The sequence below is a fragment of the Haliotis asinina genome, chromosome 15, assembly GCF_037392515.1.
Source record: "Haliotis asinina isolate JCU_RB_2024 chromosome 15, JCU_Hal_asi_v2, whole genome shotgun sequence".
NCBI classification, from domain to species: Eukaryota; Metazoa; Mollusca; class Gastropoda; order Lepetellida; family Haliotidae; genus Haliotis; species Haliotis asinina.
Window position 1 is genome coordinate 18,801,936 of NC_090294.1, and position 121,896 is coordinate 18,923,831.

The window sequence follows — 121,896 nt, forward strand, 5'->3', positions numbered from 1 at the left end:
GAGCCATAAACGTAAATAATAATATCAGCCTAAAGTGTATATATAGGACGAATCTGACACAGATGAACACATGATCATGCATAATATATATAAAGGAGAATGACATTAAAGTTACAAAACCTGATCAGATATGTCTTCCAATTTGACACACACACAAAACACACACACACATATAAATAACAAAGGGTCACATGAACAGATATATACAGGCAAGAAGATGAGCGTTTTGGACGGATTATCTCATGTGAAGCTAACCAATGGATGATATGATATCCTGCCTCTGCATCTATAACAGCCTTCTGTACATCAGCGTATCTGACATGACAAAAATATGAACACTAGGGTATACTACTGAAAGGAACTTTAGGACCAACGAAATATTTCATGTCAGTATAGCCAACAGGCTTTTACCTTCTACAATCAAGGCATCCACGTCACCCCAATAATTTAATTTCAAATGTCCTTAAAGGAAATAGTGCATTGTGTGAAGACATGAAGTGGTGTAAAGTACAGTCTGTTTGAGAATGATGAATGATTAAATAGCTTGAGATAAGTGCACAAAACATAAATAAGACATTTGGTCTTGAAATCTCTGTACCCAGCAGGATCTGAAATGCAACCTTTCATGATCGATCATTGATCATAGTTGTTTAGGAAACTATCACGCTCTATTTTTCCTCTTCGCACCAAGGGGTAACAAATGGCTGGTGGAACAACACCAGCACACACTTAAGGTGCATCTTAGCACAGCCCCCTACTAGTCAGTATATGGACAACGCTGTTCCACCAGTCATTTGTCAGTATATGATAGGTATTTCAATACCAGTTGGGTACAAAAGTTTCAGGACCATGTGTCTTCTTTGTTTTGAGTACTTCTCCCTAGTTTGAGTTACTTTGTTATTCATCATTCTCATTTGATCTGTACTGTAATGTAAGATCTAATGATCAGTTAGAGATGTAACATGGCTAGATGGCCTACAGTCCCCAAGTAACATGGAGAACTAGGTGGTCCTCTAACTTCTTTTGAGTTATATACTGATAAAAATACAATAATAAATGCAATGCTGCCATTTGTATTTGATAGCAGCAACTGAATTATCTTTGTACACAGATCTTCATTTAGTATTTCACATGATAGAACTGTCTATGCAAATCGATAAACACACACATTAAGATAAATCACAAAATGTCTGCCTCTGTTGGTATATCAACTTTCATCTTAGCCACATAAAAGTCTATTCACCAGACAGCCACAATATTACCTCGAAAGCATTTATAAAACATTTTTACCTGCATTACACTGTTTTACAACTCATGCTGGCCTTTGAGCTGCAAGTACAGGGCACAATATGTCATCTATACCATATGTAAATACTTCAACAAAATAATAAACATGGCGTCATGTTAGTGATAAAAATTGGTACACTTACTACATCAGGAATATTAAACATGTTTACCCTCATTAAAAGAATGAATACTAACTTCGCACATGCCAAAGGTGAAATAAACTAAATGGTTTGAACTACTGCTACATCAGTGTTAAGGACACCAATGAATTGTTGTATTATGATAACTATGGTGAGGGTAAGGGTGAACTACAGGTGCCAAGTTAATTTACATCCTACATTAACATATTCTAACCTCTATTTTTAAGAATGATATACTTTGCCTCAATGAGAAAATATGAACATAAAATCAACAATCCTGATCCATGTAAGGGATATGACTCTTTTTTTGGATACAAACCAAATTTTGGCAAAAATAAATCAGAGTTTATGAATTCTGATCCTAAAACGTCACTTGGCCACAATTCATGATAACAGAAGCAAGGCAGATTTTACTGTAACAACTGAAATTATGAAAACTGAATGTGCTGTTGTGGTAGGGTGTCAAAACGGTTGTTTCATCACACAGAGCCTATGTTATCAGCACATCTTCATCCCCTTGCCTGTCACACTCCCCAATCCTTCGGTACATTAGGGAGATGTGGTTATCTCCCCTTGTATTCTTTCTGTACTGCATGAGAGCCAGTAGAATAGCAGCACCAACTCCGACAAAGAATGTGAGGGAGATCACAGTTCCTGCGATGATCCACTGCCTGTTTGAGCTGCTATTGGATGTATGCTGTTTGCTGCGCTGTTTGCCAACCCATGGAGGGACGTAACATGTGTTCCGGCTGCAACAACACAATTCTTCTGTCTTGTTGCTAGTACCCATGGTTACCTGTGACGACAAAAGTGAGTGAGAGTGTGGGTTTGTAATGTTTTTATTATGGCAGATGGCACAGAAACATCACAGAAAAATCATTCAAATATATATTGAAGAGCATGTGATTCTGTCACTCAGTGAGAGAGTGAGTGAGTGAGTTTAGTTTTACGCCGCACTCAGCAATATTCCAGCTATATGGCAGCGGTCTGTAAATATTTGAGTCTGGACCAGACAATCCAGTGACCAACAACATGAACATCGATCTGCGCAAATGGGAACCGATGACATGTGTCAACCAAGTCAGCGAGCCTGATCACCCGATCCCGTTAGTCGCCTCTTACGAAAAGCTGAGTCGCCTTTTATGGCAAGCATGGGTTGCTGAAGGCCTATTCTACCCCGGGACCTTCACGGGTTTCTGTTACTCAGAATGTTACTACTACACACATATATAATCCAAATGCATCTGTTTCCTGGAATTAGTTGATATATTAAACGTTAAACATAATCTACAGTGAAGCCTGTCCATACTAAAATAAAATGCTGATTTAAACTGCATGCCAGATTAGACAGTGACACTCATTTTCCAACATGGCCACCATTTACACTTGTAAATCTCCTTATCTCTATAATATCTTTGATATTTTGTAATTGTGCACCAATTTAAAGAATGACGACAGAAAATTATTCCTTATGCAGCACACTGTTAAACATGTTAAATAACAAGTACAAATCAACAACGTGGCAAGGAAAACATGCCTGCTTAGCTGGTTTAGCCGTCAAGACACACAAAGTGAGTGATGAGGCAATAAACTCAATGCCAGTGCTGAACTATGGAATAGACAGATGCCAGATTAGACAAAGTTCTAATGATCATGACATAGTTTCATCATAAAATGGCGGGACCAGAATGTTATGCCGGCTTTGACAGTGTGCCGGTGTCATGCGGACAGGTTTCACTGTACTTGGAAACAGTTTGTGAATACTATTCCTGGCTAACCCACTACCAGTTGAAGCAATCAACACTGACTCACCTGCTTGCAGTTGCTGTAATTGCCGACAGCAATCCCATGTTTTTTACAAGAAAAGAAGTTATCACAGAAATACTGAGTCACTTTCTTCCCTTTCTCCACCCAAGAGGCTTGACCACACACAGGAACTTTACAGATTTCAAGGTTGGCTGTGGAAAACAGGACATTACACAATGTGCAAAATAAAATATTGTAACTTTTAAGTAGCCAGTGGTATTGATAAACAAAGAAAGAAATTTGCCAGCATTACGCTGGGTGAGAAGGATTTAAACCACGTAAGCAAGAATCATGATAACTGAAGACTATCATGGGAGAGATAAGAGAAATCTGCTCCACACAATGTAGGTTTTCAGGAATTCAAGCCTCAAAATTCTTTCTTATATAAGCACAAAATACATTGAGCTATATTATTTATAATGCACATCCAAGAATAAACTGCTTCAGAAACATGTTCTGACACTATGCCTGGTAACAGTGGCATATAAACTCTTACTATCCGTGCTATCATCTACAAAATGTCTGCTTTAAGAAGTGAGTGAGCATGTGAGTTTAATTTACACTGCTTTTAGCAATGTCACGGCAGGGCACACCAGAAATGGGCTTCCCACTTTATACAGAATTATGTGGGTAAGGCAGTCTCCCAACACTTTTGCACACAGGTTACATCCTGTACTGATTATTGACTCTGTGCTGCCAACATTGTTTTGTTAACTTAATGTTGAGTGGTAGGTGGTGTAACAAGTACTTTCTCCTTTCTGTTTTGGGTGTGACTTAGTACCTGATCAAACTATTAACCTTCAACCTTTGGAGCAGATGCTGTATCGACTAGACCATGCAGGTGAAGTTCTAACCCTTCATTACAAACACATCATCACAGGCAAATGGGAATATAGCCCTATTCCAAGTTCTTTTACATTTTGACACAGCGTATTTGAGTTGCAGGTAGGCAGATAAAATTACATTGTTCTGACTCTCATTCTGAACCCACAAGTCCTTCTTGTACCTATTAATGCTGAGTGCCAGGCAGGAATCAACAAGTACTATATGTTAACATCATTTGTTATGACATGACTGGGGATCAAACACACGACCTTCAACTTTCCAGGTGGACACTGTAACTAGTGACCAATACACCATGGAGGCAGTCAAGTGATGTCAAAGACTATGGTCAAGTTCTGTGATAATTATCAGATGAAGATGTATGCAGTTACGATTACATTATGTGTTATGACTCAGAAAGTTGTGCTGTGATCACCTGTGGGTCTGAGAGTGATGTTGTTCCCGGTGTAGCAGATTTGTTGCTGAGGAGGAATTCCCTGAACATGAATGTTGCACTGGTTTGTGTTGCAACAGTAAACATCTCCATGGAGTCCTTTGTAAGTCACCTGTAAGACAATCACCTCTAATCATGTACTTATCATAATGATCATATATATTTTCCAAGTTATTAAATCAGTTCTTCAAAATTTCAAAATTGAATTTTTGCTTACAACTTTTCAAGATTTTTGAAATGAATATTTCAACACAGTAAAATTATTTAATTAAAGATTTTTACTGCATATCACGGCTGGATACCATTCTTCCCTGATTAAATACCAGAGCTTGAATTGCAAATTTGAATTCAAAGTACTTAAGCAGAGAATTCAAAGTATCTTTGCACAGGATAAACATTCCTGGCAAATAAGGATAAATTGAGCACTGACCTGACAATTGACTTGTATTAGCATGCATGAGTGCCTCCCATTGGCGTTTTCCATTGTGATCAAGGGGGCCCTAGGTTGTCTGTGATCAAGCATGATCATGTGAAGGCCTTATGAGCATGAGTAAGGCATGTGCAGCTACACACTGAATCAATTTCATCAACATGTACTGCACATGCACTAGCCTATATCTGCTCTCCCTTTCACAAACCAAATGGGTTTCTTCATTGCTGTGCACTGTCTACTTTTCGTAAACACATTCTCTGTACTGGTCCAACTTATCCATGTTTGCCAGGAAGTACGGGTGACCCATTTTGACTTGACTTATTAGCATAAATACTTACGTTATACAGCCATCCCTTTCTCACACCTTTACACAAACCAGGATGGTCACAAGAGTAGTTGGCATACGTGCTGATTTCATAAGTCTTCTCTCTTATCCCGAACTCCATGTGCTTCATATACCTGAAGACCATGCAGTGTGTGACTTTACTGATGGACACAGCTGACCCTGCTGTTGAGTGAGTCATGTTCTGCGGAGGTGATAGTGTTGTTGCAGCCATTTCTCGGGACACAATGTTAGCCAAGCTCACCTTGCCAGATGCACATGTTTCATTCATCAATGATGCATGAGATTCAATATCACCATACCAACAGTAGGACACAGATGCACTGAAAAACAAAGCAGCAGTTCTAATTCAACTACATACATTAGATAACCATAATTATATACACATTTCTTTCATTAGCTGGTTTTCATTACATGTAAACTACCTGAACGACTTAATATACTTTCAGACTGAATATGTACACCATTTACTCCAATTCCAAACAAAAAATTATGCAAGAGATCTGCCTCAACTGTTTGTATTCCCAGTTGTACCATAATTCTCACAGTAACAAAAGAACATGCTGAAATGTTAGCCTCAGATACTCCAAATAACAGAAATGGATTATGTGTTTGGATACCATACATTTTCAGAATTTAGTGTTTACCATGTTTACTGTGTATATAACCATGTGTGTTATGATACACAGACAATGTGATTGTGACGATGTGATAATGGCTTGTCTCTATGACAGAGTAGTGTTTTGGGAAGGATTTCCACCAGTAATGCTCATTTTTCTATTATTCTGTGCCAAAGATCTATCTTTAGCTAAAATAGATGGTTTTAACTGAAACAACATTGCAAGTGTATGCTAATCAGAAATGTTAAATTCTACAAAGCATTCGGTGGGTTTAAGAAGGCGAAGGGAGCAAAAACCAAAGTTACGCGTTCACGGCATTCGTAAATTTTAAAAAATGTCTCAAAGCCAGTTAACGTTTTCTAGACTGACTGGATTCCTGACTTTCGCTGGTGTATCGCCTCTAGGCATTTATCATTGAAGAATAAATGCATCCCGAATTTCAGTGTAGGATTTTCTGGAATAGTGTTAATGCCATCATGACAATAAAAACACGATGTAAAAATTATACACGCTTTATTCTTATTGTGTGAAACAGTATGTATGTGAACTTGCCTGGCGTAGGCGAATGCATTGATCCAAATTCCAAACGTCAAAAACGTAAACAGGTTCCAAGGACCTGCCATTTTGACCGCTTACTACACAAACAAATGTGATAGTGGAGTTACCTACCTTTGGTTTATTGACCCATTCACGCCCATGATCAAGTAATGAAGGATGTCAGTGTTCTGAAAGCCTAGGGATTCTTTCGCATACGTTAATGCATAACTTTTCGCCATGGTACTCCTCTCATTAAACACAATTTATCAGAATTTGGAGGTTTTTTCAGCATCATATGTGGCAGTTAATATCCGGATCAGTTTAACCGATAACGTCCAAACAAACATTGTTTTATCCCTGGCAGTCTGAATCTCGTTTAATATTTATGTTGCATTAATAAACCAGACTCGTGAATTGGGAATGTTCAAGGTATATAATCTAACTAATGTGATTTACACGATCGGAATGTGCAATGCGGTTCACTTTTCAAAACGAAGTAAGTTAAATCTACATCATGTATAGTATGAGGTATATTATTCTGCTGGGACATATCAAGGTGCAACGGAACACGCAGCCACGTAGCCACGCAGAAGACTCGGGTTCGATTCCCAACATAGGTACAATGTGTTAAGGCCGTTTCTCCTTTACCCATCAGTGATAATGATTGAACAACACCAGAACAGCAACTAATCTCACTCACTTATTCTACGTAAAATCGATAGTCTGCACGTCTGTAGACATCATAAAAACTGTCACACAAACAAGGACAATCTACCACAACAACGTATGTGGACTACTATTACACTTTGTTTACAAATTACGATCGAATCTTCTGAACATGTCTACATTCATGTGATCACTAGTTTCTTAGTCAAGACCACCCGCTGTATAATGGGGATTTCTCACACTCTGATTTCCGAACGTATGGTTCAGTGAGTTTAGTTTTACGCCACACTCAGCTTTATTCCATTTATATGGCGGTGGTCTGTAAACAACCGAACAGCAAAGAATAATCTATCCACAGTAGCTTCGGTATCACAAGGATAAACTCGTGAATTGATCTTCAGCAACCCAGCCACGTCCTTAGCAGGCGTCCAAGCTGATCTGGTAGTCGGTTTCGCTGACTTAAATTGTGACTGACACAATCAGATTCCAGTTTCATAGATCAATGCTGTTGATCAACGGTCTGGTTCAGGTGGTTTTCATACCTCCTCAATATAGCTGGAATATTGCTGAGTTAAACAACAAATAAGCAGACAAACAAATCACAACTACAAACCACTGTGGCAAATGTATCGTTTCATTAAAAAAATTGATACCCTGAAGCCCTCATAAAATGTCAGCATAGAACGCATTGTCAGGTACAGCACTGGAATACACAAAGTCAAACATGAATTATTAATGTGACGAGTATAACAATGGCAACTTCTCATTAACTGCATAACACTACGTTTCTGGGCTATTTTCTTCAGGTGATTTAAGACAGTTGAAGAGAACATTATATATACCAGGTGTAACAAAACTCGCATGATTATTCATGATAGAGGCCGGACATTTTACAACCACTTCAACGTGTGGCAAAACTTATCATTCAGACGATACCACGCATAGTCATTTGACAGCATGAGTGGGACTTTCCCGGGATCCGCATATTTTTGTATATACAGTTAGAAACTGGTGACAACATACAGGGCTGGCGTGCATTGAGTGATGTGAAAATGGAGTCTGGGTTATATGGAGGCTGGGATTAGGATTACATCAAGAACCGATCGAAGGCCTGGACTGGCAAGCTATTTAAACATAAATTCACAGTTGACAATAAATATCTGCAGCGCGGTTAGCTTATTCAGTTTATTTTCAAGAGCACATGGCTCAGTAGCGATTGCATGGAAGGGCTTGCAGTGAATTCGTAGACCAGGGGCCAGTTTCACAAAACTCTCGCAAGCCTAAGATCTCGTAACTTTTCTCGTAGCTCTTGTACCTGGCATACTGTAACATAGGAGGTGCAAATGCTACGAGAAAAGTATGGTTCGTAGACGGATTGAGCGGTGGATTCGTAGACGTTAGTAAATGATGTTAGTAAATGTTAGTTTGGTATTATCATTAAATATGACATTAGTGTAAACGAAAAGTGTTTGAGTTTGGTGAGATAAAACAATATATTAGCATGGTGAGTATGGTGCAAATAATAATCTCTGAGTTTTCTGAAATAAACTTGGGTCTTCCGAATATTTACGTATGTGTATATCTAGGACTGTTATTTATTGGTCAAATACATGTTATTGTATTTCAATTTTATATATTCGCGCACATTTATTAATACCAGTGACCTCTTTTAACGAAGCTGTGCCGTATACATTCGTTTGAAGGAAATGTATGCCGTCGAACATTGAACCACAACTATTTCGACAGGGGTAAACGAGAGAGCTTTGTCCTTTTATACGTAACTATGCATGATTGTGATTTTCTTATTGTCATATTTGCAACACAACAAAAGTTGCTCTTAGAGATTTAGAGGAAAGAACAGCAAACGAAATCTTGGAAAATGCATAATGGTCCATAAATATTCTGAAGAGGAAACATTTAAATGACCAGATTGAATGTTTAATTTCATTACATTCATCATCTAATGTAAGATATACAGTATGGTGTTCTAAATAAACGTCAGAATCACAAGCATTTTCAAAGCAAAAGGCCTATTGTCTTAAAATTGAATTTCGTTTAATCTGTAAGTTAACTTTTTTAATGTAATGTGGGTGTTGTGTCCGTATTTTACCAGTTGGCAAAATGGAAGGTAAAGTGGAGAGAAAACTTTGTTCCAAGAGTGATCAGCCGTTAAGGGAACAAAATGAGGAAGAAAAGGCGAAAACCAGTGATTCTTTAACAATAACAAAGAAGGAAATTGATGTAGGTTCATATATTTGCTTGAAGTGTCGTATGCCGCTAACATTTTATGTCGTCCATTTTTCGATCACAACAACTTGAAAACTTGTGCAACTCCATCCGGTTGCCGCCCATCGGCAGTGTTGAAAGTGGCATATACTGGCGTCTCCTATTCTCGCGGTACTCTCGTATATCGTCTGGAAAAATAATACAAACAGTTCTTTTCGTATCTATGCTTGTTGTTTTGAAATGAAGAGATTATCCCTCTAACATCTGCATCTATCAACTGCCTGATCCTTCAGGTGTATCATCGCACTTTAGCTCGATGAAAAACATGGTCGTCCACCGCTGACTTTTTGAGGCGTCTACCATTTTCGCGGCAATACGAGAAAGTAACGTTATTAGGTGTAAGGAAGGGGAATCTTATCGGGAAGGGCAGGGAAGAGTTACGATTTTTCAAAGCTGGTTAATGCTCCCGAATATTCATTACACTGCAACATTTTGATAATTCACAGATTTGGGGCAGTTCCTAGTTACCAGTCAATGATGTAAACAACAGGGAAAGATATCTGCCCTTAACCCCTGTATTTTTAAATTCATTCTATGTCTAGTAATAGATGGTTCAAGAGAAAGCCTACCCCAAACCTCACCTTAATCCTAACACTAAACCTAACATAATGTTAAATCTAAACCATGATCCATGGGTTGAGGATGGAGCTTTAACCTACCCAAGTCTGTCTCACAGTCCCAGAAACACATTGTTTTCCCGACTGCCAAGTCCTCTCTGCAATGCTATAGCCCTGAATGAAGCAACACTAGATTTCCTCAAGCTCTGAATCTCTGGTCTCTCTGGGGCTCATTTTCAATTTATATGGGTTAGTTTGTTATGATCAAAATTACATATATTCAGAGACTAAGCATTAGTCTCACCCTAACCAAACACCATACCACAACCAACCCTGGATTGAATAGGTACACAAGGTGTATGAAGCTAGAGTGGGTGATGACAGCTGATGAGCTACAGTAATCTGCACCCTCTACACTGCACTCTTGCTGATATTTCTTATTAGACTCCCCAGTTATGACTGTATGTGCAACGTCAACAACACTCCCCTTTTAATAACAGAGAAAAAACAAGCACAGCTTAATGTAGCTTCATGTGCTTAGAAGTTAATAAAAGACAAACCCTTAGTATCTTAGCATACTATCAGCCACCCTATTGTATTCTAATCAGACTCACAAATACACTGTAACAACACCATACCAGCTTTTGCATATTTTCACTCTCTTTTATCTGCTGTTTTTACATACATGCTTAAAGGGGCAGCAATTTCTGTGGACTGGTGTAAATTTTTGTTATTGTTTTTCTCCCATGAGTACCTGGATGATATCCCAGAAATCATGACTGGTTCGTGACCTCTGCTGTGCAGTCCGTATGCACAACACATAGTTTAATTATAGACAGATCAACTAAGGTGAAGTCATTTTTACTTCATTACAAATGTATTATGAAAACAAATGAAACACTTTAAAGGTTAATCATCTGCCAATGGTAGAAATGGTAGAAAGCTATTAGGACGGAAAAATAACTAAGCCAATGTACGTCTCTATATTTTGTCTCATAATCCTAAATTAGTTTATTGTCATATTTGTATGATTTTGAAAATTAAGAACACATGGTCTGCTTATTCTTACAGTAAATTTCTAACATGACAGCAACATTTATACATTGTATAGATTGCCAATGTGGATCCTATTTCACACACATACGCGATCTGGTGTGTGTTTTCTGTCATATAGATTCTGCTGAATGCTACAACAAATAAATTAAAACAAAATTCAAGTAATGAATGTAAAACAGACTAATTTTATAGCAACAATGTCAGGCTTCTACCTTGTTCAGGAATGTATCCATCAATATCCACATAAGAGAAATCGTATTCCATTCATCTGCAGCTGGGAAATAATCCTGCTCTGTGTCGTGTTTCTTACAACAGTCTAATTTGCGAAAAAGTGACACATCGTTTCACGTCTTTCACGTTGGTGAAAACCTGATAAACCTCTCATTGGTCACCCAAGATAGCACACCTGGCAACTAATTGTATGATGTCCGCCATTCTAAGTAATTTAGTTAAGCAATAATGAGCAATCAATCAATCAATGCAAGGGTGGTTAATTCTTTGAAGGGAGGATGTTGTTTTTACACTCGCACTTTACGACAGGGTGTAGTCAGTATAAATTAGTACATCTACACACACTGCCTTTTGACAAATCCGCTAGAAGATAAAAGTAATTAATCTATCAGTGTGTTATCGGTTAATCGTTTTATCGATGTTTGTTTTTGTAACTCAGCTGATAAACCCTCTTGCATCACTTACATGCACATATTACATAACATACAATACATTTGCCATTACAGACCTTAATTTATAATGTTGAGTATTTACTCCAGACAAGAGAAATGCCAAATGGGAACCTTTGTTGAGTAACCGAAGTGGTGTTACTACTAATTATACCTTTTATAAATTCATTAACTGACCATCAAGAGAATGATGACAAATAACATGTGTAGGTTTACACCATCAAACGCGAGTTACAGCAAGGAAGATGTAATCTCTGTGTCGCATGTGGCCTGAAAACACTTATGGGTCGAAACTGTTTTGAGGATACCAACAGAACTTCGTTACATGAGGAATGCATACAGGCATTTGCTGTGTACTTGGGTAAATAGGTGTAATAAGGGTTTTTTTTTACGTAAGAAAATTTTCAGACTTCTCTACCAAAGGGAAAGTCATCATTTTTTGTTTACGAATTCAAATAAATCACCAGTGTGTTTTTATTATCATAAATAATAAACCAGGGCAGTTACCATAGTTACCAAAATTTACGTATGATATTTCCTATCACAGCTGAACCAACACTCAAAACTACCTAAATATAAAGCTTTACAATCTTTCGGACTGAAACAAATGGCTTGCTACGTGCCTGTAGACATCATATTTTCATGTAACTTGATTAAATATCGAGGTGAAAAACACAGAAATAGGATCAAATTGGATCAGTCACTATACCATCCAAACATCCGAAAAAAACTACACTGCTGGGATATTTTGTTACGATCAGACAAGGAATGCCATGGATATTTTTAAATAATGGCATATGATGGGCATCCGGCCTCCTGACTGTTTAGGTGAAGAAATTCTGCTAATATGGACAGGAGCCCAGTCCCTTTGTCCGTCACGGCCGAGGGAGCGGGCGCTGACCAATTTGCAGTTTGGTTTTGTAATTAGACTGTTGGCGAGAAACATTCGCTCCGCATCAGTACCCCTTTAAAATCATGACAGTGGCTTCTTGTACATTGCTAGTATATATAGTATATATATATATTTCCTGTTTAACTGTTAATCAGCATCCACCTGATGAAGGGTGTTTTGTGTAAATAATAAAGATGAGGTGACATACATAACACTTTGTCTTATATTAGAATACCAACTTCTAAATGCCTCTCAAGAATCTGCTCAGAAGTTACTCTAAAACTCCACCTGGGTACAAAATCACGAGCCACCAAATTGTGTCATTCAACTTCATTCATCAAACAGTCTCTATTAAGTAAAACATCATTTGATAATATTCATATGTGCTGCATACTGTCAGGTAAATGTTTTCAGCCATATTAAAGTGAATGAGTCATTCAGGGGAAGCAACAGTATTTTTGCGGAATTCAGAATTTATGATACCGATACACTTATGCACATTAAATAAAAAAACGTATTCCCTTAATTTTTGCAAATAACATGTTAGAACCAACTCAATTTACAGAATATCTGACATAATTAATAAACATCATTGATGGTATGCAACTGTTTTCTATCAAAGTGATGATTCTAAACATTTAAATATTTCTTTATAAATACTTGCAGTCACTAAATTGATTATAAAGTGATTATAATCTTTATAAAAGTGAGTATCCCATGAAACATCGTGTAGTTTGCAATATTACATTACATTTTAGATTAGAATTGCTCTTGAATTATTTATTACATGTATACCCATCATATCTAAGGTTTGCTGTATTGAATTGTCTTTTTTCGTACAGAGGGCCAAAACTGATCATTCTAAGCCCAGGAAGGACGTGGCAAGTGCAGGGGAGTTTTCTGATCCAGTGTACAAGAAGTTGGCTAGGCTGAATGGAGAGGTCAACAAGATGACTAAAGACCAACTGAAAGCAAAACTGACAGAACTGAAACTAGACACCAAGTATGCCATTTTCATTTGTGTTTTCTTTGATACAATGTATGAACAGGGGCCTAGTATGCTGAGTATCTGGGTAAAATAAATTTCAAATTACACATTGAAAAATAATTGTAGTGTACCAGTTGTTCATTTAAATGTTGGGATATGCAAAACGTTTAAAAATGCGTATGGAATATATGTATAAAAATTGTTTTCGTAATGAAAAGGACATCGGTTGCTCTCAAGTTGTGCTGTCAGTATGTGATGAGTGTTTTTATATGAAATCATTATATTTAAGTTGGTTTTGAGTAGATATGACATACGGCACATAATACCTACTTACTCAGTCACATTTTCTTAGCTGAGTAAAATGACTGAAATTTGAAAGCAGTGGATAATGAAAATGAAATACCAACTCAACATTCATAATACCCGCTCAACATTCGTAATACCCACTCAACATTCATAATACCCACTCAACATTCGTAATACCCACTCAACATTCGTAATACCCACTCAACATTCATAATACCCGCTCAACATTCGTAATACCCACTCAACATTCATAATACCCGCTCAACATTCGTAATACCCACTCAACATTCATAATACCCACTCAACATTCGTAATACCCACTCAACATTCGTAATACCCACTCAACATTCGTAATACCCACTCAACATTCATAATACCCACTCAACATTCGTAATACCCACTCAACATTCATAATACCCACTCAACATTCGTAATACCCACTCAACATTCGTAATACCCACTCAACATTCATAATACCCGCTCAACATTCGTAATACCCACTCAACATTCATAATACCCACTCAACATTCGTAATACCCACTCAACATTCATAATACCCACTCAACATTCATAATACCCACTCAACATTCGTAATACCCACTCAACATTCGTAATACCCACTCAACATTCATAATACCCGCTCAACATTCGTAATACCCACTCAACATTCATAATACCCGCTCAACATTCGTAATACCCACTCAACATTCATAATACCCACTCAACATTCGTAATACCCACTCAACATTCATAATACCCACTCCACATTCATAATACCCACTCAACATTCATAATACCCGCTACACATTCATAATACCCACTCAACATTCATAATACCAACTCAACATTCGTAATACCCACTCAACATTCATAATACCCACTCAACATTCATAATACCAACTCAACATTCGTAATACCAACTCAACATTCGTAATACCCGCTCAACATTCGTAATACCCACTCAACATTCATAATACCCGCTACACATTCGTAATACCCACTCAACATTCATAATACCAACTCAACATTCGTAATACCCACTCAACATTCATAATACCCACTCAACATTCATAATACCAACTCAACATTCGTAATACCAACTCAACATTCGTAATACCCGCTCAACATTCGTAATACCCACTCAACATTCATAATACCCGCTACACATTCGTAATACCCGCTCCACATTCATAATACCTGCTCAACATTCATAATACCCGCTCAACATTCGTAATACCCACTCAACATTCATAATACCCACTCAACATTCGTAATACCCACTCAACATTCATAGCACCCACTCAACATTCATAATACCCACTCAACATTCGTAATACCCGCTACACATTCATAATACCCGCTCAACATTCGTAATACCCACTCAACATTCATAGTACCCACTCAACATTCGTAATACCCACTCAACATTCATAGTACCCGCTCAACATTCGTAATACCCACTCAACATTAGTAATACCCACTCAACATTCATAGCACCCACTCCACATTCATAATACCCACTCAACATTCGTAATACCCGCTCAACATTCATAATACCCGCTCAACATTCGTAATACCCACTCAACATTCATAGTACCCGCTCAACATTCGTAATACCCACTCAACATTCATAGTACCCGCTCAACATTCGTAATACCCACTCAACATTCATAGTACCCAGTCAACATTCGTAATACCCACTCAACATTCATAGTACCCACTCAACATTCGTAATACCCACTCAACATTCATAATACCCACTCAACATTCATAGTACCCGCTCAACATTCATAGTACCCGCTCAACATTCATAATGCCCACTCAACATTCATAATACCCACTCGACATTCATAGTACCCACTCAACATTCATAATACCCACTCAAAATTCGTAATACCCACTCAACATTCATAGTACCCACTCAACATTCGTAATACCCACTCAACATTCATAATACCCACTCAACATTCGTAATACCCACTCAACATTCATAATACCCACTCAACATTCGTAATACCCACTCGACATTCATAATACCCACTCAACATTCGTAATACCCACTCAACATTCATAATACCCACTCAACATTCGTAATACCCACTCGACATTCATAGTACCCACTCAACATTCATAGTACCCACTCAACATTCATAATACCCACTCAACATTCGTAATACCCACTCAACATTCATAGTACCCACTCAACATTCATAATACCCACTCAACATTCATAATACCCACTCAACATTCGTAATACCCACTCAACATTCATAGCACCCACTGAACATTCATAATACCCACTCAACATTCGTAATACCCGCTCAACATTCATAGTACCCGCTCGACATTCATAGTACCCACTCAACATTCATAATGCCCACTCAACATTCGTAATACCCGCTCAACATTCATAGTACCCGCTCGACATTCATAGTACCCACTCAACATTCATAATGCCCACTCAACATTCGTAATACCCGCTCAACATTCATAATACCCACTCAACATTCGTAATACCCACTCGACATTCATAGTACCCACTCAACATTCATAATACCCACTCAACATTCATAATGCCCACTCAACATTCGTAATACCCGCTCAACATTCATAGTACCCGCTCGACATTCATAGTACCCGCTCAACATTCATAATGCCCACTCAACATTCATAATACCCACTCAACATTCGTAATACCCGCTCAACATTCATAGTACCCACTCAACATTCATAATACCCACTCAACATTCATAATACCCACTCAACATTCGTAATACCCGCTCAACATTCATAGTACCCGCTCGACATTCATAGTACCCACTCAACATTCATAATGCCCACTCAACATTCGTAATACCCGCTCAACATTCATAATACCCACTCAACATTCGTAATACCCACTCGACATTCATAGTACCCACTCAACATTCATAGTACCCGCTCAACATTCATAGTACCCGCTCAACATTCATAATACCCACTCAACATTCATAATACCCACTCAACATTCATAGTACCCGCTCAACATTCATAATACCCGCTCCAAGAAATTACAGTGGGTATGGTAGCCACATACGCTAAATCATACCTGGAGCTCTGCTGTCTGTATTAAGAGACAATATGGCCATTGGAGTTGTCTGGTAGTTCAATGTTTATTGAAGGCCTTGGTTTCCAACAGTTGCTCGTGTGTAAAAGTGATGAGATGGAAACAGTGTTTCAGCTATATCACTCAGCATTATCTCAATGTTGATGGAAAGCTCAGTGTTCTCACTATGGTTACTTTATTCAAGCATAACCATGGTCAGTCATAAAACGTAATGGGTGATGACTTTGAAATGTTGCCTTGGTAGGTAGGCCCTGTGTAGCCCATATGTATCATAAAAGCTGAAGGGAGAGACGTAATGGGTGATGACTCTGAAATGTAGATTTGGTAGGTAGGCCCCTTGTAGCCCATATGTATCATAAAAGCTGAATGGAGAGACATAACGGGTGATGACTTTGAATTGAAATGTAGATTTGGTAAGTAGGCCCTGTGTAGCCCATATGTATCCTAAAAGCTGAAGGGAGAGACATAATGGGTGATGACTCTGAAATGTTGCTTTGGCTGGCAGTCTCCTTGTAACCTTGGTTAGTCATAACAGGTAAGAGCAGTAAGGTAGCTTCATGCTTAGAGTGTCAACTCACACCAAATACCCTGGTTCGATGTCGAACATGGGTGAAGTCCATTTCCATTGTCCAGCTATTGCTGGCATATTGCCTTAACAGCATAAAACCATACTCACTCATATCAGTGTTCACGAATAGCGTCTGACCCTCTGACAAATCTGGCAGATTCACCAGTGGTCAGACAGAAATCACCAACCCGCCAGTCCCAGTGTCTGACTGAATATTTCACAATGTCTTTTAGTGAAGTTGATATTTGCGGCATGTGACACTTGTGTGCTGTTTAGAAATCTTATGTTTGTTATCATATATGTTAATAATTTCAATGCCCATCATACGAAATGTTAAATCTGAAATGTTTGGGTAACTTTATTCTGTGGGTCCTGTGAATTTTCAGTGGGTCAGAAATAGATCTGAAACTTACAGGACCCAGAGTCCTGATACTTTGAAACACCATCGTGAACACTGACTCATATGAGGTAATGAAATTGATTGGATGGTCAGGCTTTCATCACAATATCAATCATTAGATTGTCAGAACCATCCTTAATTATTTATAGGCCACCATCTTCATGGATGGTTAGTATAGTGGTAATGTGTTTGCTCGTCATGCTGAAGACCAAGGCTTGATTCCCACATGAGTACTAAGGTTGAAGCCCATTTCTGTTTTTTGTTTTTTTCTTCTGTGATATTGCTGGAATGTTTCTAAAAGCGGCATTAAACCATATTAACATACTACAGGTCACCATCACTTAGCTTGAATTGTGATGCAGCATTAAACAGCTGTAAGCTCAATGTATGCTGTATTGCAGCGGAGTGAAGGAAGTCCTGAAACGGCGACTAAAGAATTTCTACAAGAAGCAAAAGTTAATGAAGGCGCGCATCAAGCCCCCTGGCAGAACCAAATATGACTTCCTTGTTGTCATTGACTATGAAGCCACATGTGAGAGAGAGGTGGATGATTATCAACATGAGATCATCGAGTTCCCGGCCATACTCATAGATGTTGCCGACATGAGCATTGTGAGTTGGGATGATCAATAACTAAACGTCATTACTAGTCAAGATTCTGTATGTGGAGTTTTAAGTCAGGTCCTATTGCAAGGAATAAACATGTTCCTTGTTCACTATCTCAAGATATGAAAATCTTCAATTCAGATTTGAATACTGTATTCTTGTGCAGTTAATTTGATTATTCTTTTACGTTTCATTAGTGAACTGAATTCTGTAAGAAATGGTTGTCTTGCATGAGCTAGATTTGATCCTTGGAATTTGACAAAGTAAAACACATTTCAACCTTGAACATGTTTCAGTGTCATCTACAGTAGTCCTGATGAATTTCCAATAATCATGTGAAAGGCTGCGACAAAAGACAGAAAATATTTCCCATTTTGAGTTAAAAAATCATCTATTTGCAAGCATAAGAATATTATGAAAATCCATTTGCGGACAGCATTGCAATATCTTTTCAAAATTGCACAAAGGTTCATATTATGGATTCCTAGATAAATCAATGAGTTGAGAGGTCCTTGATATCTAACTAACTTGCTTCCTGTATATGTATGGATGGTGTTTGTTGTCAGGCAGATGAGTTCCACTCCTACTGCAGGCCTGTGTTGAACCCCAGGCTGACAGACTTCTGTGTACAGCTGACAGGCATCACACAGGTAACTTGTCACACTTGCACACAGGTATCTTGTCATACTTGCTGTATATAAAGACAGATAACTTGTCATATTTTCTGTATATACACACAGGTAACTTGTCATATTTTCTGTATATACACACAGGTAACTTGTCATACTTGCTGTATATACACACAGATAACTTGTCATATTTGCTGTATATACACACAGGTAACTTGTCATATTTTCTGTATATACACACAGGTAACTTGTCATGTTTGCTGTATATACACACAGATAACTTGTCATATTTGCTGTATATACGCACAGGTAACTTGTCATACTTGCTGTATAGACACAGGTAACTTTTCATATTTGCTGTATACACACAGGTAACTTTTCATATTTGCTGTATACACACAGGTAACTTGTCATATTTGCTGTATACATACAGGTAACTTCTTATACTTACAGATAATATGTTCCTACATACATAGAGAAAATTTATCCTTCTCACTACCTTAAAACAGGCAGCTTATCCTACTTTTGACCTCCACATAGGTAACTTATCCTTCTTCCTACATACACACAGGTAACTTGTCATTCTTACTACCTTAACACAGGTAACCTATCCTTTTTACTACCTTAACGCAGGTAACCTATCCTTTTTACTACCTTAATGCAGGTAACGTATCCTACTTCCTACATGCAGACAGGTAACTTATCCTTCTTACTACCATGACACAGGTAACTTATCCTACTTAAAACTGTCACAAAGGTAAGCTGTCACACCTGATATTTTTGGTGATATCTGACATATTCCCAGACCACTCTGATTACTTTGAGTTGTGTTATTCAGACACAAGTGGCAGCTGCACCAAAGTTCCCGCAGGTTCTGACATCTTTCTCAGAATGGATGCAAGCTCACCATCTAGGAGATGGACACTCATTCGCCATTGTCACAGATGGGTGAGCATGATGTCTTGCTCTTTGAGTTACTTATCTTATTCTTGTAATATGTGTCTGAGTGTATGGCGTGTTGACTGTTACTTTTCAAAGGCCCAGTAGTAGTGTTTTTTCATTTGGTTCCCAGGCCAAGGCAGCTACAATATAAGTTGTTGGAACATAGCTTACAGTTTCAGTAAACAATAGCCTAGTGGTTAAAGTGTTTGCTCATCAGACCAAAGGCTTGGGTTCAATTCCATATGTGGGTGCAATATGTGAAGCCCATTTCAGGTGTCCCCTTCTGTTATATTTCTGGAATATTGCTAAAACTGAACGTGAAAATGAACTCACTCATTAAAGGCTACTCACTCAATTACTCTCACTCACTCACTCACTCACTCACTCACAGGCCATGGGACATGAGTCGCTTCCTACATATGCAGTGTCAGTTCAGTGGCCTTGACTTCCCGCGGTGGGCTCGCAAGTGGGTCAACATCAGGAAAGTCTACAGGTAATACCGATGATCATGTGAATTAATCTCCTACCTGACTGCTATGTAATACAGCTGTTGATAACATATTGTTGTTCAGTACCACAATCAACAATTTGCAGCTATATGAAGATAATCTGTCTATAAGCATGACTGGACCAGACAATCCAGTGATCATCCTCCAGATCTCCAGAGTATACGTTCCAATAAATCTCCACTATACCCTGGATGCATCTACGGTTCACAGTAGCCAATCAGCTAAGACACCGTGGCAACAGAGCTTGCCATTGTCAACAAAGATAGCAGTTACAACTGTTTGTTTGTTTACAATGCGACTGGGTAAATCATACAGACAAAACGTTTACAAAAAATGCAAGAACTCCTTCTACCTCTTTCAGAGAACCTCTTCATCATATGTGTTGCCAAGTTTAATCGGTTAGATAATTTAAATAGCGAAAGTGAATTGTGGTTGGTACGCTCAACTTCCTAGCGTTGACACCTGATGGATAAAAAGCCAGCCAAGAAGGGTAATAAATTCAAGGACGGTGCCATAGATACATCCAGGGTATTGTGGAGATTTATTGGAACGTATACCCTGGAGATATCGGGGATGTACTGTGATTGACATTATGAGTATTGATCTATGCAAAAGGGATAAAATGATGAGGTTTCATCCAAATCAGGAGTCTGACCACTCTATCCTTGAAATTGCCTCATATACCAACATGGGCTACTGATGAAGACATCTTCACAGGTCCCTCATTCTGAAGCAAATGTCATCACAGATTAAATAATGCCCAATTTCTTTAGTAAACCTGATATCTGTAAGTACCCTGACTTTCTAGGTAGTAGTTGCCATACACATATATGTATGTTTTGAGTTTATTTATAACAATGACCAGGAATATCTGAAAAATGTAAATTTATTAATGTAATGTGAAGCATGTGCTTTTCAGACATAGCCTGCAAAACAGTTCCTAAGTACACCTTCTCTTCTATTAGGTGAATTCATTTAAACACTACCTTGTCTTCTTCAAGTTTAACACAAAAGGTCCACCTACGTTAGTGTGACATTCTGTATTTATTACATACACATTTTATGACACAGGGCCCTTATTCTCGAAATGTTCATAACCATAAGAATTCTAAACTTTATTCATAGCCAATATGTTAAGAATGGGCTTAAGAAGTTTGTTGGGGTACAAACATGAAATGAGCCGGTTTCGAGAATAGCTAATCAGGTTCTTTTAACCCAACTGTTTGAGGATACCATGACATACGTATCACACCTGTATATATGAGATTTTATTTCCCCTTCTTGCATTATCAGTCAAGTGGCATGTCCTGATTATGAATGAGACAGAACAGAATGGTATTTGACACAAAACAACTACCACTTAATAATGATATTGTCTCAATGGTTTTGTTTGGATCTGAATACTCCAGAACATCAGCAAAGGTAGATCCCTAGCCATGCAATACAGAAATCAGTGCAACACACAATTAGGCTCAGCTTGCTCTATTGCACTGCTGGATTGCTATCGTAAATGGGCATGTAATATATTTTTACTCTAATGTAGTTTTATGAGATATGTGAAGTAATGGCAATTGTTTTATTTTTCCAGCAACTTTTACCAGTGTCGTCGATGTGGTATTGAGGCCATGCTCATCAGCCTGGGAATGACCTTTGAAGGTCAGCTTCACTGTGGGCGTGATGATGCTAGGAACATTGCTCGCATCGCATTACGACTTCTCAATGATGGTGCTACTCTCAAAATTAATGAGTATCTAACACAAAGCACTAACCATCGACAAGACAGGACAGGCGAAGTGGAAAATGTTTCCCCTTCAAATCCAATACCTTCAGATATTTGCTCAGAGGATGAGTTGGAAACAGGAGATGGTGCAAAGGTCACTGATGAGGTTAGAGCAAAGGTCAAGGTCAACAAGGTTGTTTCAGAATTGTCAAGTGGTGTCAAGCAGCTCTCCCTTCAGGATGAACAGGATGATGGTATTGAAGATTTGCTGGCTTACTACAAACTGCAGTCTTCCTAACAGACACCAGTGTAAGGCTGTAATGCTATGGAAAGTGCATTGTGCTTCACCAGTTCCACTGTTTGGATGACGTTGTCATTGCATCTAATGATCTGATTGGATCATGATGAACCCTCTCAGTAGAAGCGTTGTGGACAGTATGAAATTAACTTATCAGAAATAAGTTGAGGATGCTGTGGCTTGAGGATGCCATGGGTGATGTTATCAGTGTTTCTTCTGAGCTGATTGGATGATGTTATCGGTATTACTTCTGAGCTGATTAGATGATGTCATCAGTGTTTCCTCTGAGCTGATTCTTCTGAGCTGATTAGATGATGTCATCAGTGTTTCCTCTGAGCTGACTGGATGATGTTATCAGTGTTTCTTCAGAGCCAATTGGATGATGTCATCAGTGTTTCTTCTGTGCTGATCAAATGATGTTATCAGTGTTTCTTCAGAGCCAATTGGATGATGTCATCAGTGTTCAGAATGTCATCAATATTCTTTCTTCTTCAGAGAGGTGCGGTAGGGTAGCCTAGTTGTTAAAGTGTTTGCTCATATCTGGTGTCCTCCTTCCTCTACCCCCTGATTTTGCTGGAATATTGCTGAATGCTGTGTCACACCATACTCACTGTACTTCTGAACTAATACAATATCTTGAATGCATCTACTGCCAATTGGATGATGTCAGTTAAATGAGGACTTTTTCCATTTGACAATGACCTGGCAAATTTAAGTCAATTTATATGATTATTATCAATGAAAAATATGAATGAAATTCAATAGTACAATGATATAGAAGATATTAAAGAATGTGTTGAATTCCTATGATCTTGTAAATGAGCCTGATGTTAAGTTTGATAACTGTATTTATTGTTGATATGTTTTTCACTTCACTTTGTTGACAAGCACAAATACATTTCTCGAAACTGAAAAAGGAAGTTGTTTAGTGTTATTTTGTTGTGTTGGAGTGTGTGTGTGTATAAGACTGTAAAGATATCTGATCTTTAGCCCCCATGAGGATTCAAAGTTAGGATAAATAGTGCTTAAAGTGTTCACTCATCTTGCCAAAGGCAAGAGTTCGATCCCCTACATGGGTACAATGTGTTAAACCCATTTCTAGAATATTTCTAAAAGCTGCATAAATACAGAACTCACTCATATATTAGTATATAGACTTTCTTGTCCCATATACCAGTGTATGCTCTCTTGTCCCATATTTGAGTATATGGTCTCTCTTGTCCCATACATCAGCATACAGTCTCTCTTGTCCCATATGGCTGCTTAATGTCTCTCGTCCCATATGGCTGCATAGGGTCTCTCTTGGCCCATATATCAGCATAGGGGCTCTCTTGTCCCATATAGCTGCATAAGATCTCCCATTTCCCATATTTCAGCAGCCTCCCATGTCACCTATTTCAGCATATGGTCTGGCATCCCATATTTCAGCTTGCAGTCTCTCTTGACCCATATTTCAGCATAGTCTCTCTTGTTCCATATATCAGCACATGGTCTCATCACCAATGTCAGTATATGGTCTCTTTTGTCCCATATGTATCTGTAATGGTCTCTCTTGACCCATATATCAATGTATGGTCTCTTAAATACTGACAGGTACCTACCTGCCTTAATGCGGCTTTATGGCAGTTAACATTCAGTGTTATCTTGACCTTACTTGTGATGCATGTCGTCATATTATATATTCTGTATACAAAAACAGTTCTATGAAATAAATCCAAACTACAGAAGTATGACCTGGGATATACACACATCTGGGATGAAGTAAAGACTCAAGAATTCAGTATGTGAAGATTTGTTTATTTCACTGTAACTGTTGTGAAAACGTGACAACAATTATAAAGCTTGTAAACTTAACCTGAAAACCTGATTACAATCATAGCAAAAGAATGCATACTTTGACCCAGTGTAGGAGAAATGGGCCAGTAAAGGATGATTTGTCAGATCAGATGGACGGACTTTTGAAATTAACCCTACAATTATTTGTGTCTTGTTTCCTTTCACACGATACTGTACATCCCCAACCTGCTTCCCCTTACATCTGGTCTTGCTGCACCTTCATCTTTGCTGCAACATGCTATCTACAGCCTTTCACACATCAAGTCTAATGTGAACTTTTGTCAATCCACAGCAACCTTTCTTGCCACTAATATTACCCTATTTTCCCATCCACAATATGTTGTATCTTTACTGAACCTTGCAGGAGACTGTTTGAAACAACAAAATTTTTCATTCTACTACCCTGTGACCCAGCTCCAACAATAGTGTACAATAAATGTTTGGAATATTCCCTCCCTCATCTCACCCTACCCATGATAGCTTTATGTCACCCTATTCCATCTCACCCTACCCACAGTTGTCTTAGTTTCGACCTCACCCTACCCATAGTGATTTTATCTCACCCTGACATATTTGTCACTTCACCCTACCCACAGTGACATATTTGTCACCTGACTAACTACAGGAGCCTTATTCTGAACCTCATACTACCAGTAGTGACATATTTGTCACCTAACTCAACCCACAGGCCCCTTATTCTCACAGTATCTCTACCAATCAACAGCAGCATAATGGTGACCCTGAACGTTTCACCAAAACATCACCACCAAAGCTCTAACTCATTCACCCATACAATAGCATTACTTGCCTGTCCCACCAAACATCACAAGTGCTACTAACATCCACCAACAATGCCCATGCCTTCACACTTTGGTGTTGATAATTTCATTGATTGGTAGCCGTCAAATGAAATAATGAGAAGAGCTAAAACAGTGCTTTGACAAAGTCAAAAAATGTCTACCAGTATTTGGTCCCATACAATGATAAAACTTTCAAAAACATCATTAACAAAACTATACTTTGATTGGATAGCATCCACTGCCTCTTAACATCCCGATCAACTAATAAAATGTAGAAATTTTCATAAAGAGCAGAAGCTAATTTGTAAAAATGTTTTCCCGAAAATAACCTCTGCTAGTGTTGAGCTTTCAAACAGTACTATACACAATACAGATGTATAGCAGGAGAAATCAGTTTTGAGTCAGATTACAGAAAAGTAGCTTGTATGTTGTACACACATAGATGACTTCAACTGAATATATGTGGAAACAATACCTCTCCTTGCTGCCTCCCACTTAGCACAGTGTTATCTTGCTATCAAAATGAGTATTGAGTCACATGACAGGCACCACACCTTGTAATCCTCAAAAACATTTGTCTCAACCCTGTGGCAAGCTAAGATGAATCCATTATTTCGAAAAAGGTATGTGTGCTCCTGGTAGCCTTCTAGTGAAAGACACGTCCGAGGGCACAGTTAACATGTAAGATGAATGTATGAAGATGTCTGACCAGGCAACCCACTCTGGTTTAATGCCACATACTATCACAACACATACTTTAAATATACTACAGTAAAGTACAGGGCCCCATTCCATGTGATCAGCACTAAGGTGATCGTAACTCCCATACTTAAACATTAGCTTACGATGATCGTAGTGGTCAGATCTCTTTAATTTCCATATTTAAACATTGGTTTACGATAACTGTAGTGGCAAGATGACATACATGTACTTAAATATCGGTTTACGATAATAGTGGTAATATCGCTCTAATTCCCATAGACATTGATTTTCAATAATCATAGTGGTAAGATCACTTTAACTGACATACTAAACATTGGTTTGCAATAACCATAGTGCTCAGTAAAAACTGACTTGAGGAACTGGGGCCATGTCCCTAATCATTTTGCTTTATTATATGCAAGATTAGCACTTAAATATTAGAACTTTGGAGTGTGGAAAGTTTGTTCCAGTTTTCATCTATGTTACAAGAACATCAGTAACTTAACAACTGCATTTAATCTAGGGAAACTGTCATTCAGAAAAGTACCTTGTTTTGACGCAAGGTACTTTTAACAAACATGTTTGAGCCTGTGTATGCCTGGGTCAATTTTTTCAGGAACCTTCAACACATTCCATATTCACATGCTATTGCAATGTTGAATTTTTAACATAGTGTAATGAAAACTGGCAAATGATGAATATTAAAATACTTAAAATGTTTTGATTTCTGTACCCTATGTGTCGGATATATGTGACGTGTCATCACTAAATCTCAGTGTCATACCTATGAAATGACAAGTTCCCCAGTATCAGTTTAAAGAAACATTGAAACATTTCTAATGACAAATAATCAGAACACAACATCACAGAACACACAAAAACATGGACCCAGACACACACATATAATTATATACATACATATAAATATTTAATATCCTATTCAATAACCCACCAAAGATATGAGTCAGCATTTTCTTATCACAGTAAGTATGGGCAATTTACACAGCAGAGTTATCTGCCCAGAAATTGGACGGCTTCACTTGAAAGTTATCTCCCCTACCCGACCGAAAGTTTATCCTTATAAGAAACATTACAACAAGCTATCCAAACTGTAACACTGACACACAGCTGCAATAATATACATGATTTTGAAACCACACTGGTATAAATTGCAAAAATGCACCAAGCGCCCAAATACATGTTGAACATGCTGCTAAAAATGTCATTAAGTACCACTTAGTTTTTTCATACTACAATACATTTCAGTATAGTTAATATATCACGGCATAACAAATTAACTACAGCTATATGAAAGAATCAAATGATTTCGTAGTATAGTTAACATTTAGCTTTCATGTTTAAGGAAGTAACTGTATTGATACAAATTTCTTATATTACACTGTTGACAATATATTGTACATTTCATGCCTTTCAGTATATCTTTAATAACAATGCTGGCAGAATGTTTGATTCAACTGTCAGTCCAAAGCTCAGCACTAACTTTCTTATGCTCTCAGACGTGTTCATACGGCTGAATCTCTCCACAAAATAATACATAATAGTTTTGAACTCCATGTCAAGGGCTTGTGAGAAGCTATTCAGTGTTGAAGTGTACACCTAGTATACATCCAGTATTTTGCTGATATTATCAGGGACTTAAATATTCTCTGGATTGAGTAAAGAACTGGGATTTATTGAAAGAAATATATTCTCCCACAAAATGCTTGAACAAAATCTGATTCGTCTGTTGAAAATACTGAAAAATGTCTGCCACAAAATATATCAATTCATCTAGATGAAACATCATATTTAGACTCATAGTTTCAATTAAGAAAACATCTTGTATTGCTGTGACTGAAAAAATTCCGTATGAAATTTCAGCTCTCTGATCAAATGTTCTAATGGCCCTCTCTCACACATCACAGGGATTGATTTGCTGCTTTGTTACTTGCGCTTGTGCAACCAAGTATTACAAAGTGAAACTCATATTAATCAAACTTGCACCAGGTGCAAGTCAATTTTTGAGAAATAAATTAACAATAAACCTCACATTATAAGCATTTGTATGTCAGCTAATTTTTCTTCTAAACTCTGAATAGCTGTGGCACTGAAAGATTGCTAATTATAGACATGTTTTGGCTATGACAGCTGGTGCAAACAGCTGCATCTCTGTGTTGCTATGGTTTCATGGATACTTCATCACAGAAATATGTTTATATAAACTGAAATCTCTGTGTTTTAACACATTTCATTGCAACTGGAATTTGGCTGGTGCAGCTAGGTTTTTCTCTAAGGTTGCACCTAGTGCAAGTTGTTTTTATCTTAGGTTGCACCTGGTGGAAGTTGGTCAACATTTCTTAAATCAAGCCCTGCATCACACAGTGTCTGCAAGACAATTTTGAACATAAATATTAAAACCTGGGACTGCATACTGATCCTGAATGTGAATGCTTATGGACGGATGGGACTATGTTGTTAAAAATATCTTGAACTACTAATTATATGTATATATGTACAGAGACCATACAGTCTGGTGTATGTTACCTGTGTTCATTGTGATCAACATCACCTGAAAGTGCACTGATTGGACGGATGGCATCGAACAGACCTACAGGCCTTGTCATCTAGCTAAAAATATATACATTGTACATAAACACTGGTAACAATGTTAAACATAAACGCCATAGATATGAGCAAGTTACAGCCAATATACATCAATACTGTTAGTGACGGGTCTAATAGAGCCTTACTTACATCAAAACAATCAGCAGAAGTGACTAGCAAAGTGGGTACAGCATTCGACATATTTAGTGCCCCTGAGTACCATCATGCCACTCTTTCATACCTGGTGTGCTTGAAACACCCATAAAACTTGATTGTAGTGGCAGTCTGTGATTGGTAGCTCATCTGAAAGCCCTTTGCTAATGACAAATGGTATGTATGTAACATAAATAAACAGGGGGGCGCTAAAAAACAAATATTTTTCGTACTTGAATATGTAACTGGGGCACTTTTTAGGACAGGGCACTAAATATGTGAACTACTGTACTAGGAATTTAACAGTGTCAAACAGTATGAGATTCTGTACCATTAAAATCAAACAATACAACAAACAAAAGTATCCTGCACTGTTTATCCATGTCCCTAACATGCAACAGACACACAGTAAATGTGCTTGTCTTCCTTACTTTGACTCGAAGTACCGGCTTGAAAATAACTTTCTCAGCTAACTTCTGCAATTTGTGAACATTCTTAGGAAACAGCTCTACAGCTGATTCATACAACATTTGTGTGTTTGTTGTTTAACTATCAGCAATGTTCAAGTTACCTGACAGTGGTAAATATAACTAAATAATCCAGTCACGATCAAGCATGAGCTTGTATCTGTCAGTGCTTAAAAAGCACAACAAACATATAATAGTTTTGACTGGCCTGAATTTCAATGGAACTATCATTTGTACTTTGAGCAAGTGCTCAATGTCGGAGCTATCGTTACACAGCAACTGCATACACAAGTTGACGAGTGACGGCCCTACATGAAATTAGCCACATGATAATCTTTGGCAGTGCAAACCATAACAGTTATGTGCCTCCTCAAGATGCTCCACACTTTTCCCTGAATTTCTGATTCCATAGACTTCAATTCTAGGATATTGCCATTGCAACTTAAATATGTTTTACACCCCAAACAAGAAATAAAATTTAGAAATTGTCTCAAGATTGAATCCAGGCATCACAGATCTGGGAGACTCAGCTATGTTTCCAAAGTCTCATATTGGCTCTAACATATACCTTTTCAAGAGACTCTCATTGTATGGAAATATTATTTTACAACATATCTTATTTCCGTGCATCCATACGTGCATTAGCTAATGCTACAAAGCCAAGTGGCACCAGTCCTGTTATAATAGTTCAACTGTCATGAAACATTATCAAGATATTGTTTCCTGCACCAATCACACAAAAACAGCTTACAAAGTTGCAAAATGAAAACGTCACTTCACGTGACAATCATTACACAATTACAAAAATATTCAGTCTGCTCCTGATCATCATGTAATTATGACAACATGCATAGTCTGATTCTGATAGACATATTCAGCACATAAAATGATTTCAAATAAAGCTGATAAAATTACGTTAAACATGTATATGTTCTTGTTATTGCACTTTCTTTGATACTTTGATCGTTCAGAATCATCATAACCCACCATCACTTGCTTATTACATCCTCATGACAAACATGGTAAAGTTAATAACGAGTTAATCAAATATGACATGATTATTCACTGGTCACAATTAAAAGAAGGTCTGCATATAAGGATATTGTGGAAAATTATTTTAAATAATATAGCATTTGTAAGTAGAAGTAACTTTTCATTAGAGCGAGATTAGTTTTACGCCGCACTCAGCAATATTCCATCTATATAGCGGCCTTCAGTAAATAATCATGTCTGGACCAGACAATCCAGTGATCAACTGCTTGAGCATCAATCTCTGCAATTGGTTAAAGAATGATTTCTGTCCATCAATTCAGTGAGTCTGACCACCTGATCCCATTTGTCGCCCCTTACAACAAGCATGGTTTACTGAAGGCCAATATTCTAATCCAGACCTTCACAGGTTTATTGTCATTTGATACATCTTTGTGTTGAAGTATGATTTCTGTGGGAATCTTATCTTCTATAAGTAAATCTTGTCATTGCAGAAAACAACAGTACCTTTATAAAAAAAACTCGACAGATGTCTGTGACTGTACACAGACAATATGATACCATACTTAGACTGAATGAGACCCAAAATGCAACCCCAATCCCAAGAAAATGTAATCCAACCCATATAATCGTGACCTTTCACAGACAGAATGTGACCCAACTCCATCACAATGTAAACCAAGCAGACAAAATGTTACGTCACGGACAAAATGTGACTGACACAGACAATGTGACCCCAAACAGACAGAATGTCACTTCACAGACTAAATATGACTGCAACAGACAAAATGCAACCCCAAGCAGAACATGACCATACCTACATAGAATTTGACATCACACAGACCCTAAAAAGAATGTTACCAACAAGCATGGAATAGGAATGAACCAATATCAAAGTCTTTAACCTTACCCTCGTTCCCTTTCTTAGAGTGGGGTGACAAGACACATCTCTATTGTTCAGCAATTAATATACACAGTAATCAGAGCCACATAATTTCAATTCCAGATGATGACTTATGGCACAAGATTTAGATATATACACAGGGCAACACTGTCCAGGTGTTTCCTATCACTTATGCATCCATTAGAAACAGTACCAGAACAGTCATGAGAGTTTTGTTTATTACGAGTAAGTACTTAGTGTAAGCATGTTGATACTTGATATACTCACTCACTATAACATCTCTAAATGTGTAAATGGAGTACACACCAGTCTGGCCTGTCCTCAGTATAGCAGCATCTATTACTATCCATTAAGATGGTTATATGTAATCGCAGACACTTCAAAGAGTTGTTTACATTGTAGCATAATCTCACAGGTGCTGTGTACTTCATAATGTATTCTTCCAACTCCAAATTGGACTGTCCCAAGAGTTGTATAGACAATAATGGACTCTTCTGACAAGGTAATAATGCGATCTCACTGGTGTTGTATATTGCAATGGACTCACCGAAAAGATGCATTCATTACTGTGGACTCATGAAAACATCAAAGATCAGTGTTGTGCTGCCCTTCAGGAGCATTACGTATGTTGATATTGAAACTATCTTTAGTATTATCACAGACATTGAGACCCAGACCAAAAGAAAAATCAAAGTCTCTCGCAGGAGTTAATTCACCAGGAAGTCTGCCTGTCATTGTTTGAGTGAGGTTTTCATCCGTGACTTTACCGCAACATGCAGTCCTTTGGATGGTTCCCCACAGGTACAATGTAGTGACTACTCAGCTGTCATCATCCAGGAAACAACTGTCACATCATTCGAGTCCAAATCCTTCAGCATTCTGAATTGCAGCAATCAGTTTCTGTTTGAGAACCTTCCGGGACTTGTAAGGAGGCAGCACCAACTGGTTGAAACAGGTGTGAGCCATCGGCAGTCTGGCAACAAATACAAGGACATGAGTGGGAGGACTGGACATAGATACAAGGACATGAATGGGAGGACTGGGAACAAGGTCGTGGATGGGAGGACTGGGTACGGGGTCATAGATGGGAGGACTAGGAAGAAGGTCATGGATTGGAGGACTGGGTAAAAAGTCATAGATGGGAGGACTGGGAACAAGGTCATAGATGGGAGGACTGGATATAGATACAAGGACATGAATGGGAGGACTGGGAACAAGGTCTTGGATGGGAGTAGATACAAAGACGTGAATGGGAGGACTGGGTACAGATACCAGGATGTGTATTTGATGACTGGGAACAAGGTCATGGATGGGAGAAGTAGATATAAGGACGTGTATTTGATGACTGGAACAGGGTCATGGATGGGAAGACAGTGGACAAGGACATGAACTGGATGACTGGCAACATTAATGGGACGTCTATATGTACAACACTATAACACAGCTCTTACAGGTCAGTTCCAGAGATCCTAGAAATCTTGAACTGCATCTCCTGGGTTCCACCAATAGGAATCCGGTCACTTCCTGTTGCAAACAGCAGCAGTTTCTTCTGCAGTTCCATGGGCATACTTGTCACCATGTCCCAGAAATACCTGCCAACACACGTCAGCTGTAGTCACAAGACAACAAATATCTGTTAAGAACTGTCCAAGTACTCTCTCCATGGAGCTGAATGTAGTCTGACTGTCCTAAATGGACTCTACAGTTCTGTAGTGGGTACACAAAATTTATAGTTGGCTCCTGAGGACCTACAATTGTACAAAGGACATACTGAGGTTATGAAGACTTGACTGTCAGCTTTGGTACATGTGACAATCCCAAGAATTTATTCAGACCATTCAGGAAACACCAAGTCCAGAGTGGGTATACAGACCTCATGATTCACTTCGCAAGTCCAAAGATCAGAGCTACAGATCAGGGCCTACTTGCACAAAGCAATCTTAGCGCTACAACTATCTTAAGTCTATGTTGAAGAATGGGAGGTACAATCATTGTAGCGCTAAGATCGCTTTGTGCAAGTGGACCCAGATCCTCAGATTATAGACAGTCCTGGCTGATTGCCCTGAGGAATCCTAAGTCCATAGAGGGTATATGGGACAAATTCTACAAAGCATTTATAAGTCTTTGGATAAGTAAAAGAGTTCTCCTGACCCTGTTTATCTGTTCCCAATAATTATATCTATCAGTTTCATTTGTTATAGTACTGACCTAATTGTCTGATCCTGAGGACTGTAACCTTCATAGACTGTCACCTTCTTGAGGTCACTGATGTTGATAGTCGGACTGCCACAAACCAACATTTCCACCTCTTCTGGTCGCAACATCTACAACAGCAGTGTAAGAGGTTGGGTTGCAAAAGCAATTCTTTTGCTGTGTTAGGACACAATTTCACGTAATATCAGGGGTACTTACAATCAGCGCATTTGATGCACACACGCTGTGAAACCCATGGTAGAATGCCTGGAACTGTGGGTACACTGACTTGTTTAGAATGAACTCCACATAGAGCTGAACATACTCTGAAGAATAAAAGAATGATATTCAGATATTTCCAGTTTATATTCTGAATCTTCTACACATTGAACAAATACTGAATAAGTCTTTGAAGGGCATTTAGAAGCGAAATACACAAGAATGAAGATTTTTATGGATATCAACTTCTTATTATGAGAACACAACATTTCGGAGTTAATGTTTACTCCTTCATCGGGTCATCAAGAATGGAGATTTTTATGGATATCAACTTCTTTATATGAGAACACATTTCAGAACTCCGAAACATTGTGTTCTCATATAAAGAAGTTGATATCCATAAAAATCTTCAAATACTGAATACGTTCAGACATATTCAGACCCTAAATAAGATACACTTTTACAGTCATTTTGGTAGTATGTCTATAAATGAAAATTATTTTTGAAATATTAAGTAGTAACAAGGGACCTACAGATGATCATTGACTAAGCTGTACCAGGTCTATAATTATGTTCCAGATATCATTATAATGTTATGATTTACTTAAATTCATGAGATAAAGACTGCTGACCACGATATTTTATGGATTAATCTTCTTTAATCTTTTCCACATATCATTTCAGGGTCATTCCAGATCTTTCATCACATGAACTGATAGCTCATGCTATGACATCGGCCATCGGCCATCAGATGTCACTACTGCAATGTGAATGTGACATCACAATCATAGGGAAGAGAGCAGTTCCTTACACATATACTGTAACCTCCCTGTGATTGTAATGTGGAATCTGTGATGACCCCGAAATTTTGTGTGGAAAAGATTAAAGAGATTAAAACTAAAGAAGACTTATCCATAAAATATCTTGTTCATCTAAAACAAGTTCTAAAGGCCGCTAAAAGACATCATAAAAACTGTTCATCATGCAATGTCAAAGACTAATCAGGAATTTACCTAGGAATGCAAACTATGCACCCTTTGTTGGAAAATTGGCAGAAAATCATACACTTGTTCAGCTTAGAATCTCATTCAACATTTCATTCAGTGGAATATGTAGAGAGTAAGCAAGAGAGGCACTTCTCTCTATTATCCATGTCATCAGCCAAATACAACCCATCTCTACAAACCTCATATATTAGTTATAACTACTGTAGAATTGCAGGAATTCTAAGCCCCAATTTGGTAATTTTTACAGTTCCTTCAGACATGGAAGACGAATACTGTCAGATACAGTCAAATCCTCATCAGTCGCATTTCTGGGAACACAGTAATAAATTCGACTTATCAATATATTCAAGTCATAGGTATGTCTATGAGGGTAGAAAAAATGGTTGAGACTTTGAGGTATGCATAATATCTGAGACACCGGCATTCAATGACTGTACTATAATAAATAATGGGAAGATGGGGATGAGAAAATTTTCTCCTTAAAAAAGAAGTTAGATAAAATCCTGAAGGAAGAAAAGACAACTGATGCCAAATGAAATACCTACCTTTCCTATTCTCCTTCGTGACAGGGATGTTGTCTCCATTAGGCTTTAACAGGACTGTTTTCATTGACCCATACTCACTGTTGGACACCTGGCAAGCACATGCAACCCATCAGATCGAGTCAAAATTTTAGATATCTCACATACATGACATACTTATTTTACAAAAACACAGAATTGTGGAACGTGTATAAACGTTGAGCAACAATTATTAGATAGGGTTATTTTTGCTTGTTTGTACATGGTTCAATAAGCACCTCCTTTTGTTGACTTTCTCAGCACATTACAAAACATATTACAAATCATACATCATTGTTATTTTTTCATTCTTCTTAGCACCACAGTGCATATTATGATTAATGCTATAATCATAAATTATGAGCATTATGAGCTTATAAATACATGAATGTTACAGGCTAGCAAACAGTTATTGCCATGTACCAGTTATTGCCAATACATCAGTATCACACCCCTGCAGTTATGGTCCATTAGAATTCAAGTATTGTTTCACCACAGTATTTGACAACAATACAAGGACAGCAAAAGAAAATTCCTCATGGTAAGTAACATAAAGGAAAAGATAAAGTCAGGAACGCCATGAAAAAATATAACCATGCAACAGCAAGTTCAAGTTCACAAGTCATTAATTTTTTTCATTCCCTATCAATCTATTGTGACAGAAACAGTCAAAGTCACACAATCAATTGCTTGAGGTTACTCTATGACACAACAGTGTTTCCACCAACTTAATTATTTATTGGATAGTGTGTCTGGCAACCTGAAATTTTACCGGTCATAAATTAAATTTGCTGGTCATATCCTAATACAGTCATCCCTCACAATAACACTTTGTTTGAAACCATAGATTTGTTTAAGCCATAAACATAAGCCATAATCTAGAAAAAATGTCACACCGCTTCTCATCATTAAAAACAGCACACAAATCCGCTGTTGAGCTCTTGTTAATCACATTGTAAACTAGTGAAATTCAGTGCAGATTGCAAGAAACAGTGTTTAATGTACATATCCATTGGTTTTTCATGTCTTAAAACATGCAAGTCTTTCGCAATAATAATCAGATGAACAGCGTAATTTCTTATTTAAGACAACTTCATCATAAAGACATACGATCAGCCAAGTACTTACACTGTTTGCTGTGATGCAACATATTTTATTTGATTAAATTCAATCCCGTTTTCATTCATTCAAACAGTTTACAGTGACAATGGAGAAACCTTGAGTAAAATGGCATTACCTATTTACATATGTGTACAAATTCCATTTACCATATTCATGCAGGTCTGTTTTTGGTGCCTATCGCAATAGCACCAATTTCACTTTATTCCCAGGAATCACAAACAGATTTGAACCATGTAATCCATGGACCCCAAGACCTGCATTCATGGCTTATTGAAGTCATATTTGACAATTAATTGCCAAAATTTTGTTTTCACGATCAAAGTGGCATGTATACTGTGGTATGACAGCAGTGACTCAAATTGTCTCCTACATAAAATGTATCCAGCCATTAGCCCCAAAAGCTTAGCCTAGTATATCAATTATTGTGTTAAATATGTGCATAGAAAATATGCATTATACTAATACAATAGCAATTTTGTAGTGTAGTGATTTTAGTTTTATGCCTCACTCAGCAATATTCCAGCTATATGGCCTCAATTTTGTTATGTCCAATTACAATTTTACTTGGCCTTTGTTCGGCAATATGTAATAGTTAGTATAAAACAGGTGTCTTATAATGTGGTTGGTCATCCAAGGACCCCAAAACCCGCACTATGGCAAGGGATGACTATCTAAATTTTGAAAGCATTATCTTCCTTCAAGCCATTTTGACATGTCACTACTCAGTTGGAAAAACTTTGGCTTTCTCTGGTTCATCACATGCTAAGCCATAATTTGAGGCAATAATACCTGATTACATTGACCAATCACAAGGGGTCAGATCACCTGTCATTTAAAGGGGACACAGTGTCTGGCTGGCTTCAGTTTACTGGCGATTTTCAGGTATAACCAGAGAATAGAAATACTGTATAAATATATATATTGTTCACAAATAGCATGAGAAATTCAGAATGGCGATAATTGTTCCGGTTAGATGTGAGAAAACATCTATTTATACTGTCATGATTTCCCTCAGCAATTATTCAGGAGTGAATCATGACCAATGTTCACAATTCCTATTCCTCTGTATTGATGTGAAATTGTTAATATCAGTGAATGGAGTCAACATCAGATACACACGAAAAACACATTCCTGTTGGTACCATATTCTCTCATACCATTGTTATATGGATGTCTACGCAGTTAAACCAAAATGGCCACCAGTGACGTTTGCTCACCTCAAATGTAAGACAGAAATCCTCCTCCACATCCTCTTCATATTCCAATAAATCCTTCAGCCCTTTTGCCACCGCCTGCACAAAACACAATCTGGGATTACAATCTCCTGACATAAATTCATCTTTTATTTTTTCCAATTCATACAAGTCAATTTCACATTTTGTGAAGAGAGTTATGTTGCCTCCCAAAAAGTTGTTCTCAAAGTCGAGTGTTGTGTATGTTCTGAACATGCCTGCACCTTAGGGAATACACATGCCTAGTCATGTCAGGTGTTGCAATATGCTGTGCAGATAATTCCTGGGAAACTATGATTTTGATGTCAAGATTTGTCTCCACTTCATTAGCATTTTACCCAGATTTCATCAAAGGAGTAGTGAATGAAGATCTGAACACATTTGTTGTTTTTCTACTCACATAAAAGTGACGTGCCATAAGTTTCTTGTAATTATGGAAATGGTATTTCTGGGTTTTATATTTTATATATTGTTCTACTTCATATTTAATCTGTAATCCAAAGAATCACATGTAATATTTTGAGTAAAATACATAACACGTGCCTGCCATTGAGTGAGTTCCATTTTACACCACTCTTCAAAGACACCAGAAATGGGCTTCACACATTGTACCCATGTGGAGAATCAAACCCAGATTTTTGTCATGACAAGCGAAGTCTTCAACAACTACTCACAGACTACCCCACTGCCCCCTGTCTGCCACTGAGCTAAGAGGAAAGAACTGTTGAGGTATCTACAGAATTGGTAACTGGTACTTACTGGTTTCACATGCATGAGGTCATCTAAGGTAACAGTGGCAACACCAACTGTGGCTCGTGGATTAGAGAAGGGGACGACAGCAGGACTGAGCAGCTTCTTGTAGCAGCAGGGTGGGAAACGGATATCCAGATTGATGGAGTTGTACACAGCCAAGCCCATCAGCTTCTCCAGTCAGGAAAACAGCCACACTCTCACACTGATAAGCTTTAACTTCTAGGTATACATGTATGTAGGTACACCATTTAACTATGCTATCATCTAACATTCAAGGTCTGGCTTATATTTACATGATTTTCATCTTTCACATGTGTCAAAAAAAAAATTCTGTGTATTAGGATCTCAATGACTATTGCATGTGTGAAGGAACAATATCAATATGGCTGGATATTTATGCCAACTGTCTTTTTCACAACTGTCCATTAGGATCAGTACCCCTGTGTAAGAATCTCTATGACAACTGTAAGGATCTCTCTCACTTGTTTACAAGAATCCCTTATTGTTCATAAGGATCCTTATGACAGCTGTATAAGGATCTCCAGGACAAATGTGTGTAAGGATCCCTATGACAACTACATAAGAACCTCCATGACAACTGCGAGCAAAGATCTGTATGACAACTGTGTTTATGTTAAATGTGTATGGCATCTGTGTGTATGAATCATGCAAATAGAAGGATACAACTCCTACAAGGTTGAACTCCTGATAGTTCTCACAGGGCATGGCACTGAACCAGTAGACACCCGCCGTCTTGTCGTAGTTGAACATCCCTGGAAAAAGATACACTGCCTCACACCCATACTGGTTGACAAGCTGCTGAAACTAGGACATCTTAAGTCTAATACATTAATATACATTCATAATAAGTCCACTCTCATGGAATTTGCTTGCATTTAGAGCAAACACAAGCCCACTGCATGCCATTATACTTGTATGGTAGTCATGGCTCCAATGGCTTTGAAGTTATTGACATGCTGAAACCCCTCCTTCTCCCTGATCCCACCAATCTGAACCAATATCAACCCAAATGCCATTCTGCTTCCATCAGCACCTCCCACTACATACATCAACCTACAAATGTTTTCCACCCTCACCCAAAACAAAACTGATTTGTCTACCCTGACTGCATCCTCCATGCTCAGACACCATCCTCTTTAACCTGACTCCACCCTCTTTACCTGACTCCACCCTTTTTACCCAGTCTCCACCCTCTTTACCCAGACTCAACCCTCTTTACCCTGATAACTGGTAACTCTTTTTACCTTGACATCACCCTCTTTAACATAACTCCACCCTCTTTACCCTGATGCCACCCTTTTACCTGACTCCACCCTGTGTACGCAGACTCCACCCTCTTTACTCTGACTCCATCCTTTATAACCTGATGCCACCCTCTTTACCCTCACATCACCCTCTTTACTCTGACTCCATCCTCATCACCCTGACACCCTCTGTACCCTGATGCCAACTTCTTTATCCTAGCACCACCTTCTTTACTCTGACTCCATCCTCATCACCCTGACACCCTCTGTACCCTGATGTCATCCTCTTTATCCTAGCACCACCTTCTTTACTCTGACTCCATCCTCATCACCCTGACACTCTCTGTACCCTGATGTCACCCTCTTTATCCTAGCACCACATTCTTTACTCTGACTCCATCCTCATCACCCTGACACCCTCTGTACCCTGATGCCACACTCTTTATCCTAGCACCACCTTCTTTACTCTGACTCCATCCTCATCACCCTGACACCTTCTGTACCCTGATGCCACCTTGTCTGTCCCCATACCTACCATACTCAGGTTGGAATATCTGTCTGATGAGCAGCAAGAACCATTCCTTGGTCAAACCTCCCATGTCCAGGCCTGGCTCACCAGCAAAGGTCACCTTCAGCTTCTTCTTGAGGTCATGATGTTTCCTGGCAATCTGAAACATGTCACACAGTATTACTGGTATTTTAGTCACAGAATAGGAACATAATACAAATTCTAGCCATTTTGACTTCATCAGATCACACTAACAGAAGCAGATCCAGGATTTTGGAAACAAGGATTAAAGTCCAAAATATAACAGGATAGACCCAGCTTGACTAGTTTGAAAAAGGTGAGGCATTCGACTCCGAATGACAGCATCTGCTACACACCTGTCCATATGCTCTGTCTTACCTCGTTAAGAGAGTCAGACACCAGGTGAGACCTCCGCACTGTCAAGTTCAGAAATAGCATCCCAATGTCAGGTAACTGTCGACGCTGCACTTTTGCTACCAAACTTTTCTGCAAGGAAATTACAGATTACTTTAAATATGTCATGTGGCAGTGCCATTTTCATCACTCTCAACATTTAATCTCTACCATCTACCCTACAGTCTATGCCATATCTATCACATAGCCTTCCCTTCTGTCACATCACCACAAGAACTCTGCTTCTCAAGTCTACCTGTATGAAAATGCAAAATATCTACCTTTTTCCCACATGACGCATGGCAACGTCATTTTGATCAATCTCAACATTTAATCCCTTCCATCTACCTCTCCAGTCTATGCCACATCTACCACAAACTACCCCATCTATCACCTACCCTGGCCATGATGATCATCTGCTGTTCTGAGTCCTTCTGCAGGATTGTTCGTTTTGCTGCAATGCTCAGGATGAAAGGGTACTGGCAGAATGAAAACCTGCAAAATTACAAAAAATATTACTGACACAGACCTGCCTGCCCCACTTGCCTTAACTGTGTATGCATGGTAGCTAAAAGTGTATTTTGAGGTATTAAAGTATACAATCTGTGTCATAAGCAATACAATCTGGCTCCTCCCAGCATGTCTGCTGAATTCGCAATATTAATGTCTGCACAGCAATATGTACAATACGCATATCTGGCTCCTTTAGTTGACCTGCTTGTGCCAGGGATTCATGTGCACTTCTCAATAAACTTCTGATCATATGGGTTCTGGGTTTGTCAATGGCTTGGTCAGCCATGCTGTTGCCATTAGTATGCAATTGGAACATATCAGTCAGACTTAGGTACGCGTGTTTATGGCATTGATAAACAATATTGGAAGAACAGACAAGGATGGTTTCAATGATGGTAAATACTAAAAGTTGAACTACAATGTGGAATGAAACTATGTTTTGATGAATGTAACTCAATTGGTGTACTATCTGCTATGTGGGCATATAATCACATTTAATGAAAAGAAATTGTACAAAATATGCCAGGTAGACAGGTCTGTGTACATACAGAAGATTACTGCACCATCAATATTGCCCATGTTGGAGTGAGATTTACATCGCGGTGGCAATACTGTACCCATGTAACTGACCATGCTGGGAGTACTACGAGTTACTGAACAGCTATAAGAAGGCGTTATTGGCCAATCGGGATGACTTCAAGAAAGTGTATACCCAAATTACACACTTACCTTATTATACGAATCATTACTGATGTTGTTTTGTTGGACAATTTGTCTATCTAAGTGACATCTTAAATGATGGTAAGGGACCAGTCATTAATTAAAATGGGAGCGTGAAAAAGGTATTTAAGGCTCTCTTACATATATAATGCATATATAATCATCGTTCCCTTTGCTTGTCACATTTTTTATGACATTCACATGTTCTATGTTGTTGTTTTCACAACCCTAAAAAATGCAAAAGAACTTCCTAGTTTGTTATAAACTGTCAATATTTTTTTTGACACTCCTCTAGGGAATGTAAATATTTTGGGGTTACCTCCCCTTATTTACTTTGACCCCTATAAATAATGGCCTTTCTGATACTGATATCTTGAGGATAGTTTCTAAATCAAAATGCATCTTAGTCAAATATGTACTTGAAACATTATGCATTCAATAAAAAAAATAACTTGGAAAATAACTTCCACATCAAACATTTATTGACTTACTGAAAACTAAAATATCGATCATTTTACTTTGTGAAAACATTTTCATCAATTGCTGGGAGATCAAATGTGAAAGTAAATAAAATTATTTACATGTGTGTCATTCTATATATATATATATATATATGGTTTAGGAATAACAGATTTTTATTTACTTGTTAAATCAGATGATTATTGTCTTCTCAGTTGTAAAGGATGCATTTGTCAGCTCAGATAACAAAATAACACCATCAGTTTCAGTGATAAGGGTGCTAAAGAAGATTACACATCAACCATAAAGCCAGGCATTAGTGGTTAGGAACCCATGAACCGATGGAGAAAGAATGTGATAGCTAGTGGGGGAGTTATTGATGGAAGTGGTGGTGGGGAGCCCTTTTTCAGAGTAAGTGTGTTCAATTTTATGTTCTTTTTATCAATATTTGAGTAATATCAGAAATGGGCTTGACGCATGTGAGGAATCGAATCTGGGCTTTCATTGTGAAAAGCGAACATGTTAACCACTTGACTACCACACCGCCATGGACTTATTGTGTGACAGAGGTGGAACAGACATGTGAGTATAGAAGATAGAGGTGGAGTGTGTTCAAGGATTTATTAAGGCGAGTATGGGTGGAGAAAGATGTGAACTGATGGTGGGTTGGAACTTATGGAGGAGAGAGGGTATTTTGGGGTAGATGTATGAACGAAGATGGAGGGGTTAACACGGCTGTATAGAGGAAGGGGTTAACACAGCTGTATAGACAGAGGGGTTAACATGGCTGTATAGAGAGGGGGGTTAACATGGCTGTATAGAGAGGGGGGTTAACACGGCTGTATAGAGGAAGGGGTTAACACAGCTGTATAGACGGAGGGGTTAACATGGCTGTATAGAGAGGGGGTTAACATGGCTGTATAGAGGAAGGGGTTAACACAGCTGTATAGACATAGGGGTTAACATGGCTGTATAGAGAGGGGGGTTAACACGGCTGTATAGAGGTCGGTGCATCCGATGAAGGGGCAAGGCAGGGCATGTAGAAAGTGATGTTTATATATTGTATGGAGTGGGCGCTGGTATGCATAGGGGGACGCCAGACTGATGGTGCCAGTGAGGCAGATGGAGGAGGGCATGATGGAAGGATGAATGAAGGAAAAGAATAGAGCCGCTGCAGCAGGCAGAACGAAGTCTAGATAAGATGTACAGACTCTGAACAAAGACAAATAACCTGTTTAAGATACATAATAAACAAAATAAAACATGAAACAAAATGAACATGACTGGCCAGCAAATAGTAACACAGGTGTGTCAGGGAGACAGCTGATGGGAGACTACCGACCTGAGGTGGCGCAGTTCGCTGGGGACCCCCTCGTCCTCGCCCCCAGGAATTAGCTTGGTGTTCATGTACTGAGCCATACTCATAATGTACAAACACCTGGCGGGGGGAGCGCAAGGGGAAACAAAAACAGTGTTCTCAAATTACTTAAAGTCAAACAAGGTACAATCATATCAAAAAGCATGAGGCATATTAAAATTACTAAAACAGGGCAAACCATCAGCTAAAACGGACTACACAAATCGTACAAAACCTTCTTAAAGAACTTTACCAAGATTACTGCTGCGCTGTGTACTACTGAATAGAAACAATCCAATTTCTTTTTCATCAAAGTTTTTTACCTTGTCAGTGTTAGTATATAATGACTTGGGCTATATCAGAGACCATATGGTCTCTGGCTATATACATTATTCCTATAAAATTCAATCAAGTCTTTGAAATATTCCTTTTCTTATTCACCACCATTAGATACATATCTGTATTTGGTATCAGCTATCATAGTACTCTAAATATGAAACAAAATTCAAATTTCAGTGATCTACTTTTTGTGGAGTTTTTCAACTTATTAAGTAAAGAAATTAAATTAAAATACCAAAGGATTCCTATTTAGTCTGATTTCAGTCATATCAGTGTCCAGAACTTAACTGAAAATGTGCATCAGTTCACTATGAAGTCTAGATAATAACAGTAACATTTGCATTTTATGATCTGTTGGATTCCACTGTTTGACCATTTTTGTTCCCATATTGACTGTATTAATAAAATATGCATTGGCAAATCTACTGAAGTAAATAACCAACAAAACCACACACTGAAGTAATATAATCAAAAGAATAATGAACCAGGCAAAAAAGCATCAGCTGGTACAGAGCAGCTAAGGGAGACATGTAACATCCTACAATGTGACAATCTCGTTCCCATATTGACTGTATTATTAAAATATGCATTGGCAAATCTACTGAAGTAAATAACCAACAAAACCACACACTTAAGTAGTATGATCAAAAGAAAAATGAACCAGGCAAAAAAGACACCAGAAAACAATGCGGTAGTCAGTCACAGACAAATCAGTAAAGGTATCTTGCATAAAAATCCTTTCTCTATCAACGTACTATTAGAAGCACACTCAGGGCTTCACCTTCCTTTCATCATAGTGAGTTTAATTGTACACTGCTTTTAGCAATATTCCAACAATATCAAGGCGAGGGACACCAGAAATGGGCTTCAAACTTTGTACCAATGAAGGGAATCAAATGCTTCAAACACTGGGCTACTCCTTCTCCATACAGCACAGTGCAAAGAACAATTTGGAAATTTGTTTCAGTTTTTTTAAATTGTTGCTGCAAAAAGTTACTCGAGCTATTTTTTCTGTTAGACAAGATTTAAACAAATTAACTGACAGATCCAATTTCTTGGAGAACAGGATTGTACATGTATCTTCATAAATATTTTGCAACAAAGAATGCCCAAGGAGACAGGACAGAGGAATGTAACAGTGCTATACTTCAAACTGTACGTAGTTGCCATGATGACCATTTCAAAATAGTGCACTAAAACCTACTTTTCTGTTGTCAAAAAACCAAATAACATGTTGCACAAGCACTTTTTCTAACCAATAGGGTAAGCAGGGACTTACAATTTCCTGCGTCCTATACACTTAAAAATGGACAATGGAGGCAACAAAACAGATGAGTGTCCCCAGGGAAGCAGAAAAAGTTCAAATATTCTTTTTCTAAAATGCTAATCAAGTAACATTAAGTTATCACTGAGTCTGCTATTAGCCAGGATATGATATCATTCGCAGCTTAATTACTGTGATGATCATGATACACTATACAATAACAATCAATCCTTACGTAAGAAGTATGCTGAAAGTAACACAAATATGGGAAATTTTCACCCATAATGCAATGCAAAGCAAGCAATGAAACTTGGAAAAGAATAACGGCACTCTTGTACTTTAATGTGTCCGTTATTTGTTTCCATCCATAAAACTGAGTTTATAAAAATCGCATCAGGGTATAGTTTACATCACTGTATGGCATACAAATGTTATTGTGATGTAAGATCAGAGGATACTTCGATAGGGACGTGTGATAGTCTCTCTCACCAGCTTCAACAAAACTTGAAAAAGGATTTTTGATCTTGCTCTCTGCATGGAAGATTTTCTAAAGCTCATTTCATAAAATTGATATGAGAGTGAGTTTAGTTTTACGCTGCTTTTAGCCATATTCCAGCAATATCATGGTGGGGGACATGAAAAATCAGCTTCACACATTGTATCAATTTGGGGAATAAAACACGAGCAAACATTTCAACCACTATGCCACCCTACTGCTTCAAAATTGTATGACAGAAACATTTGCACAAATATCTCCATGCACTGTTAACATTTCCAGCATGGGTACAAAGAAGTTCATAGTGCAACACGGACAAACAAACAAATGGACCAGTGTTATTAAAATGAAAGACAATCAGAACATACCCTCCAGAGGTCTTTAATCACAGGTCTTTAGATGTTGGCCACATGGGTCCATTGTGTGAAGCCCATTTTCTGGTGTCCCCTGACGTGATATTGCTGGAATTTTGCTAAAAGCGGCGTAAAACTAAACTCACTGACTCACGAACTCACTCACTCACAAACTCACAATGTTGGTGCTATGTTTAAGCATGCAGAGCAGGGGGAAAGTACCTAGGGTGTTTACGTAATGTGCACAAGTTCTCACAAATGGAAGTTCATAGGGGCCACATGGGTGCAGGGTACAGGGTACAGGGTACAGGGTACAAATTCACTGCAAATTCACTGCATCCATAAAGATGCAAAATGTTATTGATTGTACCCTCAACACACCTTTGACTTTACTAAGTGTTTTGGTGCTTCTTTCAGAGCAGTTACGTGCATAATTTCATCACCCAGTCCACATGGTCAATCATTCCATGCTGTGATGAAATTATCCCAAAAAAAAAAAAGTTCTCGAAACCATTACTTCACAGGACCCTTAAAACAAGTGTAGGGGTCCAGGAACTCCCATGTTTGTGAGTTGAAGTAAAACCCTGAACATACCCTGCATGAGAGCTGGGGTTCTGCCATGCGTAGTACTCTGCCATCAGGTCCAAGTGGTCCAATGAGCTGTTGTAGAAGTCCGTGTACGGGACAATGGAGGGCAGCGACAGATTGTTGGCAGCGTCTGGAAAATACAACCACAATGTAATGTCTTTGAAAGGCATTCAGAAATGACACTTCATATATTGAGGAAGAATGTTTTTATGCATGTCAACTCCGGAATATATCCTTAATCCTTCGTTACAGTGAATGCAACATGTCATACTTGGGATTACACACTCAGTAAAATATACTGTTCTACTTTATTTGAACTGAGTCATATGTGGGATTCGAACCCACATGTCAGAGTCTGGCATACAGGATTGCTGACTTTGTGTGCTGGTGATTAGGTGCAACGCTGTCACCATCCTTGTCCAATGAAGTTAAAATTTAGAAAACTTTCAACAACAAAATGGACTTGCTAACACGTGGGGGTCTATGGGGATGACATGTCATGTGACTGTAATCATGTGACTATAACTGACCGCAAATACTGAGTCAACCATCCTATGACCAGTATAGACCTGCTGTATGATGAATATTGACTCTAATCTTCAAGAGAACAATCAAATCACGATTCACGGATAATCATAATGAAACAAAGGACAGTTTAAAGGCTTAATAAAACCTTAAACTGGCGGGATTTACAAAATACACCGGTCACTGACAATGATCCCTCAACAAACAAAAATCTGCATATAACACTGATATTTGGCCTGCAGTATATATGCCTTTTGGTTTCTGTTGACATGGTTACCATTAGGTATATATTTCCACAAGCTAATATCCTTGAATATTGCCAAAAATGCTATTTTCAGTGACTGTTTATTCACTGTTGTGGCATGCCCCATGTGCATCACCCAGAAGTGATGGTAGGGAAAATAGCATTCGGGATCAGTTGGGAACAAGCCTTTACGTGGGTAAAAGTTTAAAAGGTATGTGCGAATGTCCACTTTTTTGGTAAGCTGTGTTCTGATTGGTCAGTCTCAAAGGTGGTACAATGTATCATATGATTACAATGATTATAATGTCAAAATCATTAGAAAACAGTGGTAACCCTCTGACCACCTTGGAGCCAGGTCTGTAGGTTTCTGTTTCCTATTTTGATTTACGTAAATTATCAATAATATGTCTAATGCAAATGTCACCCACTGAATAACGCCATGACTTTTGTTGCACTTGGTATCCACCACGTGCATTTGGACAGGGGAGGTAAGTCTTGTGGCTTTGGTGGAAACAGTCGACAGGAAATGAAGTTATGAAGACGACCAACTATCGACTTGAACTGATCAGATGGAATTCTGGAAAAAACAAACGTGTTCAAGAGCAGAAGGACAAACAAAGGCTTCTGACAGCCTAACCTACTCTACAGCACAAAAATAAACCAAATTTAGCTAAATTATTGTGAACTAATTTAACACATTGTCACTTTTGTTAACTTTTGTCACTTCAGTCAACCATTGTTAAGAAATGTCTCCTAATGTCAAAGCCTGTCAACAATTATTAAGTTTTATCAACTATTTGCTAACGAAAGGCAAGTATTGCCAACTACTGGTTTCATGGATAACTTTTTCAGTCTTATTATGACAGTTCAGAGCCAATCCCTGCCCCTTCTTCACATCAACAACTGGGCACTACTAGTATCTATTGGTATCTATCTCCCTGATTTCTCTTGACGTTTTACTGTGAGCATACTTGCGGAGCCAGTGCACCAGGAAGTGGTGGTCGTGGTCGGACAATGCCGCAATCTGACGCAGCAGGTGTGCAAATATCACATAGGTTGTCATATTGCTGAACTGGGGATTCTGTAACACACGAAAAGAATCTTTTAATTGAAAACTTTCTTACCATAAGCATTTGCTGCAATTCAAACAAAGTACACAGTGAGTCATCTAACTACATCACCTTTACTAATGTAACAGTACAAAAGTTTCAGTGTGATTACAAGACACCAGAAATGGACTTCACACATTTTATCCATGTGGGGAATTGAACCTGTCCCTTGAAATTGGCGTGATGAGCAAACGCTTTAACTACTTAGCTACCCCACCATGTGACTACAAGAACTTATACCAATGATGGGAGTTAAAGTCACAAAGTTTGAACATTTTTATTCTTATGTATGTCAGCTCCCATGACATGAATGTAGTCACTTTGTAGGTTGATGGCCCCCTGATAATAGGGATTCTTCCAAATAGGAAAAACCAAAATGATAGACTAATGGGATCAGGTTGCTGGCTTGGTTGACAGATGTCACCATAGCCCAGTTGTGTAGATTGATTATCATGATGCTGATTACTGGATTGTCTTGTTCTGACGTGATTTTTTACAGACCACTGTCATATAGCTAGAATATTGCTGTATGCGGCGTTAAACAACAAACCAACCAACCAACACAACACTTACATGAATCAGGATAAGATAGGCCCGCAGATCGTCCTTTGTGTTTGGCCTGAAATAATAAAAACAAAATATTTATGCTATGTGCAAATTTGTCAATCACAAAAATATTTGAAATATCTTCAAATGATAAATATTTGTTTTGCTTAGGAAGATAAAAAAATGTATAAAGACTGATTTAACTAGAAAAGAGTTTTCAATGATGCACTGTAAGAAGCTGGATCATATTAGGTGTGACCAAATGCACAGAGGGGAGAAGCCTTCATGTGTGAGAAATCAATAATATGGTGAGTGAATATATATTTCATGCTGCTTTCTCCAATAGTCAAGTGTTATCACAACAAAAGCCACCAGTAATGTGATTCACAAATTGTGCAATTATTGGGAATTAAACCTGGGTTTTCCCTCTTCTATCCCACCTCCCTATATTGGTAATGAATCAATCCAAAATATATTAGAAAATTACTAATACATATGAGAGTCAACTTGCTGTACAGACCCAAGGATAAGACTGAATTCCATAATAATTAGTGACCGACATCAGTTAGCATGAATGAAGACACCCCAGTTTAATAAGGTAAACACAGTGAATGAGCTGCAGTATGCAGAGTCAGAAAGTATATTAAACAATAAAACATTTTGAAGTGTAACAGTGAGTGAATGAGTCTAGTTTCATGCCGTTGTATGTAATGATCTGATCAACACAACAGAAGGCACAGGGATGACAAGCCCTGACAACAAGAGTCATCAGAAGATGACAAATCCCCCACTCATTTGAAAGAACAAATCATCTGACATCGTGTAATCAAATCATCTGACAGGGACTTAACGTCCAACTTGATATTTTTAGACTAAGTTCAAATTGTTTCCATGGAAATCATTTCCAGTTTTCATGGAACGATTTTAGATTTGTGCTCCCTCCCATACTTCAGTCCAACACATATCAATGGACACCGACAAAAATATTAATGACAAAAATCTGCAAATAGCAAAAGGCACCACTTTGGGATCTGCCTCATATATCTGACAATTTCTGTTGATAGATATTGAGTGACTTTCAAGTTGTGCTCCAACAACAAAGCCCACTAACTGATACTAACTCCAAAACATTTCCATGGAAACCGAGAAAAATAAAAATGACAAAAATCTGTGAATAGCAAAAGGCACCACCTTTGGTTCTGTGTGTACATCTACAAAGTTTTGTTGAAATATTTTGAACATTTTTCAAGTTGTGCTCTGGAAACGAAACCTACCCTCCCTTTTAGAGTCTAAGTCCGAATCATTTCCATGAAAACCAAGAAAAATATAAATGACAAAAATCTGTAAATAGCAAAAGGCATCCTTTTGGGTTCTGTTTGATACATCCAACAGTTTTTGTGGAAAGACGGTTTTTGAGTTATGCTCTAGAAACCAAGCTCCTTCCTCTCTTTTGAGACTAAATCTATAACGTTCCCATGGAAACTGAGAAAAATGAAAATGCTAAATGTCTGTAAATAGTAAAAGGCAACACTTTAGCTTATGTTTTATACATCTACCAAGTTATGTTGAAAGAAAATGAACGTTTTTCAAGTGCTCCAGAAGCGAAACCAATCCCTCTTTCATGACTACTCATGACTACTTTTTCATGACTTTCAAACTGAGATAAATAAAAATGCCAAAAATCTGTAAATAGTAAAAGGGACCTCTTTAACTTATGTTTGATATATCTACCAAGTCTTGCAAAAAGATATTGAACAGTTTTTGAGTTGAGTTGGGCTCCTTCCCTGTTGAAACTAAGTTCAAATCATTTCCATGGAAATAAAAAAAATACAATGACAAAAATCTGTAAATAGCAAAAGGCACCATTTTAGGTTTGGTTTCATATATCTACTCATTTTTGTTGAAAAGTATTAAACGTTTTTTTTAGATATGCTCTGGAAACAAAATGATTTTGGATGGGCAGACGGACAAGGCGTTGACTGTCAGTATATCCCCAGGGCATTGCATGCGTAACAACATGAACAACAAAGTCTCCTTACCAAACCCTGTGATCTCTACTCCTGGCAGCCACAAAGTATACAAACACATATTAGACACATTAGACACAGTTTCTCACAAAACGACACAGCAGGCATTTCATTTCCCACCACGTTCAAATTCATTACACAACAGAAGTATAACACCTTTACTCTTCACGTTCACCTCACCTCAGATACATCAATCACTTCATATACAACATTCTGTTATCCCCTATATTACATGTTTTAGGTCCTTCACATATCACATCGTATTTGCAATTATCCAGTACTTTACATCTATCAAGCACTTCACATATTTCATCTCATTCATAATTATCCAGTACTTCACTTCTATCAAGTACTTTACATATCACATTGTATTCACAACTATACAGTACTTTACCTCTATCAAGCACTTCACATATCACATCGCATTCACAATTATCCAGTACTCTACATCTATCAAGCACTTCACATCTATCAAGCACTTTACATCTATCAAGCACTTCCCATATCACATCACAATCACAGCTATCTCACATTTTAAACATCTCAGACACCATCGTTATTGACTTCAATATACTGGACAGAATAAGTTAGGAATATTGGTATTTTTTTTATTGATACCTTATCAGTGTGTCAATGAAAAAATATATCACCATTAAAGAGTTCAAATTTACATATACCCCTAACTATTATGCCCAGTATGTAAAGAGGCAAGGTATCTGGTAAATGGCAACAGGAAAGCCAATAATCAATGTGAGTTGCATCTACCTCTTGTCCTTGAGAAGACTGTTGATGATGGCCTTGAGGACGTCCTTCTGGAGATCTTGGGGCTGCAACACAACATTTACAAGATTAAACCTCTTGAGTACATTGCTGTTTTGTTTGTTGCCAACATCCCACCATGCAATATTTCAGATACATGATGGCAGTCTGTAAATAACATATTGGATAACATGTCCTCATATTGGATAACTAAGAATTTTCTTCACTAGTTATGTGTCCTCATATTGGATAACTAAGAATTTTCTTAACTAGTTACATATCCTCATGTAGGATAACTAAGAATTTTCTTAACTAGTTATGTGCCCTCATATTGGATAACTAAGAATTTTCTTAACTAGTTCCATGTCCTCATATTGGATAACTAAGAATTTTCTTAACTAGTGATGTGTCCAAATGAGGTTTCTTAAAGTTAAAAAGTAAACTAAGAACAAGATGACTTGTCTAAGTGTTTTCTTAAAAGGTAACATTGTTATGGAAACTAAAATGTCTTTCTGTATTTAAGAATTCTTAACTCAAGAAAATTATTTGAGAAGCTTTAAGAATACCGCCCTTGTAGTACACTTTATTTCACCAAATGATCATGTGATTGACATTTTGTTCATTGATCTTAGTAGGCTGGACTCACTGATATGAAATCAACCAACTTACAAAGTCTGATCATGTGATCCTTCAAGTCACCTCTTTGGACAAACATAGGCTGCAGTGTCAGATGTGTGCAGTGTCAGACATTGCATGTGAATTGACAGTGTTGTCAGTTATGTGTTTGATGATAAATAACATATGTAAAGCATGTACATGATGTCATAACGTGTCATGCTACAACAAGCTTCATCACATCTCTCACCAGAGTAAGGAGGGTGCTGAACACACTTGTGAGAAGATCAAACTTGAGACCGGGGTCATCAGTTGTCTTGTAGTCCTTCGACGGATCTCTCTGGAAGTCAAACACAGTACATGTGTGAGCAGGATAGTGATTGAGGGAGTGAGGTTGGCAAACAATGACTGAATTAAGATTTCATATTTCAGAATTGCCAAGACTCCAAATCAGAATAAAATAAATAGTGAAAAACAAACGACCAAAAGAACAAAAACAAATACCAATGCAGACCAACGGAGGAATATAAAATCCATGGTTGGATGGTGGTAAGTCTATGGTACAAATTTTAACTTTAGACAACCAAGCCAACCAACCATGCTCCCTTGATATCTAAAACATGATGGCCTTTCACTGCCTAAATTAGTGCACCATGGTATTAGTGCATAGTGGTACTGGTACTCATTCTAGCTCTGTGAAGATCCAGGTTAGAATTGGTCTTCTGAGTAATCTATGCTTGTCCTAAGAGGTGACTAACGGGATCGAGCTGGGAGTCTCGCCGACTTGGCTGACACATGTCACTGTATCCCAGTTGTGCATACTGATGCTCATGCTGTTCATCACTGGATTGTCTGATCTAAACTCGATTACTTATGGATCACTGACATATAGCTGGAATATTCCTGAGTGCGGCGTTAAACTAAAAACCAACCAACCATCTCAACTCATTCTGTACACAGGAAACACTGTCTGTCTGTCTGTCTGTCTGTCTGTCTGTCTGTCTGTCTGTCATATCAATTGGTCAGACTTGCATAAGAATTCATTCCATCCCTTACACTTGTGGAAGATATGCAAACGCATACTGATGCACTTCCAGTCAAAGATCAAACTAGTTCTGATACCATATTCCCCTTGTTCAATGCCCTCCTATCACTTTTTAAGCACTGTGCTCTTGTGTGAACTTCGAGACCAGTTTGTAAATATTCCTTATAAGCAGTTATCATTTAGATTAAAACTATATATTACCATCCATATGGTCCTGTTAATATTTCAGATTTTTATGTCGAAAACAGAGGCACATGGAAGTACTTGGGCTTTCCGTTTGATAGGCACAAAACCAGAGGTAGAAAGGTGCTATGATAGATGCACAAGATAAAACCTCAATGCCTGAAAGCTGCCGGTCTAAGTCTATATCAAAATGATGAGACTATGATGGATAGACCACTATAAACCAGTGATGAGTTAGTGAGTTTAGTAATACTCCAGCCAAGCAATATCACAAAAGGGAACACCAGAAATAGGTTTTACATATTGTACCCATATGGGGAATCGAACCTGGGTCTTCCATGTGATAAGCCAATGCTTTAACCGCTAAGCTACCCCACAATAAGGAACACCATGTCCTTACCTATCATTATAAACACAAGGACCACTGAATAGAAAGGTGTCTGTTGCTTGACACCTCACAAAAGTACCTCAGCCAGGTGACGGAACCATGTTAACAAAGCAGGGACCTTGTTCCCAGAGCGTTCGTAAGCCTATGATTAACCACAGATTTACGACGTAGCATAACGTAATGAACGATCTGTGCAATGATTGGGACCTAAGGCCCTGTTTCACAAAGTGATTGCAATGCTATGACTTTCATAAGTCATGAAACTGGCTCATGATAGTCCTCCTGCTGCAATTGTTTTGTGAAACAGCGCCGAGATATTCAAGTCATGGTATCCTGTGATATAACACTCTCATTGATTTTGTTGAGCTAAAACAAATGGTTCATTTTTAATAACATCTGCTGTGCACATGTGCAAAAACTCTGCTCTGTGTAAATAAAGTGAAAGATCATTTATTAAATATTATACTGTGACAGTGGCTGATTTATTAATGTTTTGACATATACACCTAACATACCAGGATGTCATGATGACCTATGTTTGCCTTTGTCGCCTGTGAGATAATTTATCACTTTATGCATATAAAGAATACATGCAACCACAACGTATGGCGGAATTGTATTTCACTTTTAAAGGTAATAGGTGCAGCATTACAAAACATAGAAATACAAGTAATGAATTATGTATCATTAACAAGTAAGACAAGCCAAACATGAATACAGCTTTCAGGAGTCGTCAGGGGAATGTGATTTGTACACCGACAAACCTCCATCATGTCATCATCACTCAGGAAATCTTTGGACAATGGTCCTCCCATGTCTCCTGTCATGTCATCACTTGGGAGATTGCCGGACATTGATCCAAACATGACCCCTGTGATGACATTACTAGGATGAAGATTGGACAACAGTCAACCCCTGCCCCTATTATGTCATCACTTGGAAGACTTTTGGACAATGGTGTCTTCCTGTCATATCATCACTTGGGAGATCCTGGGACAGAAAGTCCACCCATGCCCTTGTTATGTCATTATTCAGAAAATCCATGGACAAACAGTCCACCCATGCATCTTGTCATGTCATCACTTGGGAGATCTTTGGACAGCGGTCTTCCCATCATGTATTCACTTGGGAGATCTTGGGACAAATAGTCCACCTGTGCTCCTGTCATGTCATCGATCAAGAGATTTCGAACGAACAGCCCAACTCGGGTGATGCCCCTAGCCATGTCATCACTCAGGGATCTTTGGACAATGATCCAAGCATGGCCCCTGTCATGTCATCACTCAGGAGATCTTTGGACAAGTGGTTCACCCATGCCCCCTTGCATCTTATCATTCAGGAGATCTTTGAACAAACAGTCCATCCATGCCCCTTGTCATGTCAGCAATCGGTAGATCACTGGACCAACCGTCCACCTCAACCTCAGTCATGTCATCATGACCACTCATCACCCTACACTACAAGCTGATAGATATTTTAAACTTAAAATGTCATGACATTTAAATTAAAATCATTTTTATATTTTAATTGTGTAACAACACAGCTTACAAGTTGTGAATCGCACCATATTTGTACCTTGGAAACATGTACACAAACATTCATAGACAGTTATATTGATTTTGTGTGTTGTCTTTCCTCCACTTCGACTTCACAACACTGTGATGAGACTGACTCTGTAAAGTGAAATGGAGTTGAACATCACATTCAAGATTACACTATGCAATAACTTGCAAAATTATACGGCTGTAGTTTAACATGAATACCCAAATCAGACAGTTCATGACTCCTAAGATCCAGGTTAGAAATGGTCTTCAGCAACCCATGCCTGTTGTGAAGAGGTGGCTAACAGAATTGGGTAGTCAGACTCGCTAACTCGTTTGACACATGTTATCGTATCCCGATTGCGTAGATCGATGATCATACGTTTAATCACTACATTGTCTCATCCAGACTCACTACTCCGAGAATAAAAGGCTGAGCATGCCTTTAGCAATGAAACAACAAGACAGATACTGACTCCGAGCCGACCTGTCCTTGTTTTATCCCGATAATGCAGCACACCATGCAGGATAACAACAAATATCACCTCTTAACGTCTTTCAGTATGACCTATGACACGACTGTTGATCAAATCACTGACACTATGACACCAATAAACATAAGCAAATAATGTCACCCTACCCGATAGCCACAGTGATACATTAAAAGGATAAACAGACACGTAGCTAGGTCAACAATTATATAAGTAACCTTGACCTTTCCAAAGTAGAAAAATCAATCATAATCACAGTGTCTGTATCATCAATTCCATTAAAAAAACGTAGGGGATATTCCATATTGTAAACATACCACTTGCCAATGCCAATGCACATTAGAAACAATAATGTAATATCAACACAGATGAAACATTTCCAAGGGAAAGGAATATACTGTTACATTCTCCCTTATTTTTTCTTTATCATCTGTTTCCTCCCTGGCTTCATTATCTGCGTTTCATCTATCTTGTAAATCCAATATTCTGGTTTTTCAATGGTATATAGATAGACTGTAAGTAATTCCATGGTGTGAATAATCAGCTAATGTTTTGGCATGGTTTCCAAAAACTGAAATGAAATTCAGTCACATCTATGACAGAATGTGAGTGGCTGAAACATAATAAGCAGATTTATGTTGTAATAATAATGCTGAAAGAATACTGAGAGGCTGAAACATAATGAGCAAGACTTATGTTACAATACTGTGCTGAAAGATTACTGAGTTCCTTAAACATAATGAATAAGACTTATGTTGCAATACTGTGCCGAAAGAATACTGAGCGGTAACTGGACTGTCTTGGGGCCAAAAATAAGACCACTGGAACAGATTCTCAGTGCACACAATTGGACTGGGTTATATATCTAAGTCTAGTCCAAGAATAAGACCACCAGTACAGATATTCAGTACACACAATTGGGCTGTGTTATATATAGCCTTGGGCCAAGAATAAGACCACTAGATAAGATTTTCAGTAAACACAACTGGACTGGGTTACATATAGCCTTGGGCCTCGAACAAGACCACTAGAACAGAATTTCAGTAAACACAACTGGACTGGGTTACATATAGGGTGGGGCCTCGAACAAGACCACTAGAACAGAATTTCAGTAAACACAACTGGACTGGGTTACATATAGGGTGGGGCCTCGAACAAGACCATTAGAACAGATCTTCAGTAAACACAACTGGACTGGGTTACATATAGGGTGGGGCCTCGAACAAGACCACTAGAACAGAATTTCAGTAAACACAACTGGACTGGGTTACATATAGGGTGGGGCCTCGAACAAGACCATTAGAACAGATCTTCAGTAAACACAACTGGACTGGGTTACATATAGGGTGGGGCCTCGAACAAGACCACTAGAACAGAATTTCAGTAAACACAACTGGACTGGGTTACATATAGGGTGGGGCCTCGAACAAGACCACTAGAACAGAATTTCAGTAAACACAACTGGACTGGGTTACATATAGGGTGGGGCCTCGAACAAGACCACTAGAACAGAATTTCAGTAAACACAACTGGACTGGGTTACATATAGGGTGGGGCCTCGAACAAGACCACTAGAACAGAATTTCAGTAAACACAACTGGACTGGGTTACATATAGGGTGGGGCCTCGAACAAGACCACTAGAACAATTTCAGTAAACACAACTGGACTGGGTTACATATAGGGTGGGGCCTCGAACAAGACCACTAGAACAGAATTTCAGTAAACACAACTGGACTGGGTTACATATAGGGTGGGGCCTCGAAAAAGACCACTAGAACAGAATTTCAGTAAACACAACTGGACTGGGTTACATATAGCCTTGGGTCTCGAACAAGACCACTAGAACAGATTTTCAGTGCACTCAACTGGACTGGGTTACATATAGCCTTGGGTCTCGAACAAGACCACTAGAACAGAATTTCAGTAAACACAACTGGACTGGGTTACATATAGCCTTGGGTCTCGAACAAGACCACTAGAACAGAATTTCAGTGTACACAATTGGACTGGGTTACATATAGCCTTGGGCCAAAAATATGAGCAACGGAACAAATTCACAGTACACACAATTGGACTGGGTTACATGTAACCTTGGGTCAAGAATAAGACCACTAGAACAGATTCTCAGTACATACAATTGGACTGGATTAAATATAGCCCTGGGCCTTACATATAAGGTTAAGTATACTGGGGCATTCCCATTGCAAGAAGTACCGAGAGCTCCATCAATGTTAATCTTGGACGAAAACCATATATAACACAATTCAATGTCTACTGGGAGTGTTCCTGTTATTCTTGGCTCAGAGCTATGTATAATTCATGATAAAACACGAGATGCAAGCAGGACGAAGCTGAACATTTTATGATTCCACTAGGGATATCACTGATTGAACCGGTTTACAGATCATCATCCGAGTACAGATCTGAACCAAGGTGTCCACTAAGGGATATCATTTATTGAACCAGTTTACGAGTCATCATCTCAATGTAGGTCTGAACCAAGGTGTCCACTAGGTTATATCATTGACTGAACCAGTTTACAGGTCATCATCCCAGTACAGGTCTGAACCAAGGTGTCCACTAGGGATATCATTTATTGAGCCGGTTTACAGGTCGTCATCTCAATGTAGGTCTGAACCAAGGTGTCCATGAGGATATATCACTGATCATAGTACAGTTTCAGATCATGATCCTGTTGCAGATCAGAGCCTAGCTGTTAAGTTGGAGACACCATTGATTTTATGACAACTTACAAGTTGCATCCTCAAACAATACAAAGTCTAGCATGTGATACCATTGATTATTCAACCACTCACAAAACTACCTGGTCAAGCCTGACAGGGCTTAGTTGTGCATGAGGGGATATAATTAACAATACACCAGGTCAGTGACCATTTGCATCACAGTTCTGCTATTCAAGTACAACATCACGTTCATCGTTTTACATCTTGTATGATCATAACAAAAGAACATATATACAAATGTATAAAAGATTTAGCGAGAGTCAGGGAATGTAGTGAATAATACTTTCTTTTTCAGGCAAGATTCTTAACAAAATGACACTGAAGTTGCTATCCATAAGAATATTCATTGTTGGTGCAGGAGTGGAGACTAACCCATGATGAATTGGTCATCAGCAACAAATTCATGTTGACTAATGGGATCGGGTGGTCAGTTGTGCTGACTTGGTTGACATGTTAGTGTATCCCAGTTGCATACAAATTGATTGGTGCACATTGGTGCTGGATTTGATTATATACAGTTTGAATACTGCTGAGCGCAGTTTTCAGAACAAACAAACCAACCAGACAGATACTGTGCTGAGCAGTCCATGGCTTATGCTTTCTTAGATTATCTTTTTAACCTTTGATAATAATCTATCTACACATTCAGCTTCTTCTTCCTCACTTTTAATTAATGAATGAGTGAGTGAGTTTGTAGTCCGTTTGGTTCCAAATAGGACAGATGAATTGCAATGTATAAATATATGTGCAACTCGAAAATGAATAAACATGACATACTCAATGAAATGCTGATCATCACCAAAACATCATACCAACTCTCTGATGTTTTTGCAGAATTTTTGTCCTAATAATTAAAAAGTTGTTTAACAAACTATCATTAAAATATAGGCTTTCCCATTGTACCTATACAGGGAATGGAACCCTGTAACAGGCCAAAATTTCCCCCTGGCCAAACCTTCCTCAGGGAAACTTTGGCCTATGAGAAACTTTCCCCCTAGGGTAGGCTTAATCTTTCAATTGGAACCTTTGGCCTATGAGAAACTTTCCCCCTAGGGTAGGCTTAATATTTCAATTGGAAACTTTGGCCTATGAGAAACTTTCCCCCTAGGGTAGGCTTAATCTTTCAATTGGGAACTTTGGCCTATGAGAAACTTTCCCCCTAGGGTAGGCTTAATCTTTCAATTGGAAACTTTGGTCTTGGCCAAACTTTCCCCATCCTTGAATCACCTTTAAAGTCTACTTCTTTCCCACCTTTGTTCCTATATCAAAAGGGGGAGATTCTGGACTAGCTAGGCTATTTCTTCCTGAATCTTGTTTTCATGTTTATGTTGGTCTTGAAAATACGAAAGATACGAAAACAAGACCTAGCTACTCATGTGAATACATTGACAAGATATTTATGTTGATGTCTTTTCATTGACAATGTACAGGTCATCTTCATCTTCATATGTAACAACCAGAAAAATAGAAAAAAAATATTATTGTACATGGCCAGTACTGTATTAATGGAAACACTAAATCCAGAAATATATGTAAGGATTATGAGTGAGGAAAATGCATGATTTCTTTCAATTAGAAATTAAACAGTCAATGGTAAACCTGACTGTTACATATAACCTAACTGGGCCAGAATCTCCCCCTACCTTTCATAGAAAACAGAACAAAATAAAAGGATGGTTGGGGGGGTAGAACTTTGGCCTAGTTGAGGAAAATTTAGCCTAGCCCAAAATTTCCCCAGGGGAAGAATATCCTTCGACAAAATTAATCTTCCCAAGGGAGAGTTCTACCTAGACCAGATTCTCCCCAGGGATAGTTTAGGCTGGGAAAGAAACGACCTGCTACACCAGATCTTTGGCATGACAAGCGAATGCTTTAGCCACTAGACTATCCCTCCGCCCTACATTACTGTCTGTCCAGTGAAGAGGTCACTCCTGAGGTCACATTTCACAATGCACTGTTTTGCTTCAAGTTCCACACAGTTTGTAGGATATTATCTAAATAATAATAACAGCTAATCTGTTTAGTGAGTGAGTGAGTTTAGTTTTACACCGCACTCAGCAATATTCCAGCTATATGGCGGTGGTCTGTAAATAATCGAGTCTGGATTAGACAATCCAGTGAACAACAACATGAGCATCGATCTGTGCAATTGGGAACCGATGACATGTGTCAACCAAGTCAGCGAGTTTGACCACCCGATCCCATTAGTCGCCTCTTTCAACAAGCACAGTAGCCTTCTATGGCAAGCATGGGATGCTGAAGGCCAGTATTCTACCCCGGGACCTTCATGGGTCACTAATTTGTTAAGACATCTTTTGGAGTGCAAAGTAACACATGGCAAGAATGACCCCATAACCAAACAGAATTTCACCAAATTACATTTGTAAACAAATTGCATCAGAAAGGAAAATTAGATGTTGACACAGTTGATTGGCTTAAGCGTTGACTTATCAAAATAAAGAATGGGGTTCGATTTCCAAAATGAGTACAATGTGTAGGATATTTCTGGTTCACCCTGGTATGATATTGCTATAATTATATAATTATAACAGTAGCATGACAAATATATTATACAAGAGGCATAAAATTTTAATATTTCTTGTTATCAATTCTTGATAACAAGAAATATGTTTCTCTGGTGTTTTCAGTAACATTACAATAATCAATCTTTTACAGCACTCTTACTTCGATGTAAAACACTGGAAAGATGTTATTATTCAATGATCTTTCAACAAAACAGTAACTGGATTCAAGATCACACTGAATCATCTCCCCTTTGAGCAAACTCTGTGGATCATTAACTCTTTGTCACAGGATGTTTTCTTCTCTAATTTTGACAGTCTACACAGAAAAAGATGAGTTTAATAATTAAAAATTCATTTTCTCTGCAACTGTTTGCATGATTAAGATCAATATAATCAATAGAGATTATTTTCCAATCTTTTCTGCTTGTCATTACAAAGGTATGGCACATCTAACAGGCGGACATTGGAACAGTTGACACAGGAACACAACAGTCTCTGAGTTGCCCTGTTTTCCTGGATACCATCAAACAGTCATGGATCAATACTGTAGAGTCATATTAGCAGACAATAAGTTGACAGGAATCCACAGCTAGGTGATTAAGAAGCGGCCATCATAGGTAGCGCTGATGGAAATTTTTCACTGATATTGCCTGTTGGTTTACATGGTACATAAGAACTTTAGATGAGAAAATCCATAATAACCAGTGGACAATGAGTTGAAAGAACTTAAGACCATCATAACATTGACCTCCACAAAAAGGAACGGTTGTTTACGGAAGATTTATTTAACCTATTTTGGTAGCTAAAACAATATGAATATTCAGTACTAATATCCTCACTCTGCAGTAAGAAAACAGCATCAACAAAGTACCATCATGAGCATGACATTGACAGAATACCATCATGAGAGTAACATTGACAGAATACCATCATGAGAGTAACATTGACAGAATACCATCATGAGAGTAACATTGACAGAATACCATCATGAGTGTAACATCATGAAAGTAACATTGACAGAGTACCATCATGAGAGTAACATCAACAGAGTAACATTGACAGAATACCATCATGAGAGTAACAATGACAGTGTAACATTGACAGAATACCATCATGAAAGTAACACTGACAGAGTACCATCATGAGAGTAACATCAACAGAGTACCATCATGAAAGCAACATCTTGAGAGTAACATCACAATAGTAACATTGACAGAATACCATCATGAGAGTGACATCGACAGAGTACTAGGGAGTCTGAACTTTTTATAAGCATTATACTTATTTAGAAGTTTAGAAGACTTAATCTATACTTAGATGCATCATAAATTGTAGCTTATTTTCATGTTCATCTTAATATGACTGTTGCTCATGTTTTTTCCAGTTTTTGTACTCAAACATTCTTCACAGAAAAACATTCAAATATCATGGTGTTTTTTCCATGTGATCAATACAGAGACAGAACTTTAACCAAAGTGACAAGAACACTAAGAACACCATGAGGCTATTAGTTGAAAACAGATATACAATTCCTTAATATAAACAACGTATGGACTTGATTCCATAACATGCTCACAAAGTTTCTGTGTCCTTGTGGATGAATCCTCATTATTTTCATCAGTTTTAAATATTCCTGAGTCCAATGTGCAGGATTTGAATCTCTTTTTATGATTATTGTTAAGTGATAGTGATGCTGTCACACAGAATAACACAGGCTTGTTTTAGTTTTAGTGCTTACAATGATTAATCAGAAGAGTCCTGGCCATTGGGTGGAGAACATTTCATGTATTAATGTACTTAGTGTGACTCGAAAAATGAGCTCAAACTGTGGACTTTGAAGAATAAACCATGAATCTGTTGTTTTATGTGGTACAAAAATATCCTGACTTCAAGATTACAAGTATTGACCAAGGGTCTACACAACTGCTCAAGTGAAGTGGTGAGTGAGTGAGTGAGTTTAGTTTTACGCCTTTTTTAGCAATATTCCAGTAATATCACGGCGGGGGACACCAGAAAATGGGCTTCACACATTGTACCCATGTGGGGAATCGAACCCGGGTCTTTGGCATAACGAGCAAACGCTTTAACCACTAGGCTACTCCACCGCGCCAGTGAAGTGGTCAAGTGGTGAAGTGGTGAAGTAATGAAATGGTGCCACTTAGCTAGCAATAACTCAGCCTTATTATTCTCAAATTCTGTAAGCCAAAATGCTGATAGCATGCAGAGTGAGTGAATGAGCTAGGTTTAACACCCCCTTGCAAACTGTTCCAGGTCTTTACATCATGAGAGGTAAATATGTCAGAGTGAGTGGGTATAGTTTTAAGCAGCTTTTAGCAATATTCCAGCTATATCAAGATGGTGGACGCCAGGACTGGGTTTCACACATTGTACTCTTGTCGGGAGTCAAACCTCACCCGGGCCTTTGGCGTGACAAGTGAACACTGTAACCAATAGGCTAACCCACCTCCCTTAAATATAATAGAAAAACCTAAAATAATTCAGGTCGCTGGCATTTAACCCTTGAGTACAAGTTTGGGGCTGATTAACCCACTAATATAATCAGGGTGAGCTCACATTCATTTTGTTGTTATACCCAAGGGACATAACTCTACATGCTGAATTTAGGGGTCTTGAATTTTTTGGCTTAGTTGTTATGTAACACCACTATATGGCAGGTATCTGTATATAATGGAGTTTGGACCAGACTAACCATTGATCAACAGCATGAGCATTGATCTATGTCATTAGGATATCCTGACATATGTCAACCATTAAAGTGTCAATTAGCGAGCCTGACCAACTGATCCCGTTAGTCGTCTCTTACGACAAGCATGGGTTTGTATTAACATTTCGACTGGCATGCACCTAAGGAGCAGTTTGTTGCATCCGTCATTTCATTACATGCATGTTCTTTATAAACACAGTTGTATACATATTTCTACTAAACTGTACATCACAAGGCATGCACCAAAGAAGTAGCTTGTTACATCCGTCATTTCATTACATGCATGTTCTTTATAAACACAGTTGTATACATATTTCTACTAAACTGTACATCACAAGGCATGCACCAAAGAAGTAGCTTGTTACATCCGTCATTTCATTACATGCATGTTCTTTATAAACACAGTTGTATACATATTTCTACTAAACTGTACATCACAAGGCATGCACCAAAGAAGTAGCTTGTTACATCCGTCATTTCATTACATGCATGTTCTTTATAAACACAGTTGTATACATATTTCTACTAAACTGTACATCACAAGGCATGCACCAAAGAAGTAGCTTGTTACATCCGTCATTTCATTATATGCATGTTCTTTATAAACACAGTTGTATACATATTTCTACTAAACTGTACATCACAAGGCATGCACCAAAGAAGTAGCTTGTTACATCCGTCATTTCATTACATGCATGTTCTTTATAAACACAGTTGTATACATATTTCTACTAAACTGTACATCACAAGGCATGCACCAAAGAAGTAGCTTGTTACATCCGTCATTTCATTACATGCATGTTCTTTATAAACACAGTTGTATACATATTTCTACTAAACTGTACATCACAAGGCATGCACCAAAGGAGCAGTTCATTACATCCAACATTTCATTATATGTGAGTTCGATATAAATGTGATATACTGTTAAAAGTTGGATTGTACTAATCTTTGCAGATACTACCATCCCACGATCAGATTGACTATCAATAATGCAAGAAAAGATACATTTGTTTTGGAATGGCCAAGTCGATTGATACAATAGAAGACTCAAGGAGGATAATTAGTGCGACTGAAGAGTATTGACCATGACGATACCAATAGGATGGAACTAAAAATAGCCCTGAGCCTTCTCACAATAATAAATCATTTAACACAACACGCTCCGTGTCTCACCTCACTGTATATCACGTGATAGGTAGCATGAGCTGCAAGGAGTTTACACAATACTTACAGCCAGTAGTTCATTAACCGATGGAGTGCTTTTGAGAATAGCCAGTTTTATTGTCATAACATCTATAGCAACTTCCACCACATACTGACAACATTCTGTATTCAATCATTTATAACAGAAATTTGTCCACATCAACACATCACTGAACTGTGTCTAATGAATTTAGGGGTCTTAGGAATCTTAATGGCTAGGGACGTTAGATGACAGGGTCACCTGTGATCTCAGTGATTTAAGGTAAGGCTGTGTGAATGCCAGCTGCTTAAAAACTGAAATTATGTGATGATGTAGTTTCCTGAATTACTTGAAAAACTTCCTAACAATCATAACTGACCCTTTACATTTGGTATGAATTTATGATATTTTACAAATACTTATCACTACTGAAAGGTGAATTTCTGGTGCCTTAAATAAATGGCGCCACCTGTGACACTACTTATTTGAAGAAAGACTGTGTTAATGCAGAGGTTAACAGTTACAAAATGAAGACAACCATAGTTAAAAATCTGTCTAAAGAATTCTATTGAAAATGTGAAGATATTGAAAGGCTTGACTTTTTATTTACTTTTATTTTTCACAGATTTTCCTCCCAAAATTCGCAGGTTGACAAAAAAAATCACAATTTCAATTTTTATTTTCAAACATATTTCTGTAGCAATTAAACATTATGCTAAGATAACCAATCGCAATACATGTACTTTCAGTTTACCTAAACTCGGAGCATTGCCTGTTAGTGCTAAATAGTTCATTGTGATGTCTATCATTGTTATCGTAAGGACACATGATTTGAAGGAAATTTGTCAGTAAATTATTCTGAAACCTGATTTGTTTTTTGGGCAATGACAGTTGAAAACTGGACAGGCAAGTTTGTATCCTAGTAAGTTTTAAAAGTTGCAAGTCAGACTGTCTGGCTTAGTATTTTGTGAGTGACAATACGGTTACAATGACGTGTCAACCAAGTCAGCGACATTCACCTGATCCCATTAGTCGTCCTTACTGAAGAACAATTCTAACCAGGATCTTCATGAGCATGAAGGCTATTCAGGATGCAGGCACAGGTTGATTTGCTACAACTGTCAATGTTGTCTTAAATGTCATAAGGACATTGAAGAAATGCACAGCTCCCCTCTGTTTAATATACTAAACTTTTATACCCTCAGTGGTTTGCAGGTGATTGACAACCGATTGTTCAGAGGCAATTTGACTACATCGACCTAGCACTTGGATCTTAACATGGATTCATTAATTATTAATTTGGGAACAATACACCGGTGCTTCGAATGACTGCAATTCTTTGGTTTCAAATGCTTGTATTGACCACTGTCACAGTAAGTAATTAATATTGATTCTTATGTTAAATATTTGCATTAGTAGGTGTTACACAAACACTAATTAGGGTCACTAACTAGTGACAACAATTAATTTTCGTTCTATGGTGACACAGCGCACTATAAATCATTAAGTTTGGGTCATCCTGTCTCATACAATATCATGATAAGTCTCAGATTGTCAGCAATGCATTGTATGGGCTAATACTTAGTTTCTGAATATTAACATTTTTCATTGAAACAAATAACTCCTTTCAAATTGAAAAGGAGTCCCAGATAGGAGATTCAGAACCTGACGAAATCTAGCCTTCATTTAGTACGTATCTATTTTTTGGTCTGGTGATATTGCTGGAATGTTGCTAAAAGCAGCATAAAACCCACCACACTCACTCATTGCAGAAAGGACTGAATGTGAAAATAATGTGGTTCAGGGACAGAGAGACAGTCTAGCTACTATGATATGCACACAGCTGTCATATTGTTGACAATGTCAGTGAGTTCAGTTTCATGCCGTTTTTAGCAATAATCCAGCAGTATCAGACACCAGAAATGGGCTTCACACATTGTACCCAATGTTGGCAATCAAACCTGGGTCTCTGGCATGATGAGCAAAAATTTAATTCGCTGTATTTATATTTCATAAATATTAAATAATTTACCAAATGATGGATTTCTCACTTTTACCAGAACACCTGCAGACATCTAAACATCTAAACCGTAATTATCTGACACTAACTTTATAGTGAAACTATTAGTATTGACCCTGTTAGTCCAGGAACCCTGTTATTAAGAATACCCTATTAACCTCAACACTGTTGTCTGGACCCTGTCACACTGAATCTTGTTAGTTCTGGAACCCTGTTTGTAAATACACCTGTTAGTTTTGGAACCCTGTTAGTAAATACACCTGTTAATCTGATCCCTGTTGTCTTGCCCACGTTAGACTGAACACTGGTGGTTTGAATCCGGTTAGTAAATACACCTGTTAACCTGTTTGACTGGACCATGTAAGGTTGAACCCTGTTAGTCTGAATCCTGTTAGTCCAGGAATTCTGTTAGTAAAGGAACCCTGTCAATATTCAGGTTAACTCAGTCCGAACCTTGAGTGGTTAGGACATCTTTAGTCAGTCTGTAGAAAATGCCAATGACAGAGAATTGAAACTTGCAACAGCTCGAAGCGTTTATTGCTCTTGCAAAAATGGTGGAGTGATTACCATTTGCTCGTCTGGCGCTAATAAAGAATGTATTAGGAGAGTCTCGATGACGAGTGATGAATTTATGTTTCTTGACGACTACACAAACTGGATGACTGGAACAAACTTTGGATGCTGGGATGTATGCTATTTTTAGCCAAATTGGCAGCTGAACAATTTTGTCCAGCCTTTTCAATTCAAACATTCCTAAGCCACCATTTTGGTTTGAGAATGAAGCGACCTCATCCCAAGAAGGAAACTACTTGTTTGGACACAGCTCGTCTGCCTGGACTCCGTTTTACAGTCCCCATCAATAAACCACAAAGGGTTCTACATGACCTTAATTTCTGCATATTTGATGAAATAATATCCTTGATTACATTCACTATAATTCATGGCATTTTGAAAACACTGATTCCAGAGACCATATAATAGTCTCTGCTGATTCCTATTCTTGCAGTTTCTCAAAATAAAACAAATCTTCAAACTTTGAAACTTAAATGAGACTGAAGCAACTTCCATCAAACAGAAACCGGAGTAAGGGAGTGAGCTGGGTTTAACACCACTTTCAGCAATATTCCAGCAATATCACCGCACGGAATAACAGAAATGGGCTTTACTCAATGGGCCCATGTGGAGATTCCAACCCAGGGCCCTTTTTCACAAAACTTTCGTAAGCCTAGGATCTCGTAACTTTCCTCGTAGCACTTGCACCTCCTATGTTACAGTATGCCAGGTACAAGAGCTACGAGAAAAGTTACGAGATCTTAAGCTTACGAGAGTTTCGTGAAACTTTAGCCTGACAAGCCAATGCTTTAACCATTAGGTTATCCCTGGGACCAACCCTACAGAAACTTTTATCCTAAACTTTTATATAGGACAAAAAACAATCATGGAGGGTCTTCATACAAAGAACCAGGTCATGATTTATCTTTAATATAAAGGAAATCATGACTCCCAAATTAAGAAATTAACCCCACACTTAATATGTGACGAGTCATCATGACACAGATATTTAGAAGACTGTGAATGAGAAATCAATGGGAAATCAACAATGACAATTTGTTAGCTCTGATCTGTTAATGGTGAAACAATGTAGGTGAAACAGGAAGTACCTTGAAAGCTGCATTGAGCTCAATGAAGGACTCAAACAATGTTGCATAGAAGTCCTGGACTGTGTGCCAGTCGCCGGAACTCCGACACAGTGACACATCTTCCCTGAAAATATAACAATGCATTATTTGAAATTATAATGATTAATGAAGGAAGACATATGTCCATTGATAGATATAAAAAAATATGCCCACTGGGTAAATTATCTACTGAAAATGAAGATCAATTTTCTTCTGTCTGTCCATCTTACACAGACATATGTAAACAAACTATTCCACTGCCTTGATTTTCAAAGCTCTCTTAGAGCTAGATAGTCGTAAGATACATGTAATGGTAACATATGGCACTTACAACTACCTGAGTGTTAAGAAAGCTTAGAAAATCTTAGAAAGGCCATGAAAGTAATCTCTCGAGTCAGCTTATGTAGCATGTCAAGAATTCCTACCTATTTATGATACCTATATCAACTTAAACTATCACAATACATTCACAATGCAATATCTAAGTGGGATATTCTGCTAAACTCATCTTTGTATTCAAGCTGTGACTGTATAATGTATGTAACTCCAGTGTATATGGACCAGAGGCCTGAAATACAGTAAACATCTTAGACTTTTGACTTGAGTGAGTGAGTGAGTGAGCAAGCGAGTAAGTGAGAGAGAGAGACAGTGAGTTGGGTTCTACACCACTTTTAGCAATATTCACACAATATCACAGTGGAATACACCAGACATGGGCTTAACACATTGTTTCCCTGTGCGGAATCGAACATGAGCCTTCAAAATGACACGCAAATGCTCTAATCACTCGGTTACTCCACTGTCTCAGAGGGTGAGTAAGTGAGTTTAGTTCTACACCACTTTTAGCAAAATCAAGACTCTAGCCTATTAGTTTCTTCAAGGTTCAGATGATAGCTTTGGAAAACAACCTGGAGCTGTTGCTTCATTACAGGATGAGCACAGCTAGCAATCAATTCTAGTTTGTTTTGTTTGTTGTTTAGCACCTAACAAATAGTAAATTTTCTAGATCAGACAATCCACTGTGATCAACATCATGAGAATCAATCTACAGGATATGACGATATGTGTCAACCAAGACAGGGTTGGCCCCCCGCATCTAAAGACCTCCCCTCCACCTAAGGACCTGTGCATGTTTCTGGGGACCACTTTTAACTCGGAATACAAAGTTCAAGACCAGAGACTGGAATACATCAGGGCTGTCAACCCTGGATGTAATGAAAGTCAAGTCATGTCTCCCTGAAAGCCTGGCCCAAGCCTAGAAAGTGCAATTGGGGTGTAAGCATGAGAAATATAATTTCTTTCGTTTGAGGTACGAATTAGAATGAAATTTCTTTCTCCTAGCGTCGGAAGATACAACAAAGGGAAGTAATGCTATAGGTATGAGGGCGCTCTGGTAGGTATAAAAGGGAGGGAAATCTGAATTAGGTTATTCTCAGCTGCGGTGCACCAGCAGTCAGTTTTGATTTGTCCTGTATGTTATGTGATGTTTATGTGAGTGGATATATACACTGTCTGTATATAAGCATGTGGTCTATACTGAATGTTTAATTCTCGTGTCATGTTACAGACCGATGACTGGCACTGTTGAGTGGGACGGACATGTCCAGGCTGGCGAGCCATTAGAATACGTGAGTCATCGGGGAGCATTTGCCATGAGCTGTCCAACATGTAAACTTGAGATGTTGTGTACAGATTTGAAGCTGATTCAGTGATGTGAGGAGACGACGCGTTATCTAAGTCTAAATGAATGTACTCTGGCATATTTGTAGCAAATTACATAATTATTCGGTTACGAATAAACTGTGGTCTCAGTTGGTGCACCGTAGAGCATGCCATGTTATGTAAGTGTTTGTTGTATGTGAATAAGGGGTTGGAGAAGCAGCTTGTCCCCCTTGATATGGTAGGTGTGTCCCCATGAGATTTAGAATGGAAACATGCTCATATCTCCATTTTCTGGGCATTCCCACATAAGACATACGTCATATTAAAACATTTAAATAGACATTAACGAAAATTACTTCAAACATTCTAAATGTATAAACATCTTTGCACTTTCTCAAAAATTAATGATTTTTAAGGGCAAATCGGAGAGAGGATTTTGTATTTGAAAATCAGAGTTAAACTCCGCCAAAATCAGAGGGACTGGCATGTCTGATACATGTGCTCTAATATCTCACCATTGTTTCAGGAGAGGCAACATTGAATATGCTGTCATCCCAGGGATCTTGTTCCAATCATCTTACAACTAATCTTACAACTAATCTTACCATCAATCTTATCCATAATCAGGGCTAATAACTGTCAATTTATTGGTACTAAAATCTAAAGAAAACAGTATCAAGAGATATTACAGGCAGGCCTGGCTAAAGAGATTGATAAGCAGAAATATTGATAGGAAAAAGGTTCATGCCTGTCCATATGAAACTTGTGTTATTGACAACATCATATATAAACTTTTGTGACAGAATAAAGATTTAATTTACTAATACAATACATAGGACTTTATTGGGCTGCTTCAAAAGTATGTTCAGGATACTACTTTGTTAGTAACCTATATAATAACATGTCACCACTTGCCAGTGATGTGAAATATATCCAATTGTTTGGGGCATATTGGCTAATAGTAACTTCTTCAACATTTATCGCTATTTAGTCAATGAATATCGATCTCTATGATCTTTATCAACGGCACCCTCTAGTAATTGGTCTGTTAGAATTTAAATATTTACAGTGAAGTGAGCAGTCAAAGAAGAAAGGTGTCATGTACTCTAGTGAGAGAGATGGCTTTTTGCTGCTTTTGTCTTCCAACAATATCTAAATATTGGCTTCACACACTGTACTCATTGGGGAATCAAACCCAGGCCTTTGACATGACAAGTGAAACCATTAGCCTAACTATCTCACTATCCCATAATATACAACAAATGAGCCCCATGTTCACTTTCTTTCATCTGGCCGTCTTCAAATTTACTCACAGTTTAGTTACCATGTACTCCATTAAAAAAAAACAGTGTCTATTCTAGAACTGAAAATCTAGGGAGGATTTGTTCTCTCTCGTCTCCAATAAGGAGAGGGCATTTGGAAAAAGTAGAAGGGAATACCAATATTTCTGTCTTTCAAACTAATGTACCTGTAACCTCATGAATAAGTGAATAAAGGCTGACAAACAGTATAAAATTTGCATTTTTATCAAGGTGAGTTCTATCTTTTTCTGTAATGATTTAAATGATTATAAACCACTTCGTAAAAAATTGAACTAAATCCTTTGAAATTCATATCTTGCAAGCTCTTCCTAATGCTTACACAGAATTTGAAATAGGTCCATATCCTGTCCAATCAATGTGAAGTTCAGAACTTCTGATTCAGATTGTTACTTCTCAAAAGGAAATCTTTGAAAATCATCCTTTGCCTTTTGGTTTTGAATTCATCAAAAGCCTTTTATTTTGCTTATAATAGTCACATAACATTGCCACAAGCTCATATTAAGAGAGCTATGGCCATTCTTTTAACTATATTTTCTGAAAAACACTTGGTTTGACCTCAGAGTTTCACTCACCTTTTGAGTCACATCTCTTTAACAGACATATAAGCCTGACTGTTACTTTCTGAATGGTATTTCGTGCAAAAAAGTTGGATATTTTCATTCCTTTACGAGACATTATTCATGCCAAATTACCATCAGCTGTTGTAAATAAGAATTTAATCTTCATTCATACTTCATACGTACTTCAAGTAATGCAAGTGATAATATTGTTTGATTTTTTCAAAAATGAAATTAAAACGAAATCATTTTCTTAAAAAGATCGACGGAACAGTGTCTTGAAAGAGCTATACAATACTAAATATGCTCATTCTAAGACTTTGAATTAATATATCAATAGAGTCAAAATTTTATCGAAAAGTTTCATCACTTTCGTACTGAAGTGAAATGCCGCAAGTGGATTTAAACAAAGGGAGGTTACTCTATCATATTTTCCTGTTGTCGTTCGATCAAGACTCTGACCGACAACATTTAATAAATCAATCGTTGTTTTTGAAAAGTAGATAGGGACAAAATTACTATGCATGACAGTTTACGCTATATGCTTTCATGAGGGGTGATTTGATAATTTTCTGAGTGAATCCTGCAACTTCGTGTCCTGTGCGACATTGAAAAAGTAGGGAATATTGCATTTTGCAAGCGTACTACTAGTCAGTGCCAACACACATGAGAAAAAGTACCGGTAATAGATATCATGAAACATTTCCAAAGAAATGGGATAAACTGTCACGTTTTCCTTTAATTTCATTTCATCATCTGTTTCCTTCTTGGCCTCATCATTTGCATTTTATCACTCTTGTAAATCCAGTACCCCCTATGTTTCTTAATGGTGTATCTCCATGCAGGTAAAGCCAAAGATTATTTCAGTATTTGAGGTTTTGTTTAGATGTTTGTTGGGCTTGTCTTGTTTTGATTTTTTTGGAGGTTAGTGTTTTATTTTGAGGTGGGGATGGGTTGGGGCGGGGTGAGGTGTCCAAGGAGACGAAATAAATCATTTCCATGTCAAATTTAAACAAGAAATAAATAACGTCCCCAAAATATTTGTGTGAATTGTTAGAAATGTCAACCCGCTCTATTCCAACAATGCTGACACCCATTCTAACCCTCTACAGCCCAAATGGCAGTTATTACTATCAGCACCAGCCCATCAAAGCTATCCCGCAGCATGGGCCTATCCTAGACACCATCCTTCACCACATCCCCCAAACCTAACCTACCCTCGACCACATTCGCCCTCCATAATCCACCCAGGACCACCCTTACCCACCCTAGCTCATCCCAGACCATCCAATGCCACATCAGCAAGATCAAGCCCACCCTCCATCATGCCCACTACCAACCACACTCACCCTCTATAATCAACCCTCGACCGCCCTACCCTGATTACCAACCTGCCATGACAATCTCAAGTTTTCTATTTACTGCAATTATCATTCCCACCAAACTAAACACACTACTTACATGCATGACAGCACCATGCCCACACATCAACCTTGTTTGCAGTTCCGAAATAGCCATAGAAAATCAATTGTGACATTTGTTCTAACAGAGACAGAATTTCTGAATGCTTCCTATTGTCTTCAGATGCAAGTGATAATAGTTCCTTGAAAACATGGCTTCCACCATGCTCATCATAGTCGACCTTGGTAATTGCAAACTTTGAAGCGAGGATTTCCTCATCAGCTTGAATTTTTGTACTGTAGTACATCCTGATATAAGTTACGTAACAAATCAACATATGTCAGGTTTACGTCCCAATACATTCCATGTCGTCATCTCACTATGACAACAAATATTGTTCTCCATAGTTTTACATGTCAGCAATATTGATCGTGCGATCACTGTTATTGTCAAATTGCATAATGATATCCAAATTATCTTTTTGATCTGACTTCTACTTAACAGCGAAACAAATCTCCACAGCAAACAAAGACATATAAAAACACTAAACCCAACACCAGATATTATGTAACATGTGATCAGTCTCTCCACATCATGATAGAGTGTGTGCATGAGAGAGAGAAAAAAAAAGAGAGAGAGAGAGAAAGAGAGAGAGAGAGAGGAAGGTGAGTGTCAGAAAGAGGAGAAAGAGAGTGACTGACAGAGTCAGAGGCTGAGAGGGTAAAAGTGAGAGAGGAGAGAGTTAGAGTGAGCAAGTTGGGTTTTACACTGCTTTTGGCAATATTCCAGCAACAACACAGCAAGAGACATAAGAAATCTGTTTCACACTTTGTACCCATGTTCAAATCACATCTGGCTATTTTACTAAGCATGATGAGCAACTGCTTTAACCACTGGGCTACCAGCACTCATCACAATAAAACACAAACATTGTCACTAAGGTAACATAATCCCCCCTGCAACATGCTGAAATTATCAAAGTGTCACAGTGACCTTCAACATTAAGTGAAGGTCACCAAAATCTACTGGGCCCTGCACCTTCCCTAGATGAAGATTGATGTCAAATGTGAAGACCATCCAGAGAACGGCTAGTATCTCACTGACTAGCTTAACATGCGCAGCCGGGGATAATAATGTGCATCTACTACTTTAGTTAAGCTGCTGCTTGATCAGTCTTTCAATAGTTTTACGCACAAACTTTGAAGCCAGATAATCATGAAACAAGTAACTAATTTCAACTCTGTCTTGTTTCCAACTATGTCAAATTTTCAACTCTGTGCCATTTATGTCATCTCACGCCATTAATTTATCAAATCTACATCAATGTTTTGCATCTGTCAACATACCAAAGCTTAATTTAACAATATATCTTCTACTCTCTCAAGACTACTTATACCTAGACCCTTTTAGATACTCTCAAACATATCCTAGAGTTACTGCACTCTATTTAAATAACAAACTTGCTCAAATTCTTTGTACTAATTTTTATCCTAGATTATAGATTTATGCCAGTCAGTGTGTAGACTTACTTCAGTTGTTCAGCTGTCTTTGTACGGACGGGATAGTTCACCTTGGAGGGATTTGGTGAAGGACTCTTTGGGGATCTGTCAGGGTTGGGACTGGATCTCGGTGAGCGTGATGTCCGTGATCCACCTGTTGAAAGATACGTGGGTCGATTCTGGTTCTGAGGCCCTGTCAACTGCCCACCTCCTCCTTCAATACGAGGGAGCTCTGTCGGTTTGGACGTTCCATGCTCCGATGAGGTGGATCCACGATCTCGACGTTTCTCATCAGGAGACGAGCGAAACAAACTTGTGATAACATTGAGGGGACCGGACTTGCCTTTGTCATTCTGCAACAAAATCAAATCAATACATTCAAGAAAATCAAACATAATACGAGGGACAAAATGAGATATAAATAAGCTAATATCGCTTAACGTAACACGCTGCCAAATATTATACAAGAAACTGACAGTTGTAATTGTCAAATATGACATGACCTGGCAATGGTTGGTGTCAGATATGCTTAGGATCTTGGTTCAAGAACCAAGACATTTAGACAGAAGAAAAGCAAAAGGAAACTGATTTCATTTTCTCCAGTTCGATATCACGTGTAGATCATATGAGTTATAGCATGAGTTATAGCAGTTGAAGTTATGCAACGTTCAGCTCGGACAGTTCTTGGATGGGTGACCTTGTTTGGCAGCATGTCTCCTGAGAGTCATACTAAACTGTATCTGATAATACTACCAGTCTAAGTAAAGTCATACTAAACTGTATCTGATAATACTACCAGTCTAAGTAAACTATGTCTCAGTAATTTTTGTTACACTCCACTACTGAGTCTAACAAAACCTAGTAGCAGGTCACCAAACCTGACTGGGACCTTTCTGGGATGATCCTCGCGACCAAATGTGAAAAGAATCTAGGCAACTATTCTTAAGATATTCCAATTCGTACATAAGGACAGCGTGAACATAATAAAATATACCTCGCTTCGTGCAGAACATGCAGTTGGGGGTAATAATTTTAACCACAAATTAATTAATGTATCACTCTATCACTTTTCAACAACAAGGTTTTGAATGGTCAAACATTTTCCACTGCAAAATTAGAATGTTGGCAATAGTCACCTTCAACAACTAATACTTTTAACGAGTCACATAAGTCATTGATGATACAGTGGAAGCTGTCAAAATCAGCATCTGCTACAAGACCTTGGTTGTGGTTGTTGTTAAACATGCTTGGTTGGTTTGTTGTTTAATGACACTCGGCAACATTCCAGCTGTACGGTTGTAATCTGTAAATAACTGAATCCGGACCAGACAATCCAGTCACCAATTGATGAGTACTGATGTACATGATTGCACCTCACTGTCCAATTATGTAATCAACTTTTATGACAAGTATGGGTTTTACAAAGTATTGGCAGCAGTTTTGAGCAATGAAACCATATATCAGACCCGTCAAGATCAAGACTCAACATCATGCTTCAGCAACCAATGCTGGTTATAACAGGCAACTAACACAACTGGCAAACTCGGTACGTGGCTGACACGTGTCATCATATCCCAATACCACAGATAGATGCTCATGATGTCAATCACCTTATTGTCTGGTCCAGACTTGGTTCTATTTGCAGATTCCTGTCCTATAGCTGTCCTTTTCTGGCATAAAATTAAAAAACCAATTACACCTGAAGGTAAATTTCTTGCTAGAAACAGCAAATGAGTAAGTGAGTGAGTTTAGTTTTACACTGCTTTTAGCGTTATTCCGGCAATATTGGGCTACACAAGAAATGGGCTTAATACATTGTACCCATGTGAGGAATTGAACATAAGTCTTCAGTGTGAAGAGCAAATGGCTCAGGAATATAATCATCTAGCTGACCTTTGTCTTCAGTGTTGCAAAATTTAGGGACCATTTCTTCAGAATCGTCGGAAAGAACACTTTAACAACTAGGCTACCCCAGTTTGCCAGAAACCCCATTTTGCCAGGAGAACAAACAGACTAAGATCAACAATTCAACAGGGGTTCAAAATCTTTTTTAAAAGTGACTTGCCACAGGGCAAGTGACTTCAAGAAAATAACTTGTCCTGACTAATTTTCCACTCTCCCTGATTTTATGACAAAATGTTTGATGTTATTGTTTACTGGGCTATTTATCAAAGAGTGATAAATTTTAAGAAACGATAGCTCTAAATTACTATTATTGCGAAATGTAGTAGCTGCATTATGAGCAGATATGAATTGAAATCCAAGTTTATTTGCAGTTTGAAATCATAAGTGGAAATTATCTAGTAGTCCACGGACAAGTGAGATACCATTATTTGATTGCTCAAAATGAAAACTGACTTGTCCCAGGTGTCCAGCAATGGGATTTTTTAACCCGTTTGGACTGTGACAGCTGTTTATTGGAGCAGGAAGCTTGATGATGAATATACCTAAGGTAATCTGTTTTCTTGACATCATCAAGCACAAACACCAGTTTTCATCCCTCTGACTTTGAATTGTATATTTCTGCTGTGTTTCACAGCATGGATCAACAATTCAGTCAACCACAAAATGTCATTAAACTTTAATAAGAAGCTGTAACACATTTACACACAGACAGGTCAAAACAATACACCCTGGATTTGACTGGGCACATTTTGACAAAGTGGAGTTCAGAGCAAGCAGAAATGCATGTTATTTAAGACTGTAGCTTTATCAAGACCTGACACACAAATTTCTTCACTTCTTACAATTATTCTGGGACTGGAAGTTGATCATTAAAAGTTACTAGGTGTTAAGGCAACTATATTTCACTTTGTCCGTCACAAAGGTTTGCATAATGTGAATTATCTCAGAAAGCACACACTAAATCTCCAAATCATAATCAAAGTTTTGCTACATAGCAAAGCTGCCACGCACTTCAATATAAGCAAGAATTCTTAAATTCATTCTGAACTTACAGCAAATGATATTCAAGTGATCATATCACATTTAGCCACAAACAACCAACTCATATAAAAATGTTCTTTGGCAGTAGAATACTTATAATTAAAACATCAACAACTTTTTAAATGTTTCATGTGTTCCAACTTATCTCAAATACTATATTACTTGTCCGCTGCCTTATTGGATATTGTAAACCAAAAGTCACTGTGTTCTGTAATCTGATTGGTTGAAAAACATGATCAAATGGTATTAGATTCCCGGAAACTGAAAGACTATTCACCGCGTATTTACACGTAAATCATATTGCGACGTAAAGTTAGAATGACGTCACAAATGAGCAACTCCAGATGCTACCATGGGAACCAGCTGAAACGGCCAGCTGATGACACTTTACTGCTGTACTCATACTCGATGTAAACGAGTGCAGACAGTAAAACCCCTTTGGTTTACTTTTTTGTTTACAATGTCGATAAACGGCAGTAGAATACTTATAATTAAAACATCAACAACTTTTTAAATGTTTCATGTGTTCCAACTTATCTCAAATACTATATTACTTGTCCGCTGCCTTATTGGATATTGTAAACCAAAAGTCACTGTGTTCCGTAATCTGATTGGTTGAAAAACATGATCAAATGGTATTAGATTCCCGGAAACTGAAAGACTATTCACCGAGTATTTACACGTAAATCATATTGTGACGTAAAGTTAGAATGACGTCACAAATGAGCAACTCCAGATGCTACCATGGGAACCAGCTGAAACGGCCAGCTGATGACACTTTACTGCTGTACTCATACTCGATGTAAACGAGTGCAGACAGTAAAACCCCTTTGGTTTACTTTTTTGTTTACAATGTCGATAAACGTCATGTGTTGGCCAATTGAAGCACAGGAATATTTCATTTGAAACCTCCGGCTGACGCCGTCAGTTCCAAATGCATTCCCGTGCTTCAAATACTCAATAACACCCGGAAATTGGCCAACACATGATGTTTATCTCCTAACTATTACCCAAGAGACACTGGCATAAATATTTGAGACATTCCTCACAACAGACCACAATGTTTGCTTCATGTCAATTGGTTATTTATTTCATGTCTTCATTGTAACAGGATTAAGAAACCTGTGGCTGAGTGAGTTTAGATTCATGCAGCACTCAACAATATTCCAGCTATATATAGTGGCAGTCTTTAAATAAACAGTCTGGACCTGACAGTCCAGTGACCAACAGCACGTGCATCAATATCCGCAATTGGGAACCAATGACATGAGTCCACAAAGTCAGCGAGCCGGACAACCCCAATCCCCCTGGTCACCTCTTACAAGCAAAGTCGCCTTTTGTGGCAAGCAAGGGTTGTTGAAGACTTTTTCCATCCCAGACCTTCACTGATCTAAGAACCCAATGGCACTGTGTTATCAGTACACTGTTGCAAATAACTGAAGACAATGCATCCATTGTTTGTAACATCACAAACAATTTTTTGCAACATTGTTCCGACAATGAGGATACTGTAATGATGTCTCAAGATGAGACTGATATTCCTGAGCTCTTCCACATGAATAAAGTCTATATAAGGTCTATACTCATAATGAATGAAAATGTTGTTCATCTATGAAGCTTGCCTGTATCTGATTCACCAACTTCTAAAGATTATTATAACTCTAAAAGTTATAAACTGGCCATTTAGAAACTTACAGACTGCCTGTCCTATGTGAAATATTATTGTAGTTATGAAATAAGCTTTTGTCTGGATAGATAATTCCATTTGGCGTCAATATTATTCTCCAGAGAGAGAAAAGGTTTTATAACAGCAGCATTACTCAGCAATTATAAGAGACAATGTGCCTCGTTCCATGAAACATAATGATTGTAAGCCTTTTGTTAAAGCATCGGAGGTGTGTCACTAAGTGCTACTCTAACCCTGTAGGGACCATGCTATCAGCAGACGTTCTTGATATCCTTACAATATCCTTACCCAGATTAACCTCTGCTCTAAAACTGCAGAGAAATATCTACAGGCAAATCAATAAAAAGACTTCGAGAGTCAGAGTTTTAAGGATCTTCACAGCTTGGTGTTTCTACAGGTGGGGGGTGGGGGGGGGGGGGGGTGTGGGGGTGTGGGGGTGTGTGGAAATTACTGCTGTCACATGCCTTGCATACCTAACAAATATCATAAATGTCAATGCTTAAACAACAACCAAGGAAGATCTAGATTAGGACTGGTCTTTACAAGAGGTGACTAATGGCATAGAGTGGTCAGCTGATTTGGTTGACAGAAATCATGGTGTTGTAATTGTGAACATGGATGCTCAATCGCTGGATTCTCTGACCCAGACTTGATCATAAAGACCGTTGTGCAGTTAAAAAACAACAAAGATCAAACACCAGTGTGCAAAGGTACAGGAGTTCACAAGTGGTAAAGAGGTGGTGGAGTAGCAAAGCGGTTTAAGCATTTGCTCGTCAAGCGAAAAACCCAGGTTTGATTCCCCACATTGAAACAATGAGAAGCCTATTTCTGGTGTCCCCAGTTGTGATATTGTTGGAATATTGCTAAAAGCATCGAAAAACTAAATTCACTCTTTCATTGGTATCCCTTGCATTGATATTGCTGGAATATTCTTAAAAAAAGCACAAAATGAACTCACTCACTCACTCAAAATCAGTGATAACAACAAATAAGGATGAAGGATATGATAAACTAGTACAGTCAAACCCCGTTGTGTCGAACTCGTCGGGTCCAAGGGGAAAGTTCGACTTATCCGAGTGTTTGACACATCCGTCAGCATTGAAAAGACCAAGAACCAACACAACCATGGTGCTTAACACATCGTTATTTTGCAGTAGGATACACATACGAACAATATATCTTTGCAATAAACATTTACGGCAGTATTGATCTTTAAATTACAACATATACAAATATAAATCAATTCAATCACTTTATTCGTCATGGCAAATAAATATGCATACAAAAAGATAAGAACAAGAATAATTTAAAAAACAAGCGACCCCATTTAGTTGACAGCACTAATTCATTTTCAGTCATTATAAAAAGTTGTATAGTTCATACAAACGGAATCGGAATCCTTAACCATTTTGAACCATTTCAAAAGTGCTTCCTCAACGTCATCAAATTTAGCAGTACGCATTCTCTTACGAGAAGGTGAAAAGCTTGACTGAACAAATGCCTCTTTGATTTTATCAGCATTATTAATCCATGTAGAAAGTGTATTTCTGAGAGATGGGTCCTTCGCTGAATCGCTCTGCCATGTTACTAACCGTACTGGTTAAAAAAATTGATCCTACACCTTAAATACTAAACTAAAAACAAAACATCAATTTAGATAATCCAACTCCATTTTCCTCACTTCTCATTTTGTATTTTCAAGGAAATCACATGACCGCTAACATAGACAGTCACATGACAACAACATGCGCCATTATTTGTTTAGAGATATCCTGTCGGTCCGTGATCAACGTGTCACTGGTAACAACTTAATTATGGTTAATTGTTTGAGTAAAGTTCAGTTGGTAAGTGTGCTGACAATGTGTGTATAGATGCGTAGTTAAACATGTCACTTGATTGCTTTCGTTACTTTTGATCTTTAGGTAGCACGTATATGAGGATGTCTTCCGATTGCGCGACTGCAGTTTTCAGTTGCAACAACCAGCTTTGACAGTTTGAGACAAAGGGGTAAATTTGTACTTGTTAGAGCCTTTGGGGACTCTAAAATGAGTTTGACACAACCGGGAATTCGACACATCTAGTTTGACACATCAGGGTAAAAATAATGATAAATATAAGGAAATCAGCAGGGACCCAAATGTCAGTTCGACACATCCGAGAATTCGTCTCAACCGAGTTCGAGACAATGGGGTTCGACTGTACCAGCTTTCAGTACTAATCCAGATGGGTGGCCTAGTAGTTAAATGTTCGTTCATCATGCCGAAGACCCGAGTTTGATTCCCCACATTGGTTTAAAGTGTGAAGGCTATATCTAATGTCCCAAGTCATGTTGGAGCAAGAATACTACTAAGCCTCACTCACTCACTCACTGCCTCACTCACTCACTGATTGCCCTACACTTTCATCTGGATCCAAGGAAAGAACCAGGTCTTTTTCAAGCAATGACAGAATTATAGGGGTGAAACAGTACATTCTTACCAAGGTACAACATGTATAGTGGTATAACGTCTTTGGTTTAGTCAATTTCGATTTGGTATATGAGAATGTGCTTCTAGGAAAATAGCTTCCGTTTAGCAAAGAAATGCACATATTTTAACAAATTGATTTGATTTCTGGACATTTTAGAAAAGGTTTAACAAAATCAATAAAATCACGGTACAAAAACCAAAAACCTATCAATTTTTTTATTATATTATGATATGCCAAACTGATGGCAGAATACTGCAGTCCGTCCTGCTAATACAGCAGTATACTGCTTCACCCCTCAGAACTGAAGGGACATTACAATGCACCCATACAGAGATGTATTGACTTCTCAGATGACATAACACACACTAACCTGTAACCTACAGCATTGATTCATCCACAGTTCATTGATTCATGTTTTGTATCTAGTTGCCTTTCACACACTGACCTATCCATACATACTTTATTAATGTCAGTTTGGTACACATCTAATAAACTCTATGAGGTATTTCACAAACATGAACTTTGCTGTATTTGACAATGCTTATGCTGGCACTTCACTCAGTGGTTTTGATTAAAACGAAGGTTTTGATTAAAATGAGGCATTTCTATTTTTAAGTCTTTTTTAAAAATGTATAAGCATATAAAATATACTCATACTGTATCATAAGGAAATAGTATTTGCAACTTTCATGTAATTCCTACAAAAAATATTGCATATGCCTTACCACTTATCTGCCCCTTCCTGCTCCCTTAGCAAATAATAAAACTAACACTGTCTGCTTCAATATATACCATTTAAAAAAGTAGGGGATATTGGATTTACAACCATGATAAAATGCAAATGACGAAGTCAAGGAAGAAACAGAAGACAAAGAGAAATTAGGGGAAAATGTAACAATTTATTCCATTCCTTTGGAAATGTTTTATCTGTATGGATACATATTATTTTTTTCTCATATGCATTGGCACTGGCTAGTGTAGTCTGTCTCACAGTCCCTGAACCACATCACTTCACCTAATGCCTAGCCCTCCCTGCAATGCTAAAGCCTTAAATGAATTAAGTCTAGATTTCCTTAGGTTCAGAATCCCTGCGCTCCATTGTTCAAAACAACATTATCTCTTAAGGCCAACCTTATCACTCAGATTTCAACTTTAGACCTTCACTAAGGTTAGCCTCCTGTTGCACGAAACAACCTTAACTAAGGCTAACCTTAAGTTAAGTTTGATAACTAAGGTTGGACCGACCCAACGTTAGCGTCTCTAAGGTTGGGAAGGGAATATGGTGGCTGCTTATATTATTCTACAACAAGAGTGAGAGAAGTTTGAAGAAGCAGAGAGTGTAAAGTGTGAAAGAACGAGTCAACTGGACATGCTGAATTCACATGCTGACGCTACCATTACTCCAGCGCTAAAGAGGTCAGCCTTAATTAAGAAGGTTACGGCTAAGGCTGGAGTCCAACTTAAGGTTGCCGTGACGTTGTTTTGTGGAACGGGCGTATCTTATTCTTTAGGTGATCGTAAGTCTAACCTTAGTGTTTAAGGTTGATCTTAAGCTAAGTTTGTTTTGAACAACGGAACACTGGTCTCTGTGGGGCTCCTTTTCAATTTATATGGGTTAGTTTCTTATTATCAAAATGATATGTATTAAGAGACTAAACATTAATCTAAGACTAGCTGTCAAAATGGAATATTCCCTACTTTTTTCAAATGCTACATTTATTACATACTCATTGAACATGACATTGTGTGGGCATAGCTAACGTCATAATTAGTTCTGTACCAACAATATCAGTGTTAGCCTAAATGTGTTCAAGTTTCAGTGTCATCTCATAACAGTACGTAACAACTGAATATGAAATTGAATGTAATTGATTGTAATAAAGAAAGGAAGCATTTACTGAAACCAAATGAGGGAAAAACTTGAAAAATCAATCTTGTTCTGTAACAGAGAGGCCAGAGCAACATTAACATGCAATTTTGATATCCACATTAAGCAATCTGAAGGTTAAGACAGACAATCAAATACGGTTCTTTTTACATGATGGTTGTGTTTCGATTAATCAGTTTTCAACACAATTACATTAAAAAAAAACTTTCTTCAAACCTATCTACAAATAAACTGTTAAGAATCTGGCTAGCTATTCTCGAAACGTTCGCAGCCCTACGAACTTCCTAAGCCCATTCTTAACACATTGGCTACGATCAAAGTTAAGAATTCTTAGGGATACGAACGTTTCGACAATAAGGGCTCTGTTATATTACAAATCGTACCAGTGTGTTTTCAACAACATACATACCTGGGGGATTTACCCATTATTTGAGGGCTCCTGGGACTAACACTTAACTTTCAGGGGTCCTGAACTACAAAATGGGGGTCCCAGACAATTAAATATTATTATTAACACTATAACATTCTAGTGTTGTTGCAATTCAGTCACCGTTATTGTATTGTGTATCATGATCATCTCAGTAATAAAACTGCAAAAGATACCATAACCCGGCTAGTAGCAGGCTCAGTGACAACTTATTGCTTCATTTTGCAATAAATATTCAAACTTTTTCGGCATTCCTGTGCACATGCTAATCAATTTTGTTGCATCCACTGTCAGTTTTTATCCCAATAGGACACAGGCTTTATTCACATCCATGGTGCAATATAAAGAATTACAAGAAACCCAGAAAAGAGTACAGAACACTTGCACTTGCGTGTGTTCCTGTATTCGTTTCCATGAGTATATTTTTCACATGGCTATTTTTCCTGATATCTTTTAAGATGTGACTTCAGAAACAACATGTTTCTCAGCAAACAACTTCCTGCTGTAACTCTGAATTCAGATAGAAACTGAAAGGCTTTTTATCAGATTTGAGAAAAATATCTGAAAGAGATAGAGATCACTAACATATGATAAACAGAACTAAACAATGGTATTTTAATAAGATCTTAAAAGTGCAGTTGACAGTCTAAGTGATAGATGCCGACTTGCTGTTGATATCTGCTGTCAGAGACTAACATGCCCTGTGTGATTCTTAGTGAAGGTAAGCAGCAAGCCAATGAGGTGTTCGAAAACATGTCAGTCCAAAGAGTACTTGAAACATCAGAGTGAGTGAGAGAGTATGGTTTTAGGTGCTTTTTGCAATATTCCAGCAATATCACTGTGGGGGACACTAGAGATGGACTTCACACATTGTACGCACGTCTGGAATCGAAAACAGCTCTCCTGCGTGAAGAGAAAACACTTTAACAGATGCAGTACCTCACCAAACTTCAGAAGCGACTGATACAGATTTTCACTTCAAACATCTGCATAAAATGTCACCTGGTGTCAAATTGGTGTCTGATATTTGTTTATAATTTATTAGCTCTGTGTCTTATCAAAGAAACACTTGAATAAATTTGACTAAATTTGTTGTTTGCCTTACTTTAATCATACCAAATAATCATTGTTGTAATGTTCATAAAGCGTGTTCCTAAAGAAATCATTTGCAACAGGTTTGTCCAGTGAATGAGAGAGTGAGTTTATTTTTACACTTCTTTTCAAGCAATACCAGGGTGGGGACACAAGAAATGTGCTTCAAACATTGTACCCATGTAGGGAAATGAACCCAGATCTTCAGCATGACAAGCAAACTCTTTAACTACTAGGCTACATCAAAACCTCAGTACAAGAATCATTATCTTACTACTCACACATAAACATCGTTTTCTGACTGGCTGACTTCTATTATTTTCAATGTACCACATTTACAAGCAAGTAACTTTTCACTGTACCCTGCTTGGAATGCCAAACTTATTCAATACTTCGTGGTAGTAATTCTTTATATCAATTAATACTGAATCACTTATGATGTAAAGAACTTACAGATGTTTTTTGAATGCAAATTGATGGAAAGGAGACAACTCTAAATCTGTATTTGTTGTCTGCAAAATCTAGCGATGGCTACAAAAAGATTTATAACTGTGCTTCAAACAATACAAAATAAACATTTAGGTGTTAAGTGAGATCTCTACATGTTAGAGAAAACACTTCTCCTCGGTTTTGGTAGACAATGTAAAACCATTGGGGTCGGGAAATCCCTGACCCTCCGCTTTAACATTATCTACCAAAACCTCGGAGGCGTGTTTTCTCCTATACATAAACACGTCTCAAGGAATCGCTTTTATTAGTGTCAGTGCCTCTGAAATGCTTAACCAATTGCATTCAGAGTAGAAGTGAATAGCACTGAAGTATCCCCTGATATCCTAATTGTCATATCATGAAATGAATATAATTCTTTTCCTGTTAAGAATGTCAAACGTTTTTTCAGTCAGAAAGTAAAGCTTTCCTCATGCTTTTCATGTTTTCTGCTTGTTACACCCCACATGGGGACCAAGATGACAAGCACATCTCTTTTGCTTAAGGAAGCATACAGAGGGACCTGGTTACTATTCAGAAGAACAAACAATGTCTGTCTTGTATTTCTCTAACTGGCAGTGGCCATGTCTTCTCAGGTGAAAATGATGCTTTGTAGAGTTGTATCCCTTGGGAACACCAGAATCCTAAGATTGTAACGATGGTTTGCTCCGGTTTAATGTTTCTAGGTTTGTCTGCACAATACCTGTGCTTGTTGGTTTTAACAATGAGTTAATTGCCTGAACCTTCTTTGCTTTGGGCTTTCTTTCGATATCTGGGAAGAACACAGTAATTTAACTGGAAATAACTGCAAGCTGCATTTTACATATATCTCCCACTCCCTACTTTCTCCAACTTCTGAAAAACAACCAAAAATCCTTAAATCCTCACAACATGAGTCTGTACATTAATATACATGTGACACAATTTGTCACAGAGCCTTCCAACCTGACAGGGAGCCTTGGTGGAACATGCCTACCTGGCTACATGGAGCTTTGGTGAAACATGCCTACCTGACTACTGTTAGCCTTGGTGAAACATGCCTACCTGGCTACATGGAGCTTTGGTGGAACATGCCTACCTGGTTACATGGAGCCTTGGTGAAACATGGCTACCTGGCTACATGGAGCTTTGGTGAAACATGCCTACCTGACTACTGCTAGCCTTGGTGAAACATGCCTACCTGGCTACATGGAGCTTTGGTGGAACATGTCTACCTGGCTACATGGAGCTTTGGTGAAACATGGCTACCTGGCTATATGGAGCCTTGGTGAAACACGTCTGCCTGGCTACATGCACCTTTGGTGAAACATTCCTACCTGGCTATATGGAGCCTTGGTAAAACATGGCTACCTGGCTACATGCAGCTTTGGTGAAACATGTCTACCTGGCTACATGGAGCCTGAGTGAAACATGCCTACCTGGCTAAATGAAGCCTTGGTGAAACATGCCTACGTGGCTACATGGAGCCTTGGTGAAACACGCCTTACCTGGCTACATGGAACTTTGGTGGAACAGGCCTTCCTGACTACATGAAGCTTTGGTGAAACATGCCTACCTGGCTACATGGAGCCTTGGTGAAACATGCCTACCTGGCTACATGGAGCTTTGGTGAAATATGCCTTACCTGGTTACATGAAGCCTGGGTGAAACATGCCTACCTGGCTACATGAAGCCGTGGTGAAACATGTCTACCTGGCTACATGGAGCCTTGAGTGAAACATGCCTGCCTGGCTACATGAAGCCTTGGTGAAACATGCCTACCTGGCTACATGGAGCCTTGGTGAAACATGCCTACCTGACTACTGTTAGCCTTGGTGAAACATGTCTACCTGGCTACATGGAGCCTTGGCGAAACATGCCTACCTGACTACTGTTAGCCTTGGTGAAATATGCCTGCCTGGCTACATGAAGCTAATTGATGGAACATGCCTACCTGGCTACATGGAGCTTTGGTGAAACATGGCTACCTGGCTATATGGAGCCTTGGTGAAACATGCCTTACCTGGCTACATGGAGATGGAGTGAAATATGCCTGCCTGCAGCTGAGGTAAAAGAATGCTTACAATGATGAGAATTCAGGTGCGACCAGTAGACCAAATGGTTCTGAAATCTTAATGGGATCTGGTGTGCTGCTATCGCAAATTCCCCATTGGTGGTCATCTAAACATCATCAATAACGTCCTCAAACTGTCATCTCGATAATCAGTAACCTGGGCTACCACACTTGGCATTTGCTTAGCAGATATGAAGTGTTGAGACGGATACTTCCTTCAGTCATTAGTTCCACAGCAGATAATCATCACTTTTTGTAAGGTAATTGGTGCAGGTATCGAATTGCGGCATAAACAACATTTTGTTCAGATTCTGTCAATTTAGATATGTTAACGTTGCATTTTATTTAATAATGATAAACTAAGGAGTGAGTGAGTTTAGTTTTACGCCGCACTCAGCAATAGATAAACTATGCATTCAACATGATAAATGTAGGTTTCTGTAACACCTGTCAATGCTTGTCATAAGGGGCAACAATGTTTGTCATGAAGGACAACAATGTTTGTCATGAGGGACAACAATGCTTGTCATGACAGACAACAGTGCTTGTCATGAAGGACAATGCTTGTCATGAGGGACAACAATGCTTGTCATGAGGGACAACAATGCTTGTCATGAGGGACAACAATGCTTGTCATGAGGGACAACAATGCTTGTCATGAGGGACAACAATGCTTGTCATGAGGGACAACAATGCTTGTCATGAGGGACAACAATGCTAGTCAAGAGAGACATCAATGCTGGACAACAATGCTTGTCATGAGGGACAACAATACTTGTCATGAGGGACAACAATACTTGTATGGAGGGACACAATACTTGTCATGAGGGACAACAATGCTGGTCAAGAGAGACATCAATGCTGGACACAATACTTGTCATGAGCACAACAATGCTTCTCATGAGGGGCAAATAACAAAAAGTCAAGTTTGCTGATGTCGCTGATGCATGAAATCATATTTCAGTTGTGATGATGCTCATGATGTCAATCACTGTATCATCCTCTACATGGAGATTCACTTGTTTATCATATTTATAGCCACCATCATCACTGTACCGTAGGTCATCACATGTTACCGTACCTTTACAATCACTGACTGGACACAAATGTGACCTCAACTGTAGTGTTACAGCAAACACAAGAATGACTTTTACCATACAATGGTCAGATGACGTTTGATGGCACCTTTTGATGACTGCTCAGACAGATATGACATTACCTATATATAGCGACTGATCACACACAGGTATATACTTACCTGTACAATAGTTCATACAGGAATTACAATTTACTTCATTCATCTGTGTTACTCTTATTTTTGGACACTTCTGTTAGACTTCACACATTTCTCTTATTGCATTGAGAGAGTGAATTTACTTTTATGCTGCACTCAGCAATATTCCAGCTATATGGCAGCAGTCTGTAAATAATGAAGCCTGGATCAGACAATCCAGTGATCAACTGTATGAGCATCGATCTACACAACTGGGAACCAATGACATGTGTCAACCAAGTCAGCAAGACTGACCACCCGATCCCGTCAGTCGCCTCTTACGACAAGCATGGCAAGCATGGGCTGCTGAAGGTCTGTTCTGCCCCCAACCTTCACGGGTCTCCTATTGCATTGAGCATTTACAGTAGTTCATGATTTACACATAGCTAGGACATCACAGATACGGAGACTACTCAGACACTGATAACAATACATGTGTGGGACATAGAAGGGTTTGACTTAGTGCGTTATTACTTGCACTGGTGCATCCAAATACTATAAAGTGCAACCCAGTTCTTAGCCTAACCTGTACCAGCTGCACGTCAAGTGTTGAGAAATACACCAACAATAAATCTATCATAAGCATAATCATGTCGGCGCATTGTTCTTCTCAACTAGAATTTGGCTGGTGTAACTTGGTTTATCTTGGGTTGAACACCGCTTACCAAATCACGAAAGTGGACATTCGCACATACGCTTTGAACTTTTTACCTAGAAAAGGTTTGTACCCGGAATGATTCTGAATGCCATTCGTTCCGAGGGATGCTACAACCATGACTACGGTGAGTAAACAGTCACTGAAAATAGTGTTTTTGGCAACATTCAAGGATTTTTTTCAAGTCATTTTGCAGAAATATTAGCTAATGGTAACCATGTCAACAGAAACCCCAAAGCGTATATACTGTAAGTCAATTAACTGTGTTCTATGGAGATTTTCTGTTTGTGGAGAGATCTGCGTCAGTGACCTGAATATTTTGCAAGCCCTGTTGCTAAAGGATACCCACAGGAGGCATAGTTTATTAGTGAGTTACATGGCACAGAAGACTTTGTTCGTTAAAGAATACATTATCATATTCCCAGATACAGAAATAATTACACAGTTTATCAAAGATATGGAGGGGCCAGGACAACATCGGTACCAGCTGAAGGACAGCCATATATTGGTGATCAGAAAGAGCAGTCAAAGGTTAATAAATACAATGTATATTTATATCAATTATAGTTCAATCAGTTATTGCGATCACATTTTATGACTTACAGTCAGTTGGGTAGACACCCCATCAGTATCTCTGTAAACGTAAAAATTGTATCAAACTAGACTGAAATGTTATGTTGTAATGGCATATTGAATACCATTTTTACACTGTTATGTACAATTTATAGTTTTCAAATGCTGGTCTTAATTTTCCACTGTTATCAAGCGTCATGCATATCACATCATTTGCTTTTTTATAACCTTATTTGTTGCAATTACCTCATTAATTTAAACCCTGGTTAACTAAATTTAGAACTTCAAAAGACTTGTTGGAAACAGGGCATGACATTGTTACGACTTTGAAAGATGTATAACTTTATACATCATCTGTTTGTGATGAACTCCACATTATATTTTACTGTCCAGCAGTAAATGACATCAATTTCTTTCCAAATATTTCCGTAAACATCCTAATATTACAATATGTATCAATATGCTGTATGTCCTGTGTCAGAATAAAATGTATGTTCTGTTCACGAGGTCACTTACACAATCACACCATTACTACCTAAAGTTATTCCATTCTGTCCGATAGGGGAGTATGGTGTGTTTTCTTTGTTAACTACCTACCTCACTGTCTCACAACTGGGAGTCTCACAAGTGGGAGTTCTCACAAATGGGAGTGAACCTACACAGCTATGGGCTTAACTGTTTATTGATGTATCAGACATGCATGATAATACAATGCTTTCCTACTTACACATAGGACAATATCCATACAGCAAAAGGTCAAACACAGGTAAAGAATCCATTAGCAGTGTAATCAGGCTCAAAGACAGGTATTTATAGAAGTGCTCTCTTAAGCAAAGCCATTGGCCTATACATACCTTACCTGTAAAGAGACTGCACTGGTCTGTCTTGATTTCAAAGTTATTTACCATGTTTTACCACTTACAGGTAAGACAATTAGGTCACACACAGGTAAGGGATCCATTAGCATAGGAATCTGACAGACTCAAAGACAAGTATTTATGGGAATACTGTGTTTAACAAGGCCATGGGTATATACGTACATTACCTGTAAAGTGTTGTGCCAAGATTTGAAAGATATTTTCCACATTTTACCTTTTACAGATGAAACAGTTGAGTCAGACACAGGTAAGGGACCCATTTGCATAATGATGCAGCTCAAGACAGGTATAGGAGTACTATTTTTAACAAGGCCATGGATGTATACACACCTTTCTTGTAAAATGAAGGCACTGATCTACCCTTAGCTTAAAGTTCTCTACTACGCTCATTTGCTTACCAACCACTTTGTATATGTCGTAGGTAAGAAATGTCTCACTGTTGCAAAGTTGCATCAAATCCATGATATAGGAAATGAGCAACATTACACACTGAAGGGTATTTCACAATGCACAGCATCACCTGTCATCAGGCAAACAGGAAATGACAACATGAAAGGGTTTCAGTTTTGGGTTGAGGACTATAGACTCATTTTATGTGGAGGGTGCCTGGTACGGCAGTGTATTCTGACTTTGTTTAGGGTACATTTCTGCATACAGAAAAGTATGTGGGGTAAACGTAACTATACATAAACGTAAATGTGCTGGTGTATCTGTGCTGAGGTACCTATCCGTCATGTGCATGTCACTAACAACCCTTTCATTCCTATTATCAATACAGGTATGAATTTTTATAAAACTTGACTGACAGAGGAAGTATTATTATTATTTTGCTCATTCTAATAATCTAATTAATATGCAGGTATGCATCACAAATCATTTTGTTATATTAACTGTCAAACGTATAAATTATAATACATATCACTGTGTTTATTCTCAAGTATCGTGTGTCATCAAAATCTCATCTGTCATGACGTATGATGTACTGAATAACGTTTGTCAAACATACCAGTTTTAGAGTAACAGGTGTGTCTAATTACGTACCTGGTCCCCTTTGCCCCTCCCCCTCTTTTCTCTGGATCGGTGATACGATGGGGGTCTCTCTGCCGACGCCCGCTCGTAAAAATTCCCACAGCGCGGACAGATGGTCCGCTTGGACCCGGGTGGTTGTAATACGGTCTCGCTACAGGTGGGACAGGTAACCGACACCACCCCTCCACTCCCAGGTGAAGCAGCCATGGACAGACTGCACATGGGGGTTAATGTCGTTTAATCCTCATATTTACATCCACGAACCTAGGGCACTTTGATATATGTACACAATATCACCGTTTGACAGCTCGGTCAGCCATCTTGTTTGCAGGTGCTCGTGACGTCATCACATCAATAGATTATGAAGGAATCGATGGGTGTACATAATTGCCATGGCAACGTTGAGCCCTTTGCTTTACTGGAACGAGTGAGTCGTCTTATAAGAACCCAAACTGATTGAAAGTCTTGGGTGGGCTTGAAAGTTGAAAGGCAATATATTTGAATATGTAGATATGTATACATCTACACCAGACGCACTATCAATAACTTGGAGGTGAGACTGGCCGTCTGACAGTATGACACTACATATTGCCACACCAACCTGTTTTATACATAATTGATCAGCTACACCGCGTCTTATAGACATTTAGCACAAACAATCGACATTGTTTTAAGTGATTATACTAATCAAAATAGCCTACTGTTCGTGTCCATCAAACTTCTTCCCCGCAGATCATAAATACTTTCAAATCGGATTATCTTTGCCTCTGTCCTATCGATGTCAGTATCGATCATGGACTGAAACTAGAGCTGATTGTATCGATATCCACAAGACCATGACGTCCAAACAGATCAGGTGCTGTATAAGATTACGCACACCGTTAACGCGAAACCAGTCCCATTGAAAACATATGTCTGGTTTATTAATTCACATACACCCTTTGTGTGTGGCCATGTATGCCAGAAAAAACATTAGTGAAGTGATGCCGATGTACCATTACTGGATCTCTGTTTCAAATGGACGTGTTACCGATAATACATTTGTACAGAGTTCTACACTATAAACGATGCTTGTTTACATAATGTAAAGAATGATTAACTAGGAAATATTAAAAATCTGCTCTCTCTCTCTGGAATTTAAAGAAAGTACGTCTGTCTTATCATACAAAAGATTTCATCTTTGAAATGTCAAGTATCGCTTTTTTCAGGCGAACGAAATGAATAATGAAATATGTATGCTATCATATTTCGTACATCCTAAAATATGGATTTTCACCCACAGATTTAACGGTAATTTAATACAAATGTGGAGGGTTAAGCGGGACACTTTAGTCTTTAAGAAACATGCATTAAGTTGGAGTTGGAAAAAGTCCATATTGAGGAAACTAAAAGTGAGCTATGCATGTGCTCAGTGAATGCCAGGTGAGTGAGTGAGTGAGTGAGTGAGTTCAGTATTACGCTGCCTTCAGAAATATTCCAGCAACATCACGGCGTGAGACATCAGAAAATGGGCTTCACACATTGTACCCATGTGGGGAATCGAACCCTGGTCTACGGCGTGACGAGCGAACGCTTTAACCACTAGACTACCCCGTGGAACCGTGAACGAAAGGAGAGAGACAGGTTTCAGAACCCTATGAACATTATCTCGCTGAACGTATGGGGCCGGGTGATCCCGTTATAATTGGCATTCAGCAACTCATTCTCGTCATATGGGACTACTAACGGGATCGAGTGGTCAGGGTGACCTGGTGGACACATGTCATCGATGCTCATGCTGTTGATCACTGAACTGTCTTGTCCAGACTATTATTGCAAGTTAATGACGTTGTTTCCATTGACTTACATGTTATTTCAGTGTAGCATAAATAATTTTCATGATGTGAGTTTAGGGTGGGGTTTACAGACAAATGTGAAATCATCTCTGCTCTGGGCACATAATTCCAGTTCAATTCTCCGACCACTGTTTAACTAATGACATCACATTTTATCAACACACGTATTGTTCCACAATGTACAATCCCACTGTCTGTTGTGTTAAAGATGTTCACGGCACTGTACATTTGTTGATTAAATTGTTGCCATTCAGTAAATAAGTAACGGAAAATTAAACAGAAATTGTGTAATCGTAGGTAAGATGATCTCAACAGATGATGTACAAACTTTGACTTGAATCTTGCGAAAATTGAATTCATGAAAACTGTTAATGTTGTCTGTCTCAAAGTCCCTGAACCACATTATTTTCTCTGCTACCTTGCCCTCCCTGCAATGTGATCTGTCTCAAAGTCCCCGAACCACATTATTTTCTCTGCTACCTTGCCCTCCCTGCAATGTGATCTGTCTCACAGTCCCCGAACCACATTATTTTCTCTGCTACCTTGCCCTCCCTGCAATGTGATCTGTCTCACAGTCCTTGAACCACATTATTTTCTCTGCTACCTTGCCCTCCCTGCAATGTGATCTGTCTCACAGTCCCCGAACCACATTATTTTCTCTGCTACCTTGCCCTCCCTGCAATGTGATCTGTCTCAAAGTCCGTGAACCACATTATTTTCTCTGCTACCTTGCCCTCCCTGCAATGTGATCTGTCTCAAAGTCCTTGAACCACATTATTTTCTCTGCTACCTTGCCCTCCCTGCAATGTGATCTGTCTCAAAGTCCGTGAACCACATTATTTTCTCTGCTACCTTGCCCTCCCTGCAATGTGATCTGTCTCACAGTCCTTGAACCACATTATTTTCTCTGCTACCTTGCCCTCCCTGCAATGTGATCTGTCTCAAAGTCCGTGAACCACATTATTTTCTCTGCTACCTTGCCCTCCCTGCAATGTGATCTGTCTCAAAGTCCGTGAACCACATTATTTTCTCTGCTACCTTGCCCTCCCTGCAATGTGATCTGTCTCACAGTCCTTGAACCACATTATTTTCTCTGCTACCTTGCCCTCCCTGCAATGTGATCTGTCTCAAAGTCCGTGAACCACATTATTTTCTCTGCTACCTAGCCCTCCCTGCAATGTGATCTGTCTCACAGACCCTGAACCACATTATTTTCTCTGCTACCTTGCCCTCCCTGCAATGTGATCTGTCTCACAGTCCCCGAACCACAATATTTTCTCTGCTACCTTGCCCTCCTTGCAATGTGATCTGTCTCACAGTCCCTGAACCACATTATTTATTCTACTGCCTAACCCCCAGGCAATGCAATCTGTCCTGAGTCCCCGAACCAAATTATTCTTCCTACTGCCTAACCCCCAAGTGTGTCTCACTGTCCCTGAACCACATTATTTTGCCTATTGCCAAGCTTTTTTCTGCAGTGCTAAAGCCTTACATTAAGCAAGTCTAGATTTCTATGAATCTCTGGTTTCCCTGGGGCTCCTTTTGATTTACAATGGGTGTATTTGTTACTATCAAAATTATATATATTCAGGGACTTAGCCTTATTCTACCTAAACCGCATGCAATGCAGTGTGTATCACAGTCCCTGAATCACATTATTTTTTTTCCTACAGTCTCGCCCTCCCAGCAGTGTAGCCTGTCTCACAGTCCCTGAACTACATTATTTTCTATACTGCCTAAACCCCATGCAATGTAGTCTGTCTCACAGTCCCTGAACTACATTATGTTTCCTACTTCCTAAATCCTATGCAATGTAGTCTGTCTCACAGTCCCTGAACTACATTATGTTTCCTACTTCCTAAATCCTATGCAATGCAGTCTGTCTCACAGTCCCTGAACTACATTGGTGTCCCTACTGCCTGTAACCCGCATGCAATACAGTCTGTCTCACAGTCCCTGAACTACATTGGTGTCCCTACTGCCAATAACCCGCATGCAATGCAGTCTGTCTCACAGTCCCTGAACTACATTGGTGTCCCTACTGCCTGTAACCCGCATGCAATACAGTCTGTCTCACAGTCCCTGAACTACATTGGTGTCCCTACTGCCAATAACCCGCATGCAATGCAGTCTGTCTCACAGTCCCTGAACTACATTGGTGTCCCTACTGCCAATAACCCGCATGCAATACAGTCTGTCTCACAGTCCCTGAACTACATTGGTGTCCCTACTGCCAATAACCCGCATGCAATGCAGTCTGTCTCACAGTCCCTGAACTACATTGGTGTCCCTACTGCCAATAACCCGCATGCAATACAGTCTGTCTCACAGTCCCTGAACTACATTGGTGTCCCTACTGCCAATAACCCGCATGCAATGTAGTATGTCTCACAGTCCCTGAACTACATTGGTGTCCCTACTGCCAATAACCCGCATGCAATGTAGTATGTCTCACAGTCCCTGAACTACATTGGTGTCCCTACTGCCTGTAACCCGCATGCAATACAGTCTGTCTCACAGTCCCTGAACTACATTGGTGTCCCTACTGCCAATAACCCGCATGCAATACAGTCTGTCTCACAGTCCCTGAACTACATTGGTGTCCCTACTGCCTGTAACCCGCATGCAATACAGTCTGTCTCACAGTCCCTGAACTACATTGGTGTCCCTACTGCCTGTAACCCGCATGCAATACAGTCTGTCTCACAGTCCCTGAACTACATTGGTGTCCCTACTGCCAATAACCCGCATGCAATACAGTCTGTCTCACAGTCCCTGAACTACATTGGTGTCCCTACTGCCTGTAACCCGCATGCAATACAGTCTGTCTCACAGTCCCTGAACTACATTGGTGTCCCTACTGCCAATAACCCGCATGCAATACAGTCTGTCTCACAGTCCCTGAACTACATTGGTGTCCCTACTGCCAATAACCCGCATGCAATGTAGTATGTCTCACAGTCCCTGAACTACATTGGTGTCCCTACTGCCTGTAACCCGCATGCAATACAGTCTGTCTCACAGTCCCTGAACTACATTGGTGTCCCTACTGCCAATAACCCGCATGCAATGCAGTCTGTCTCACAGTCCCTGAACTACATTGGTGTCCCTACTGCCAATAACCCGCATGCAATGCAGTCTGTCTCACAGTCCCTGAACTACATTGGTGTCCCTACTGCCAATAACCCGCATGCAATACAGTCTGTCTCACAGTCCCTGAACTACATTGGTGTCCCTACTGCCAATAACCCGCATGCAATGCAGTCTGTCTCACAGTCCCTGAACTACATTGGTGTCCCTACTGCCAATAACCCGCATGCAATACAGTCTGTCTCACAGTCCCTGAACTACATTGGTGTCCCTACTGCCAATAACCCGCATGCAATGTAGTATGTCTCGCAGTCCCTGAACTACATTGGTGTCCCTACTGCCTGTAACCCGCATGCAATACAGTCTGTCTCACAGTCCCTGAACTACATTGGTGTCCCTACTGCCAATAACCCGCATGCAATACAGTCTGTCTCACAGTCCCTGAACTACATTGGTGTCCCTACTGCCAATAACCCGCATGCAATACAGTCTGTCTCACAGTCCCTGAACTACATTGGTGTCCCTACTGCCTGTAACCCGCATGCAATACAGTCTGTCTCACAGTCCCTGAACTACATTGGTGTCCCTACTGCCTGTAACCCGCATGCAATGCAGTCTGTCTCACAGTCCCTGAACTACATTGGTGTCCCTACTGCCAATAACCCGCATGCAATGCAGTCTGTCTCACAGTCCCTGAACTACATTGGTGTCCCTACTGCCAATAACCCGCATGCAATGCAGTCTGTCTCACAGTCCCTGAACTACATTGGTGTCCCTACTGCCAATAACCCGCATGCAATACAGTCTGTCTCACAGTCCCTGAACTACATTGGTGTCCCTACTGCCAATAACCCGCATGCAATGCAGTCTGTCTCACAGTCCCTGAACTACATTGGTGTCCCTACTGCCAATAACCCGCATGCAATACAGTCTGTCTCACAGTCCCTGAACTACATTGGTGTCCCTACTGCCTGTAACCCGCATGCAATGTAGTCTGTCTCACAGTCCCTGAACTACATTGGTGTCCCTACTGCCAATAACCCGCATGCAATGCAGTCTGTCTCACAGTCCCTGAACTACATTGGTGTCCCTACTGCCAATAACCCGCATGCAATGCAGTCTGTCTCACAGTCCCTGAACTACATTGGTGTCCCTACTGCCAATAACCCGCATGCAATGCAGTCTGTCTCACAGTCCCTGAACTACATTGGTGTCCCTACTGCCAATAACCCGCATGCAATACAGTCTGTCTCACAGTCCCTGAACTACATTGGTGTCCCTACTGCCAATAACCCGCATGCAATACAGTCTGTCTCACAGTCCCTGAACTACATTGGTGTCCCTACTGCCAATAACCCGCATGCAATGTAGTATGTCTCGCAGTCCCTGAACTACATTGGTGTCCCTACTGCCTGTAACCCGCATGCAATACAGTCTGTCTCACAGTCCCTGAACTACATTGGTGTCCCTACTGCCAATAACCCGCATGCAATACAGTCTGTCTCACAGTCCCTGAACTACATTGGTGTCCCTACTGCCAATAACCCGCATGCAATACAGTCTGTCTCACAGTCCCTGAACTACATTGGTGTCCCTACTGCCTGTAACCCGCATGCAATACAGTCTGTCTCACAGTCCCTGAACTACATTGGTGTCCCTACTGCCTGTAACCCGCATGCAATGCAGTCTGTCTCACAGTCCCTGAACTACATTGGTGTCCCTACTGCCTGTAACCCGCATGCAATGTAGTCTGTCTCACAGTCCCTGAACTACATTGGTGTCCCTACTGCCAATAACCCGCATGCAATGCAGTCTGTCTCACAGTCCCTGAACTACATTGGTGTCCCTACTGCCAATAACCCGCATGCAATGCAGTCTGTCTCACAGTCCCTGAACTACATTGGTGTCCCTACTGCCAATAACCCGCATGCAATGCAGTCTGTCTCACAGTCCCTGAACTACATTGGTGTCCCTACTGCCAATAACCCGCATGCAATACAGTCTGTCTCACAGTCCCTGAACCACATCATTGTTCCTACTGCCTAACCCTCATGCAATGACTAAAGCCCTAAATGAAGCAAGTCTACATTGCCTAATGTTCATCATTCTGGGGCTCCTTTTCAGTTTAAATAGGATTATCAGGTAATCTCAAAATTTCATATATTCGGAGACTAAGCGCCAGTCTAGTGTTTTGTCAGCAATAAGTAAATCACTCATGAAAGCTATCCTTGGACGGAAATAACACGGTAGAAATACCGAAAATAATAGACATCTACCAGCTACACTGCATATGCTTTTTCATTACTTTTTGATAGATTCTTCTGTTTTCACAGGAGGAACAGTGTGGTATTGTCAAGAAAGGTTATCTATGTATGTACTTGTTTCAACCATCGCGACACTGTCTTTGCATTGTTGGTCCTCACAAAAGCCGAGACGTTGTCGCCATAGAAACTCGTCAACAGCTTGAGCGCATAAGATTTCTGTGTGAAAAACACCTTTTAATCAATTGGAGAACTTAGAAGAGAATATAGACTATACCGGGAGAGGTTTACATGTGTTCACAGCGAGCTAAACTATTGACCAGCGGACGTAGCAATCGACTTACATCTTAAACAATTTCGGTTGTTTCACGCATTAACTTCGCGGACTATATGTCAACCGAACACACGACCTACAGATGTATCTGACAAACGAACACACGGTCTACAGATGCATCTGACAGCCGAACACACGGCCTACAGATCTGTCTGACAACCGAACACGCCGCGCCTACTGATTTGTCTGACTACCGAACATGCTGCCTAATTATATTATATAATATCTGACAAACACACAGTCTACTGAGCTACCTCACAACCGAACACACTGTGTCCTGAACTATCTGACAACCGAACACACTGTGTACTCAACTACCTAACACGTGAACACATTGTCTACTGATTTGTCTGACAACCGAGCACACTGTCTACTGATTTGTCTGACAGCATAACACATTGTCTACTGATGTGTCTGACAACCAAAAACTTTGTCTTCCTACTTAACTATATCACAGGTGAACACACCACCTACTTAACTATATCACAGGTGAACACACCACCTACTTAACTATATCTCAGGTGAACACACCACCTACTTAACTATATCTCAGGTGAACACACCACCTACTTAACTATATCACAGGTGAACACACCACCTACTTGACTATATCACAGGTGAACACACCACCTACTTAACTATATCACAGGTGAACACACCACCTACTTAACTATATCACAGGTGAACACACCACCTACTTGACTATATCTCAGGTGAACACACCACCTACTTGACTATATCTCAGGTGAACACACCACCTACTTAACTATATCACAGGTGAACACACCACCTACTTGACTATATCACAGGTGAACACACCACCTACTTAACTATATCTCAGGTGAACACACCACCTACTTAACTATATCACAGGTGAACACACCACCTACTTAACTATATCTCAGGTGAACACACCACCTACTTAACTATATCACAAGTGAACACACCACCTACTTAACTATATCTCAGGTGAACACACCACCTACTTAACTATATCACAGGTGAACACACCACCTACTTGACTATATCTCAGGTGAACACACCACCTACTTAACTATATCTCAGGTGAACACACCACCTACTTGACTATATCTCATTTGAACACACCACATACTGAACTAGCTTACCGTCAACTGAACACATCACCTAATGTACTGTATCTCGATTGCACACACCACTACCATCTACACGTCATTCATAAGACGAGATAATTTGCAGGGCAGAGATGCACCATAAAGCTAATATCTAAAAAAGTTTGTTTTGGTGGTGTTGCTATGTACTGCACATGCACATTGCCTCATGCTGAGCGCGGTGGTATTGGCGTGTGACAAAGACTGTAAAGCTACTTATAACAGTGCCGATATTCTCCGGGGAACGTTCAAGCGGCTTTCTTTCAACGGTTTCCCTATCATCCATATTGATTATTAGCATGACAAAGCATCACTCGTGATGTAACACTGTGCTTACTTTCCCTAGGGGTAACGTTTGGGGATTGAGGGGGTGGTGTACCTGAGAGAGATGGCAGATTGGATTCCATATGGAGAAAGCGAGGAGGCTGAAAATACTAACGAAAACAATGTACATCTTGAGACCGTGTATACTGAGGGGAATAAATAAGGTAACACCACTTATTTCACTATTCCATTTCTTATTCTTAAATTTTTCCCACAATGCAATAGAAATTAGTGACGTAACAAACTCAAGCCCGAGTTCGATTCCCATGGTCACATGTGTGAAGCCTATTTTTTTTATTCCCCACCGTGATATCGTAAAACCCTACTCACTCACTCACTATGGTTACCATGGCTGTGAAGGTTCTTCTGGCAGACGTCCGTCACACCAATCTCTGCACACCACTGCGTTGGTACTTTGAAAGGTGTGCATCTTCCATGGCTTTCATCCAATCGTTCAAACTGCGCAACGTCTGAAAGGTGAAGTTTAATATTTTCCTGTTATAAATATTATCAGGCAATACTATTTCCGGAAACAAAACAAAACACGCATAACATCTTGTCTAATCCTCGCCCGCTGCAGGAACTGGGTACAGGACCTACATCGTGGCATGTTTTTTTTAGGTACGAAGGAACTACCCCTTCACATGTGAGGTTGGTGAGTGAGTGAGTGAGTGAGTGAGTGAGTGAGTGAGTGAGTGAGTGAGTGAGTGAGTGAGTGAGTGAGTGACTGAGTGGTTCAACGCCACTCTTGGTTGACTGGTTGGTTGGTTGGTTGAACGCCGCACTCAGCAGAATAAATGTCGCCTTAACTAATCTCTTTGTTGTTTGAACCCGTGAAGATCTGCCACAAAAGGCGACAATGTTTGTCGTAAGAGGCGACTTACGGGATCGGTTGGTCAGACTCGCTGTTGTTGGTTTCTAACTGCGCAGATCGATGCTCATGATGTTGATCACTGGATTGTCTGGTTCAGACGCGATTATTTACAGACCGTCGCCATATAGCTGGAATATTGATGAGTGCGCCGTAAACCTAAACTCATCCAATCACTCTTTGTTGTTTGTGTTAAGTTCAAATGCAACGGTTGGCCGTGGCAAATGTCAGAAATCAATATCTTTTCATTTTGCTTTGCTATTTTTTTTTTATTTGTCGATGGTGGTCTTGATTGCACGTATAGGTTTAAAAAAACACTGACGTGCCATACAATGTATTGTCAGAACGCATGAATGTTTTATCAGTAAAGTACGCATGGTAACGACTAAATGCTTACAACTCCCATGTAGTGTAACTTGAGTTCAGCAGAAACTACTTGGATTTAAAAAAGAAACTAAACGAAAACACGTGTGTTTTTTTTCTTTCTTTTTTTTTGTTTTATTGATTTCTATACATTGTCAAGGAATGAGAACGTGCTACGTATGGTAATCTGAAAGTAATATAACGCTTGTTTTCGAAGCGTGAACTTTCAATCGATGATATTTCTCCAAGCATTAATTACATCCATGTCAAAATAATGGAAATACTCACTCACTCAAACAGTGACAGATAGATCCGAATAAATGGCTAGCCAGAGATATAACAGGAAAGACAGATGAATGGAAGAAGGGTGGATTTATGAATCAATTTTTATGATGAATAAGTTGTAGGATGGGTGTTGGGGCGTTGTAGGATGGGTGTTGGGGCGTTGTAGGATGGATATTTCGGAGTTGTAGGATGGGTGTTTGGGTGTTGTGGGATGGGTGTTGGGGCGTTGTAGGATTGATATTTCGGAGTTGTGGGATGGGCGTTTGGGTGTTGTGGAATGGGTGTTTTGGTGTTTTTCCTCTTTATTTTGGCGTTGTAGAATGGGTGTTTTGGCGTCATAGGATGGGTGTTTGGGTGTTGTGGGATGGGTGTTGGGGCGTTGTAGGATGGGTGTTTGGGTGTTGTAGGATGGATATTTCGGAGTTGTAGGATGGGTGTTTGGGTGTCATAAGATGGGTGTTTGGGTGTTTTAGGATGGGTGTTTCGGTGTTTTATGCTGGGTATTTCGGCGTTGTAGGATGGGTGTTTGGGTGTTGTGGGATGGGTGTTTTCCCCTTTATTTTGGTGTTGTAGGATGGGTATTTTGGTATGTGTGTTGCAGATCGACAGATGGATTGGCGTTTTGGTGCTTCTAGTTTGGACGGTCGGAGAGATGGATCGATTGATGAATAGGTGGGTGGATAGGTGGGTTGTGGATGGATGGGTTGATGGATAGATGGGGTGGAGTGGATGGAAGGATTGTTGGGTGGATGGTGTGAGTGAGTGAATATGGTTTTACGGCGCTTTTCTTCCAGCAACACCATGGCGGGGGACACAACAAACGGGTTTCATACGTTGTACCCACGTGTGGAGTCGAACCCGGGTATGACAAGCAAACGCTCTCACTACTTTGCTACCCCACCGTCTCGATGAGTGAATGGATTAGCGGAAATGGATGGATGGGGTTTCGACTGACAGACAGACAGACAGACGGACAGACAGATGGATAGATAGATAGAACTGACCCCACGCCAACGTCTCAATTTTCATTCCAGACTAATGGTTCACATATAAACATTCATACATATAATTAGTTACACGAACACACTCTCACAACGCGACACAACACAAAACAGATAAAGTCACAGCGAACAATTACCAAACAGGGAAGTAGACAAGTCATGCTTGCCCGGGTATTGATATCTCCACAAGGTCACTATGGCTGACTTATTCTTTGCAACTTCGGCAACTGCGAAACATGTTTTCATTGATTTCCGATATAATATGGTCAAACACCAAAGTAGTGTTGATGTGTTGTCAAGGTAGATAACCCATCTCGCTAAGAGCAAGTTTTTTTGGTCAGTTGTTTTCCATTTACAAACATTAAAGTGAGTGACTGAGTTTAGTTTTACGCCACACTCAGCAATATTCCAGCTATTTGGAAGCGGTCTGTAAATAATCGAGTCTGGACCAGACAATCCAGTGATCAACAACATGAGCATCGATCTGCGCAATTGGGAAATGATGACATGTGTCAACCAAGTCAGCGAACCTGACCACCCGATCCCGTTAGTCGCCTCTTACGACAATCATGGTCGCCTTTTATGGCAAGCATGCAAACACAGAAGACCGTGCAGTGACACAATTAGCGATCTGGATGACGCACACCAGTTACATTGGCGTGTAGTTATATATGTGATGGATAAATTAAATTCGTGTTCTGCACGAATGTGTTCCATCTGATAACATGTGGTTGTTGTTTTTTATTATTTTTTGTTGAGTGAGTGAGTGAGTTTAGTTTTACACCGCACTCAGCAATATTCCAGCTATATGGCGGTGGTCTGTAAATAATCGAGTCTGGACCAGACAATCTGTGATCAACAACATGAGCATGGATCTGCGCAATTGGGAACCGATGACAAATGCCAGCCAAGTCAGTGAGCCTGGCCACCCGATCTCGTTAGTCGCCTCTTATGACAATCACAGTCAGTTCAATATAATTGGTTCCACGGGCCCCTTTATAGTCAATTCTTCCTCTCATAACATTTTTTATAATGCATTGTCTCTGTGCTGTGTGGTTTATCAGGGATGACACAATAAGTAGATGTCAGTCTGTATGTTTGGCTTTATCTCTTGTAGCGTCATACTGTTATGCTACTCTCTATTGTTATCCATTATCTGTTAATGATATTATTATTCTACTGCTTGTCATAACATACATACCGATGTACCAATATACGTCTCATCATAATAAGATAAAGCCATTTCCGTTTTATAAGGATTGTATGATGAGTCTATTTACCCCAGCTTTTGCAATTTGTCAGAAAGATCACGGCGGGGGACATCAGAAACGTGTTGAATCGAACCTGTATCTTCGGCGTGACGAGCGGACGCTTCACCCACAGGTGCTCACCGCAGGTCCGAAAAAACGATAAACTTACTCCCGGTTTGCTATCCAACCCCCTTACTATATAACCTATATTCTTCGGACCTGCGTTGGGCGCCTGTGGCTTTAACCACTAGACTAATCCACTGTCCCTTATAACGGTGGAAGAATTTACACGGATCGTTTTAAATACAGTAAACAATAAGCTGCAATCATAAGATTCCTTACCGTCTATTTCTTTTATATACTTTGCGTCTCTGCTACCGTCATGGGATTAATATTTTCAGATAAATGTGGAACTAACTAAATCTATCAATACATAATCACATGAAGCACAATACCTCGTGTTTTCTTTCGATATGATATCAGCACTTGCATGGTTGATACCATGGAATCTGGACTGGATATTATGTTTCAGCTATAATAATATAGAACACGACTTCATTGAATACAACCGGTAGTCGTAAAAGTGCCCCTAATTCATTTTTACAACTGAAGTTAAAAACGTCCCCTTACTTTCATTTCAAGAATTCACGCCTGAGTTACACACGGATATTGCTTGCTTCTAAACTGTAATATCATTATTTATGCATTTTATTTGTTTAAGCAGTCTGAGTGTTTAATGAAAGGACAGGGCGAGGTTGGTGTGGTGACAATTAATTTGTGTGAATGACATCGAACGTAAAGGAATATAATAAATTGTGCACATGAGAGGTGTTATGCACTAAGGTCTTATGTACAGATCCGTAACTGCGTGTGCCTGAGGTCTGTTCGTGCAACTGTATGATTGTCGTTACTGTATGTGTGTTGACATTTTACTATTATCATTGTCTTTTTCCTTCGTTTATTGTGTCTCATAGGCCTACAAATTCCGGACACTGTGCCAGGGTGTGACACTCTCTAATAAACAAATTATACTCTTTTAATCCTCTTTTCTTCTTCTTAAAAAACCTGCCTCAAAAATTCAGTAGGCTTGAGACTGAAGGAAAATTATGCAGATCTGTCCGGTACTGTACCGATAATTTGGCAACTGACGAATCATGTTTAGAATTTCTTTTTGTTTGGTGGCTTGTGTTGGTGGGGCTTTTTTGGGGTTCATTTTCTCCAACTTCATACACGTTTCAATTTTCATTAATTCATGATGTGTGTATATTTTCTTCTGTCTTCATTTCTGTTTCTACTTTTGTAAAGTATTTGTCGGGAAAATCTCATCTGTATAGTAAATGCCCTTGGGTCCATGCCACAAAGTGTTCTTAGCACTGCAGTGATATCGTATCTCAGCGGTGGTAAACAAACAAACAAACAAACAAACAGGCAAAGCAAATGTCTTCCATCATTTTAAGTGCACTATCGACTGGTGACCTTCCCTTTTAAGAAAGAAGGCAAAAATAACATGCTTCAATTAGCAATAGCAAATGCGCCTGTTATTTTCTGTTCATTTCACATCTTTTTCTATAGTCTTTTGAAATTTCTTCAAATTTTCTAAGCAAAGAACGAATAATGAACCTATCATTATTCACTATTATGTCACATAATTTTGCATTATTTTTCTTTAATTTATTTCTGTGTGCATGCGTGCTCGCGCGTGCGTGTTGTCATTCAGTTGTATATATGCTTCTTCATCACATATGGTTATCGGGCAGGGAATAATGCTACTTGTTGCCACCTTAACCAGTTCTGTGTAGTAATGGTACTCGTTGCCACCTTAACCAGTTCTGTGTAGTAATGGTACATGTTGCCACCTTAACCAGTTCTGTGTAGTAATGGTACTTGTTGCCACCTTAACCAGTTCTGTGTAGTAATGGTACTTGTTGCCACCTTAACCAGTTCTGTGTAGTAATGGTACTTGTTGCCACCTTAACCAGTTACATGTACGTGTGGTAATGCTACCTGTTGCCACCTTAACCAGTTCTGTGTAGTAATCATTTATGGTACTTGTTGCCACCTTAACCAGTTCTGTGTGGCAATGCTGCTTGTTGCCACCTTAACCAGTTACGTGTGGGCCACCTTAAACAGTTATGTGTAGCAACCTAACTGCCCTAGCTATTTCCCTGGATATGGCTTAAAATTTTATGCAGCTATCACGTTAAGTCAGATGCATGTTCAAGCTTGACTGGAACAGCTTGATTTTGGGATGATGTTGTATAAATTAGTTCATATTTCACATGCATTTAAATATTCTTGACATAACAACATCTATTACTTTTTTATAATCCACATTCAGTAACGTTTCTTTTCATTTTGACATATCAAGACAAATCACGGACATTTTATAGTTTTACACTTTCGAACATACAAGTCGCACGGAAAACACTTTCAAAGGGACATCACTCTAAATAACTTAGTGCGTGTCATGGCTGATGCTCTTAGAACGTGTCATCTGTAGCGATATCATTTGAAATTCATTCATTTCACAACTTGTTCGTAGTCTAACCACCGACAAGCAACATGTGGTTCATGTTTCTATTGAGCTGGGTAGCTCTCGTTATTCAAATATTCGTGGTAACTTTGTCCATAGGTAAGTTGTAAGTCATACAAAAGTATGCCTTTGGTCACCTTCACCCCCTGACTCAGTGGAAAAAAATGAGCTGCTAAATTACTAGTTCTCGATGAAATGTTATTTTGTGTGGATATTTAGACGGCGTGTGTTTAAGAGATTGAGAAAGAACGCATATGCAATACCAAGGACATTTAAATTGCTTAACAAGGCATCTTGTCAGTAACAATCACCGGGTCATACGGGGATGGAAATTCTTGTGGTTCTTTGTAGGACCGTCTATGAAGTCAAGAAGAGGAAATCTTTACTACTGATTTTTCTTATTTTTGGCTTTACGACATCCATATTTGGTCAAAGTGTCTCAAATATTTACCAACACTCAGTTGATGATCTTCAACATTTATATCTATATCCAGTCACAGTAATTTGTAAGCCTTCATGCTACAGATGTTTCTTCCAAACCTATTAAGACTGACCAATTAAATTACCTTAATTACATCAAGCTGAATATATATTTTCCATGAACATTTAGCATTGCAAATGGTTATTACATTCTACAAGCTTTCAGGAACTTCAAAATGAAACTCCCTAGCTGAGGCCTGTGTTCATTTCTGCTATTTGGAGGTATTGGATATGGAGTTTGGAGATGTACAATAACATCTTAAAACTGAATATCAGTGCTTTCTGGAATCTTTAATTAATGATAATGGATTAATCTTGTTAAATGTTTCAAACTCTTGAGGGGGGGTGTTATTGTGCCCTTTCAATCATTCATTATTAGTTCTAAAGAGACTGGTTTTCACATTTGCTGCAAGCTATTTCAACCATTGAGAAACTGGTCTGAGTGCTGTTGTACAAAACAACCATAATGCTGAGACTACCTAAAGTCTATATTAAGGTTGGGTCACTGGAGTGTAAATATCGCTTCGTACAGTGGCATGCATGAGTATATATACTGATACTGTCGCAATATTTAATAAAGCTAATGTCATGTTTTGATATTTATTATATCTCTCACTATGTCTGTGCTTACAGCTGCAGGTCTGTACTACTTGGCAGAGCTTGTTGAAGAATACACAGTCACTACTGCCAAGATCATCCGGATTCTCATTGTTGTGAGTGAACATCTTAATAGAGATACCTTTGTGAATCCTGGGCGGTGTGGTAGCCTTGTGGTTAAAGCGAAGACCCGGGTTCAGTTCCCCAAATGGGCACAGTGTGTGAAGCCCATTTTCTGGTGTCCCTTGGTATTGCTGGAATGTTGCTAATAGCGGCATAAAACTAAACTTGCTTGCTCGTTTCTGAATCCTGATGGGATTCTGGCACAGTGTTGGTTTCTGATAACCCATCGTAATTGTGGGGATTAAGGGACAAAATAGATATGAATATGAAGATCATGTCATGAGTATAGCATGCAGTGAGTACATCACACATTCCTCTGACTATCTGAAAGGGAGTACTCGTACTCATTAATCAGGGATGAGAAATTTCCACGGATCCGCGGAAATCCGTGTTTTTTTACATCCCCAGGGTCATTTTTCTGAAACGTCTAAATATATATACAGTGTTAATATTGATTTTAGAAGCCATATTTAGTGTGTAAAATGCCAAAATCCCAGGAGCTTCCGGGGGGCTTTGCCCCCCTGGGCCCCCGACCAGGCTCCGCCCTGGACCTAGCGGGGGGCCGGTGGCCCCCAGACCCCCGACTAGTTTTCAGCTGTAAATGAAAATTTCCATTCTCATCCCTGATTAATATGTGTCAAGTTATGTATGGCCACTGTGCATGACCAGTCAGTATAAATCAATTGTTTTGTTGTCAAAAACTGAACTGTCAGACCACTACTTTGTAGCTGTAATTTTGCTATGCATTCTGAGAACATTCACTAGCAACTTTTTCATGCAGGTACGGGAAATTGAAGATAATTTTAGATCATGTCCTTGTGCCACATGCACATTGAATTATGAAATAGTGTGTTGAAAATAACATTATCGTGTATATTATATTAATTGTAAATGGTGCAATAAAAGTTCAGCCCCAAGCACTTCTGGTACATGATGATTTTAAGTAGTCAAAATTGATTTTATGGTGTTAGTAACCTGAACATGTTTTGTCTGTTTATCATTTAACGCTGCTTTCAGCAGTATTCCATCAATATGATGGCTGTCTGTAAATAATCAAGTCTAGATGAGTAAGTCCAGTGATCATCAATCTACACAACTGGGATACAATGACATGTGTCAACCTAGTGAGAGAGCCTGACCACCCAGTCCCATTAGTTGCCTCTTATGACAAGACTGGGTTGCTAAGACCAATTCTAACCTGGATATTCATGGGTATAAAGGTTCTTTTATTAATGTAATCATAGAGGATAGTTTACGCCATTTTATTGTTTTACATTAACCTCACATTGTCAGGAGGAACATAAATTATTAGGCACTCCTGGAACTAAGTTTCTATGGTCACAGTAAAACTGTGATACTCAATTAAATTCTGGTGCGTTTACACTATTGATGCTTGGAAATAACATTACGCCACTTCTGTTTCAGCTAACGACAATAGTGTATATCTGCATCTTCCTATTTGAAGAGTTCCCACTGTCCGTCATAGTGTGTGGACTTGGAGCCAATGTCTCCTACTTTTTTTTACTAAAGAGCTTTCCATACTTCGAGATGACTTCAATACCTTTAATCAGTGGCATAGGTAAGTTACCTTTTAATCAGTAGGGTAGGTAAGGTACCTTTAATCAGTGGCATAGGTAAGTTACCTTTAATCAGTGGCATAGGTAAGTTGAATGAAAAAGATGTGAAATGTAAACTGACAAACTAGAATGTCTCGTTAAATCTGTGAGAGTTGAAATGCTCAGTTGAGCTGCTGCTGTATGTTTTGAGATATAATCTATTGACTGACAGCTATGACACGTTGACTGATGTTGATGGATAGTTGTATGTATCCAGTTATGAAATGTTGACTGACATGTGTATGTCTAGTTTTAATATGTTGACTAATATGTGTACATTTTTGGTTCTTTTGATTGGTAACTGTATATTTTCCAGTTTAACTGTATCAGTTGATGTCTGTATCAAGTTAAGATATGTTCACTGACAGCAGTATATGTCTGATTCGTTTGTGTTGATGATTGAAGGTCTCTTTTATCCGTTTCAGGACTGATGTTATTAAATCACTATCTGTCATTTTCACACTTTTCTGAAGTTTGGTACCCTTTCTCAGAGGTGAGTTCTGTGAAATCCAAGACCGAAAGTCAAATCTCTCTGACAGCCCTGGACAAATTACGTTCTTAAGGCCCCTGTTGCTTTGTTCTTTATTCATTATCTAACACCACACTCGCCAATTTTCCAGCTGTATGATGGTGGTCTATAAGTAATCAAATCTGAGTCAGACAATCAAGTGATAATCATTATGAGCATAGATCCTCTTAATTGGGATACACTGATTGAGTTAGCTTTATGCTACACTCAACAATATTCCAGCTATATGGTTTTCGGTCTGTAAAAATGCTGGATGCTGGACCAGACAATCCATTGATCAACCCTACCCTCTGGGTACAATGTGTGCAGAATTGCATTATCTATGCATACTAGACATCTTGCTTGACTTCTGGTTTGTGCTGGTTTTGTATATGTCATTAGTTTTGTCAGCTTCTTACCCACTGTCTTGGGTTTCACTGAAGTGTTAAATGTCTAACATATTCAGACACTCCTGCCACAGTAACTGTCATGTTGCAATGTAATTAGAAGTCTGATATAAACAAGCATTTGTCCCCCAATTAAATCAGCCCAAGTGCAGGGATTAGGAAAGGTAGGGACCATGGGTCATTTTGCACTTTAGAATGAAAAAGGGCCCCTTAAAATTTTGAAGTTTACTATTGATACAAGGGCAGTGGCCCTTTCTAAATTCAGAAAATGGCTAATAATCCTGAAAATAGCCCATTGTCAAAGTTCTCTCTCCCAATCCCTGCAAGTGTCTTGTTAAATCAGTCCAAGTGTCTCGATGTGTCAGTAACCTCCACACAATGTCACTTCCAGGTTCTCGCATTCTTCACAATATGTCTGTGGCTGGTGCCATTCGCATTCTTTGTATCGCTGTCAGCCAATGAAAATGTGTTGCCAACAGTGTCTGAAACACAGCCAAGAAACACAGGTTAGTAGACAGAAGACAGTAAAACATGGGTATTACATGTAGTGTTGATATTACTCATTCCCCTGGTTGTGTCACTGCAGACGATGAGAGTAGATGGAATTTGTTTTTACCTTGCCTTGTGCTCACCTGTAAAGAGAGAAGACAAGCCCTTTAGTTAGTACAACATGCTTTAGTGTCTTGTCTTTGTCCCCTGCGGCATGGTGTCATGATGTACTAGCATTATAACATGGCCAGAAGTTCAAACAAGTACAAAATGTAACACAAATGCTTGAAGGACACAGTATGGATGCAGTACGCTTAAGTGCAAAGTTACACCTCACCTCACCTCACCTCACCTCACCTCACCTCACCTGTGGATAAAGAGTTCGCTCATCAAGTTGAAGCCCAATTCTCCTGTCACCGAAACCCCACCCACCCACCCCCCACATGATGTTGCTGAAATATTGCTAAAAGTGACATTAACTGTGTATGACCTGCATCATGTTTGGTAGAATGACATATCACATAACTACAAGAAGTGAAATCAAATTCACTCACTACCTGGCATACAGTGGAACCATTCTTCTTTCCAGATGAAAGTGATGTAGTGAGTAACTATTTCCGGAAGAAGGGGAAGAAGTATGGCCTCTTGTCCTTCTTCAAAATGGCACAGGAGAATGTGCTGCCCCAGAGAGTCAAGAAACAGTTTTAAACACCTCTGCTTGATCTGTAAAAGACTAGATTTCAAGAGGAAAGTGCCATTTCTGACAGAGGATGATGTGTGTAATATTTGCATGACTTGTACACACATTGTTCTCGGTTGATAGATCCATTTGTTAACCATTTGGTTCCCATGGGAACAGGAAGCTTGGAACCCTCAACAGGTGTGTACATTGTGCAACCAGCATTACACTGGTATTGTCTGGTGCATTTTGTTCATTTTTGATACTGTTTTCATTGTAATTAGCTCATGGAATGTTTTCACTGTGGACTAAAGGTTCCATTTTAGTTTAGCTACTTATATACTTATATACCTTTGTCCTGATGCATGAAGTGTCTGTAGCATTATGATCTATCATTACATCCACCCGAAGGAGCAAGGACTACAGTCAGTTTGGGTTCAAATGAGTGAAACGATGAATGGTTGAATACCTCGAAGTAAAAAAAAACAAAAGTAACATACATGGTGTGAAATACCCAACAACATCTGAAATCTGATGCTTTTATCGATCATGTCAAAAGATGTTTAAGAAACCATCAGATTTCAAATCCTATCGGGTACAGAGGTTTCGAGATCATGTGTCTTATCTGTGTTTAGTGCACTTCACCCATTCTAATCATTTGTCGTTCTCATTTGAACCCAAATGGACTATAGCCCATAAACATCATGGTAAAGAAACCAGAAGGTTGTTATCATAAGATTTGTCTTGTGTTGTTTATGTTTTGTGTTGTTGTGTGCATTGTAGGTGCTATATTTGTTGCATATTGCTTGATTCCCGTTTCATTTGCCTGATTTTTTGCGTATTTAGTATTATGTCAAAAGGTTCTGTCACTTGGCACTCATTTGCTATTTCTGCTGGTCTGAAGCAGTGGAGGACTTAAACAAAACTATTCAATACTCACAGAATGCTGAACAGAACAAATGAATGCTGACATTTTCTGATTAGGCCAAATAAAAAAAGTGTTCTGGTTCTGATTACAAGTCACTAAAATTTATGGTAGTTAGATAAGATTTTTATTTTATTTTTTACATTTTTTTAGAGGTAAATTGTTTATTCAGTCAAACTTGAAGCCGCCATGTTGACTTTCTTTACCAGAGTGAGCAATGTCCATCTGTTGTGGAGGGTAGGGGAACAATGGTATCTGAACACATATTTTATTCAGACTGCTTAAAAAAAAATAATCTGTATCCAAATTCAAGGGTCTGTCAGTTAATTGGAACCACAACATTTCTTAAATGCTGTACCAGCAGGATGACTCCGAAGGTCAAGGTCACAGAGCAGCTTACCCTGGTTATGGATGTGCAAGATATTTGAAATCCCACCAAATTTTCTGGTTGTCTTTGGCAGCGTTTCACCTTTCAAGAAAGCTAACCTGTTTAGATATTCCATTTATTACTTTATCTTCTATTCATTTCAGAAAAATTGAGAAGGGCAAGAATGAATAATGATGTTTGTAATTTTCATACATTTGCTCAAAAACATGGGTGATTGGTTCAGTATATCACAAATGTGGAGCAAAAGTAAGATTTTGTGTCTGTTAATGAACTTCGATACCTCAAGGTTCATGTTCCAGAAGGTCAGTAGGGCAAGGGGGCTCACTCACATCATGTATAAATAATTGGACAGTGAGGGTGTGCAGACTGTGAATATTTACATACAGAAAACAGAAATAGACACACAAAGTAGATGCAATACACAGTCACTATGCAGTATAAATAATTATAACACCACCATTTTCAATGACGACCAAACAAATTGAGTGCATGTGCACTTACTCTTGTTCCGGGCTTCTTGATTTACAGTATTTGGTTTCAGTGGCAGGTGGCAATCGATATGTCACTTTATGGGGATTGTGTCTTTGTAATTGGGTTAGTGGGGGTAGCCTTGTGGTTAAAGCGTTTGCTTGTTACTCTGAAGACTGGGTTTGATGCCACACATGTACAGTGTGTGAAGCCTATTTCTCTTGTTCTGAGTCATGATATTGCTGGGATATTGCTAAAAGTGACATTAAACTAAACTCACTTGTTTGTCTGTGTGGCAGTGTCTTAGGCCTGAACATCTTCCAACATCTGCCCTCTGTTTTTCTGAGGAAGGCCTGTCTTTCATCACACCAATGACTTCATTTAGTTTTCTCCAAGGCTTTTTTGTGACTTCTTTGACAGAAAGATCTATGCATCAAAGGAAAGAAATGTAGTCCCAGTTTGTTTAATGTTTAACATACGCTAGCAGTTTTGTTCAGTGGTGATTTCTATTGTACATATTCATATTTGTGTTTGTCACGTGTTCTGTAGTTTAGTGTTGATCGTGTAGATATGATGTGACATATCATCTTATTTACATGTTGATTCTGATTATTTGAATGTAAATACACATTTTGTTAATGAGACGGCGCTGTTGCATTATGCATATTTGTATACTGACAATATATTTCAATGCATTTAACATGGCCGATGCATGAAGATATGGGTCAGAATTGACCTTCAGCAATTGTAAACCCATGAAGGTCTGGGATAGAGCAGGTCTTCAGCAACCCATGCTTGCCATAAAAGGTGACTATGCTTGTTGTGAGAGGTGACTAATGGTATTGGTGGTCAGGCTAGCTGACTTGGTTGACACATGTCATCATAGTCGAGTTGCATATGCTGATGCTCATGTTGTTGATCACTGGATTGTCTGATCCAGGCTCAGTTATTTATAGACCATAGCCATATAGCTAGAATATTGCTGAGTGCAGCGTAGAACTAAACTCACTCACTCCCTCTCTCTAACTTAACCTCATCACCAAAAGAAATTTTCAATCCAATGTAACCATTGAAGTTTTCATGGGTTTGGGAGGGGGATTTTGGTCTGAGATTAGCATTTCTTATGTTTCAGTTTATTTTGCAGAAACAGCTGGTCAGTTCTTTACTTAATAAATAAATAAATATATATACTTACTGAACTGTGACACTTGCTCCAAAGAAGCATCACATTGTTTTACTACAAAGCAAGGCATAATTATATAAAAATAACATTTCTACAACAGATCCCACCCTGACTTGAAAATTCAAATGTTTGCTGTCTTTTAAATTTAAATCAGTGTAGTAGTGTTTTGGGATAACTTTGAAATCTTGAACAACTGATGCTAAAATGAGGTTCTTGAGAGGCATTTAGAAGTCGGTATTCTAATATACGACACAATGTTTTGGATGTCAACTTCTTTATTGTTTTCACAACGTTTGTGGGCTATTCGTCATCCATCTAACGAAGAGGCAAGGAATAGCCCAGAAACGTTGTGAAAACAATAAAGAAGAAGTTGACATCCATAACATTTTGTCGCAAATGATGCTGAAATGTTTCAGTTTATTTTTCAGCATTATTTTGATGAAAATTTCTGTTTTGTTATGAATTTATTAGGCTGCTTTCTTTATGGAGGAGTTTGTCTGTCACCATGATATCTTGCTAGTTATCATATCTGTGATGCATCTCACATATGTCTCCAGTCCCCCTGTGAATGTACTACTGTGTACGTTGATAAGTATTTCAGGCCAGACCAATTTTTGTTCTTGTTTTATGGATTTTTTGTTTTATGGATTTGGAGAGAAAAAAATAAAATAAGATAAAGTTACCAATCAAAGTAATATTCCTTGTAAGTGCTCAGAGTAGTTTATTTTTGATTATTTATGAGGCAAAAAACAATCTAGAAACATTTTTCATGTAAGTTTACATTTTGGGGTCTTTGTTAATTTTTTGTACATTAGGATTTTATTTTTGGAGCTTGGAAAATTATTTTTGATTGTTTTCTTATGCTTCAAAAATATAATTGGCAGGCTCATAAAACAAGAAATAAAATTGGTCTGGCCTGAATGATCATTTATAAAAAAAAAAAGTGTCTGTAATTGTGGCACACTACTGCTAAGCTGTAAGATCTTCCTGACATGGCACTGATGAACTGAAAAATACTTTTGTGACATTTTATCTCATCGATAACCAACCTTCCTCTACAGACTGCTTCTTGGGGTCCTCAAAATTTGGATTGTCTACGGTAATACATGTATACAGTCAGTGATCGAAATAACGGCCTGCCCGACTGCCCGTGGCAGGTAAATTTTGAGTCGGGCTGCCTGGAAATTCTCTCCACCAGCCCGATTGTCTGGCTGAAATTTGTAAGGTTGACCTACTTTCACCTATTTGTCTTGTCATATTTTGATTTAAGAAAGATGAATGAAAGCTACAAGTATATTCCACAATTATACATGGACAACTCTTCAGCCAGTGAAGATAGCAATAGGATACTAAAACTGGCTGGCTTAGTAAGCTTCGCTGTGATTGGATATCTGTAGTCACATGGTTGAATAAGGACCAGTCTAAGACAGGGTTACTTATTCATTTGTACTTGTTACAAAATGGCAGCATTTTTCGGAAGTTATTGCAAAAAAGTATGTTATAAAGGTGGGCAGGCAACTTTCAAGATGGCCAGACAACAGTTATGGGTCAGCAGCCCAGCTGTCAGGTTGAGTTGAAAAAGTATTTCAATCACTGTATACAGTTGATGCTGTTAGTCTTCGTGCTTGCTGATAGAGGCGACTGATGGAACTGGTAGTAGGACCCGCTTACTTGGTTAATGAAGTGTTCATGATGTCAATCACTGGTTGTTCAAGATTAAGGTTTGTTTGCAAATTGCCATTGGGCCATACCAATTCTATTCCTCTTTTTTACAGGTCCACCAACCATATTTTTGGGCGGAATAAGAAATTTAAAATTTAATTTGCATGAAATTTGTTTTTGGATTGTATTTTTGCCCACATATAATTTTCATTAATTGTGAAAAGTAAGATACTTATAGTAACTGGAAGGAATATAACTTTGACTGGTGAATTTTTCGTTGATTTGGTTTTTTCTCCTGCCTTTGTGTTTTCTGAGGACAAAAGTCTGAACTATAAGAAACAAAGTTGTTCTGGCCTTATGTTGTTTGAATATTGGAGTGCAGCTTTTAATGACGAGAATGTAAGTAACAGTGTGTTGGGTATTGCCATGGTGGGGAAAAGGATGTGGTTTGGTATTGGGTTTATTAAAGGGAAAGGGGATTGGATGGAGAGGGGATTAGAGAGATAGAATCTACCTTTGTAGTCAGGACAGGAAGTGGTTGGGAATTTACAGTTTGAAGAGTTTCTTAGCAGGAGATGTTACTGGAAGTAAGGGTAAAGAAGATATATATTGTGGCATCTGGGAAATTGCAATAAATGTGTCAATAGATGTGTTACACATGTTGATGATATTCTCAAAATCCAGGTTTGTGAGACAAGCTCCATGTTTCAAACTCCCCTAGACTATAGGGAACCTTCAGTGTCTGAACTGTAAATATGATAACTGGATCTGGAAGCTCCCTGGATAGGGAAGCTGTTTTAGATGAGGTGGGATAGCCTATTGGTTAAAGTGTCACATGGAAAACCCAATGTTGATTCCCCACATGGGTATATAGTGTATGAAGCCCATTTCTGGTGTCTGGGATGTTGCTGGGATTTTGCTTAAAGTCAGAAGATCATACTGATTTCCTCATATCTGATGGACAAATTGGAAGTCTCTACTTAAATGTAATTGATGTGTAAAATAGCTTTATAGACCTAAGTGGGAAGACATTTTATTAAGAAATAACTATCAAACTCCTTTTTAATAACTCAAAACAAATTTGGCTATTTGAGCTTCTATAGACCCAGATCTCTTCTCTTCTGTAATTAAAGTTAAATTAGAACTTATTTGTTATCCTGACACAATATGTTGCAATTTACTTTAATGTGTTCATTTTTCATTGAACTTAAAGCGTGCCTCTTGTACCACCAGGATGGCTCTTGTTTTCAGTTATTAAGTGTCCTCACAGTGCAACAGAGAGTAACCGTATGAAGATAACCTGGGTGTGGGATAGTCTAGTGGTTAAAACGCTCGCTCGTCATGCCGTAGACCAGGGTTGAGTTCCCCACATGGGTACAATGTGTGAAGCCAATTTTCTGTTGTGCCCCGCCATGATATTGCTGGAGTATTGCTAAAAGCAGCATAAGTCTAGATTCACTCACTCACCTTGCGTTCAATGAGCACATTCATAGCTCACTTTTAGTTTCTTTAATCTGGACTTTTTCCAACTCCAACTTAAGACACCTTTTTAAAGACTAAAGTATCCCACTAAACGCTCCACATTTGTATAGATTGCCCTTAAATCTGTACCTGAAAATCCATATTTTAGGAAGATCAAAGTTGGGTCACGTGTACAATGTGTGATGCCCCTTTCTGGTGTCCCTTGTTCTGACAAACCCGGGAAAAGCAGCTTTTTAACTAAATCAAATGTAGTTAACCTATGAAGATTTGGTTTAGAATGGGTCTTCAGAAACCATATATGTCAAAGGCTATTAACGGGAAAGGGACCAGGTTGCTAGGTGTGTTGTCTTGGTTGACACATGTTATTGTATCCCATTTGTGTAGATCATTTCTCATGCTATTGATCACTGGATTGTCTGGTTCAGACTCAGTAATTTACGGTTTGCCACCATGTAAGTGGAATATTCTGAGTGCAGCATTCAACAACAACCCTACCAAAAAGTGTGCTGTTTGCCACACAGTCACAAGCTCTTGACCAGTCAAATTACTTAGAGATGTCGTTATGACAAGTCTTTTGCTACAGTTTGTTGCATTGTGAGTATACACCTGTATTAATTGTGTGTTGTGCCCATGGTTGCTCACAGGGGTTGGCTGTTATGGACATTATACATGAACGAATCTTCTGGATTTTCTGGAAGGTTACTACAGTGTGTAGTAGGGGGTATTTTGTTACTTGGCTGTGTGCATTTTGAAATTTTTGTTCCATTGTTTATAGTAGAATCATATTTCCCTGAAATTGATTTCTGTTTATTTCCGTATCATAATGTTTGTCCAAAATTATATAAATGTATGTCTTAAGCATTCATCTTGATATTACATAGATAAACAGTTACCCTTGAGGACATTGATTTTTCATGAAATCGTTTTGTCACCACCTAAGACAGGCTTACTACAGATGTTTTGTGACTGATGTGTAGCTCTTCAGAATTGTCTGGGACAAGATTTCATGAAATCTTTTTGTTGTCACCTAAGACAGGCTTACTACAGATGTATTGCAGCTGATGTTTAGCTCTTCAGGATTGTCAGGGGCATTGTGATAGTCAGATGGTTAAAGCGTCTGCTCATCATGCTAATGACACTGGTTCAATTCCCCACATGGGCAAAATGGGCCATGATGTTTCTGGAATATTACTAAAAACGGAGTAGAACCATACTCACTCTCTCGTTGTAGTCTATGCTCTTTTGTCTGCTGAATGAACCTTCTTGAATACTTGTCAGTGTTACAGAATGCAAGATGTGAATGAATGAGTTTGCACCGTAAAATCATTTTTGTCTCTATGTTCCTATTGGTTCCTTTGGATTAACTGCAGTGGCTTTTAAAGAGTTTCTAAGTTCTTCATGCCATGACATAACGTGGGATAAATTTGGTCATTTTTCAAGACTTACCATATCAAACATTGATTCCACAAGGCAGATGACTTCCATTGTATCTGCGATCTACCAGATGAGAGATATGTGACGTGGTTTCCATGTGGAGACATAGTCAACTCACTTAGCAAACATGGCCGTTCCCTTGACAACTGTTGATGATTCTTCATCACTGGAATATTAGCTTTTATATTTAATGGAATTCTTTTTCAAAATCAGTATCATTGTTTTGCATGTGTATGATTATTTGTGCAAAAATTGATGTATAAAGTCCCTAACTATTTTGCAAGACATTAGGAAAGTTGTGCGTTAGCTGCAGTGTGTGCAGTGTGACGTAGGTTTTTTTTAAAAACAGTTTCTTTTCCATATCTTTTTTTTTTTTTGGGGGGGGGGGACCATATGGGTAGCATGTGTTAAGCCCATTTTTGGTGTTCCCTGCTGTGATTTTGCTGAAGTATTGCTAAAAGTGGCATAAAATCATACTCAATCACTTACTGCACCAGTTGGAATTTTGTAGGGCGATATGATGATACTGTTACAAAGGTATTTTCAGTGTCAATATTTTCTGGGTTATTATGAAAACATGGCTTTGATAAAATGTGTACTGATCGCAACATAAATAAACATTTGAAACATGCCATGGGTCTCCTTTTTTTTGAAAATGTAGTGTTTGATATTTGTGTTTGGAGTTTAACATTATCTTTGATCAAGGCACTGTCACAAATGTACTTCATGAAAATAATGTCATGACATAAGGATTAACAAATTAGAATGGTAGGGTAGAATTGTTGTTGTAAGGACAGTAAGACAGCCTGACTTCTAAGGTCTTACCTAGTCACACTGAATGTTTGAAGGCCATTTCTGGTGTTTCCTGATTGTGTCCCTTCACTCATTGATCACTGGATTGTTTGGTCCAGTATTTATCGACCACTGCCATATAGCTGGAATAATGGAGTGGCACCGATCGCTCACTTGCTCGCTCACTCACTCACTCACAAAGGAAACAAGACTTTGGGTGCTGGTCCAGTTTCAGTCACTTCAGTTCAGAGGAAACTTTTCAACACCAACAGGTAATCTTTTGATTTCATTCCATCATTCAATTGATTCTGCAGGTTCTCGGTCAGAATAGGTTGGTCCTTGACTGGCAGAGTTATCTCATCAAGCTGAGGTTGACTCATGTTTGACTAAAAATTCAAGTAAATACATGGATAGACCAGGACACCATAACTGGTAACCAAGGGCTATATGGTCATGAATTAGGCATGTTTTGTGTTACGAGTATTATGAAAGAAGTGATGAAGGAAACAACAATGGGTTTTGTCACGAGTTGATTTATGCAATATTTCTGTAGGCAGATATTGAAAAATGTATGTGCATTCAATTTCAAAGACCACTGAATGCTGTAGGTCCCAACACAGATTAGTACTGACGTCTGGTTGTTACTAGATGATGAACTATCAGCCA

The 121,896-nt window shown here is 38.8% G+C and overlaps 4 protein-coding genes across 6 annotated transcripts; 2 read left to right on the forward strand and 2 right to left on the reverse strand.

The window, feature by feature from the left end:
* Positions 1 to 1,729: 1,729 nt before the first annotated feature.
* Positions 1,730 to 5,604, reverse strand: LOC137265947 (uncharacterized). The gene is made up of 4 exons (XM_067801432.1): positions 5,281 to 5,604; positions 4,492 to 4,621; positions 3,240 to 3,385; positions 1,730 to 2,223 (listed from the first exon to the last, which is right to left on the reverse strand). The coding sequence occupies exons 1-4, from the start codon at positions 5,554 to 5,556 to the stop codon at positions 1,918 to 1,920; spliced, it is 858 nt and encodes a 285-aa protein (XP_067657533.1). The 5' UTR covers positions 5,557 to 5,604; the 3' UTR covers positions 1,730 to 1,917.
* Positions 5,605 to 9,192: 3,588 nt separating this feature from the next.
* On the forward strand, positions 9,193 to 23,567 carry LOC137265246 (3'-5' exoribonuclease 1-like). Of its 2 annotated transcripts, none has more exons than XM_067800600.1 (7): positions 9,193 to 9,236; positions 13,422 to 13,582; positions 18,349 to 18,559; positions 19,120 to 19,203; positions 20,021 to 20,130; positions 20,516 to 20,617; positions 22,222 to 23,567. In XM_067800600.1, the coding sequence occupies exons 2-7, from the start codon at positions 13,530 to 13,532 to the stop codon at positions 22,649 to 22,651; spliced, it is 990 nt and encodes a 329-aa protein (XP_067656701.1). In that variant the 5' UTR covers positions 9,193 to 9,236; positions 13,422 to 13,529; the 3' UTR covers positions 22,652 to 23,567. The 2 variants fall into 2 exon arrangements, with proteins under 2 accessions (XP_067656701.1, XP_067656700.1); XM_067800599.1 differs by having other exon boundaries at positions 9,198 to 9,349.
* Positions 23,568 to 24,438: 871 nt separating this feature from the next.
* LOC137265934 (probable E3 ubiquitin-protein ligase HECTD2) lies at positions 24,439 to 92,994 on the reverse strand. Of its 2 annotated transcripts, XM_067801410.1 has the most exons (21): positions 92,733 to 92,994; positions 75,295 to 75,617; positions 68,806 to 68,908; positions 52,545 to 52,634; positions 51,686 to 51,747; positions 50,933 to 50,953; positions 48,921 to 48,966; positions 48,210 to 48,319; positions 47,667 to 47,815; positions 46,476 to 46,599; positions 40,779 to 40,875; positions 40,366 to 40,473; positions 39,994 to 40,126; positions 38,878 to 38,966; positions 38,200 to 38,361; positions 37,426 to 37,500; positions 35,072 to 35,159; positions 33,520 to 33,626; positions 33,316 to 33,431; positions 32,559 to 32,699; positions 24,439 to 32,080 (listed from the first exon to the last, which is right to left on the reverse strand). In XM_067801410.1, exons 1-21 carry the CDS (start codon positions 92,940 to 92,942, stop codon positions 31,960 to 31,962), a joined length of 2,475 nt encoding a protein of 824 aa, XP_067657511.1. In that variant the 5' UTR covers positions 92,943 to 92,994; the 3' UTR covers positions 24,439 to 31,959. The 2 variants fall into 2 exon arrangements, with proteins under 2 accessions (XP_067657511.1, XP_067657512.1); XM_067801411.1 differs by lacking the exon at positions 50,933 to 50,953.
* A 14,927-nt stretch (positions 92,995 to 107,921) lies between these two features.
* LOC137265519 (protein TEX261-like) lies at positions 107,922 to 116,766 on the forward strand. The gene is made up of 6 exons (XM_067800933.1): positions 107,922 to 108,096; positions 109,111 to 109,190; positions 110,623 to 110,776; positions 111,239 to 111,306; positions 112,120 to 112,234; positions 112,807 to 116,766. The coding sequence occupies exons 1-6, from the start codon at positions 108,027 to 108,029 to the stop codon at positions 112,923 to 112,925; spliced, it is 606 nt and encodes a 201-aa protein (XP_067657034.1). The 5' UTR covers positions 107,922 to 108,026; the 3' UTR covers positions 112,926 to 116,766.
* Positions 116,767 to 121,896: the final 5,130 nt, after the last annotated feature.

Excerpts from the sequence above, each read along its gene's own strand:
- LOC137265947 (XM_067801432.1), bottom strand. The coding sequence starts at position 5,556 with ATGAATGAAACATGTGCATCTGGCAAGGTGAGCTTGGCTAACATTGTG. Across the intron at positions 4,622-5,280 it reads GAAAGGGATGGCTGTATAAC|GTGACTTACAAAGGACTCCA; the intron begins GTAAGTATTTAT and ends ATTGTCTTACAG. Across the intron at positions 3,386-4,491 it reads CATCACTCTCAGACCCACAG|CCAACCTTGAAATCTGTAAA; the intron begins GTGATCACAGCA and ends TGTTTTCCACAG.
- LOC137265934 (XM_067801410.1), bottom strand. The coding sequence starts at position 92,942 with ATGTGCAGTCTGTCCATGGCTGCTTCACCTGGGAGTGGAGGGGTGGTG. Across the intron at positions 40,876-46,475 it reads AACCCCAGCTCTCATGCAGG|GTTTTCATTCTGCCAGTACC; the intron begins GTATGTTCAGGG and ends GTAATTTTGCAG. Across the intron at positions 35,160-37,425 it reads ATTTCTGTCTTACATTTGAG|GTGTCCAACAGTGAGTATGG; the intron begins GTGAGCAAACGT and ends TGTGCTTGCCAG.
- LOC137265246 (XM_067800599.1), top strand. The coding sequence starts at position 9,230 with ATGGAAGGTAAAGTGGAGAGAAAACTTTGTTCCAAGAGTGATCAGCCG. Across the intron at positions 9,350-13,421 it reads TAACAAAGAAGGAAATTGAT|AGGGCCAAAACTGATCATTC; the intron begins GTAGGTTCATAT and ends TTTTTCGTACAG. Across the intron at positions 18,560-19,119 it reads ATGTTGCCGACATGAGCATT|GCAGATGAGTTCCACTCCTA; the intron begins GTGAGTTGGGAT and ends GTTTGTTGTCAG.
- LOC137265519 (XM_067800933.1), top strand. The coding sequence starts at position 108,027 with ATGTGGTTCATGTTTCTATTGAGCTGGGTAGCTCTCGTTATTCAAATA. Across the intron at positions 109,191-110,622 it reads TCATCCGGATTCTCATTGTT|CTAACGACAATAGTGTATAT; the intron begins GTGAGTGAACAT and ends CTTCTGTTTCAG. Across the intron at positions 110,777-111,238 it reads ACCTTTAATCAGTGGCATAG|GACTGATGTTATTAAATCAC; the intron begins GTAAGTTACCTT and ends TATCCGTTTCAG.